The sequence below is a fragment of the Chenopodium quinoa genome, unplaced genomic scaffold (assembly GCF_001683475.1).
Source record: "Chenopodium quinoa cultivar QQ74 unplaced genomic scaffold, ASM168347v1, whole genome shotgun sequence".
Taxonomy (NCBI): Eukaryota; Viridiplantae; Streptophyta; class Magnoliopsida; order Caryophyllales; family Amaranthaceae; genus Chenopodium; species Chenopodium quinoa.
The window spans coordinates 531,368-648,856 of NW_018742907.1; the positions used below are offsets into that span (position 1 = coordinate 531,368).

At 36.6% G+C, this 117,489-nt stretch overlaps 13 protein-coding genes and 1 long non-coding RNA gene across 17 annotated transcripts; 9 read left to right on the forward strand and 5 right to left on the reverse strand.

Moving 5' to 3' along the window:
- The first annotated feature begins 1,920 nt into the window (after nt 1–1,920).
- On the forward strand, nt 1,921–6,729 carry LOC110727520 (FRIGIDA-like protein 3). Of its 3 annotated transcripts, none has more exons than XM_021907080.1 (5): nt 1,921–2,191; nt 2,661–2,709; nt 3,789–4,874; nt 5,413–5,594; nt 6,051–6,488. In XM_021907080.1, exons 3-5 carry the CDS (start codon nt 3,800–3,802, stop codon nt 6,486–6,488), a joined length of 1,695 nt encoding a protein of 564 aa, XP_021762772.1. In that variant the 5' UTR covers nt 1,921–2,191; nt 2,661–2,709; nt 3,789–3,799. The 3 variants fall into 3 exon arrangements, with proteins under 3 accessions (XP_021762772.1, XP_021762773.1, XP_021762771.1); XM_021907079.1 differs by having other exon boundaries at nt 1,922–2,191; nt 2,650–2,709; nt 6,051–6,729; XM_021907081.1 differs by lacking the exon at nt 2,661–2,709.
- A 399-nt stretch (nt 6,730–7,128) lies between these two features.
- On the forward strand, nt 7,129–11,947 carry LOC110727521 (TPR repeat-containing protein ZIP4-like). The gene is made up of 5 exons (XM_021907082.1): nt 7,129–8,718; nt 9,797–9,986; nt 10,076–10,108; nt 10,222–10,842; nt 10,928–11,947. Exons 1-5 carry the CDS (start codon nt 7,205–7,207, stop codon nt 11,585–11,587), a joined length of 3,018 nt encoding a protein of 1,005 aa, XP_021762774.1. The 5' UTR covers nt 7,129–7,204; the 3' UTR covers nt 11,588–11,947.
- Nucleotides 11,948–14,682: 2,735 nt separating this feature from the next.
- LOC110727522 (50S ribosomal protein L19-2, chloroplastic-like) lies at nt 14,683–18,882 on the reverse strand. The gene is made up of 6 exons (XM_021907084.1): nt 18,734–18,882; nt 18,513–18,614; nt 16,188–16,439; nt 16,011–16,097; nt 15,669–15,802; nt 14,683–15,172 (listed from the first exon to the last, which is right to left on the reverse strand). The coding sequence occupies exons 2-6, from the start codon at nt 18,612–18,614 to the stop codon at nt 15,070–15,072; spliced, it is 678 nt and encodes a 225-aa protein (XP_021762776.1). The 5' UTR covers nt 18,734–18,882; the 3' UTR covers nt 14,683–15,069.
- Nucleotides 18,883–19,997: 1,115 nt separating this feature from the next.
- Nucleotides 19,998–23,286, forward strand: LOC110727524 (rhodanese-like domain-containing protein 4A, chloroplastic). 2 transcript variants are annotated; one of them, XM_021907087.1, is made up of 4 exons: nt 19,998–20,687; nt 21,931–22,033; nt 22,123–22,291; nt 22,811–23,286. In XM_021907087.1, exons 1-3 carry the CDS (start codon nt 20,077–20,079, stop codon nt 22,261–22,263), a joined length of 855 nt encoding a protein of 284 aa, XP_021762779.1. In that variant the 5' UTR covers nt 19,998–20,076; the 3' UTR covers nt 22,264–22,291; nt 22,811–23,286. The 2 variants fall into 2 exon arrangements, with proteins under 2 accessions (XP_021762779.1, XP_021762778.1); XM_021907086.1 differs by having other exon boundaries at nt 22,123–22,280; nt 22,811–23,283.
- A 303-nt stretch (nt 23,287–23,589) lies between these two features.
- LOC110727525 (ubiquitin-like-conjugating enzyme ATG10) lies at nt 23,590–27,064 on the forward strand. Its single transcript, XM_021907088.1, has 7 exons — nt 23,590–23,660; nt 23,907–24,086; nt 24,682–24,732; nt 24,802–24,885; nt 25,015–25,114; nt 25,350–25,447; nt 26,449–27,064. Exons 2-7 carry the CDS (start codon nt 23,913–23,915, stop codon nt 26,647–26,649), a joined length of 708 nt encoding a protein of 235 aa, XP_021762780.1. The 5' UTR covers nt 23,590–23,660; nt 23,907–23,912; the 3' UTR covers nt 26,650–27,064.
- Nucleotides 27,065–27,176: 112 nt separating this feature from the next.
- Nucleotides 27,177–32,418, reverse strand: LOC110727523 (putative rRNA methyltransferase YqxC). The gene is made up of 9 exons (XM_021907085.1): nt 32,174–32,418; nt 31,566–31,644; nt 30,550–30,629; nt 29,734–29,836; nt 29,482–29,638; nt 29,057–29,185; nt 28,834–28,920; nt 28,328–28,372; nt 27,177–27,769 (listed from the first exon to the last, which is right to left on the reverse strand). Exons 1-9 carry the CDS (start codon nt 32,280–32,282, stop codon nt 27,632–27,634), a joined length of 927 nt encoding a protein of 308 aa, XP_021762777.1. The 5' UTR covers nt 32,283–32,418; the 3' UTR covers nt 27,177–27,631.
- Nucleotides 32,419–35,766: 3,348 nt separating this feature from the next.
- On the forward strand, nt 35,767–47,243 carry LOC110727526 (DNA-dependent metalloprotease WSS1-like). The gene is given in 11 exon segments (XM_021907089.1): nt 35,767–36,158; nt 36,237–36,339; nt 37,164–37,206; nt 39,503–39,858; nt 39,945–40,065; nt 40,302–40,393; nt 41,643–43,286; nt 44,560–44,707; nt 45,578–45,773; nt 46,247–46,293; nt 46,295–47,243. Coding segments are annotated over 5 exon segments (804 nt in total). The 5' UTR covers nt 35,767–36,158; nt 36,237–36,339; nt 37,164–37,206; nt 39,503–39,858; nt 39,945–40,065; nt 40,302–40,393; nt 41,643–43,201; the 3' UTR covers nt 46,623–47,243.
- A 4,110-nt stretch (nt 47,244–51,353) lies between these two features.
- LOC110727527 (adrenodoxin homolog, mitochondrial-like) lies at nt 51,354–52,157 on the forward strand. Its single transcript, XM_021907090.1, has one exon. It carries the CDS (start codon nt 51,426–51,428, stop codon nt 51,924–51,926), a length of 501 nt encoding a protein of 166 aa, XP_021762782.1. The 5' UTR covers nt 51,354–51,425; the 3' UTR covers nt 51,927–52,157.
- A 5,329-nt stretch (nt 52,158–57,486) lies between these two features.
- Nucleotides 57,487–58,820, reverse strand: LOC110727529 (thaumatin-like protein). Its single transcript, XM_021907091.1, has 2 exons — nt 58,455–58,820; nt 57,487–58,362 (listed from the first exon to the last, which is right to left on the reverse strand). Exons 1-2 carry the CDS (start codon nt 58,513–58,515, stop codon nt 57,686–57,688), a joined length of 738 nt encoding a protein of 245 aa, XP_021762783.1. The 5' UTR covers nt 58,516–58,820; the 3' UTR covers nt 57,487–57,685.
- A 3,563-nt stretch (nt 58,821–62,383) lies between these two features.
- On the forward strand, nt 62,384–64,975 carry LOC110727531 (calmodulin-like protein 3). Its single transcript, XM_021907093.1, has one exon. It carries the CDS (start codon nt 63,176–63,178, stop codon nt 63,629–63,631), a length of 456 nt encoding a protein of 151 aa, XP_021762785.1. The 5' UTR covers nt 62,384–63,175; the 3' UTR covers nt 63,632–64,975.
- A 430-nt stretch (nt 64,976–65,405) lies between these two features.
- LOC110727530 (DEAD-box ATP-dependent RNA helicase 42-like) lies at nt 65,406–70,332 on the reverse strand. Its single transcript, XM_021907092.1, has 3 exons — nt 70,174–70,332; nt 65,669–69,841; nt 65,406–65,566 (listed from the first exon to the last, which is right to left on the reverse strand). The coding sequence occupies exon 2, from the start codon at nt 69,732–69,734 to the stop codon at nt 66,249–66,251; it is 3,486 nt and encodes a 1,161-aa protein (XP_021762784.1). The 5' UTR covers nt 69,735–69,841; nt 70,174–70,332; the 3' UTR covers nt 65,406–65,566; nt 65,669–66,248.
- Nucleotides 70,333–77,493: 7,161 nt separating this feature from the next.
- LOC110727532 lies at nt 77,494–78,454 on the reverse strand. Its single transcript, XM_021907095.1, has 2 exons — nt 78,271–78,454; nt 77,494–78,150 (listed from the first exon to the last, which is right to left on the reverse strand). The coding sequence occupies exons 1-2, from the start codon at nt 78,276–78,278 to the stop codon at nt 77,583–77,585; spliced, it is 576 nt and encodes a 191-aa protein (XP_021762787.1). The 5' UTR covers nt 78,279–78,454; the 3' UTR covers nt 77,494–77,582.
- Nucleotides 78,455–81,867: 3,413 nt separating this feature from the next.
- Nucleotides 81,868–87,283, forward strand: LOC110727533 (glutamate--tRNA ligase, cytoplasmic-like). Its single transcript, XM_021907096.1, has 7 exons — nt 81,868–82,216; nt 82,965–83,061; nt 83,160–83,313; nt 84,725–85,827; nt 85,943–86,410; nt 86,536–86,743; nt 86,884–87,283. The coding sequence occupies exons 1-6, from the start codon at nt 82,080–82,082 to the stop codon at nt 86,740–86,742; spliced, it is 2,166 nt and encodes a 721-aa protein (XP_021762788.1). The 5' UTR covers nt 81,868–82,079; the 3' UTR covers nt 86,743; nt 86,884–87,283.
- A 14,620-nt stretch (nt 87,284–101,903) lies between these two features.
- Nucleotides 101,904–115,404, forward strand: LOC110727534. Its single transcript, XR_002512554.1, has 4 exons — nt 101,904–102,436; nt 104,893–105,171; nt 114,301–114,364; nt 115,061–115,404. It is a non-coding gene; the product is annotated as an uncharacterized LOC110727534 (long non-coding RNA).
- Nucleotides 115,405–117,489: the final 2,085 nt, after the last annotated feature.

Here is a 117,489-nt window from a genome sequence, read left to right on the forward strand (position 1 = left end):
TTATATAAACTGCATATAAATACGAATGTTATAACATTTCATATACAATATATTTTGTAATATATTAGCATACAAATAAGGTTTAAGTTTAGTATAGTAATAAAATTATAGCAAAGTAGATGGACACATAACCTTAAACGAAAATTAAGAGGATTTGAATAACCAAATACGGATCTACTTATGCTATTCATTTATTCATAACTAATGATGGCATACATACATGAATCAAGTAAAGTTTGGTTTAATGGAAAATAATACACTTTTTAACCTTGAGGTTAGGGATAAAGTTTAACACTCATTAGAGACACCTGTGAGTTGAAATCCCTTACCTTTTTTCTCTCACTCTTAAAATATTTAACCCACAAATAATAGACTAAAAAAATCATTAGAATCAAGGTTCGATCAAAATCCTTCTTGTTACTTACAAAAATAATAAAAAAAAATATACTACGTATACTAATGATTGCATACATGAAGCTAGCTGCTGTTCGGACAAGTTTGGCATAGCCTCATAAATTAACCCATTTGTGATTTTCTGACACAAGACACAAGGTGATATTACAGCTTGGACTCAAAATACAGTGTTACTTCTGTGTAGTACAGTACATTACAGTACAGTACGGTACAGTAATCCGTAGCATACACTTGTAGTATAGAGCTTTGGACTGATGTGAGTTTAATTAGTGTATGACTTTAGATGCTAAATTTGCCTCAAATTCATATTTTCAAATTTCAACTTTGTCATAATCTTTACTTAGCTTAATTTGCTTACCTATCATTACTAATGAATTTATGAGCTGAGGAAAAATATAAGTGAATTGAGATTTTGTTAAAATTGTCTTACTTTATATTTTTAAATACTTCGTATCAATTTTTTCACATTTTTACTCTTTGATATTTTAAAGTATTAATGTTTATAATTATGTATTGGTAAAATTAAAAGTTCAACTGTTGTATGTAAAATATAACGATGGAACTATAGATTTATTTTTCTTTAAACTTATCTTATACTTGATCTCCTGCTTCATTTTACTCGCATCTTTGAGAGTTTTACAATTGTCAATGCACAATTTAAACTATTAATATCTTTATTTGTATTTCAGTATCAATTATAAAAATTAGATTATAACAAAGTACAAATTAAAACAAATTCAACAAGATTCCATATATATATATATATATTTATCCCGTATTAATCACAATATAATGTTATAATGTAATACGAGAGAGTATGCTTAGTGTCAAAATCTTAATATTGCAATTAAAATGCAGCAGAGGAAATTTATACGAAGTACTTATTGTCTAGATCTTTATTATCTGAAGTACTTATTGTCTACTCCCTCCGTGATTAAATAAATGAAACGTCTTTCTTTTATGACTGTGTTTAAATAAATAAAGCTTTTCCATTTTTAGTAACTTCTCTCTATTTTTTAGTAATATCCTCTCTACCTTTTAATAATATTTTACTCCAATACAACTAATATTCCTCATAAAACCCCTTACTTTTTTTTTTTCTCTCCCTAAACTTATAGTATGACTGTATGAGCTTATCAATCTTTATACGAACTTATGTAAACTTTATTCCTCATAGTCAATGTACAAGTGAAAATAAGGTAGGACCTTAGATTAAGAATACGACAACAAAAATAAGCTTAAAGATGTAACGAGAATTAATGGCAACAGTGATAGAAGCATTAAGGTGGGAATTTGAAATTACGCGGCGCCAAAATTCACAAAATCTTTGTTTGTTCCATCTCTCTCTAGTCTCTAATTAAGACAACTCTCTGAATGTTCCAGATAGAAAGAATAGAATAGAAGAATTTGCACCGTAATACGAGGATTTCTTACAACGGGATTTCATTTCTCAAAACCCCGTCATATTCTTCACTAATTATTAAATTAATTTAATAATTCCCGCTAGACTGGCAAAAAAAGCAGAAATTCCTGTGTCGGAGGGTAGGCAACTGGAGGAGAGAGAAAGTTGTTGAGTGAGAAAGATAAAGCTTTCTTTGGTTTTTCTCTCTCTCACTTTCCTCTTTCTCTCTCTTCTTTCTCTCTCTAGGGATTGGATTGCGCACTCTACTATCCAGATACATATACTATGGACTGAATTATTTATCAAACCTATTTTCCGCCGCACTACTACTATCTATCTCCTCATGTTTTTCTCTCTCCTACTTTCTTCGATTTGGTATGTTTCTCGCCTTTTTGTTTAATTTTGCTTTTAATTGATCTTGATTTTATGTTTAGATCATGATTATTTCTGATTTTTTTGACCTAATTTTGCTGGAATTTGATCAAGAATTGAACGAATTTGTTGTTAGTGTTGTAATTATTGTCAATTTTTGAGGATTTTTTGTTTGAGCTATTGTTGTTGAAGTTTTGAAGTTAATTAGCTGGAAATTGATGAAAATTTGACTTAATATGATGCTAAATGATGTGATTTCTGTTGATTTTTGAGGAATTAATTGTCTGAGCTTGGTGTAGCTTAATGCATTTTGCTATGGTGTTGTAGATCTAAGTAATCGTGCGTTTCTTTTTCGCTTTAGTTTCTGCAATTTCTGGTAATTTTTCTCCGGTTGAGCTGTTGTAATTGAGATATGTTCGATTTTTCGGTGTTTTAGTTTGTTCTTCATTTAATTTTTCTAGGTTTATGGTAGATCTAGTTGGTGCCTGAAGAAGTTGAAGCCGCTGCTATTGTAGTCACTAGTAAGCTTCTTTTACTCGTTTCATTTACCACTTTATAGTGTGCCTTTTTTGGATTTTGATATGTTGTTGTGATTGTATGTTCGATATTCCTAGTTTGCCTGTAATTGTTTTTTCAATTAGCGTGTATGTGTGTCTGTGGTGGTGAGGTTATTATACTTCCAGGCTACGACTTAGATTATAATTTTCCACAAATATTACGACAACGATGAAATTACGCATCCCAAAACACATTTTATATGTTAAATATCTATAATTATATAAGAGTAAAAATTATAAAAAGTTGATATTGTGCAAGTATTTTACGATACAAATCTAACAAAACCCCACATGGCTATATGTTACTAATCATAATATGTGGTCAAACAAGCGTGATGAATAGTGCAAAAGTCCAGTTGTTGCAATATTACTAGAACGGAGGAAGTATGCTTTAAGGTAACTAGATCCTCCAATTTGTTAGTTTAGAATTTAGATGTGTGTTGTATTTGCTCATTTTAAATACTTCATCTGTTACATATTAGTTGCAACATTGGGTAATATTTGTGAGAGATAAAATATTCCAAAGTTGCAACTAATATGTAACGGAGGTAGTAACTGTGATGATGTTTGTATGCACTCATTTTCTTCCTTGTGTATGTGAAGTCTGTTTCTGTTCTTACTGCTTTTGACTGTTATCTATGATCATATTACTTCCCTAATCTGTCATGTTGGTTTTGTGATTTTGTGTGGGCAAGAAACTCAGCATTTTAAATGCTTATGTGTTAGTAATTGGTTTTTGATAAATGACCTGGTGCCTATTGGCTGTTCCCTGTGCCTCATATGGCTTATGTTTATTCTGATGGACATTACAACATGTGGTCTAAAGTAAGAAGTGATTGACTTAATGCATTGGCTAGCGTGAAATGAAAACTGTTGCAAGGAAAAAAAAAAAGGAACTGAGGAAGTATATATACTACATATATATTTTCCTGATTTTATCTGCTGCATATGACACTGCTTGCCAAAACTGTGTGCCAATGTATCTAATCTTCCTTGCCTTCCCTTATTAATATTAATCTGTTGATTGCTGCTCCTTTTTCCAGCGGTATTTTCAATGGAGGATACTCAATCTGTTGGCGTGCTCATAGATTCTGCAACCTCCAAGATACAGCAACTTCAGAAAGCATTTGCTGAGCTTGAAAGTCACAGGGCTATTTCCCTCAATTTGAAATGGAAAGAGCTGGAGGCCCATTTCCATGGTTTGGAAAAATCACTTAAGAGGCGTTTTCATGAGTTGGAAGATCAGGAAAAGGAATATGAAAACAAGACAGTGGAAGCACAAGAGATTCTAGAGAAGCGTAAAGCAGCAGTTGTGGCCAAAGAGCAGGCTTCTTTAGAGAGGCTTCAAGAGAAGAGGGATGCTGCTGTTTTTGCTATTGTTAATGCTAAAGAGAAGCAATGGAGGGTATCATGTGAAGAATATTCTGAAGCCACCAGTGAGAGCCAGGGTGGAACCATGGAGGACACACCAACTAACTCTTTGATATCTGAAATTACTTCTGAATATACTAGTGGAACAGCTGAAGATGGAAGTCCAGAAGTGCAGTCAGCTGATAATGGAAACGGGGAGGTGACATCTTACCCTGAGCTTGTCAAACTATGTGAAGAGATGGATGCTGAGGGTCTTCATAATTTTATATCTGACAACCGCAAGAACCTTGCATCAATGCGGGAGGAAATACCACAAGCTTTGAATGCTGCTGCTGACCCTGCCTGTTTGGTTCTTGATTCGCTGAATAACTTCTACCGTGGTGATGTGACAAACTTGGATGCAAAAAAGGATTCCAGTCTTTTGGGTCTTCGCCGTACCTGCATCATGTTGATGGAATGTCTTAGCATTTTGTTTGCGAGTCTGGATGCAACCACTGTTTCTGAAATAGTCTCTGCAGATGTTAAGGCACGAGCAAAAGCTATTGCTGAGGCATGGAAGCCAAAGCTTAATGAACTTGACATGGAAGCTGGAAGTGGAAACTCCTTGGAGGCTCATGCATTTTTACAACTTCTGGCTACTTTCTATATTGCATCTGATTTTGACACAGAAGAACTAACCAAACTAGTGCCTTTGGTGTCGCGTCGTCGCCAAGCTGCTGATCTCTGCCGCTCACTTGGGTTATCTGATAAAATGCCAGGTCAGATTTGTGTATTATGTACAAGCCAAAGTCTTGGAGTGGTATGAAAAATGCAGGGAGGCTTTTATGAACTGCTGTACTGGACCCCTTAACATTGACACACTTCTTTTTTAATCAAGCTTTTCCCCAAACAGTGATAGGCTTAGCCGCATAGGTGGGGTGTCTGGCTGTGGTACTTATTAGTGGACCTTTGAAGTTGAGAACTAAAACTAACCTAATTATTTCAAATGTTCCCTTTCCCGTTCATTGACATAATTTTACCTAATAAAATCTGGCATTTCTCACTCTTAGGCTAGATGTTTTTCACTGATTCTTATTGGAAGAAGGAGAGAATTTTGTGTGTGTGTGTGTGTGTGTTTGTGTTCATTTTAATTTGTTTGTTGGGAAAGCATATTAGCTCCCTGGTTTATGTAATAGGAAACTTGTTGATAACTTGCACATTCTGCATCATCTCTTGATTAATACTGCATATCAACAAGTAAAGCCATGGCTTTGCATTTATGTGTTATGGTTGTTGACTTCAAGCTGGAATCTGCAGGTGTAATTGAAGTGCTGATTAATAGCGGCAGACAAATTGATGCCATTAATTTGGCCTCTCAATTTGAGCTGACTGAACAATTTCCCCCCGTTCCTCTGCTGCAAAACTATTTAAAGGAAGCGAAAAAAGTTCTTTCTCCAGTTAAGCCTGGAAATGCATCACCGTCTTCTCCCAGTGGACAGGTTTCCTTCTCATTCTGCTGTTTATTTCTTTGCTTAGTTTATGGTTATGTTCTTCCTTTTCACTTTGTATTACTCCTATGTGGCCTAAAGATTGCCCTAATACCCTGTGACTCTGTGAGGCCATGATGTATTTACTATGTGGATAGAATAAATTTCTGTAACATATATAACTACAATAAATTGGTTTACTACGTGTGTGAAAGGACTGAAAGCATGTGTAATCTGCAATAACTTCAGTTTTTGATGCATATTAGTTGAAATTGGATATTCCATAGATGCTCTTGCTAGTCTTGTACATATTCCGCTTATAAGTGTGCATGCCCAGTTGCCCTTGCACTTGCTCATACTCCTTCAGACACTTGGGTGTATGATGATAAAATTTGGTAGTAATACATCTTATGCTGCAAACATTTAACTAAATTTTCTCTTACCTTATTAGTTGTATTATTCTTTCAGAACAACGATGTGAATGAACGAGAGCTCAGTGCTCTGAAGGCTGTCCTGAAATGTGTGGAAGAGCACAAGCTTGAAGAACAGTTTCCTATGGAGACTCTGGCAAAACGCTTATTCCATCTTGAGAAGGCAAAAGCAGATAAGAAACGAGCAACAGAAGTTACTAAACCTCAATCCAAGAGGCCCCGTGCTACCAATGTGGGGTTTGCTCCCCGCGTCACTAACCTTGCTGCCAACACTTCTCCGTATGCTGCTAGGCTGACTGACAGGTACCCTCCCCATTACGTGTTTGACAACAGACCCTATGTTTACCCTGCTGGACCTACTGATAATCACTGCCCTCCTCCTGTCTTGGGTGCCCCAGCTTATGGCTTTCCTCCGGGCCATGGAAATTACTACGCCAATGGGTACCAGTATCAGGCCCCTCCTTATCAGTACTGATGCTAATTTGGTGACTCTCATGAACTTCTGATTTTAACTACTAAGTTTTTAACCCTTTTTCTAAGATGTCAGGTACTGTACGGTTAATCTTAGTATTAGGTGGGAAAAAACTGAGATAATGTAAGGCGAAGTAAAAAAAAAAAAAAAAAGGATCAAGCTTAGTGTTTTAGCCTCTTTCAGTTTCATGTATAACGAGACCTTTTAATCCTCTAATATATGTACCGTGTTTTGTGTTTGTACATTTCTCTTCTCTTATCTCATGTTTCTTACTACAAGTAGCTTATATGGTTTCAGTTATGAATATAGCTGAAATTGATCGTGAATTTGCTACTTGTATGAAAGAGTGCTGGCCACCATGCAATAGGTCTAGCCGTCTAGGACCTGTAGCCAGAGTATCAGACCCGCTTGGACCATATCGCTACCAAAATAAGAATTGGTTGCTTGTCAAAGTTTCATACTCCGTATCAAATTAGCTCTGATGGGAAGTCACCTTATCAATTTTCATGTATTGGAATATATAAGCTTAAATACTAATTACTAAATCATCCTAAGACCAAATATTTCTATATACGAAGTATATATTATGTAGTTATGAAAAGAACATGTCTAAACCGTGAGCTGAAAGAAAAAAACATGAAGGAGTATTAAAGAATTTGTGAGCTGAAAATAGATTCATTTCAAACTAAGAGCACGATGCTCATAGACTCATAGTATACATGTCTAAACCGTGTTCCAATTTGTTTGTAAGAATTGTAGCCGTTACTTTAGAATTCAATCTCTTTGTAATTCAATCTCAAGAAATTTCAAACTATAATTACAATTTTCAAATTTTCCCTCCTAGAACCTCTCTATCTTCCTTTGTATTTTTTAAACAACCGCCTCTTTCTCTTCTTCATCATTCAAATAAACGCCCAATTTTCCCGGCAAAAATGAGAATAGCAGAGATAAACTCGCCGGACCTCCGGCAACACGATGCCGTTTCACTCATCCTCCAACAAATCGAATCACTCGTCAAACAAATCGAGCTTCTCTCTCCTAAAACTTCTCCCTTACCTTCCTCTCTCTCCCCTCAGCTTCGACAATGTCTGACTCAACTGAGTCAACTCGGTCCTTCCTTCTCCAAATCGGTCAAGCTTCAGCTATGGAAGCTCAGCTACCGTCTCTGGAACTCCTGCGTCGATCTCACAAACGCCGGCGTAATAGGACACGTAGAGCTCCGGCAATCCGCCGCCGACATTCTCGCAATCGCCGGTGATGTTGCTGGAGTTCCGTCACCGGCGATGAAGGCGGCTTCGTTCTACTACAAGACTGGTTTGATTTGGCATGAGATGAGGAAGTTTGATTTGGCGAATGATTGTTATGAGAAAGCAACGGATCTTGTTGCGAAGGTTGAAATTGATTCGATTTCTGACCTAGGAGAGAGAAAACTGTTGCTCGATCTTAATATTGCGAGGTCGAGAACTGCGTGGGAGGTTTCGGATCGAAACGTTTCGATTGCGTTGTTGAATCGGTCGAAGAAGTTTCTGTTTGAAACGGCGGAGAATTACAGGATTCTTGCAGAGCAATACTTGGCGTTTGGGAAGGCGCTGTTGATGAAGAGCGGAGTTTCGGAGGGTAATGAAGTGTTGAAGTTGATGAATGAGGGTTTGGAGTTGTGTGAGAAAGGGCTTAGAGTTGTGAAGAAGACGGATGAAACGCTGAGTTTGAAGGCTTTGAGGGATACGACTCTGCGTTTTATTGCTGCTTCGCATTTGCAGAGGGAAGAGTTTGAGAGTGTGGTTAAATGTGTGAGGGTTTTGAGGGATTATAGTGGTGTTAAAAGCGGCGATCAGCACCCGAGTTTGAGTGTTTTAGCATTGAAGGCGTGGCTGGGATTAAGGAGGTTTAGTGAGGCAGAGAAAGAGCTGAGGGATATGGTTGTAAATAAGGGGGTTCCGGAGGCTGTTTGGGTTTCAGCTGTGGAGGCGTATTTTAAGGCAGTTGGTATGGCTGGAGTTGAGACAGTGAAGAGTATTTTTCTAGGGCTGTTAGGGCGGTGCCAAGTTAGTGCTGGTGCAGCGGTTCGTGTGATTTATAAGGTGATAGGGGAAGGCGGTGGTGGTGGGGAAGGGTTACGGATTAGAAAGATAATGGCGGAGGAGTTGGTGAGTGATGAAAGGGTGGTGACACTTTTTGCTGGGGAGACAGCTGCAAAGGAAAGAGCAGCCTTACATGCTGTCTTGTGGAATTGGTGAGGCTTTACTACAGTATGAACTAGTCCAAGTTCTTGTGATTTAGTTGTTTGTTTAGTCTCTTTAGTGGATACTAAAGAGCATAACAAATTAATACTCCGTATGAAAATTTTGCAACAAATGCTTTGTTCTTGCTACTCTTCAGTACCCAGTGAACCAATTTTGCCTATGATAGTTATCTTCAAGGCATAATCTTGTCGTGGTTGTTTGTTTGCACTTTGTATTGTTTTGTCTCGTGTTTGTTGGATCCTTTTGTTGTCTTTTGATCTCGCTCTGGGTGTGATATGCTGCTCTCCTTTGGTTTCTTCATGCCTACTTTTTCATGGGACCTCTGTCTTTTGTATCGAACTTGTTTTAATGAATGATTTGCATGATTAGGTGTGGTCTTGTATACTGTTTCCTGTTGGTGGTTAATGTTTGGCCTGTGTAATTATAAATCATGTGGCTGTGGTATCATATGTTGTAGAGACCCTAAGAAAGAGTATATAAACCAATACTGGTCAAGCTAATGGTTGATTCCCAAGATTGGTTTATATACTCTATCACTTAGGCTGTTGTGGACTTGTGGGGACTTAAATCTTAGCTACAGCTCTGAAATGTAGATGCCCCTGAAATGTATCATAAGAAACGTAGGTTTTAATTTGAAAGAGAGATTTAGGAATTGGTGGAGGGAGTTATTGCTAGTAATTCATATAACACCGTCTTTTTATAATTGGTGGTATCATGACATCACTTCTGAGGATCTGTTTGCTGAAGAATTTGAGATTTGCTATGATATGTATGTAAGCAGAGTAATGGTGTGGCAGGAAGAGATTTTTGAGAAAATGCAATCAACATATGCCTCGGATTTGAATCTATGAAGCAATTGATATGAACAAAACAAAATGAGGAAAATCAGTAGTCTACTTGAGACAATTTAGACAAAGATGGGATGGTATGCATAAGTTGTAGCTGTTCATTTTCTGATTCTTATCTATGTTGATCTTTCTGCTTTTGTGCATATCTTTTTTATTTTTTTGTAGAGACTTCTCTTTTACAAACTCCCGTCCTTTTGACCAACTTAATTTCCCTGAGCAGTGCTGCAGCTCATTTTCGGTCAAAGGACTATGAGATTAGTGCGGGATTATTTGAAAAGGCTATGCTTTATGTGCCCAGTGGCACCGAGAGCAGAATTCTACGAGCAAAGGGATACAGAGTTTTGTGTCTATGCCACTTGGGCCTCTCCCAGCTTGATCAAGCTAAGGAATACATTGATGAGACAGAGAAGGTATTGTGTGTTGTTCTCATCTGGTATAAGGCTGAGCAACAAAGAAAGACTAAAGATGTTTATGATACTGATGCATTTTTTTCCTGCAGCTTGAGCCAACCATAGCCTGTGCATTTCTGAAGGTATTGTAAATTTTGCTTGCTTTTGCTTAAATTTTTTTTAAAAAAACCTTGTTTCATTCTATCTTAGCCTCACTGTAGTTTTTTTTTTTTTTTTTTCCTTATGATTTGGGCAGTTCAAGATATACTTGCAAAAGAATGATCATGCTGCTGCCATAACTCAGATAAAAGCTATGATGGGCTGCACTGACTTCACTACAGAATTTCTTTCACTTGCAGCGCATGAAGCTGTTGCATGTCGTGCACTTGGAGTTGCTGTTTCCTCTTTGTCTGATCTCCTCAACTTCTACACATCAGGAAAACCAATGCCAGTAGCTGAGATAGTTGTGGTTCGCACCACTCTAGCAATCCTTGTTCAAGAATCTGGTCATGAGTATGATCTCCTGAAGCACATGAAGAGAGCCCAAACTAGGATGACTGAGCTAGGGCCTGATAATTTCTTTGGGAAAGGTGAGGTTGGAAGGCGAGAGCAAAACTGGATCGCAGCAAATGCATGGAATGCAGGGACACGAGCAGGGGTGGAAGAAAGCTATGAATTATGTGCTGAATTTTTGAGTTTGGCAGCTGAATTCTATGATGTTAAGATTGACAGGGAAGCAGAAGGAAACAACATAATGGTTTGCAAATCAATTGTCCTGGCTGTTTCTGCAATGTTAGCCACTGAGAAGCAAAAGAAGGTTGCGATGTTGGATGCACAAGTGAGGAAAGCCATAGAACTGCTAGATAGAGTTGGAAAGGTACGAAATAGTTTCCTTTGTAATAAAGGTAGCTTAGCTATATTCTATGAAGTCCCACTAATATTTTCGTGCAACATGCTGTCAGTTGGTGGAATCATTATCAGCTGCAGAAAATCCATCAGACTGTCAAGACAGCAGCCTCGACCCAAAATTCCAACTTGTATACATGATGAATGCATATGAACTATATGGAAGGATGAAAGACTCAAGATCCCAGCACCTCCTTGTGAAAAGTTATTTGAATTCAAAGGTCTCTAACCCGAAGGATCTTCTTCAGATAGGCCTTGCTTTCTCACAAGGTTCTCAATTTAATGCTGAAGTAGCAACCACCACTTTAAATGCTTGCCTCTCTGGTTTACTTGCTTCACCTTTACCAGACTATAATGAGGTGGCTATAGTTATAAGACGGCTAATTACTATAGCTGTGGTTTACAAGGGAGATGCTGATGATGAGGCGGTGTACAATCTATATAAACAGGCACAACGAATTATGGTGGGGCTCAGAGAAGGTGAGTACCCTGTTGCCGAAGGGAAATGGCTTGCCACCACATCTTGGAACAGGGCAGCAGTCCCTGTGAGACTCAGGCAGGTTGATGGGGCAAAAAAATGGATGAGTTTGGCGTTGGAGCTTGCAAAGAAGGTACCAGGAATGGAAACTTATAAGGCATGTATGGAAGACTTTATCGCCAGCTTTGAGAAGAAACTACAAGAGGATGATGAAAAGAGGAGCAAGCTAACTAGATGAATGACAAATAGCATGAATATGTGCTGAAGTAGATATTTTGTACAGATTATAGAAGGCGAAAACTACAGGACACAGAAGAAACGTTTGAGAACTACATAACCTGAATCAGAGTACTATCCCTGTCTGCTTGCCATTTACAGAGAAAACAAACTTCTTGATTTGAAATTTTTTCATTGTAGAAAATTCATGATCTGTATACGCGGCTGTATGTTAAGACTACAGAACTATTGCAAAATTGGACACCAAAGATATATGTGATATGTTAACCTTTATATATATTGGCCAGATTGTCAAAAACAATCGAATTTGATTTGAAGAGTATTGTACAAAAAGTAATCAATATGGTTTACAGAATAATATTTTTCCTTCCCCTTTCTTGTAGACTTTTTCCAGAATCTCCTAAACAAAGAATAACACTTACTCTGATTTGCAGAGTATTGTACAAAAAGTAATCAATATGGTTTACATAATTTGAAGGCCCCTATATTGTAGGGGCTGCAATATTTCCAATACTTCAGTCTATTTGTATCCTATCATCAATAACTTCCTCCTTACCCAGCACCTTATTCTGTCAACTCTAATTTGATATCAAGTAGATGCCTGGAGTGGTGGTATAGTCTTATATCGGTCATCAGTCGATATAGAACCAGTACTCCAGAACTCCATATGTCCACTTTTGATCTAATATTGAAGCAGATACAACCACCTTCAATAATGTTGCTGCTATGGGAAGGAAGAGCAAACATGGTAGAAAAGATAACCGGGGTGACTGAGGGAAAAAATTAGCTGGTAGAAAAATCTCTCTTGAATGTCAAAGACATACAAAAAAGCATTCAATTCTACCATGGTAACCTTTTCCCATTTGAAGAGGTATGAGACTGCTCTTCAAACTAGAGAACCTTCTTATAATATATTGTGGAAATGTATTGTTGTGTCTTCTAGTCATCATCTCTGGATAGGCCAAGTTCCTTCATGGAAGTTGAGCCTCTTTCAGGTGACAGGCGCCACGCCGAAGAGAGGAAGGTTATAGCCTTAAGAGTTGATGATCACAACAAATGTCACTTCCACAGCTGCTCGGTCTAAGTCTCATAGCCATGAGAGTATAATCTGTATAAAACAAGAAACTCTAGTTAGTCCTTTATTCATAATAATAGTATAATAATTAGAGGAATTGTGTGACTAAGACATGTTTTGCATATTGATTTCTTGTTTTAAATCAAAATATTTTTTACAGATCTATTTTTTTAAAAGTTTTAAAACCGTGCAATTGCATGAGTTCTATACCAATTACGGAACTTCAACCCAAAATTCACCCCAAAAATCATGCAATTGCACGGCTTTAAAACTTTTAAAGATATAGATCTGTAAAATAATATTTTGATTTATAACAAGAAATCAACATGCAAAACATGTCTTAGTCACACAATTCCTCTAATTATTATACTATTATCATGAATAAAGGACTAATTAGAGTTTCTTGTCTTATTCAGATTATACTCTCATGGCTATGAGACTTAGACCGAGCAGCTGTGGAAGTGACATTTGTTGTGATCATCAACTCTTAAGGCTATAACCTTCCTCTCGGTGTGGCGCCTGTCACCTGAAAGTGGCACAAATGCCAGGAAGGAACTTGGCCCATTCAGAGACGGTGACTGAACGACACAACGCTACACTTCCGCATATTATCAATGGAGGTTTGCAAGTTTGAAGAACCTGTCCTACTTCTTGCTTCATAGCCATGCCAAATGGGAAAAGGTTGTCAAGGTAGAATTGAATGTTTTTCTATATGTCTTCGACATTTATAGAGAATTAGAGATACTTCTGCCAGATAATTTTTTTCCCTCAGTCACCCGGTTATCTTTTCTATCATGTTTATTTGCTCTTCCTTCATTTAGCAGCCATCTAACATTTAAGGTGGTTAGTTGTATCTGTATCACAAGTTCACAACCAAGTGGACATATGGAGCTGTGGAGTGGTTCTATATCGATTGATGACCGATATAAGACTATGCCACAACTCCAGCACAATAAGGTGCTAAAGAGAAAATGATCGATGATAGAGGTTAGAGGTTAGAGGAGACAGGTAGACTGAAGCAAAAGCATCGCTCCATTCAAATTATGTAAACTATATTGATTACTCGTACATTTGGTACAATACTCTTCAAATCAGAGTAACTGTTATTCTTTGTTCAGGAGATTCTGGAAAAAGTCTACAAGAAAGGTGAAGGCAAAAAAAAAGCTGCTCGTAGTAATTTATTCTGTAAACCATATTGATTACTTTTTGTACAATACTCTTCAAATCAGATTCCATTGTTTTCGACAAAAATCAAATATTAACATTTGAAAATAATTCTAAAATTATTAAATCTTGTTCATTTTTAAAAATTATGGTTGTAGAATCATACGGCTAGTAGGAACGTGATTGTTGAATGCTAGAAATCGAAAACATGTTATTCATGCACGATATATCAAAGTCAGGGTTCGACAATTTCTTTAAAAAAATAATGCAGACTATCTTCGGAGAGCCTTACACCGAATGCATATATTAAAGTTGGATAGTTTTGTTGCCAAAGTACTAGCAACAGGAATGATGTTTCTAACTACATTCTAAAGGAGGATTTTGTATATGAAAGGAACCTTAAATTTCGAGTGCTTCTTATTCTTTTGCACGAAAAATTATTGAGAAAAACTAGAAATTAGTAAGAAAAGTATCCATAGAAGCATGGTAGGCTTACTTAATAGTGAACAAGCCATTTTTAGCTAATTGACATCTTAGTCTATCTTGATGTTATGAAATATAGGGAGGGGCATAGATTAAATTTGAAGTTGAATATTAAAAGGGTAATATTTGAAGCATTTTTCAGACACCGCATCTAAGAATTTAGAGCAGAGGCATTAGTTAATGATCAAACCTGTATATGGGCTAGTATAAGGATTGAGAAAGTTGTCTGGCTAGAATATGCAGCTCTTCACGCTGTGCGTGCTTCGACTGTCAGAAACTCTAACAACCTGGATAAACGCATTGCTACTTTCCCTGGAAGCTTAATCTAACTTCCTCTGTATATCAGACTTACATCCCACATCACTTACGTAATAAACCAGCATCCAAGCAAGTAAATTCATTACAAAAAAGCAAGAGGAACCAACAAAAGGATTTATTACTCTGGCAGCTTAATGCCATTCGACTACCTGTTATCCACATTGCTAAACCTCAATATACCATAGCACTATTTTACGCATTAAGAATTACACAAAAAAAAAAAAAAAAAAAAAAAAAAAAAAAAAAAAATCTGGACATACATTAGAGTGGTTTTGGATCTGTTCACAAAAATGATCTGCATTGCCACCCTGAAATGGTCACAGCCCAGCTATCATTGGTTCCACAGACATTATAGTGCAGGGTGTTTGCAAATCTTAGTGAAGAACCCTTTTTTTTTCCTCTTAGTTATTTGATCTCCATACAATTGAAAGAAAGTCGGGGTCCTATTTCTTTAGGGGATTCATCTTTTCCCTAAGATAGTATAATTTGGCTCTTCTCACTTTCTTCTTATCCAGCACTTTAATCTCCTTTATGTTAGGCGAGTACCTGTTGCAGTCAAATCACAGGTCATCAAGAATTTAGACATAAATAATCATCTCAAATTTGTAAGCCCTATAATATACTCAATCTCATTTCCAAGACAGGAAGAACAAATTTATTAGCGACAGGAAGTCAGGGACAACAATAGAAAGGTCAACAGAAGTTCTGCAGAGGTTTCAGTATCAAAGGAAAATGCTTTGAGGAAATGTGTTTCTGGAGAAAGAAAATTGTAAAAAACAAGAAAAAGGGTGGTTGAAGTTGAACCATTTTTTGGAGATGTGATGCAGCCCAAATATATTATTCTAGCAAAGTTTGTGTCTGGCCTGTTCAATCCTAAATCTTACTGGCTTTGGTTGAACTTTTCACAGCTAGTAATAAGGCTAGACTGGTGTCTCAGGCTAATAAATGGGCAGGCTTTTTTGGGTTTAGCATTAGGCGATGTTCAATTCTATTATTGAAGGAAATATTCAATTTTGCAAAGAGGCTTTTTAAGTACACATACATTGGAAGAAGACTTTCAACCCCAACTCCAGCAACTAGTCTCCTTATTCTAAATGTTGAGTTTAATCCTGCATTCCGCCTTGCTATAACAATGCCTTTTATTGTAGTAATACGTCTTTTGTTTTCAGGAACTTCCTGTTTTTACACATGAAAATAAAGAAGAGTTAAAAACATGTCATTGAGGGTTCCCATCCCAACATGAAAGCAAGACCAATAGTTGCCTCCAGCCAACATGTATGCAAGATCAATAGTTGCATCTAGCCAACATGTATGCAAGATCAATAGTTGCATCTAGCCAACATGTATGCAAGATCAAAATTTGCCTCTACCAAGTTTTACATACCAATTTGAGCTGGATGATATAACCAGGCTTGATATCAGGAATTTCTCTCTGTCCCTTTACCTCCTCAACTGCTTCTTTATCCAGAATCTGTAGAAAAAAAATATTGGATGGACATAAGAATGAAAATTGAGCGCATTCAATTTCCTTGTAAAACAGATGCAGTGAAAGCAAGCATACCTGCATTATGTGCCTAGCTGTTTTGTCAAGCCTCTTAAATTTTATGCGAGCAGGCACATCAGCTTCAGGAGCTGTAGTATCCTGTGTGATTGATGCTGCAGGAGTACCAGCAGTAGAGAAGCACCTGTGAATAAGTCCCTCAGAGAAAGCACCCTCGTGAATGGCACCAAACTTTGCACTTCCGCTGAACAAAGCAAACGAAGGTGCAGCATATCCATGTTTTGAAGCACATTCATGGCCAAGTTCCCTTCCCTGTGAGTTTGAATATTTAAATAACCCATTTCAGCTTTAGAATAAGGCAAGTCATACTTCATAGTTCTCTTTTCCTTTTCTATGAAAAAATATAAAGAATTCGTGCTAGTGTGCTACAGTTAGTAACAAATATAACAATTATTTGCAGTCAGGGTATTCAAAAGATTCTACTTAATTGAGCTGAACAGGGAATGGAAAACTGATAAGCATTGAAATGGACATCCAATGAGCACAGGAAAGGAAAGGGGGTATTTCAGCATCACAAAGTGTTAAGAGTATTCAAAACGGATGTAGTAGATGCCACTTCAATAAATATTACTACGGGCAACGCCAACTTGAAAAAGGTAATGAAAGCAAAGGACAAGGAGATGATGTAGAAGATAGAACAGGAGAGAGGGGAGAAGAAAGTAATTAACCTAGGACTACTGCAGCCACAACATCTCACCATATCTTATCCAGCCATCCAGTCTCCATTAAAATAACAGATGTATTTATAGAAGAGTGATGGTTCATTGGAGCAGAAAAATTGAATTCAAGGCCATGCTTGGAATAAATTAATTGAATTGGAGGGCATACAAATAAATTGGAGCCTAGAGAAAGACAGTGGTGGATGCACAGATGTAACTGTGATGGTTTTAAAGACTAGGTAGAGGGATCTACCTTTATTGAAGAGTAAATTATTTTCTTCAGATAGGGGGGGGGGGGGGGGGGGCAAGGAACCTATTAGCTCAACTCGGAAATGATATTACCTTCCCTAACTAACTTACACAAAAGGTTACATGATTACATCCCAGAACACTTTTACTACTCCATATTACCCCCTAATTGATTTCCTCATAACAAGAAATGTCCACTTATAGATAAAATCTTCTTAATAGGCAGGTCATGTACTCAGTCATGAAATTTTCTTAGTAGGCAGGCTTACTCAGATCAGAAGATTCAGCGTCTACTCAAGTTTAACTGCCTAGGTCATGCACTGAGAAAACAAGTAGCCTTTACTTCATTATAAGCCCCTTCAACGACCAAACAACCCATATGCAAGATAAAGCTTCCATCAAAGTCTGATTTCTCTCACAATCCTCTTCATTACCCAAATAATCATAATTCTTACATGAAGGCTTCTCATTCCACAACTCTAATACTTGATTACTGAAATCTTACTCTCTTACAAATTGAAATAGGTTTCGCACATGCAACAAAAAATTAAGCAATACTTTCAAATATTGAACAGTGTTGTGGACAGTCTTACAGCCAAATCAAGTCTTAGCAAGTTGGCATACTTGCGCTGAAGTGTTTCATCACCGAGTATAGGAGACATTTTATAGAGAACGTGTGAAGCAAGAACAACAGCAATCTTTTGCTTGGCACTAGAAATTTGGTAGTGAAGGAGGAAGGGAGAAGCCTGGGGTTAAAATGAAGCATTCCTTTCTCAAATTCAAACTTTTTTTAGCAACTTTAGAGCAACCATTTTCAACCTAAAATAATCGCGCTCATATACAAACCAAACAATAGAAAACTGAGAATCTTATTTTCTTAGAATAGGACTCTTTCTACAACCAAGCACAACCCAAGTAGATGAACCAAAAATAATCCTCCAATCAAGATTACATCTCTCAGCATACAACTGAATTGAGAAAAAAAATTACGTATTTTTATCGATTTCCTTAACTTTCTTTCAAAACAAAAGTTACATCCACAATATCATCACACCATTTTAATGGTTACACTTAAAAGCAAAGATTACATAGCTTTGAAGGCTCTAAAAGTTTCAGTGAATGCTTCAAAGATTCAAAATTTCCAAGCGATTTCCTAGTTCAAATTAAAATTTAGTAACTACTAATAATTTCAGAATTTACAAATTAAATTTCACTGTTTCAATACCTCAATTTTCCCAGCTAATATATATATATATATATATATATATATATATATATATATATATATATATATATATATATATATATATATATATATATATATATATATATATATATATATATATATATATATATATATATATATATATAATCAATAAAAGGCAGAAACAAGGAAAAATAGAAGAAATGCAAGTACCGAAACAATGGTGGAGAGAGAACCGAAGCTGCGAATATTCGAAGGGACGAAATCCGAGGTTAATCTGCATTTCGATCGAACTGTCCTAATTAGGGATTGCATCTGAAAATTTTCGAAATAACAATGAAACAATTTGATTAATTAGTAGATCAATTGAACGATGAAAATGGGGGAAAATGCAATGAAATCAAGAACTAGTATTGAGAATTAATGGCGCGTACCTTATTGAGGTAGACGAAGATGAAATCCTGCAAAAACCCTACTTCCTTTTTCTTAATTTTTGGTTCAGAAGTTCTGAATCTGTTGGGACTTTGGAGGGTTTATCACAGTTGAAAGTACGGTATTACCCCCAATTTTACAGCGTTGCCTGGTTATGGGACGGGACAAGGCGGGTAAGTGGGTCACTCAACCGGATTGTGCCCTCGGGAGCAAGATTGTGGCATGATACTACTCATAATTATTTAACTGGTGAGTAGCCGAGAGTTGCCCCAAGTTGCTACTTTTGTAAACATGCAATCGATAATTTTTTAAAAAAAAAATTCAATACTGAATTTGTCATTGTCAAACTAAATTTGAGTTATATTTTGAGTTTTTTTAATTGAACTTTGTGGTTTGTATTTATATTAAATTTTTTTTACAATAGTTGATAATTGGCTTTGATGGTTAAATAACCATTTTTATTATAAAAAAAATAAAATAAATAGGACTACGTGGCACATCCATCGACGTTTTTAGAAATGTCTTTTAATATATTAGCATAGATGTCTCATTTTTATAAAAGGTATGAATAAATTGGATCAGATTAGACTTGGTTTGAGTCATTTAGGAGAATATTCATTCAAGTTTAATTTAAGGTTTGGTGTTGGTTTAACTTAGGTCATTAGGTCATATTTGGTTCTAATACCTATATACTTATTGTATAGCTTTGTACAATTACCAATATCTTCATACTTTCTTCGTTTCATTTTAGGTGACAAGTTTTATTTTCATTACTATTTACATAAGACTTTATTTTGTAATTTATTCTATTAAAAAAAATAGTCGAATGGGAACTTGTTTGATTCGTCGCTGCACATAATCAAATATATTAATGTTAGTGTAATGCATTGACAAAGTGCGAAATGTGTCAAATAATATAAAACGAAAAAGGTACACACGTACAAGTATAATGTTTGTATGTAAATGTAAACATAGGATAAGATTAGGCACAATAAAATATTGTTGGTCTCATAATGTGCTTTGGTTAAAATGGTTGTGGCTCTTGTGGGCTACGGTCATGCAAGCCACCATGTCAAACCCACAAGTTATAGGGCTAACTAGATTCCGTCCATAACCTGGCCTATGAATTATGTCACCATGCCATGCTTGTTTATTTAGCCAAATTTCACTAATTTTAGCGTGTTTTCTAAAGCCGTGTCTTATTATGTTTTTACCCCAAATATAGGTGAGCTAGTGTCCAGTGACGTAGTGGTGTACAAATTACTGCAAGAGGATAGCGCGGTATTATCTCAATTCAACTCCATATCCACTTCATTTGTGAATTGTGATCTCCCATTTTTCTTCAATGGAGTCTCTTTCCCTCTGTTTATCTTCCTCTTCCCCTATCTTCAAACCCCACAAAATCATCCCAAAAACCCCACCAAATTCCCTCCAAATCTCAATTCCTTCATCCTCTAATCATTTCCATGGAAATCCAATCTCAACTTTTATACATTCTCTCTCTTCTAAACCCCAAATTTCTCTCCCCATTTTAATGGATTTTCTCCCTTCATATCCCTCTTTTGCATCCGAAATTGCAGACCCATCTGGGCAAAGAATCAACCTTGAATCAATTCTGGTTTCAATTAATGATTTTTTCAACAAATACCCTTATTTTGTTTTTAGTGTTACCTTCATTTGGCTAATAGTTCTTCCTTTATCTGAAGAATACTTGAGAAAATACAAATTTATATCTGCCCTTAATGCATTTAAGAAATTGCGGGACGATTCCAGTCTTCAAATGTTGGATATTAGGGATGAGAAGATGTTAGGGTTTCTGGGTTCTCCAAATTTGAGGATGTTTAAGAAGGATGTGGTTCAGGTCACTTATGATGAGGGTGATTTAGATGGGTTTTTGAAGAAGGTATTGGAAAAGTTTGCTGATCCCAACAATACTAGTGTTTGCATTGTGGATAAGTGAGTGTTTGCTTTCATTATCTATTTTAAATTTCTGTGTTAAATCATCTTTTGTTGTTAAAGAATTGTATTAGATTAATTTAATTTTAGCTTAATTTCATCCAATATGCTTAGTATTTTGGATGACGTGTGAAGTTGGATTGTGATTAGAATTGAACTCGGTATGCTAGGTGTACTGATGATTGCTGAGCTGATATGTTTCAATTGCTTTCGTGTTGCGAAACTGAACTTTAATGGGTGAACACATGTTTGAGAATATAACACATGGTAGTTGTATTTGAGGGGAGGAGATAATAATAAATTGGAAATTTTTTTGGGAATGAAGAGTGCTTGGGAATAGTTTGGGAATGACTGCTGTACTCTGCTGGAGTGCTGGTTGAGGCTTTTCTCTAATCTCCCTACGGGCGGTTTCATCCTCATACCGGCATATAATGTATATATTCCTCAATATACCCCTTTAATTATAATCAACGATCTCATTGTGAACAAGAATATGAGCAAGGTGCTGTACATCAATTTGAGGTCCATGTAGGCATTATACAGTAACTTATCTTCTAATAGAAAGCACTCGAATTCATGGGTGCAATTGACAATTGCGACTTTTCGTAACAAATTTGAGGCAACAACAGTGCCAACATCTATAAACCCCACGCCCATGAAATTGTGTTTAGTGAGGGATTTATTTTTAGTAAATCTGTGTAATTTAACTTAAGTTGCCTTCCGATGGGTCTATAACCTGATTCTGTTCTATTTTCTATATGCTTGAGGACTGTGTGCTAGTTAGTAGTTACTCTGTATCCTGTTTAATCAGTCTATGTGAAGCATTCCATGGTCTTGTATCCACCCTATCTGTCTTGTGAATCATAAATATCAAACAAGGACTCTGCAGTGAAGTTCTACATGATGCCATGTCAAAATTTGAAACGAAATTATATCCAATCCCCATTTAGGTTGTATCAGTTATTATTACAGTATTGTTTTTTTTAAATTTTTTATGAGCATTTGACATGAAGATGTGAATGTGCTTTGTTTCAATGAAATCAACAAGCACATATTGAGATGATGTTCTGTAGCAAATCTCATATAAACCCTGGTGCATGTTGCACCACTGAAATTCATGTTAATGCTTAATAGATTTTCATTTTGGAATGTAATCATTTATTGACTTTTAATGTCCATTTAGTATAATCTTGAAAAATTATAATTTCATCACTTTAATGTGCTTTCTCTGGTTGTAAGGTAGTTTTGATGGTAATTCAATCAAAGTGGCTGAATTATTGGTGAAGAATGGCTTTAAAGAGGCATATGCAATCAAGGGTGGTATCAGTGGCAAGAATGGCTGGAGGGTACCTTCTTGGCTTCTACATTAGTCCTATCAATCTTGCATTTTAAAGTTGTTCTAATAATCATGACCTAGAATTTCCTTTACTTGCAGGAGATTCAACAGGAATTTCTTCCACCATCTGTGCATGTATACCCTAAAAAGAAGGTCAAAAGATCTCAACAATGTGAAAGTAATGGTGCTGCCATTCAGCCTGATACGGATCAAGTTCAAGCCGCCACTTCTGAGAAGTGATTTAAGAGGACATTTTGGTACATCGCAGGTCTTTAATGCATGATATTCTTTATTTGCCTTGTTACATCTCTCATTAAGTAGCTGAATCACTGGAGACATGCATAAAAGTATAGGCACATGATAGTTGATGGATAAAAAAAAAAAAAAAAAAAAAAAAAAACCTATATTCTGTTTTAAAATGTCTATGATGCTAGAATATATGAAATTAGTAGACCATATTCTGGACTCCAGATGTGGTATATCTAGTTTTTACAAAATTATTTTATTGTTTAGAAGGATTGCACCCGGTTGATATGGCTGTGCCAAAGGCAAATTTGAATGGCAGTGCAACATCTTTACATAGATGTCTGTCTTCTTTTCCCTTTCATCTTTCTTGTCACCTTGACATGGCTTCCATTTTTATAACCAGCAGATTGCTGTAGTCTGCATTTTCAGAATGTAAACAGATATTACATACTCATTATCCACTTTCTTCAATGTTTGTATTCCATGCAGCTGCACATTGTTGTATACTGTCTAATTTGATAGGCTTAAAATTTTTTTTCAGGTAATTTACATATACCTGCTTAAACTGGAGAAGGGCTTTGTAAGGGGTGGTATCGCAGATGCAATTGTTGAACACGAAATGCAGCTGGAGGCAATCCAGTTCAGTGTATGCGCCTATGCTGGAAAATCCTGATTGTAGTCATTGTTTCCTGGCTCTGTTCTGCATGACTTTGATCTCAGTTTTGATGGGAAGAACATAAGAACAAAAAGACTTGTATTATGATTATGTATAATTGTATATTATATGCTACAAGGAGCTTTGTACAGAAGTTGAGGAACATTTATCTGTGTGGTAATCTTGGATATTGCATTGAGCTTCTGTTACTAACCTTTTATTTTTGAAATTTTCACGAATAACTCTTGGTACAAGGACTCACGCTCACATTCATATTATTCCTAGTATTCACTAATCACTACCCCTAATTGACGTTAATTCATCAAGGTGTATTAATAAACGTATACTATATTAAGTGTGCTCGTTAATTTTCACGAATAACTTTGTTTGTAAATTCTATATTAATAAACTTATTAAGTGTCTAATTTGTTTAAAAATGGTAACTTTGTTTGTAAATTCTATATTAATAAAATATATTATCGAGTTGCTCACGAGCTTATCGAGTCGAGTTAGAACTTGCTCAACTCGTGCTCGTTAATATCTTGAGTTGAGTCGAATTCGAGTCGAGCTAACTCGAGTCAAGTTTTGACCAAGCGTTAGACCGAATCGAATTTGAGTTGCTCTCGAGCTGGTCAACAGTCCACTCAATTAGCAACCCTAGGCTTACAACCTCTGGTCAAAAACTCAAAATTGTTCATCTTTCTTTTTCTGGCGAAATCTCCAACATTTTACTCAGGTAATACTCATATTTCCCTCCTCTACCGAAATTCTTATCTACTGTACAGCATACAGTGCCAAATTTAATTCTTAAACTGGGTAATTATCTAATTTCTTCTAATCATCAAACAATCCATCACTGTCTTCACCCATTTATTTGTGGAACTTTTGGCAATAATGCTTCAATTTTTGGGGTTATTAATCTGATTAGTGGATTTAATAAATTTTCAACATTTTTTTCTTCTGGGTTTTTGTTCAATTTCAGGCTCTGATGATGAATTCAGAAGAATCAAAGTGGGATGGGACAATTTCACCAGATGAATTTCATAAAGGAGCTCTTGCTTTTGCTGAGAAATGGAAGAAAGTTTGCCTTGTTCATAATCATGTTCTTCCTAATTGGTCTTGGGTTTCTTGTCTAAACCCACCTTTCCTCAATTCCCACGAAGTAATGTCTTCTTTGTCCAGAATTAATGGTTGAGTTGATAGTGTATATTTTGAATTAGTAATGTGACAAATAAATTCGGAAAGAGGGGGGATAAGTTTACTTTGGTTATTGTTTATATCTATTGATTTTGTGAAATTTTCTATCGTTTGATCTGTCACTGCTAATTGCTGAAATATGATGTTTATAGTTCACATTGCTTACTGGGAATTGAGCTGAGTAAAAAATATGATGTTTTGATATTTCGAATTATTTTTTAATGTGGCATATTTATCTACATATATATTTTGTTAGTGACTTACTTATGATACACCTTATTAACATAATTCTGTGGATTTATCATGTTGTTTTTCCTGTGTTCACTGTTCTTTGAAGGTTATTTCTTGATTTATGTACAGATTTTATTTTTTTTTATTTTTTATTTTTATAATGGAACGTAGTTATTGTTGGTTAAAATGTGCTGTAACTGCTGTTCTCTTTTAGTAACCTGTTATTGGTTCACAAGTCACCGCATTTACATACTTTTCTAGTTTTCTTCTGTGCTGATTTTTCGCGATAGCTTTCAGTTCAGTCTTTTAATTAAGCTGTATCGTTCCAGGTAGATGGATATTTATCACTGGAGAAGATGTGCATTATGAGGTCTGATAAGGTCTGTTTCTTATGAATGATGGGAGTTGTTGGCTATGTGTTTAGTTTTGATTTCTTGTATTCTATGCAGATAGATGATGAAAAAGTTGGTTATGCTGTGGAAGAAATGCCTAACTGCTTAGAGAGCGAGGATTGTAATGATCCTGCAAGGCTGGTATAAAACTGTTTCATTAACATGCTCCTATAACTGTGCTTCAATGTAAAGACGTAATAAGGTTATTGAAAATCTTGCTAAAATGTGATATGGTGGTTGAGAAATCTTTTATATGATTCTGGTTTCCAGGTTCAGGAGGCTTCCCAGGAAGAGCATTATTATGACTTCCATATAGTATACAGCAGTTCCTACAGGATTCCGGTGTTATATTTCCGCGGTTATAATTCAGGTATGTGTCCATTATACAATCATGCTATGTGTCATTAAGTGGTATGATCACTTGGATTTCTTTTTTCCATGCTTGTAAATCATGTTAATATGTGGAACGTAGAGGTTTTTTGTTTTGTGGTGAGTGGTGATGCATATTTCTTCATCCAGTCGACTGTGACAAAGGACGAGTGTTGCATGCTGTATAGCTACATAAATGAATAATATCTCAAAGTTTATGTTTTGTTGAAATGCAGATGGACAAACACTAATGTTGGATCAAATTGAAAGAGATCTTCCTTCCAGATCTGTTGAGGTGCTTACTGAATCAAAGTGGACATTTATAACTCAACAGGTGATTTTTTTTTTTCTTATTATTGTGGCTTTCTTTTGCAGATCCTTTGTAGATTTTATGTCGTATTTATTAACGTTATATATCTAACATATATAAACACTTCTACACTGTGACTATGGCTGTCGTATTTGCTGAATGGATTCATACTATATCACCACTTCACTTGTCTTAGTTGTCTATGGTTTCATGTTGTGTCATAAAGCAGGAGAATAACTATCAGGTAATGTCAAGGAATTCTGCTGAATGTTGATGAAATAACCAAAGTGATGCTATAATGTTGAGCCGTGGTAACCCTTGAAAATACTTACCATAAGGCTTCACGGATAGGGCCCTCTTCATTGCCCAATTGCCCATCCACATTCCTACTTTTTAGGTTCAAATGCTTGGTTGTGTATTCATAGTCATGTTAGATGGTAAGCATAACTTGTGGAAAAGCGTTAGAAATTATGAAGGATGTTTCAGTCACAAGAATACTTTAATTTTGAATAGCTGTCACGAGAATATTTTTATTAGTAAGTTTCATGCTTGCCATTTGACCTAGATGAAGCTAGTAGGCATCTCCCCCATCCTTTTTTGATTCTACTCTCGAACGCATAATAGATCCTGATGTTTGTAAAAATTTATGTCACATTGGCCCCCAATCAAGAAAGGAATAGTAACTATTGTATTGTTTTTTCCCCAATGATTAATTTTTTGCAATCACTTGAACAACAGAGAAACTGAAAAAGTTAAATAAAATTTGTGATCTTAAATCAACCAGAGTAAATTTTAAGCTTTGTAATCCTGTCGGCCTTTTTTTTTTTTTTTTTTTCTTTCTTCTTATTTATGTTGGTGTAATTTTGAAACCAGCCTCTCTTGATATACTGACTTTTGATGACTGCAAATAAACTAGTTGTAGATTTTAGAATCAAAGACTAGCATATATTCAACTAATGCAAGAACAGGTTTCAGATCGTCTTGTTTGAGTTTAACTAATGTTTGTCAGTTTCACAAAATTACAGGAGCATCCCTATTTGAATAGACTGTGGTACACACTACATCCATGTGGAACTAATGAATTGATGAAGCTACTCCTGAGTAATACTTCACTGTCTGAAGATAAAGTTGGGACAGAATGTTACATCATATCATGGCTATCAGTTGTTAGCCAGGTTGTTGGCCTTAGGATGCCCCTTCAGATGGCAGCTGTACATCACGAATAATTCTTCTCACTCTCAGGAGAAATTGGGCAGTTGTTGAGGTGGTGAGAGTGTGATTTGATTTTTGGTGCAATGCTTCATGTATGTTTTTTCCAACATGCTCCGTACTGTCCATAATGGCTTCCGTAGAAACTTGCTAGTGTTGGATGGTCATTCGCGCAGGCTTAATTTTTTGTTGTTTGGCTGTAAATAATCATACAAGAACTAGCTGGAGAAGGCCTAGCTTCTGTTGCCTCTTCCCACCCGTTGTAGAGAGCTTTGGGTGTTTTTTTAAAGCACCTAAATGGAATATCAACATTGTTCAGTGCAAAACATCACATTGGTTTTGCTAAGTAATTTGGTTGCTCATATATTGCAGAACAATATTTGTAGACCAACTCATTGCTCAAAGGTATCTTGGCCTTCTTTGGTTTGTTCATATTTTAGGCTAAAGCTTCAGTTAAAAGTTAGTGATATGATAACGACAAAACCTGTGCAGTGTCCATGATATTTCAAACTAACATACATTTACCATGCTTATTGAATTGGGATGAAGGAAACTCAAAAGATTCTCCAACCAAAGTACTTGAGATAAATTATTAAAGAGAATAATTACAACATAAAGACCCCCAAACATCAGATATGGCTTTATATTTCCGAACAGAAGGGAAAATGCAACATGCTCTGGTTACCCATTTATAATCAGAATATTAACCAGGAATTACAGTTATTTTGCGTCTATTGACAGAGCTTAATCAGGAATTATCTTCAAACTCGTAATTTCTCTTCATTCCCTCCTAAATCCAAGCGTATGCATAAATCATCACAATTTCTGGTACATACTAAAATACCATTGCAGACGTTTAAAACCAAGAGACATTCATTTCTCAACTCATTCTTCATCAGCAAAAGTTTTCTCCTCCAAAGGTGCAGTTTCCTTTCATGAAGAGCCCAGGAGCATATCAGATAATACATGGTGAATTGCCTTTATAATGATAAAACATGTCTACGTGGTTGCCTCAGCTGTTCGATCAAAGCGAACCAAGAACTCTATATTACCCTCAGCCCCCTTCAAAGGAGACTCAATCCATCCTTTGCTTTCAAACCCAAAACTTTGCACCCCATTTATGATCCTCTCTAAAACCTGCAGCAAGCAGTCCAGTAAACCAAATACTCACTTTCAGTGATGCAGAGCAGCAACAAAAGCTACAATAGCTTATGATATTAGTATAGAGAAAGCAAACTTAACCAAGGTCATAGCAGTCCAAAAATTCTACACGAAATCCTATTTTAGAAAGCTAGGCTGTAACATAAGTTGTTGCCAACCATTCAATGACAGGAAAAGCCACTTCTTGAAATTCAAGCATTTTCTTATACAGAGTATTTTAATCCCTCAACTTTGGGAGGGAAAGGCAACAGATAAGGTGAATAAGAGTTTATATGATCTCATTTCCTCAGAAGAATCAAGATTCGGAGTAACCCTAAGAAGTACAGAGATGCAAAAGCTTAAAAGGCAAATGTATGTATGAGGCTAGAGAATCATCCAACCAACTTAATAACCCATAATTAAAACACGTAGATAAGTTGCCTCTTTATGGTGCAAAAGTTAGACGTGAAATAGTTTGTAGAAGGCAACATATAGAGGGACGGTGGCGAATATTATAACCAACTTAATAACCATTAAAACAAGTTGATGAGTTACCTCTTTATGGACCTCTGGATCTCTAACAATACCACCACTTCCCACCTGAAACAAGAAATGAAAAGGACAAGTTAGCTCAACTCTATGTCCTTTTTTCTGCCTAAGAAAAATGCTAAAGTACAAACCAATTAACACAGCCATCACCACCAAAACCTCATTCTTGCTCAAAATCTCTCACACACACACTAGGACATGATCCATGACTATACATGACTCCACTTGGATACCAAATTAGTTCAAGTGTTACATACTGCTCCAGAATATGGTTCCAGGCAATCTTATAAAGATAATGTGAACTTCCTAGTAATAAAACACATATATATATATATATATATATATATATATATATATATATATATATATATATATATATATATATATATATTGGAGTACATAACATAAAATTTTCTTTCTGAGAAATTCATCTTGTCAAACAGTAATATTTGTAGCTAAAGGGCCAACAAAATTAAGGATGATAATTAAGAGACAGCAGAAGATGCAGTTACCTGGGATCTCCTTGCTTCAAACTGAGGTTTCACAAGGGTGATCAATGTGGACTGCTCCTTCATCACCTTAATCACCGCAGGCATCACCTGTGTCAATATATTAATAAGACAGAAGAGATCAATATGCTAGAATTGAAGTTCATTAAATGATATAGCAGCTTACAAACAATTTCATGCATCAAAGACATTTAAACAAGAAGTTATAACTAATGCTTGATCATACCACAAGTATGGAAATAAATGAAAGGTCTAAAGTCACCAAATCAACTTGTTGCGGAAGTCCAGGAAGATATCTTAAATTTGTCCGCTCAATAACAGAGACTAGCTCATCTCGACGAATTTTATCTGCCACCTGGTGGATATGTCGATATGTTTATTCAGCAAGCCAATATAATAGTGAAAAGTCTGAATATCGGAGGCACAAGGATCCTTTCAGTAATATAATTTTTATAAAACATCAAATTTCTCTTTGCAAACCACAAAGCAGATGTCATAATCAACTTAAGTATATTCCTTTTATCCTAATAGCATCCAATCAAGTGCGTCAGATCATGCCAATCTTATCCCAGTCCCATTTACACTGCCCTTAATATCTTTTGGGTATTTAAACTTTCAAGATTTACTTAGGATCAAGAGTTGTAAGGATACCTGCCCATAGCCTACATCAACTCCATATACATACGCTGCACCATGCTGGAGCAGGCAATCAGTAAACCCTCCAGTTGACAATCCAGAGTCGAGAGCAACTTTCCCAGTAACATCGACTTCTAGTTGCTCAATAGCAGCCTCCAACTTGTATCCTGCTCTGAAGCAGATGTCAGCATACAAGTAGTTTCTCATTATAACGTGCATAAATTTTGCAATACCAAAAGCAATAGGGTTTCATTACAGAGTAATCACCTACATACATATTTAGGAATTTCTGCAATTATCTCCACAACAGCTTCATTTGAGACAGGTGTCCCAGCTTTATTCACCACTTTACCATTCACACACACTTTCCCTACAACCAAAGAAGAGACAAAAGAAATCAGCTTCCACGCATAAGTATTACAAATATTTGATACTTACAGAATAGTCATTTCAATAGATGATTTTCTTTTTTAAATGTTATGGAAATCAGTCACATTCACACTCACAACCATGACTCTGCAGAGAACAATAACCAAAGTGCTAGCAGGATTCAACATGGTGTAGTGACCGCAAACACATTTCAGAATTACGTTTTTTTGTAACTCTATTTTGAAAATTTTCAATGTTCAAAACTGATTAAGAAATTCAGCAATTTCCAAAACTAATTCTATCAGCAAGTATCCCAAGTGATGTTCTAATATATTTGGTTTGCCAAACATAATATTGACTAACAGAAAATCATAACCGAACTTCACAGATAATGCATGTTAAACACGTCACTAACAATTGCAGCTTCTGAGAGTGGACTGAGACTATACCATTAGTTACCATAAATTGGAGAGAGCAAATTGAGTAGTGGCTGAATAAATTTGTATTCCTTAGACTAAAATTAATTACAATAGGTCAACATGGATTTTATAAAAAATCTGAAGAGGGAAACCTACGTCCCAACCTGACTGATGTTTGTTCCCAGGACTTTTACATGGATATGAGATACTTGAATGTTGCAACTGCGTTGTCCCCAACAAGACTCCTATCACAAAGTACATAAACGTATAAGGCCCTTATTGAGGCAAATCTTACCTTGTATTATCCATGACTGTATGAAGGTTCGGCTATATTGCTGAAACCTCTCCAAGCATACCTCATCAAGTCTCTTTTTCCTAAGAATGTCAAATTTCATATATTATATCAGAATGAGAATTGTTAAGATCAGGGTAGGGATAAATGGATCATTTTCAAACCAAAGCACGAAGTGAACACGGTATCTTACTCTTAGCAGTTTTTAGACAAGCATCATGTCAAGTCATTACAAAAACATAAACATTCAAGTTGTTCAAAAACATTTTGAAGTTATTAATAGGCATACATCACCATTCTCAAACTTGAAAAGAAGATTAAGCAACCTAGAAGAGTCGAAGATACAAAATATAAGGAATTCATGGTTCATAGGAAAAAGATAATGCCGAACAGATCCATCATATAAGGCACATCACAATTAAAAGTTCATTCTCATACTGTTTGGCGGATATCCATTAGTTGCACCGCCCTAAAAAGCAAAACACCTAGGACATTTATTGCCATATTGTGGATGCATCTTGGCTGGCTGTGACCACCATTGACCTACATGTGCAGTTCACTATATCTTTACAGCTACTGAATGAAATACAATATTAACAATGTAATCTGACTGGCAATCCAGAAACATTCCTTTCTAACAGCACCACATCTATGAAACCCAACCATTCATGTTTTCTTATACATACAATGTGAGCAAATTAATGTTAACAAACAAAATAACACTACTATTGAGACATCCAAGTTATATGTTTGATTTCAGCACTTTTCAAATAGCTAGTATCAATGCTCCATAATGACCTCAGTACTGAATTATTTGTGCTTCAACAACTCTTTTCAGATTAGTATTAAGACGAATAGTCGATAATGGCCATAACAAATCCAATTCATTGAGATAATTTAACAATTGGAAGAAGGGAAAAACCCAATGACTATATTGACACAATAAGTGTGAAAATACGCAAATTACTCCACTGAATTTCTGTAACAAATCAATGCATACTTTAGCAACAAAAGCTTACTTCTTTGATGGATAGAACTTGGCAGACTTTGCAGAGAAACTTCTGATGGAACAATGCTGATTACCTCTGAAACATCTCACTGGTACCAATTCACATGACCCCCCCCCCCCAAAAAAAAAAAAAAAAAAAAAAAAAAAAAACAATAAATCAACTTTAACTCTATTAACAATACAGAACTTGTATTTTTTTGAGAAAAATTTGTTACAGTACTTATACTTGTACTATTAAAGATAATAATTACAATAACAATTAGCAAATTAAATGATATTTTCAGCTAGAATAAACATATAGGGGCAAATAGAGAAGATTTGACATTAACCATGCTATAACTTGTTACGAATATCCAAAACATTAGTATTCAATTAGGCAATTAGCAAAACCCAGATTCTTATAACTATAATAAAGGTTCAATTTTTATTCATCTCTGTAACTCTGTTATAAATTAGAAAAAACCCACAATTGATTTTCAGCACTAATGAGTTTTTCAAATAGAATTAGCACGAATATCATTAAAGATACAGTTTATTATTTGATATAATGAAGAAAGAAGTATAAAAAAAATTGAAGAGCATATAATAAAATTGAGAAGAAAGAAAAAAAGAAAAAACCTGAAGAAGATGAGGAGTGATGGTTAGGGAAGAAGAAAAGAGTAGAACGATAAGCCGTTCGAAATGAAGAGTGGTTTGCGAAAGGAAGCCTCAGACTCTGAATCACCATTTCCGCCTTTCTTTCTCCCTCTCTTTTAATTTGGGGGATTTTTAGTTGAGCAAAGTAGCAAACGACTGTGTTTGCTAATGTGCTTCATGTTATCGGGCAGGATCCAGCATCCAACCCGAAAGGAATTCAAAGTGTGCCAGTCTTTTTTAATTACGTCACGTCAGCCATTTATCAACCATGTAAGACAATCACCAACCACGTTACCAGTTACCAATATGGCAATATGTAAAAAAAAATATAAGTGAAAAGCATAAGGTTCAATTTTCTAAAATATATATAGCGTGTAACGCGGGGCATCAACCGGCCGGGCCAATAAACACTAGTTGAGTAATTAATTAGGGCGGTTACGCACTCGATGTGTGTGTCAGCTAATTAAATAAGGGAGTACTAAATGCATGTAGCATTTTGCCTAAATGCTGAATAAGATGATTTCAAATAAAGATTATATTTAAATTTTACCCTTATTTTAATATAATCATCTACTCCCCATTTGATATTTAATTTTGTACAAATTCATAAACAATGATGAATTGCAATACGGCGAACTTTTAAGGTATGTATATTTTGTGCTATTGTTTTTTTCCACAAAATCTTATTATCAGATGAACAGTCGAACAACTAAAATTTCAAACTTATACTAGACATTTACAGGGATTAACAAAAGGTACCGGTTTGAATTTCTGGGACCTCATAGGGGGTACTGGTTCGAATTTTCGGGGCCTCATAGGGGGTACCTGTTTGAATTTCCGAGGCCTCATATGGGGTACCGGTTCGAATTTCGAGGCCTCATAAGGGGTACCGGTTCGAATTTTCGGGGCCTAGAAGAGGGTACCGGTTCAAATTTCCGGGGACTAATAAGGGTACCAGTTCAAAATTTTGGGGCATAATAGAAAGTACCGGTTCAAATTTCTAGGGCCTAATGGAGGGTATCGGTTCAAAAAAAATTATACGAACTATATAAATAGGCTAAAATAATTTTGACAACTCAATAAAAACTTGGAAATTTTGAACTTTAATACCTCGAAAATGACCCCTATTGATTTTTGGTACCCATCTAAAATTTTATTTTATTTTATTTTGGTACTCATCAAAGTTACAAATTAGTACCACTTAACAGAATTCGTTAGGGTTCCATTAAGTGGGGCCCATTATCTAATTATTTAATAATTTAATTTATTTAAAAAAAAAACTAAAAAAAAAAAAAAAAAAAAAAACGACCAGCCACAGCCACCCCTCCCTACTTCCCGGCGGCCGGTGCCCAAACATTCCCCCGGCGCCGACAAGCCGACCTCCTCCCTTTTCCCCCTCCGATCTCAACCACAATAGAAGTAAAACCGTCGCACAACAGCTGGCCCTCCAAAACAACCACCGTTCATCGAAACAACCCCCTTCCCTGTTTGCCGGCTTTCTCCCTCCCTGAAACAACCACCCTTTTCATCGGCTCCTGAAACCCTAAAACCCACCTGAAATAACCCGTAAAACCAAACTCGTTTAGGGTTTTTAAACAACCTAGAAAACGGGTGGTTTTTTGGGTTGTTTCAGGTGGGTTTTAGGGTTTTGGGGGCCAGCTGTCGTTGTGCGGCGGTGGAGGAGATGGTCGGTGATGATGGTTGTTTTGGGAAGGATGGCTGGTGCGTGTTGCAGGAGGTAGTTTTGGTGAAGGTGGTGTAATGGAGCGACGCTGGTGCGAATTGGAAGTGCTGGTGGTGTGATGGAGCGGCGCCGCTGCGAATTATGTGTGACCGCTCAAATTGGTGGTTGCGGTGGTGCGAATTGGAGGTGTTGGTGGTTGATTCGGTGACTAACGGTGGTTGCAGTCATGGTGGCGAGGTGAGGTGGTTGCGTGCCTGGTTGCTACTGGCTTGAAGGTGGCTAAGGAGTGGCTGTAAGGTGGCAGAGCCCCACTAACGGAAAGTTTAACGGAAGTTGAACGCAGGTACCAAAACCTATATTTTGTGACTTTGATGAGTACTAAAATAAAATAGAATTTTAGATGGGTACCAAAAATCAATAGAGGTCATTTCCGAGGTACCAAAATTTAAAATTTCCTAAAAAACTACGTACTCATACAATTTTTTTTTCCTGTACCCGCAATACTGATCCACATCATACATATATATAGCAGCACAGATAATGAGTTCAGTAAAATAAGCTTGAAGAGGTTTGCATCAGTAACAAAATCATAACAGTACATATTATTTCTATTGTCATATATAAAGTTTTAAAATTAAGATGGTAGCAATATTCATCGTAATGGTATGATTTTATACCAGATTTGAGTGAGATCGATATCAATACAATTTGAACAACCAAAGAACAAATTTAATATAGGAGAATATGAAGATCCACATCACATATCATAAAACTATGTGAACCATGAATATAAAACATAAATTATCCCTTGAATGGGGAAGAAGCTCTCTATTGATTCATTACATTTTATGGTTTGAGAATACTCTTTAACAACATATATATAAAGAAATAGATTGGGAGTTATAATTTTTTATTTCAAGGACAATTTGGTCGTTTGAATTCTGTAAAATTATTTATCATTTCTGCATTTAAGTTATTTTATACTGCATTTAGTACTTGTGATTAAATATATAATTGGCAAGTCTGAAGGTAGCAACTTCTTTTGAAATGCAGTTCAATTAAAAACAAACAATTATAAAATGACGAGCCAACACTAATGGGTTGCTCATTCCAAGCAAGCATCTTAGGATCTCCTTAATAATGTGAACAAGGTCATCCCAAGCAAAAATAGTCATTGGCTCATTGGCTGTTCGTACAGGCATGGACGTTGAGACTAAGCAAAAAACGATAGGCACTCAATAAGGTCTTCAATAATGTATTTTTATTTATGCACTATGTACCTCCGATCTCTAATGGTAATGTCACGGATTGGATGTTCAACTCCTAGATAAGTTGAAACAAGCCTTTTTTCTACAAGGAAGAGAATCAAACCAAGCACATTTGAAATAACCACGGTATTTTAAAGTTAGTAGAATTGGGTATTGAGCGAGTCGAGTCAGAATTAGTGCGGGTCAAGTCAAAGTAGGTCACATTTTATAGGGTAAATAGCGGGTCGGGCCAATTCGTGTGATAGGTCGATAGTGACGGGCCACACCTCAAAATATCTAACCTACGAGTATATAAAAGTCCTAAACACCAAAATTACTATTCCAATTTTACTATTCCTTGTGAATAGTGAGTTATTAACTTTACCCTCTGCCCCCCTAGGCTGAAGGCTCGTCCAAAACCCGCACATTTTGATTGGGCCTAGCGGACTTTTTGGGTTGGGTAAAAAGAAACTATAAAACTGTAAGATGCATGTCTAAGACCTGTCCAAAAAATTACTTCAAACCGGGTTAGACTTGACCTAATTTACTATTGAATATGCCCATGGCCTATCCAAAATTGGGTCGGGCATATGTTGATCAGGTCTAATTTAAAAGCATCTTTAAAGTGTACAAGTCATAAGACAGAACTGAAACTGAAACTGAAACTGAAATTGGGTTTTTTGTTCTCTCTCTTCATCTTATCTTCTTCTCTCTTCCTGAATAGAACCTCAAACAAGTAACAAATCATACTTGGTGAGTTTAGATTGAATGTCGGTTGTTTTTGATTTAAAATTTGGATCCGAGGAATATTTGTTCTGTTTCTGAATTGAATCGTGAATTGAATTTGGGTGTTTGTGAAAGATCAGAGTTGTTGAAGATGAGTAAATCAGGAAATTCGAATTCTTTGACAGTGAAAAAGGAACCAGGAAATCAGAAGACTAAAATGGTTACGCTGTTTGCGGGAAGACTACATCAATGGCGGAAGAACGATCAGAAACCGCATTTCTCGATGTCGAAACAACAATACCCTAAAAAGGTAAACATTCGTACTTGGAAGATTTTGACTTGTGATTTGGTTTATTGTTCAAGTTTTCCTGATTTTTAACATTTACAGGTTTGATTGTCCTCGGATTAGAGAAGCTTTTGCGGAGATTGAAAGGCTTTGGTTACTGAGAAATTTGATTCTTTGGCTTTGCTTACTGAGAAATTTGGTCAAGGTAATTTAGTACTATCAAAGTTTTTATTTTTTGGAAAGGAAAATTGATGTGGACGAGATTTGATGTGAGGCCTGGGGTTCTCCCCTACAAGACTCGAGGCTTCCTCGGACTTGGTTAGTTGAGATTGATTAAAAGATGTAATCTTTGGTCTTTGCTTTGTATGTTAATGAGTCCTACTATAGTTTGAGTTTAGTAGAATCACATTTTTGGTGTTTGTCTATAACATGGATGAAAAAAGGTTCTTTTTTTATGAATGTAGTTTCTAGTTATGGTAGGAATAATATAACTTCTTTGGTTTGCCATTAACACAAATAAGTTAACTACAATGTGTTGGAATGGGGTTGAAACTATTCATTTGCTATATGATTGATGGCACGAAGTATTTTTTTTTTGTTGGACAGAAAATAGCAAAATGTTGTGTTTAAAACAAAAAAAAAAAAAAAAAAAAAAAAAAAAAAAAAAAAAAAAAAAAACACCGTATCATTATCCTGGTAATGAGTTTGAATTGTAGATAATAAGAGGTAAAAGCTGTATGTTGGCCTATATAGCAAAAACAATTTGAATTGTAGAAAATAAGAGGTAAAAGCCAGAGCTTCCAACAGAGTAATGAGTTAAATTATGTGGCAGTAAAGACAACATTTTTCCTTTGTCAATTAAGCTTGATTGCTAGCTAAAATTGCAATTGAAAGTTTGGCCTCGAGATTAATGTTTTTTGTAGTGAGATTATTAGCTCACTGTGGATAATATCATGCATTGTAAATGCCTAAATGTGGTAGAATTTGCAAGAGATTGACAATTGATGTCTTGATATTTTTACTTTTCAGATGGCCACTCTTGCCTATTACTATTGGGTCAGCAATCTCATTGGTAAAATGCCGATTTCCCACTTTCACCCCAACATTGTTTACACAGCAATTAATAGTGTTTTTTCTTATCCTATATTATTTTTGGGAAGGGGGGTGGGGGTGGGGAGGGTTGGCCATACAGTGTGATGGCTGGATCGTATATTGAAGGGGTGGGAATTGGTGTCTAGATTCACTAGCTATATAAATATCTGAACTATTGTATTTCTCTTTTATGTTCGTTCTTGTTTCGTTATCCATCTACATGTTCTTGCTGTTCATTAGGTATATATCTCGCTGGCCACCCTTATTATTTCTTCATCACACCTTTAGTCTCTTTTGATTTGGCTTATACTTAAAGCTAGGGGCTTATCAATCTTGGCTAGCTTTTTACATAGAAAGTAAGCCCAGCAATGACAGATTAGTTTTGGCTTTAAATACGAGTGGATTTTGTAACAATGACGGTGCATTTTTAACCTTTTTTTTTTCTTTTTTTTTTTGGGGGGGAGGGGGGGGGGTGGTTATTGAATCTGGTATCTCAAAATCTCTAAGAAGGCTTTCTCATGTAATTACTATGTAACACCACATTACAAATGGGAACTAGGAAGTATGTAGTGTTCCAGGAGTTTTGTGTTATTTCAATCTTTGATTGTACTTTTTAGGACTTGTGCTTAAGATTTTTATTCATTTAAGTTTTTCTAGATTCCCTGGATAGGTGAGTGGCTGCTAATTTTAGTGGTGTGTTATTGCTTATTTTTCATTAACAATGCACAAAGGATATCAATGTAGTCTTCCCTTTAGAGATAAGATCTTGAAGCTAGTCAAAGCTTTTGCAATGGCAGTTGTGTTGGAGATACTCAATACTAACAGGTTAGGATGGTTTGGATTAGTCTTTTTAAGAAGATGTCTTCTCAGGCTTTCAAAGCAGGACATCTATAGGTAAAGAACTTAATGTTTTTTTTGAAGGAACACTATAAGGCATTGTTGCTTTATGTGTGTGTCTTATTTTAGGCATTGTTGCTTTATGTGTGTGTCTTATTTTATTTTGTGTTATGACTATTATGTAATTCCCTTCGGAGTTTCTCTTGAAAGTCCTGTCTCAGTCCATGGAAGTATGTATTAGGGATTTGGGGGTTTATCTCTTTTGTGTCCCATATAGGATTCAGATGGGAACCAAGATTACGTTTTGGAATCTTCTCCTTTATTCTATTGACCTTATATACCATTTATACCTTGGACTGCACATATAGGGACCTTGATGCTTTTCTTTTTAGTGTCTCAGAATTAGCTGGAGTGATGGGAATGGGATGAGTAAGTTGTTTGTTTGGGTGGCTGAAGATTTTTATTGTGTTTTTTATTTTTAATTTTTTGGAAAAGAGTGTTGTTTGGGATCCGCTGTCATTTTATGGTGGCTAAAAGAAATGAATGAATTTCTAACTGTTTTCATTCAGGTTGCAAAATTCTAAACCTTGCCCTCAATAAATTTTTCAGATTGTTTGTGGTTTGCTTAGCTTTACCGGTTTATAAGTTAGAGCCTTAGACTTCAGCTGATTTTGTATTTGAAATGATGGTTGCAATACAAAACCTTAAAGGTGGTGACAAATTGAAAGAAAATGCTGTGAATCTTAATTTTTATTTTACTGTATATTGTTTTCAGGCTCAGTAATAGGGCATATGTTGCCTCATCTCCCTTTGTCTCACGGTACGCATGTCTATTGTGCAACTACAGAAATTAGAGCAACTTTGGCACAGTTTGACCCGTCTCATGACAAACAATCGGCTGAGATCGTCGCACAAAGCATCGACGAAGCATCTAACACTGATGTGCCGTCCTGAGCTATCACACCTGGAATAAACATAGATTTGCTTCAACTGAATGTGATCAATATTGCTGATTTATATTTTTGATCGAATGATCCACTAGATAGAGTAATGACCAATTAATAAGCATCCTTGGTTCAATTTAGGATTTGACAAACTGTTGATTATCTGTTGCAGTTAAAAGTTGGGGAAATTTTTTACACTATGCTGGTTTGTCCATTTTATTGTCTATTGTTATTTAGCGTACATAAATAGAGGATGTTGAGGAGAGGGTGCATTTCATTCAGATAAACTTGTTTGTGGGAGAGTACTTGTCCTTAGAGTACACAAATAAAGAATATTATATTACTATTTTATTCTTTGTATATATGTCTGTGTGTGCTTGAAATATCTTGTATGGCTTCCTGTTAAGAATTTAGGTTGGTGATCACATCTTTCTCTTATGTTTTGGCATAGTTTGGACGTTTGGTTAATTTTTTTTGCCTCCTATTTGACTTTAGGGATCCAGATGCCCACGATGCACCAACACAAGTTGCTGTCAGCTGTGATGAATATCATGCTACGCCTGGTAGACAGGTTAATTTTAAGGATCGAGATACCCAGGATGCACCAACACAAGTTGCTGTCAGCCGTGATGAATGTCATGCTACGCCTGGTAAACAGGTCAAATTTAAGGATCCAGTAAGTAGTTCAGAGGTGTGCGGAGCTGCTGCAGAGGGGCAATATCATGAAAATGATGATGCGTCGACTTGGAATTCAGGGACCTCTCCTTATTCCAACACAATTGAGGATCCTAGTTTTTCCTATTCTTGTCTTCAACCAGTTCCTGAAGAACCTTCATCTTCTTTCTCTGAGGGTAAACCTTTTGTGGTTTCTTTGTTTGTTTCATGTTTAACGAGTATGATGGCTTATGGATATTGTTTGTCATGTTGGAATCTGCAGCTGCTGCTGATGATCCATTGCCAGCAATAGAGGATCTTCATATATCAGGTAACCTTATCCTGGGCGAGAGATCCAAGCGTGTGGCTTTTCTACAAACAGAACAATCAGCTGCTACTTTGAGGTCGTTCTTGAGACCTTTATTTTTTGAGATGTAATTGTTAGAAATCTTCTTTGAATCTATTTGTAAAAAGTTACTTGTTTGGTGTTGAGCAGTGGGTGTGCCTGGAAGATGGATGTGTGAAATACATAGATGGTTTTTCTGCCTTGTCTCTGCATTATTTTATATGTATTCTATATTTCTTTTTGTACTCAGATTTTTTCTATAGAATTGATAACTCTAGAACTTTTAAATATCAGGGGCAAAACAACCGATCTACCTGGTCACAGCTGATGATGTGTAGACATATCAGGTTATTGAAGTTCAGCATTCCGATGACAGAAAAAGAAAGGTAACTTTTTTTTTTTCCTTTGCATTCTTCTGCTGATGCCTGTGTTGATGCTGTATGGTTAGAATTTTCATTTTCCTGCAGTACTGACATTTATTTTTCTTTTTTCCTTTTGTTTTGTTTTTTCTTAATGGAATTAAATAGATTAGTCTTGTGAATTTGTGATTGTCTCTTTGTTTTACTATTCTGACGCATGCATGCTGATACGACTCTTATCTCCAATATCTTTAGTTAAAAGGTAAAAAGAAAGAGAGAGGGGGGGGGGGGGGGGGTTGAGGTGAAAGGATAGAATGGGCAATGTCCTCGTAACTTGTAGGACCTATATTCTTAAAATTTCAAGTTTATTAGTATTGTTTATCAATATCTTAGATTTGGTATAAAAAAAGGTTATATTATCATGGTTATATATGCATTATGTTAAGAGCACTACAATTTGAACTAGTAGCTAACATCAACAAATTAAATTAAATTGTCGTTTTTAGGTATAAAAAAAAGGTTATATTATCATGGTTGTACTTGTATTTTAATTGAGTTTATTAGTGTTAATGCTTAAAATTTGCAAGTCCAATTGGTTAGCCTAAATTCTTGCAACGGTTCGATTGATACATTTGCCAATACACAAGTTTGACCTTAAATAAATGCAATTAGACGTATAAATGTAAATAATAAATAAATATGACATTTGATAATATACTCATAGAGTTAATCAACAAGATAGTACACAATAACATTTGGTTTTCATTTTTTTTTTAGGGATAACATTTGGTTTTCATATATTAGTAAATAATAATGTAGTAAAAATTAATACTTTTTACATAAAGAGTGTCAAAGCTAAACTATTGCAAATTTTAAGCAATAAATAGAGTAATGACTTATTAAGTTGACACCTCCATTTATTGGGGAACCATTCCGAAAATTTATGCCTAACATCAGAACTGAGGTAACTTGCCCTGCTTTTCCCTCCTTCCTTCCCTTCCTTGCTTCTATACGGGTTTCATTTCTGGTATTTTGGTTTCTTTGCAATATTCTAAATTTTATGCAAGATGTCTGGTGGTGCTTTTTTTTTTTTTTTAGTTTCTGGACTGATGTTTGGCTAAGTAATGCTGAGTCTTATTTACTAGGGTTTCCATTTCTGTTTTGTGTTTCTTTGCAATATTCTTAATTGCATGCAAGGTGTTTGCTGAAATGCTTCAGAGATTTTAGTGCAAATTTTTCTCTAGTTTCTGGACTGATATTACTAGGTGTTTTGCAGACTGCCCGATGTCAACAAAAAAATCAAAGAAATTCATTGATATCAATAATGATGAAGGTAAAATAGTTGGACGTTTTGATCCTAACAGTGTTTTATCAGCTTTGATACCTTCCCCTTCCCCTCCACCTCCACCTCCACCTCCATCAACAAATTTATCAGCTTTTATATCGACTGGAATTGCCAAGCTTAGAAATTTTTCACATACAACCACACTAGATATTTTTTTTAAAGAGGGAAAATATTTAAGTTGACCTTTAACCTTTTTCCAAGGTAATCCCTTGTGTTTAGCTAAATAATAGCAAAAATACAATTTTCTATACCCCTTAACCATTTCCTCAACTTTATCATCAACATAGAAAGTTTCTCTAGTGTGTTTAGAAACTAAATCATTTCCTAATCGAATGAAAAATTTCCTTAATCTCACTGACTCACAAAGCATAAGAATCAAAGTTTGAATTGAGGTTTTTTTTATTAGTCATTCTTTGTAAAAAGATATCTTCAATGGAGTTTAAAAACTGATATATTCCAATAGAGGATGGAAGTTTGGTATAGTTTAAATCGAAATCAACTCTAACCTTGACACCGTGAATCTTATGTCGTGTGGCTTCATCAAACTTATAACAAACATGCCACAAATCACCCACGAAATACCCAATCAAATACACGTTCGGTTTAAATATCAATACCTTCACTAATATACTCCATCGGCTACTAATGTGACAAATCCTTTACATGACCCTGACATCCCATTTCATGTCTTAAAATTTTTCTAGTCATGGCTTTGAGAACCGATTATGAGTGCCCAAGTTCGATTCCACGTACCTTTTCTCACCACACGGAAGTAACTTGATCAACACGTCCCATTAGTGGCCGATGGGGGTATATTAGTGAAGGTATTGATATTTAAACCGAACGTGTATTTGGTTGGGTATTTCGTGGGTGATTTGTGGCATGTTTGTTCTTAGTTTGATGAAGCTACACAACATAAGATTCACGGTGTCAAGGTAAGAGTTGATTTCGATTTAAACTATACCAAACTTCCATCCTTTATTGGAAAATATCAGTTTTTAAACTCTATTGAAGATATCTTCCTACAAAGAATAACTAAAATGAAAACCTCAGTTCAAACTTTGATTCTTATACTTTGTGAGCCAATGAGATTAAGGAAATTTTTCATTCGATTAGGAAATGATTTAGTTTCTAAACACACTTGAGAAACTTTTTATGTTGATGATAAAGTTGAGGAAATGGTTAAGGGTTATAGAAAATTGTGTTTTTGCTATTATTTAGCTAAACACAAGGGATTACCTTGGAAAAAGGTCAACTAAAATATTCTCCCTCTTTACAAAATATATCTAGTGTGGTTGTATATGAAAAATTTCTAAGCTTGGCAATTCCAGTCGATATAAAAGCTGATAAAGTTGGTGGAGGTGGAGGGGGAAGGGGAAGGTGGTGGTGGAGGGAGAGGTGGAGGAGAAGGGGAAGGGGGAGGTGGAGGTGAAAAGGCAAGACAGGAACCTGAAAATGTGGTTGTCATAAAGAACCAGAACTTGGATGAAATGCAATCCAAAGTCAATGAGAAAGCTATGTCCTTGAGTCAGATTGTTGAAGAGAAAGACGAGCTGCACCAAGTATTTTGTGAAGGTCATTTTTTCAAAACCTCAAAATTTGTTTTTATTCCATTATATGCTATGCTGCTTTCGTTGATACATATGTTTAGATTTTGGCTGTGTTATATAATGCTTGGTTCCTTTTTTTTTTTTTTTGTAATTTTTTTTAGAAATGCTTGATTCATTTTCTATTTGCCCTTGTGGACTAAAAGCAGAGTATGAAAAACATGTTTGTTTCTCATGGGCAATAAGAGAGGTTTGACTAATTAAAACCTCTAATGAGAGTATGTATAATATAACATAACATATATAAAGTCTCAAACACCAAAATTACTATTCCAAATGTACTGTTCCTTGTGAATAGTGGGTTGCCACTTCTGCCCTCTGCCCCTTGATTAAATTATTGAATTGCCCCTATACGTGCTTTTTCTTTGAATTGAATTGCCAATTTTACCTAGGTTAGTTTTGTCATTTAGGTTTTTAATGTGTGGCTTGTTCATGCTTTTCTTTAGTTGTCATTTTCCTCTTTGCACCATATTCTCTATCTTTCCTGCTTTTCTTCCGTGTCATGTCCCCCCTTCTTCCTCAAATCGCCAAAAATGGTAGCTCTGCAAAACCCTAGTTCCAAATGGCCACTTCCTTGTTCTCACCAAATCCATTTCTACTCTAACGCTTGTCGAGCTCTTCTCTCTCCTACCTCATCTGCTTCCGCCATTGTTTAACAAGCTTCCAGAAATGAGTCTGTTTATCTCTCCTCTTGGTGGCGATCTATGGCTAACTTTACACAATTGTATGACTTCTGTTACTTTTTTTTTATTCTAAATTTGTTGTTATTTGTTTGAAAATGAGGGTGTTTTTGTGTTGAGTTAGTAGGAAATGATAAAGTTTGGAGTTGCAGCAAATAGAGTTTTGGAGCAATGGGGTTGATTTGGGCATTTTTTGTGGGAAAAAGGAGTAATCTTTGAAGTTTTGATTTTGGTTTTTTTGGGGGAAAAATTGGAAAATTTGGAGTGTAAATGAAGTGGGATTGATTGGTAGGAGGAAAAAGAAACCCAGATTGAGAAGCAACTAGGGGATTTGATCCGAATTAAAGCAAAATGGGTTAACTTTTTAATCGTTTTTAATTATTGGGTTTATAATAATTTTTGAGTTTTTGTGATTTTGTTGATTTTTAGTTGCATTTGTTTTAATTATTGTTGATTAATTGATTTACTATTTATTGACTTAATTTGACTGATCTGTTCTTCATTTGAGCAATGTGTTTACTACATTTGAAGAATAATTTAAGCTTATTTTGATTATTTTAGGTGATCTTAACAAAGTATGGGAAATCAGAGCTTTGAAAAGAACATCGCGACAAGATGAAGCAAAGCAAATTCTGGAGCGCATTGCCAAACAGGTTCAACCCATTATGCGCAAACATAATTGGTTGGTTAAAGTTCTCTCTGAAATGTAGTATGTCTCCCGCCCTTTTTGATTTTTTCCCTTATTTTTTTGTTTTCATTCATTTTGTTTAGTGTAAGTGTGAATTTTGTTATTTTGGTTTTCACATTATTAAAATTCCAAATTTGTTGGTTGTTGAAGAATTGGAGTTAACATTTCATTTTTTTTTTCTTATTGTTGATTGTTGAAGCATGGTTGTGTTTGTAGGTGATTGTTATTTGAACTTTCGATTTTCTTTCGAGTTTGATAGAGTTTGGTAGGAAAGTGTAGATGTTAGATTGTTGTTGCTATGAGACTTTGTTAGGTTAATATTTCATTTTTTTTTCTTCATATTATTGAATATTGATTTGTTGAAGCTTGGTTGTGTTTGTAGGTGATTGTTATTTGAACTTTCGATTTTGATAGAGTTTGGTAGGAAAGTGTAGATGTTAGATTGTTGTTGCTATGAGACTTTGTTAGGTGATTGTGGCATGATTTTAAAATCTGTTAGTTTTTGATTTGTTGTGCTGCTGTTTTTGATGTATAAACAATGGACTCTTTATAGAATTGAATTGTAGCTTGCAGACCTGTGCATTTTATAGCACCCTTGAGCCTTGTCCGCACTGCTGAACCTTGTGCCATTTTACCTAGGTTTGAAAAAGAATGATCATATGCAGTTGAGTATACAGAATGAAACATTTCAGGTTTTAGTACCCTATTATTTTGTCTATAATGTTATACTAGGGAAAAGCATGGGTTCCTTGGGTTGAATAGAAATCTGTGTATTGCAGCACACACACACACATACAATGTTTATTTTCAGATCTTTTGGATTTGCCTGGATGTTTAATTTCTATATTGCATCTCATCGACTTAATAGAGATTCACTTGTTGGCCTTGCAGTCCCAAGGGGAATGAACTTCTTGGATTGAATGTTAATCGTGGGGTAGAAGTGAAGTTGAGGCTTCAGAGGCCTGGCAGGAAGTTAGAGTTCTACTCATTTCATGAAGTGTTGGATACAATGCTTCACGAGCTTTTCCATAATGCCCATGGTCCTCATAATGCAAGTTTCTATCAGCTATGGGATCAGCTTATAAAGGTCAGCATCAAGTTTAAATTCATAGTTTGAGTTATGTGACAGTCTATATGAGCTTGTAAAATGGAAGTGTTTGATTTTGAGTCTGTGAGCAGTATCATTTTACTCCATAGCAACTCAAGTTCATACAACATGAGTTCGTTAATTGGTACTTTTTATTTATATATTTAAATTCAAATATATGGCTCACCATCATAAATCGAGGTTCTTTTGGGCATCAAAATCTTGTCGTTCAAACAATATTTGCTCTCTATTTAGTTACCAGATATCATCAAAGGAATCGCCGATCCCCTTAGGGCAGTTAAACTCATGAGTTGTTACTTGGGAACCCTTCAAATCTTCAATACAATTTTCATCTGTGAATTTTGTGCAGAATAGTTTTACATAGTTTACCCAAAGCTGTAATATAAGCCATTACATAAGCAGGTTGTGTAGTTTCTTTTCCTTGTCATTTACGTTTTCTCCATCAAACCCAGGAATGTGAGGAATCGATGTCCAAGGGAATATCTGGCACAGGAGAAGGTTGATTTTTCTGGAAAATGTTTAAATGGGTTTTCTCGTCAGCAACCTCTAGCTTCCCTCCACAAAACAACCCTTGCTGCTGCTGAAAACAGAAAACGTTTCAATTCCTTTCTACCATCTGGACCTTTACGGCTTGGTGATGATAAAAATATAATGTCTGCATTAAGCCCTGTTCAAGCTGCTGCCATGGCAGCTGAAAGGAGACTACAGGATGAAATATGGTGTGCTTTCGTTTCTGGTGGCTTTGCTGAAGATTTGGGGGACTCTGATTTCTTGAAGCAATTGTACCGTGTGAGCCAGCTTCTGCAGTGCCAGTTCAAATGCCTCTGATAGTAATAACGTACATTCTGGAGCTGCAGGATCCTGAAAATATGGTTGTCACCCTGGCTAATGAGATTGACATGAAGAACCAGATGCTGGATGAAATGTAATCCAAAGTCAATGAGAAAGCTATGTTCTCGAGTCAGATTGTCAAAGAGAAAGGCAAGCTCCACCAAGCATTTTATGAAGGTCATTTTTTCAAAACCTCAAAACGTGTTTTTATTCAATTATATGCCATGCTGCTTTTGTTGATACATATGTTTAGATTTTTGCTATGTTATAGCATGCTTGGTTCTTTTTCTTTCTGCCCTTGTGGACTAAAAGTGTAGTATGAAAAACATGTTTGTTTCTCATGGGAAATGAGAGGTTGACTAATTTAAACCTCTAACGAGAGTATTTGGTTAAGAGAGTAGAGGTTTGAGTCCAATTAGCCAATTTTGAAAAATTTGGTTGCTGAAGATCTTTTGGAAAAGAGGTTTGTATATATATAGTTGTGATTTGTGGATCGACTATTCTATCTTTGGATTAAGTGTTTGGAGATTGGATACTTATTAGATCATGCGTTCATAATGTATATAGAGAAGTGAATTGCTCATATGCGATTGGTTGAAACTTCAAACTTCTACCTGATTTTGTTTCTGATATGAATTGGATATAACTAGAGAAGTGAATTGCTCATATGCGAATGGTTGAAATTCGCTTTAGTTATAACAGGATATACAACAAGCTTGGTTACTCTCCATCTCATTTTGCAACTTTTACATGATTATACACCTTTTAGTTGGAAGGAACAGGGAGGAAAAGAAAAGAAAGGAAAATGAAACTTGTAATAAAAGTTGTTTAATACTCTTCTAATCTCTGTGTAGGATTTGATATTTTGGATTTGTTTGATGTAACTACAAGCTAAACAGTTTATAACTTTAAATTCTAACTGTTATATGAACTAGTATGCTTTTTAAGATAATTTTTAATTTTAATGAATTTTATGTAGTGTTTAAGTAATATCATAGTTATATACAAATAAAATAGGGACATATATATATTATATATAATAAAATGAGTGACAAAAATTGAAAAATATATGGTTAGACCCAGTGGATTGGGTTGCATTTAAATCCACCTCCAAAAATTCGGGTCTGGATTTGGATCTCATTAGACCAAGTCTAGATACAGCCCATTGTCATCCTTATCCATGTTACTCAATTTGATAAAACAAACTTGTTTATCTAAGGACACTTTGGTTATTTTTGTCTAGGTTTTTGCCCTAAAACATTTTTTATCATTTGAACAATCATCTTCGTCGTCTTGTTCTTCCTTCTTTAACCCTCCTTTTTTCTTCTTCCTCTACTTCCTTTTTCAACAACAATGATGTACTCTTCACCAACACCTCATACAACACCCTAACATCACCATTTTCGGCGATGAATGGAAAATCTTAAGAATAATGGAGAATTAAGGGCATTGTACGATTAACTGCAAATAGGAGGAGAGATAATGGAAGAAGAAGAGTGATAGGCTAAAGTCGTATCACCTAATCAAAATTAATTCCTAAAATCACTAACTAATAATAGATAGGGAAGTAGGGTCGAATCCACAAGGAAACAACGCTCGTCTATTCCTAATTAATTATTATAATCTAAATTATCAAGAAAAAAATAAGGGTTTGTATGAATTAAACTAAGGAAGAAATCAATAAATTAAAAAGCCTAGGGTCAATACAGGTTCACCAATAATTAATACTCCGAGATAAAACATAACAATCAACAATTAATATTGCAAACATAACATGATTAACAGGCTCTCACAATTTATTAATCAACATAGATCTAACAGGCTCTCGCAATTTACTAGATTTAAGTTCCTATTGACAATAGCCTTTAATATCAAATTAACATCTGCTCGATTCATCAATTCAATATTGCTATACTTTTACAATCAAATCACATCGATTCAGAATCCAATTGTAAAGAATTAAAACAATTCAATAAGAAATTATCATGCAATATTAATAATCAATAATAACAAATTATCCCTTCATATTAATTATGGATCCCCCATAAACCCTAGAATTAAACTACTTACACATATTTAAATCTAAACTAATCAAAGCATATATAAAAGACATGATTGCAATCAAAGCACAAAAATAGCAAAGCAATTAAAATCAAAGTGATAAACAAAGCAATGAAAGAGACGAGAAATAATTCTGAATGAAGGAAATATGAAATTGCACTAAAAAGGGAAATCTTGAATTCAACAAATAATCTCTCACTAAAAGCTTAAGAATGAAAATTGTAATCTAAAAACGTAGCTAATAAATCTTACAAAAAGGTTTAAATACTAAACTCCAAATTAACCAAATCGACAAACCCTAAAGGCCTCCGGAATAACACGCGCCCGATTGGGCGAAGGGCCACCCGATCGGGGCCGCCTTTTTCTTCAAATCACTTTTCTGGGCATCTGCCCGATCGGGCCCGGTCTGTTCTTGGCCGAGTTTTCTTTCTTCTTTTTTATAGGCGCCAAACACTTGTGGCCCAAATTCACTTCTTCCTTAGACTAATTCCACGAACCAAGCTCTTAGTCACCAAGATAATCGGTCTTGGGCTACAAACGACGGTCATGAATGTGATAATAGCTTCGATACCTCATAGTGGACGGAAAACCATAGAAATCATCAACAAATCCGGGAAACTCCTAAAAAACAAATGTCAACTCTACAAAACACTGGAAACCACACATTAGTACTAAAAAGTAGCCCCGAAGAGCTCAAATATGCATAAAAATGACTGTGGGACGGGGGATAAAATAGCATATAAAACACATATATCAAAGAGTGAGAAAGGTATGATGGAGGAAAGAATTAATGGAAGATGACATGGAAAATTACAATTTTGCCCCCAAATTATTGTGTGAAAAGACGAATATGACCCTGGATAAACATACGATGTTTATCATATTGTGTAACTTGGATTTTCTCCACGTGTTGCCCTGGTTTCTCTTCATGAGAAACATCTTATGTTTCTTAACAGATAAAGCCCGAGTTATCTATTGGTAAACAGCCGCCAACTCATACGGGTGCTTTGTCAGCTGCTTAATCACCTAAAATGTAAGCCCACATCCTAACTCCTTATGTTAAAGCTTCCTCTATCGAAACTCCACCTACACCACCATCTTCATCATTTTCAAACTTCATTTATTAAATTGTCCACCGACACCACCATCTTCATCACGTCCAACCTTCATCCATTAAACTGGCCACATACACCATCGACATCACCATCTCCAACGGCTTTGCAACCAAATTAAACTAAAACCCTAGGAATTAAAGGTGAAATTAACAACCTTGGAAGCATTTTAAAGTAGCTCTTGGACATAATTGTCGCCGACGCAATGGTGGCCAATAGAGTTGGCGGGTGAGAGAGATTGATTTAGTTCTGGACCCGCCACCGCCCATTGCCGAAGTCACAACCAACTTTCGCCTAGCTTTGATTTTAGTGTTTTCAACTTATTGCTCCTACACCCTCCATCGTCGGAGCTACTTCACCTGCCATTATTGTGTGAGTGAGAGATAGGAGTGATTTAGGGCTTCCTAGCGAATGTTTGAAAGGTGGAGTCATGGTTGATTTTACCAAAATGCCTGAAATTAAATGAATACAAAACTGAAATTGGCCTAAGAAAAAATGGTGAAACAAAGGGCATGACTAACTCCAAAGGACAATGATATCATCCTTCTCCATTGATGACCCTTGCCTTATTCAATTTCTTCATTGTATTTTCTCTATCTTTCCATTAAAGATTCTTTATTTCTTTATTGACGTTCTTCAATTTGACATTGAAGGATCCTGTGTTAGCTCGAACTTAGAGGTGATCATTGGACGGGCGGGGCCGGAGCTAAAAAGTCATGGCCGTTTTTCGAGCCGGGCCGGACCAAGTTTCAGGCCGGATTTTTTGTGCCCAAACCCGCCCAAAATGGTCGGGCCGTGTGGGGTTTTCGGGCCATTTCGGACCGGGCCTAAAAATCAACTAAAAATGCATAAAATCGCATTTCCAAACCTGTCCCAAAAAAAAAATCGGGCCGAAAAATTCTGCCCATAATCAGGCCGGGCCATACTTGATTTCCCTTAATATTATTGAAATAGAAATTAATTGCCATTATGCTTCGTGTTAAAAATAAATTCCCAAAGTAGTGTCCACGTAGGATTGGTTTTCGGTTCAGCTTAAAACCGCTAATGGTATTAGCGGTTTTGCAATTTTGGTAAAATAAAGTCAAAGAGACCTGTTTTTATTGAAAGGCGGTCTCTTTGAAGTTATAAGTGTAATTGTCAGCGCTCTCTTTTCTTGTTGTGGGCTAAGAATTAACAAGGACGCAAAGAGACCTGTCGTATTGAGAGGCGGTCTCTTTGAAATAATCTTCTTGCAAACTAAGCCTTGTGAATTAACCAAGGACGCAAAGAGACCTGTTATTGTTAGAGGCGGTCTCTTTTAAAACCGCTATTACCATTAGTGGTTTTAAGTTGAACCAAAAGCAAAAAAAAACGATCCTACGTGGACACTATGTAGGGAATTTATTTTAAAATCAATGTATTATGGGAATTGATTTTTATTTCAACAATATTATGGGAAATCGTTCTAATCAACTCTACTCAAAATTATAAAAAAAATTACAATATTATCCAGAATTATTGACTTAAAATGACGAATTTGCACCTTTGAAATATGTGGAATGCCTAAGAAATTTGTATGTTCACTTTTTCACTCAAAGGCAATTAATTTCTTCTCATTTAGAGTCTCACTTTGACAAACCCCAACACAATGGCGTTCGCAAGTCTCCAGCGTCTCTCCACCCACCTTCACCGCACCACCGCCACTTCCTCCACTTTCTCTCTCCTCTCCAAATCCCTCCTCACCCGCACCACCACCACCGCCGCCCCATCCACCGGCGGCACTAAGAAAGTCTCCGATCGAATCGTCAAGCTCTTCGCAATCGATTTAGACGGCCACAAGCGCGAAATCATCGGTCTCTCAGGCCAAACCCTACTCAAAGCCCTAACTAATCACGATCTAATCGACCCTGCTTCTCATCGTCTTGAAGATATCGAAGCTTGTTCTGCTGAATGCGAGGTTCATATTGCTCAAGAATGGCTCCAGAAGATTCCTGCTGCTTCGTATGATGAACAGTATGTGCTCAAAAGGAATCAGCGAAACCGTGTTCTTAACAAGCATGCTAGGTTGGGTTGTCAGGTTGTTCTCTCGCAGGAGCATCAAGGTATGGTTGTTGCTCTTCCTGAGCCTAAGCCTTGGGATACTCCCTAATTTTCCCCAATTTGATTAGGGTTTGTGGGGTTGGAAATGTAAGCATTTTAAGGGTTACTTTTGTTGTTACTTGATTTTGATAATAAGGATTTGATGCAATTGGGATGCTTTATTCTGGATTCTTGTTGTTGCTATGATGACGACGATGGGGAATTGTTGTTGACAATGAGGAATTTTTTTTGCCAGTTCTGATTAATATTTGCTGAATTATGGTTATGTTGAATTATTGAACTTTGAATTTTTATTATATTGGGATGTTGTTTCTTTATGTTTATGTCTGCTGGAATTGCTATTGCTTAGATTTTGAGCTTTAATCATGGGGAAGTTGTTAAGTAGATTGGTTGTAGGATTCAGGTTCATAGTCGGAGATTGTATAAGGGCTGTTTTGAGGGGAGATTTTATGCAACTGGCAGAAAATTTGTGAACTTGATTGTTCAAAGTGAAGAGAGACTGAATTTCATAATGCTGTCGTGTTTGGTATAATGTATAATGTTATCAAGTTTTGAGAATTGAGAATGGACTCGATTAACTTTTCCATTACCTATAGCTTGGTATGAGATGTGTTGTGATACACTCAATTTCTTAAGGATAACCATTACTACCTATTTTAATTTATTACCCTTTCCAACTCTATGGTAACAATAGATGTTACCCTCCTAAATCCTCAGTTTGATTTAAGGGATTCTTTTTAATAGTTATACCAAACAATTATAATGGAAACAGTTAACATAACCGTTTCTTATTTGTTTCCATTCCATTTTCTATCCTAAATTCATACCAAACATGCACTATGTGGAGTTTTGTGGGTGTGTTGGGGATAGAAGTTGTGTTGATTTAGGCTTCTTGAAGAATTTTTGGGTCTCTTAGAAATGTGATATGAACTGCTGGCTTTTAAGTTTTCTCTGCTGTATGTTATTTACTGTAACAGCTTTAGTAGAAATGAGAGCTACATCTTAATGAATTGAGAAAAGGATAATGTGAAATGTGGTTATGCACAATGAAATTTAGTTACCATGGTGCCCATAAATAAATAATGAAAATGCAAGATGATATAAGTGCCTACATCTTAGAGGAAGGAAATGCTGTAATACGGAGTAAGTAATACCCTTTATGTTCTTAAGAAGTTTGGCATTTTGTTTTTAAGTGTTAGCATAGATTAATCATTTCTTCTAGTATGTTTACACTTCAGTGGAGAATCCATTATGGGTCATCGTTAAGTGGAATTATCATGGAAAAATGTTGTTTGCTTCATAAGCTTGCAGAGGACCAGAGTGGACATTTGTGGTCAATATGAAGTATTATTTTGAAGCTGATCTTGAATAGGCTATACTTTTTGCTAGACCAGGGAACTTGATGTATTTCTTCAAATATTGGAAGAAATTAGTGCTCATATCTTGAAGAATCTAGAGGCTACTGTAAAATTTTGTTTGAGTAGTTTAATTATGCTATGTGAAGTTTTGCTCCTTGTGAGGAAATACGAATGCACAATGATCTAGTTTGGTTACGCTTTTATGGAAGTTATGACATTTTGATCAGTTGGCCCTTTTTGATATCAAAAACATGGTTGTTTTTCTAGCAATTGTTTGATGGAAATTTGTCTGGCTTTTGATGAGTAATCTGTGTTAGTCATCTTAATCTATGCAAGGGAAAATTGTATGGGTCTCTCAGTCTCTTAGTCCTTGACCTTCCTATTGGACAGGAGACTATCATGTGTGACTATTGTTGGGCAGAAATTTGAGCTGCCTGTGCTAGCCATGTCACTTTTCAAAGTGACTCACTGAGCAAAGCAGCTTGTACTTGAAGCCTAAGATGTGCTCCCCAATTCTCTGAAGCCCAAGATGCTGCTAAGAAATGCACGGCAAATCAGCAATGCATTTTTAGTGAGGCGCAGTAATTGCATTAAGTTCACCAGAGCCCTACTGTGTGCAAGGCTACAACCTCATCTTATGAACAAAATATTTGATTTTAAGAACTGGCCTTGCTTCAATTAGGTGCTTATTTCACCCCTGTGCTTTCTGCTTAGGCTTTGGGACCTTGTTGCCCAAAAAACACTGGTTGATAAGTTGAGTGATGCAGGACCAATGCAAGTTAAACTATTTTGGCTTACCATTAAGGGGAGTTGCTGGAAGTTACAAATTAGCTTGAGTTGCTAAGGTGGCACGGGCATTAAGGATATCCTTGAAACTTAGAAGTCTTATCTAATCTATTTCAAGTACTTTGGTCTTGTGCATAAGATGTAATGAGCAGTTATTTATGCCTTTACAAATTTGAATGTGTTCATTCCACCACGTTCTTTCTGCATTTGTCCTTGACCATTCTTTAAAGGGTAGGAAAAGTTTGTTTGGTCATAGAAGAGTAAAAGATACATGAACTTAAGATGCTCAGGAAGCCTTGCAGCAGGGGATAGACTGCCCTGATTGCTTTTACAGCTTGTTTGGTTGAAACCATGAAATTGAGAGAGGTTAGGAATGGATGGTTTAAGGCTCTTCTATTGCAGCTTCTGAAATATAAGTACTACGTATTGAAGTTTATCCTGCTACAGCCCTCAAAATCTTTTAGGCTTATATTTCCCCACAGAGCTATTGGAGTCTGAATTTCTGTGACATGTATGGGGAACTGAGACAGACATGCTATTGAAAATTTTCCTCATTAGCTGCAATTTCAGATGATTGAATTGATTATAGGATCTTCTATTGCAGCTTCTCTGAAATAAGAGTATTGAAGATTATCCTGCTACAGCCCTCATAACCTTTTAGGCTTTCATTTCCCTACAGTGTTATTGGAGTCTGAATTTCTGTGACATGAATTAACAACTAAGACACACATGCTATTGAAAATCTTCTCCATTAGCTGCAATTTCAGAATATTGAATTTGGGTGCCAGCGGCCAAAATACCCCTTCATTGACTTTCCCATATCCTTAGTTCTCATTCAAATTATGCCTCCCCAACAGGAGATACGAGGTTTTAGCTTTTCCATCTAGTAAATCTGTTATGAGGAGAATATTTAGCATGTGTGATTCATTGTTTAGGAAGTATTTCCATGCAATCTGATGTCAACCAAACAACCTGAGGAATAGTGAGGATTCTCTTTTGATTCTTAATTGCATAGTGATTCATTGTTGCATTAGTCACTGTTATTGCCATGTTGGATCACATGAGCTACAGTCAAGTTCCACCCTTTTGTTTGTCCTATAAATGTAAATGATCTTGGCTTTATGTTTCCCATCTCTACCCCTTTGATTGTTGAGCTATACGTTTAGACATTTGACAATTACAAACACAAAATTGAGCAATAAGTCACTTTGTCTTTACAATGTTCCTTTCTCTCTTTTCGAGACTGAGAGTATCATATAGTCTTGTTATAGATGTATCACAATAACCAGACAGTAATTGTTTAGGTTAATTAGAGTTTTCCCTAAGAGAAAGTTGTCCTAAAGGTGTATATTAGTTAAGACATTTTCGAAAAAGAATAAAATGGCAATATAGTTTGTTAGGTACAAAGACTTCAAATGGGGAGATGATGACGAGTATCCAACTTATGTAATTCTAAAGATTGTACGTTGGTTAGACTAGGCCTTGTTTGGCAATTAGCTTTTAGATGTTATCTAGTAAGTACTCTAGTAGTTGTTTGCATTAGCCGTTTTGACTAGTTGTTTGTGTAAAAGTATTTTGTAAATAGCAACAACTTTTATGTAAGATTTTGGTTCCAACTTGCTTGAGTTTTTTAACCTCTTACCTCCATTTTTTTTTCTCCTTTCAGTGAAGGTATTTAATGAATCTGTAAATCATTTGATGAGATTTGATCCCATATATTAGGTGTCATTTCACAAGACTTGACCAACTACAACAATTTTTGAAATCGCATTGAGTTAACATTTACCATAGAACCAAACCTATTCTCGAGATTGTATAATATAGACCTAGTGCTATGTCTATTATGGTTGCAAACCAACTTTTATAAACCTCGAAAACACCCTTGAAATAGCCATATAATTGATCCAAATGATCTAATTTTGTGTGTTAGATTTAAAATACCTATGGAAACATAGCGGCTTTGTGCTCCTTGTAATTATGTCTTAAAATAATTTAGTTAAGTCTTGCCTTGTCTCTTAAAAAATGCCCCTAAGACAATCCAAGGCGCAATCTTTATTATCTTAAGATGGTGTTTTGTAAAAATAAAAAAAGAGAAATGAAAAATTTTAAGTTGTTCTTGTGTTCATTCTTCGTTACCATATAAGCTCGTTTTTTTCAGCTCATGTTGGATAAGATTTGCCAAAAAAAAAATGTGTTTTAGACAACTTTGCCTTAGGTCCACTAATTATATCCCTCATTGTATCACAAAAAACTAATATAATCCCTCACAAATTCAATCTTGTAAGGAACAATTGACTTCGTTATATAGTGACAAAGCTTGTCCCATCTTCTGATTAACTTTATAAAAAAACCAACTAATCAATTTTATTAAATTGAACCTTATTTAATCGTTTAGCCAATTCAAATATGTCACTACCAAAAAGGCAAAAACACTTCAAATTTAAAAAATGAGGATGAACATTTTTTGGGCTATTATTTGGGCCTGGCTTCTGAACTCATACCTAAAATTAGGGTTGGACATCTCTTAACTTCGCAAAAAATCTCTGATTATAAAATCTGAGCTTGCTCACTAACCTAATCATTCGTGCTCAGCAACAAACTTCAGCAGTTATCTTCTTCCCCATTTTCTCTCTCCTCCCCCAAGATTTTCAATTGTTTTGATTACCAACTCAATTTTAGTTACAGAATCAAAAGCAAGGTAGCTTCTTGTTTGGATTTCGAATGTATTTTACAATCCAACCAATTTTTCCTGAATCGGAGCCTTGCAAAACCCTAATTCATCAGTATCACTCGCCTGAATTTGATTCACTCTGATCTTTCGGGCCCTTATATACTGAAACATTTGATTAATTTAATCTGTAAATTTTAGGGTTCTTCAATTTTTTTTTTCATCAGCAAACGCACTCTGTCCCATAACCATTTTCCATGTTTTGAGGCAATTTCTTCGTTTGCGAAATTAATGGAGTTTTTCAATTTCAACTTCCAATTTACTCGCCCATTTGTTCTTCTTTCCGATGATCAAATCGGGCACGTGGTTGGAATACATTTCCTCTCTTTTTCTACATTCGACGCTTTTTTTCTGGCATTTTGCCATTTTTTTTCCTGGGATTTTGCTTTGATGCCTGGAAATTTGTGTTCATGGTATGATTAATTAATTTAATATTGCACCTTAGTATAAATATTGGTACCCACTAATTAAATTCAATAATGGGTTGCTTTGATTTAAGGTGCATAAAAAAATAGCTGAATTTTATTGTTTTTGATGAAGATCAAATCAATAAATTGCAGCAGCGGCCAGACAACCGTAGAGATGGATCCACAGATGAGGTTGCTTATTATTGCTCCTTGTCTACTAATTCCCTCTCACATTTTTTTCCACAAAATCAAAATTAAATTAATTTTCAAAGTTTGCAAAAGTATACAACAACAACGCCTTATTCCCAAAATGATTTGGGGTCGGCAAAGTTTGCAAAAGTCTAATTTTACTAAAATGATTGTGTTCGAATCTCATTGCCCCGACTTTAGACAGAGACTTAATCTAACGAGTTGATGGACATTCTTACAGCTAAAGCTTCTTAAGATTACAGACTTACAAAGTAAAAAGATAATCTAAGTGACTACTTACTCTTGCTTAAGAGTAGTTTGATTCTTTGTGATTAATGAACTACTTTGGAGGACAAAATGTAACTACATATCTTGGTGCTCTGCATCTGTTAAGACTCGATGAATCGTCGTATGCGTAAGTGTATGCCTTTGGACAAATGGCCTTGAACAGATTAGCAAAGACGGTAGGCTTACAGGTTTTAGGATCTGAAAACTCGCCTGTACAGCAGTACTTGGCAGATTGCATAGCTAAGCAAGCACTCTTACAACCAACCACTTTATTACCCTTCTTAACTTCCAGTGCTGATGGACAACAGACATTCAGATCAGCATCGCATTTAGCAACACCACATCCGACCCCTCCCCCTACCGGTTTCATTGACACAGGCAAGTTGAATCCATCAACGAGGCTGACATCGTAGTAATGTAGAGGAGAGACTGATGAACCGAATGTCATTTCAACCACCGTAGTTGGGGGGACTCCACTTGTGCCGCGGCAGTGAATTTGGCTAGCACAGTCACCAGTCTCACACTGCCCTTTTCCTTCTGCATCAAAACTGCAACCTTGCCTACCCCATAACCTTCCTGCCCATTTGTCAGGCAGGTCTAGAACAACTTCCTCGCCGCTGTTGAGTTTGAAGCCACCATCTTTGGGATTTTGCTGACCCGGGTTTCCTAAGATTCCCGGCCACAGCTCTTCATTACAGTTGTTCACTATTATCAACTGAACAGCAGCGTCTGTAATCGAAAAAACAGTCAGTTTTTTTTGTACTGTCAAAAACAAACATGTTAATGAAAGAACAAGAGGCAATATTTACAACAAGATTTACCTGTAATAGAGATTAAAACTAACAGATTCAGGAAACAAGAAGAAAGAAAAAGGTTTCCCATAGATTAGCTTTAGAATGTGGTATGTTCAACACTAAGTTGAGGCAGTGATTGACTGATTATTAGGGAAACTTCACTTAAGAGTTCTGCTTCACTCCACCCACAAATCTTCATATTTATTGGGTAAAATAACTTGAGACAATCTTCCAGAATTGAATATCTTTGTATCACTTCGATGTATTTTTAAATCCACTTTTCTTCCTTTCTCTCTCCATCTTTTTTTTTTTCTAGTATAATATTGGTACCTTATTCTTTGATGATCATTATTTGAAATTGCAAAAAAAATCCATTTTGAGAAAATGGGAATTTATCCATTGCTTCCAAGACAAGGTGCTCGTTATTTTATGTCCTAGTCATCTAAGATCAAAGAAGAAAAAGGAAGTATACTCACAACTTTAATAGGATTAGTAAAATAATCACGACTTCCAATTAACTCTAAATAATTATCCCATTATTAGTGTTTTTTTCGGGTCAATTAATATTTCCTTAGGTTTTTTTGTAATTAGATGACTTTTATTTTTAATTTTACTTTCGCTAATGCAAAAGTTCATCTTCAATTCTTTGAGTCTCGATGAACACTTAAACATGTTTATCTTTAGAAAATTTACATTGGTATAAATCTAATAAACCCTCGTTTCTATTTAATTCACTAGCATTCTTAAAATAACACTATTCACATACTTTTCTTGACCCTGTTTTATAATTTATACGTAATGAAAATGTAGTCATGTGATATTTAACCTTTTTATAAACAAATTAGGGTTGTGATTGCATGATGTACGTGGTAAACTCAATTAATCTCGAAAAATACTTTTTTTCTCGAAAATTATTTGTATTTACTATACTTCTGTTTACTTAGGTATATGCTTAGATTGTTTTCAAAAAAAAAAAAAAAAGAAAAAAAAAAAAGGTATATGCTTAGATAAAGTGAAATACTGAAATAGGATACCTCCAATTCTCCATATGACCATATCCATTTTGTCTGCCCAAATGCGCAAAGGAATTTAATGGTTGCTTCTTCCATGGGTTATACTTGATAACTAATAAATCCCTATAAACTAATCACCTAGTACTTCAAAGTCTATAGATTCGAAAGAACTATGCTATTATGTAGTGGAAGCCGAAAGTTAAACTATTATCTTATTTTTAACCTGGTTAAAGTACAAGGTTGGAGCAAAGTATCTGTCCAGGTTACTCAATTTGAGTAACAAATTGTGTTACTCAAATGGCATTTTATGTAAATATGGCTTCTTCTTCCCCTTCTTCCTCCTCCCTCATTTCTCATTTATAAACACAACCCCAACCACCATCATTTCCGGCAGATCCGCCGCCACCACCATCACCAGCATCTCAGTCTTCTTCTTCCCATCTTGGCGGGCCCAGAAATTTCCGATTGGTGAGTCACAATCGATAACCAAATATGTAAAAAAAATTTTGACAACATGACAAGCTTAGCTCTCTAATAATTGACAAAGCATTAGGGTGTATTGACAATTTGACAGACATAATTGTCTATATCATTAGGGTGGGTCGACTATATCATAAGCAATTGTCCGAATCGCCAATCAAATCAGCACATATGCAAAACCTCATATAAACTACCAAAGCTAATGGTGTATTGACAATTTGACAGACATAATTGACATCAATAAACACCCTAAATAAATATTGACTACAATTCACAGGGTTAAAAAGGTTCAAATTTCATCAAAAACCCAACAACATTAACAAAAGGTTTAAAGTTTACCAAACAAACAGCAATAAAATCAACCAAAGAAAATAATTTTTTTTTTTTAAAAAAAACACTTAGAAATTTTTTTGGGCCCTGGTGAGTCATTTGACATTTGACTCACCATCCACAAGGCTAGGTCCGCCAATGCGGCGGGCATCTTCCTTCCTCAACAACGACCCTTACGTCGCTCACAAGCCCCGACCCCATCATTTCCGGCGTCCGTTCCGGCCGATCTAACCATAACGACCCTAACGCCGCTTCACGGCAAGAACAAAAAGACACCATAATTGTAAAAGTGTAAAGTATGGCCATATCAACCCCCTAGGGAAAGCTTATACTTCACGGCAGCACTTTCAACCACCATAGGTGGTGGTGGTGGTGTGCAATTATGTTCAGCGGCGACGAAGTGATGATGGTGGTGGCTATGGTGGATGTAATGATGGTGGTGGTTGGATGGTTGAGGTAGAAGAGGAGTGAGGAGAGAGAAAGTTGATAGTTGAATGGGTATTATAGAAAAGTCAAAAGTACCCTTATTAATGCTAGTTCAAATTACCAACATGCCCTTTGAGTAACAAATCATGTCACTCAAATTGAGTAACTTGAATTTCCTCTGTCCTTACGGAGTGCTATACTCACTGAGAACTGTTTTTGGTGTATCCACGTATTATAAACTTGGTTAAACCTTATTCAATAAAGGCGATTGCTCAATAATTTTAATGGCCACAAAATTATAGCCTCGGTATAAAAAATAAAGATCTAGCAGACTAATTATCACATCGTGTAAAGTATATTAAAAGATAACTAAATAATTATAATGAACAACTTAATATTTTAAAAAGTTTAGTTTAGATTTTATAAAAAAAAACAAATGTAATCATTTACATATAATCCTTTTTTCTAATAAGATATTTTATTTAAAACAAGTATTATTGTTAGAATTTTTTTTTAAAGTGACGCCATCAATTGTCTCTTTTAGCTTAATTTTGTCTTTATTATTATGTCATGTAATGTAATTAGTTAATTCCCGAGCCATACTCGGATTTTTAAATTAATATATATGTTAAGTACGAGTCTGGGTCGCACCTACAAATTAAGAGAGAGTCCACTTCACAAGTTCAAGGAGGTTCCATTCCAAAATCATATGGCAATAAGAGGAGTAGCTCATTAGCAGTGTTTTAGCTCTCTCTTCTTTTTATCAATGTGGGACTCTTACATGCGTTATTTGGTGGGATATACTTCAACACTCCCCCTCACATGTAAGGTCCCCTTTAACTCAAGGATCACATGATCCAATTCAATTTGGCCCAGAATACTTAATGCCATTAAAGGTCCTAAACCATAGGTCTGGCAATATACTCAAGCCATTAGAGGTAGAGGTTACAAATCGTGAACCTGGCTCTGATACCATGTTAAATACGGGTCTAGGCTGCATCCGCAAATCAAGAGAGATAATCCACTTTACAAGTCTAAGGAGATTTCATCCCAAAATCATATGGCAATAGGAAGAGTAGCCCCCTAGCTTTATAAAGTGTTTAACTCTCTTCTTTTTATCAATGTGGGACTTTTACCTGCGTTATTTGATGGGATATACTTCAACAATATATCATAAAAATCAAAATTTACTCAATCTATTTTGTAATCAATTGCAAGTTTTATAAAATTCGGCTTAAAAAATATTATGTGCTTCATACATTATAATATCTATTCTAAGGAAAATATAATTAGGATTTAGTATGTAGTATAGATTTTAGAGTTGCATATTCTTTTTGTATTAATTGTAAATTATGTATGTATATAATAAAAAAAGTAGTTGCATATTTGTGGGAGTAAAAATTGGTAATTTTTATTTTCCGTCAAAAAAAATAATTGATAATTATAACTCATATTTCAATTCGTTTAATCTATGTAAAAGGTTGATAATTTAAACTCACATTCAATTTGTTAATCAATTTATAAAAATTGACATGATTTTAATTGGGTAAAATTGTTAACTTGAAAAAACTCGTTTAACCAATCAACTAACACGAAGAAACATAACATGTTTGTTAGATCTAGCTTAAGATGTGAAAGTTATTCAATTCAGTCCGTATTTGACCAACTTTCAATCATCAGGAGTTTTTTCAATTTGACTTGGGTAAATATATAAACCTTTAACCTAGTCTTCTTACATGGTCAATGACGTTTTCTTACACTTGAGTTAATTCATTAGAAATTCATTTTGTCAACTCTTTAAGTTTCTAGACAATAAAAAAAAGATAGTCATGTACTCATGTACCTCATATTTTAAACATACCAAGTCCAAGAGTATTTTACTTGTAAATTCTCAATAATTATACGACGTTATTATTAATTATATAATTAAACAACCAAAAGCATGTGATTAAGTCCAAGTATTCCAAAAGTTATGGACTCCATGAATTTAGAATGAGCTAGCCACGACGAAAAACACGCCAATTCCAACTCCCTCAAAAAAATAAAATAAAAGATAAAATTGCATAATCTAAACCCCTTAAAACAGGAAGAGACAAGTATATATCCAACTAACTACTTATAAATCAACGACTCTTCGAAATTCTTGCCTCTTCTACTAATTATCCTACCCAAATCTATCAATTTTCTTCTTTTGCATCCAATTTTTTGGGGTACAACTTTTTTACCCCTATTTTCACAAAAACAAAATCTCTCCCAAATTAATTTTGCCATTTTTTTTTTCGTTTTCGAAACTTACTTTCCCTTTCTATTATCATCTTTGTTTGTTGCATTTGTTCTATAAGTCTGTTTTTTCCTCTTATCTCGATGTTCATTCCAAATTCATCACATTAATTTTAACCATCTCCTAATTTGGAGATTGTAACGAGATAATAATACAAAGAAAGGTACGTAAGTCAAACGTTCTTGTTTATTTATTTGGAGGGATCTAAATTTAAGGTAATGGATCAAGCAGAACTTAAAAGAGTTTTTCAAATGTTTGACCGGAATGGAGATGGGAAGATCACGAAAAAGGAGTTAAACGACTCTCTACAAAATTTGGGAATATACATTCCCGATAGAGAGCTTAGTCAAATGATAGAAAAGATTGACGTAAACAAGGATGGTTACGTCGATATGGAAGAGTTTGGTGCATTGTACCAAACAATAATGGACGAGAGGGACGAGGAGGAGGACATGAGGGAGGCGTTCAACGTGTTTGATCAAAATGGTGACGGTTTTATAACCGTCGAGGAGTTGAGATCGGTTTTACAATCATTGGGTTTGAAGCAAGGAAGAACAATTGATGATTGTAAGAAGATGATTAGCAAGGTGGATGTTGATGGTGATGGAATGGTTAATTATAAAGAGTTTAAGCAAATGATGAAAGGTGGTGGATTTGCTGCTTTAGGTTCATAGATGATTTACAGTTTTGTTTTTTCTTGATTGCTAAGATATCGAAACCTCGAAAGAAAGAAAGAAAAACAAAAGGAAGATTAATATTAACAAGATTGAAGAAGAAAAGTATATTGATTAATCCTCAATAGAGGAGGATGCATGGGGAGAGATCATAGTAAGATCTCTATTTTGTATGAATTCATGGAAAATTGTAATTTTGATTCTTGTAAAACCTAGATTATCAATGATGGGGTTTTGTTCACATTGAGATTTGTGGTAAATTTCTTCAATTTTCTTTCTTTTCTGTTCCTTTCTTTTTTAATTTTTTGTACATTAGTAACTAAAATGCTATTAATCATAGATTTATAATTTTTTGTACATTTTTCTTTTCAGCTAATATGCAATAATATCAGGCTCACACACCTCGAGTATGGGAATTGAATAACTAAATTAATACTAGTTCAACCTTAATTGGCTTAATTTAACTCAATCTTTGTCTCTTATCCGTGTTCATGTAATTATACTAACTGTTTGCCCATCCTTAAACCAAGTAATGATCAGTACAAGCATATAGCCTAAAGGATACTGGATAAGTGGATTGAAAATTCGAAAAGCCAATAGGACCAAACAGCTGACGACCCTCTTAAATCAGACGATACACCTGAGGGATTGCAAAGATAGATAGGATTAGACAGCCAGAACCACGCAAAGAGAGTGTATTATCTACAACATCCATGATCTTCTAAAAACTCCATCCACAATCTTACTGTAATCAAAACTCCAGAAAAGCCTTCAGAGTTTAAACAGCCAATCCTCTAGATCCGGTCTATAACTGGTCACGTAATTGTGGTCATGTGAGGGATAAGAGGGAAAGTAAAAAACGCTCATGTGGTTTCATAGTAGGACATAGAATGATAGACTTCACGAAAATGGAGTGACTTTCTTTTTGTGCAGTAAAACTTTCACTCAACTAGCAGAAACTGCTAACTATGTTAACTTGACACCCTGTTGCACGTTGAGTGTCGAATGTCGGATCTTTCAACACAACACCTAAATACAGAGTATATAGCTTTATATGGATTTTTTTTTTTAAATCTGGAGTGTCAGAGGATCCAACATATCAGGCACAACACCCAAATCCAGTCTAAGCAACATAGACTGCTAGGTAACTTTCTCTGTGGTGCGAGACATAAACGCCGAGGAGGTACAGGCATGCAGCTACTCATGAGGTCACTACCTGGTTTTTTTTTTTTTTTTTTTTTTTTTTCAGTCTACCAATCTCCTTTCTAGTATCTACTCCCAAAAGCTGGAATTCTCGAGTATTTCTACCTAAAATTAACCACTAACTACAATCAATCTTAAATAGTAATCCAAGTAATGCCAGTTGGTTCACATCCTTCATTTTCTTTACACTCCCCAGTGCTACAAAACTCGGGATCCTTTGTCAAAAAAAAAAAAAAAAAAAAAAAAAAAAAAAACTCGGGATCCACAACACAAGTCTCCAAAGTTCTTAAGATCTCAGCAGTACATAACACCAGTCCATCACCGTCCAATAACAAGTTAAACTAGTAACCATAATCTAAGGCAAGTCATCCTGTTAATATATACATCATCACCTTCATCAAACTCCCAACCCCGATCTAACCAAACCAGTAAACATAATCTAAGGCAGGTCATCCTGTCAATTTATACATCAACACCTTCATCAAACTCCCGACCCCAATCTAACCAAACTAGAAACTGACAAAATTTGGAACTAGCAAGTTAGCCAATAGATTTATTTGAGAGCAAAAGATAAATCGTAATCTAAATTTAACCTTGAACAGAGCCTAATCAATCACAATATCTTCAACATACAATATCACAAAGCTATAAAGATACTTCTGGGGGGAAGCAATTGCAATAACCCCATTTAAGCTTATACAAGGAAGTGCTTCTGGTTTTCCAACCGTTGACCTACAATCAGCAAAAGAAAACATATGAGCTTTCACCCCGACCAAAATTTCAAGAAATCAGTCAATGAGATCCATCATAATTGAAGGCTTGAAGTGCAGGTACCCAAATTGCTTTCTGTAAGCCTCCAGAAGCCATGCAAGACGGTAAGTCACTTCTGGCAAAAGGCAATGGTCTCCTCTGATCCTCTCTTGAGCTCAGGGTAAAGATGAACGAGAGCGAAAAAAAAAGGAAAAAAAAAAAAAATCGATCAAAAGAGGCACAGAACTACCAGAGAACAAGCATAAATATTCTGATGCTGAACTGTTCAGTCAAATTAGTGAACCACAACATATGTTTGGGAGAAAACATAGAAATGGATAACATCTAGGCAAGTTTATCCATGAATATCCTCATACCCCTAATCTGACATATACCTATGAATTTCTACTCCTCACAAGCAAAATCAGATATAAAGATGAATGATGTACCAAGTTTAGAGCATCATAGCTTAGCAAGTCCCATCCATCACAACAAAATCATTTAAGAAATGACAACCAGATTTAATGTTACAAAAGTAAGCAAAGCATTAGTAAAGTATAGCAAAGCAAATGGATGGTGGTACACCAGCAGCATCTAATACTGAATCCAATCTCAGGATGACCAATGTACTACCATGAAGGCAGTACAAATAAGACTCTGGTTATCAGAGAATAGAATACCTGCCAGGTTGGGCCCCACCTGGAAGAGAGATAGCTTGCGATGTGATATCCTCCAAAACCCTCTTCAGTTCTGCTTTAGCTGTTTTGACTGAATGCTCTGAACGTCCCTCAATGAAGAGGTATAGTTTACGTTCATTAGGACCTGCAATCTTGCCAGGAGGGTAGTACTGTCCCCTAGTTGTGATGGCAGCTCCAGTCCAGTCAGATATAGGACCCAAGGTCTCCTTATGGGTCACCTTCCAGCGAGCGTTCTGTGGGAAATCATTGATTTCAAGTTCTGCCTCATAGTGCTCAGGCATTGCATCTTGTTGTAGCTTAGCTAAATTCTGTTGTATCTTCATTGCTGCGGCGAGGGCAACTGCCCTAGCTGGATTATCTGCTGAATTGATTGACAGTATAGAGCCAGGCACTGAGCCAGCTGTGCCCGACACCGAGGCAGGATGCCCTGTGGTATCTGATAACCCTTGCCCACCAAGAGCAGGGTTGGGTACAGTAACATCTGTTCTTTTGCGGACTTCATCGTCTTCATCCTCTGAATCTGACTTGTCAAACTCAAAACCATACTCTTTGGCCTGCGCTTTCTTTGCTGCTTTCCGTGCTTCATCCTCCTGCTCATCAAACTTAAACCCACTTCCACCATAACCTGTTCCATGGGCTTGCTCAAGACCCTGTCTCACCTTTGCCAAGAACCCATCGGCAAGCGCTTTCAAATCCTGTGGAAGGGGCTGCTCTGAGAGTTCCAAAGCTTTCACAAGATCAGGAGCATATCTTTCTTCATCTTCAGAGATAAAAGTAATAGCATGCCCCTTACGACCAGCACGACCTGTCCGGCCAACACGATGAACATAGTCTTCATAATGGTTGGGGACATCGAAATTAACTACTAGCTCAAGATCCTTTACATCAAGACCCCTAGCAGCAATGCTAGTTGCAATCAATAAGTTGCACACATTACTCTTAAAATCTGCAAGGGTGGATTCACGGTCCCCCTGATCTTTTCCACCATGAAGAGAAAGACAAGGATAACCACTCTTGAGTAAATCCTTAAACAATGCATCACATTTATCTTGGGAATGGACAAAGACCAGAATCTTTCCCTTTTCATACCACTCCCCAAGCAGTTCCAGGAGTCTAAGAAACCTTTCACTTTCAGGCCTAACTTCAACCATCTGGGTTATGTCTCTGTTGACAACACTTCTCCCACCAACCTGGATTTCCACCGGTTTATTCAGGACTTTCTTTGCCAAAACCTCAACCTGACGAGGAAAGGTAGCAGAAAATAATACAGTTTGACGGTCTGGTCTTATATTCTGGACAATTCTCGTTATCTGAGGTTCAAAACCCATATCAAACATCCTGTCAGCTTCATCCATGACCAAGAAGGTAACTCTTCTAAGATTTGTTATTTTTCCACCACTTGTACAAAGTATATCTATCATTCTACCAGGGGTGCATACAACAATCTCTGCTCCTTTCTTCAGATCACCTATTTGCTGCGCAACACCTGAGCCACCAAATACAGGTACAGAGGTCAAATTCATTACTTTGGCAAATTTCTTTATGTCATTGTGAATTTGCTGGACTAGCTCTCTTGTAGGGGCCATAATAAGTCCAATTGGACCATCTCCAGACATCAAAGGTGGCTGGTCCTTAATGTGCCTCAACATTGGCAACACAAAAGCCAAGGTCTTTCCCGAACCAGTTTTTGCAATACCAATGCAATCTCGACCACTCATAATTACGGGCAAAGCCTGAGTTTGGATTGGCATCGGCTTCTCAAAGTTCATCTTTCTGATTACCTCCAGAATTTTAGTTGTTAGTCCAGTTTGGTGCCAGGTTTTGATAGGCTTTGGCACATCTTTTCCATGAACTTTCAGCTCCAGCTCCTTCCTGTAAGCATCAACTTCCTCAAGAGTCATCTTTGCAATATCCTTTACTTCAATGTAAAAATTCTTCCTGACATCTATGTAATCAATCTTTGAATGATCAACTATGGCTAATTTTTCAGCTTTAGTCTTCTTCACCCTTTTAACAAACTCATCATCATCTTCATCCTCTAAGTTCATTCCCCCATCCTCTTGATCCTCGTACTCAGGGTCTGAATCCTCGTCAGGCATTATTCTTCCAAGAAATTTCTTTGGAGCTTTCTTAGACACCTCACCATTGCTTTGTTCAATATTTTTAGCCTTGCCATTCAATTCAGTACTTTCTGTATCAAGCACAGCACTACTCAGTTTCTCAACTTCAGGCAACACCATTGAGTTCATAAAGGCATCCAGAGGATCAATATCTTCCTCTTCAGCTGCAGCTGCAGCAGCACCCCCATTAGGTAATGCATTTCCATTCTCAACATCAACGGCCATAGGGTCACCAGCTTCAACTGGCGGTTTAAATACTCTATCCACATCCATATCTGTATCTGACTGCCCTTCTGTAGCAGCTTCTTCATCATCAGATTCACCTTCTAGTGTCCATTTCTTACCTGCTTTAGGTTCTTCAGCATTTGCCTCCCCAAGCTGCTGTCGTTCCTCTTCTTCCTTTTTCCTTCTCAGCTCTTGCCATTCCTGAACTCTCCTCCTCCGTTTCTCCATCTCATCATCCAATCTCTTCTGTTCCTCCTCCATGTCCTGTTCCTTTGTCTCCATTGATTCCTGAATTCTGTCAGGCTCATCATCACTCTTCTTCTTCTGGCTGTCCACACTATCATCCCGGTGCCTATGTGATCTGCTTTTATCTTGATCTTTTGATTTACTTCTTTCTCGGTCTCTTGATTTACTCCTTTCTCGGTCTCTCTCCTTGTTCTCATCATCTCTCCTTCGCCGTTTCCTATCTCTGTCCTTCCTCTCATCACCACTGTCATCACTTACTGCTTCACGTTGCCGCCTCTCTCTCTCCTTAACTCTTTCTTCCCTCACCCTTTCCCTCTCCCTTTCACGTTCTCTCCTCTCACGTTCTCTTTCTCTTTCCCTCCTCTCCCTCTCCCTCTCTTTATCTCTTTCCCTTTCCCTCTCCCTCTCCCTCTCCCTCTCCCGCTCCCTTTCTTTCTCCCGTTCCCTCTCTCTATCCCTTTCTTTCTCCCGCTCCTTCTCTTTCTCCTCTCGTTCTCTGTCCTTTTCCTTCTCCTTTTCTCTCTCTTTCTCTCTACTTTCTCTATCTCCATCCTTATCTTTGTGATCCTTTTTCCGCTCCTTCTCCCTATCCCTGTGTTTATCCCTGTGCTTCTCTCTATCCCGGTCCCTTTCCCTCTCCCTATGCTTATCATCTACACTTTTATCTCTCTCCGACCGCCTACTCTCCCTATCCCTCTCCTTCTCCCTGTCTCTCTTCTTCTCCTTTTCCCCATTCCTTTCCTTATCCCTGTCCCTTTCTCTTTCTTTTTCATGTCCACGGCCACGACTCCTTCTAGATTCCTCCTTCGTCTCATTCTCTTCCTTCCTCGACTTTGATCTCACATCCTCAGATTCCCCCATAGATTCTCCCAATCAATTCAACAACAAAATAGTCGTATTGTTTCAAAAAGACTATTGCCTTGTAAACTAATGAATTCCTCAATTAACGCTTGCTTTACCGCCTACAACTGCAGCCAGAAAAACACTAATTTAGTAGTGTGAGAAATTGAAAGACAATAAACACACACATATCAAATTCAGGGGCAATTTCATAGTTCAATCCTAAAATTAACAAATCAGGCTTCGAAATTTCACATAATTTAGAGAGACAAGACAGATTTGATTCAATTAATTAGGCTCGTAATTTCCTTCTATTGCCACATAATCACTCGTTAGCGATACTGCAAAAATCCGAACCCTAAATTAACTAAATACTGACAATTAAATTAAATTGGATCAACGATAAACCCAAGACTGTGAAATTGATATTGGAAGATTACAAAAAGAAACGATAACTTACCTCAGAAGCTGCTTCAATGGAGGATAGAAATCTCAGAAGGGCGCCTCAATGGAGAACGTGGAGTGCGCTTCAATGGAAAATTGAGATAGAATAGCGCAGCGTGTAAGTGAAAACTGAAAACCTCCAAAGGAAAAAAAAAAAAAAAAAAAAAGCGCCGGGAGATTACGCGCATATGTCAAGTTGTCAACCGCTAGATGACTTAAGATCTAGAGACTCTAGATAATATCTACGGTCAAAATTCATACTTGTAATAGGACTAGAGGTGTCAGTTACAGTGTATGACTCGGGTTGGATTTATTTTAAACTAGCTTAGGCCTCGTGTTATACACGATAAATTTAATTTTTTTAAAAAAAAAAATTATTATATATATAATAAATAAAAGTGACACTTTAAAATAATTTTTTTGATATTAATAATATGAATCAATTTTATAATGTTGTGTCAAAAAAAAATTATAATGGAGTTTTACTTTTTTGGTAAAATCTAATATTACTTTGTTTATAAGATAATTAAAAAGAAAAATTGTCATGATTAATCCCAACTTTGCTCCATCCGCCAATATTAATCCCAACTTTCAAAATTTTTATTTAATCCCAATCTTATACCCCTTTAATTTTTATCACTCCTAGGTGACTTGAAACCGGTTAGTAAACTTAGTTGACTTGTGATTTTTTGTACACGTGCTGCAACATGATAGGTTAAAAATAAAAAAAATTAAACAAATTTTTTTTTTAAAAAAAAAATCCCTAGTCCTTCCTCAGCCTCTTCCACCTCCCCTTCCCTCAGCCCCAATCACCTCCTCCATTAGCCTCACTCTCGGAACCACCAGGGGGTGGTCGGAATTCGTTGGAGAAGGCAGCGAGGTGGTCGGAATTTGACAGAGAAGGGATGGGAGGGTTGAAACGTAGGGGGAACGGGGCGGAGATGGAGGTGATAAGTGGCGGAAACGGAGTAGGGTGGGGGTGGAAATGAAGGCCTGTCGGGACAATAGGAGATGCCGCCTACTAGAAACAGCAGAGGATTTCTCCTGTCGAAACGGCAGGCGCTGCCGCCTGCCACAAACAGCAGGCGCTACCGCCTATCGGCACCTGCCACCTGTTGGTAAGGGTTAGGATTTTTTTTTTTTTTTTTTGAATTTTTATTTTTTTTTATTTTTTTTGAATTTTTATTTTTTTTTTTGAATTTTATTTTTTTGGACCTATCATGTGCTGATGCGACATCAAGTTGGATCTGGTTGGGTGTAATGGGAGCGGATTGGGTATAAAGTTGGGATTAATATTGGCGGATGAAGCAAAGTTAGGGATTAATCATGGCACTTTTTCCTAATTAAAAAGGAGTAGGAATAATATTTTAGGTAAATATGTACTGAAGAATTATGATAAATATAAATGAATATTTTTTTCATAAAGATTATATAAAATATTTGGAATGATATCAGTATCATTGTATCAAATATTTACAAAAAAAAAAAAAAAAAAAGGGTTATTAAGGAAAGGCCAGGGGAGCTTTGGAAGGAAAACACAGCATCAGGAAGCTAAGTGACACGTGTCACTCCTGGTGTCTATTTTAGAACTAAGTTATTGATGATTATTAATTTAGATCATGCTAAATTTTATTTCTAAATAGGAAATTTTGAATTTTAACACCACAAAAAAACAAGTATTTGACTTTTAACACTAAAAAAAAAAAAAAAAAAAAAAAAACACTTTTATTTTAACACCACAAAAAGTTTTCAAAATTGACTTTTACCACCACTTAACTGATTTCTGGATAAAATCCGTTAATGGGACTTAGAATGCCTCGTGTCAGCATATTAATAGTCCAAAAAAATAAAAAAAAGTTAAAAAAACAAAAACCCTAAAACTACCACAGCCGCCCCACCCCCACCGTCAGCCCCATCGTCGGCACCATCCTCTCACCTTGACAGCCTCGTTCCCAGCCCCAGCAACCGGAAAATCCCCTCCCTCCCTTTCCGTGTCCCCAAAACCGACAGCCCTCCCTACAACCACCAAAAAAGCCGTTGTTTTTCATAACCCTTAAAAATGGCAACCGAAAACGCCCACTAGTGATCGAAATCGGCCAATTCAGGGCCGAAATGGTCGATTTCGACCATAACCCGGTCGATTTTGATCGTAAGTAGCGATTGTGGCCGTTCGTTTTTGGGTTGTTTGAAAAAACGAACAGCCGTTTTTTGTGGTCATTGGGAACTAACGTCGGTTTTGGGGAAGGGAAAGGGAGGGAGGTGCTTTTCCGGTGGCTGGGGTAGGAAACGGGAGGGTTTGTTAGGATTTACAGCGATTTCAATCAAGAAAACACTTAAACAATGTGTGGGAACAAATCCTAAAATATATTATTACAATTCCAAATTGTAAATATCAAATACAAAACAAAGTATTACAATCAAGTATTTAAATTGTCAATGAAATTACTGAAAATTTACATAGACTACACTAGTGTGAAGAATCAAACTTGCCTTTCCTCCAAGCCGACTACACCAACCATGAACATGAGAATATCGATGACCACGTAAGTCTCAAACCTTGATACACTGTCAAAGGCGTGTATACACTTTCCTAAAGAGGTTTATTTCCCCCACACGGTGCTTGGGTTAAATCGGTAATCCTCTTTGAGATACAATTGACAGCCAATTTCGTTCTTAGCACTAGAAACGAAATACAATGAGCAATTCACAAAGATGGCTAAGTTTCAAGGATTTTCCTCACAAAAGTTTGCAAGAAATTTGAGAGAAAATGTGGAGGATACTATTTGGAGAGATGAAGAATTTTTCTTCTATATCTTTTCTTCACGAAACTTTGTCTTTTAATAAAACACTCAACCGTCAAGAAAAACCGCAAAACAGGGAGGCGCGGGCGCGCCACATTTCAGCGTGGGCGCGCCTCCCAAAATCTGCGAGATTCCACAAGAAGGCAGTGAGGGGCGCGGTTTATGCGCGACTAGCAGTGCGGGCGCTCCACCAGGACGCGCGGGCGCGCCAACCACACCCTTCCAATTTGCTGATTTCCAGAGAGGTGCGCGGTTTAGGCGCGCTCTCTGCGCGGCCGCGCCTACGTTGTGCGGGCATTCTTCATGGGCGCGAGCGTGCAACCATCAACACTCTCAACAAGGGTGAGGATGTAGTGGTGGTGCGCCGCTAGCGGTGGGTCTGGGGTGGCTGGGTTAGTTTTAGGTTTTTTTTTTTATGTTTCTTTTTTTTCTAAACTAATAATATAGCAACACGTGGCACAATGGACCCCACTTAATGGAAATTTGGACGACAACTGTTAATTGGTGGTAAAATCAAATTTTTTAAACTTTCGATGGTGTTAAAATAAAAGTTTTTTTATTTTGTTTTTTTGTCGTATTAAAAACCATTTTCGTGTTTTTTTGTGGTGTACAAATTCAAAATTTCCTTCTAAATAATTGACACCTTTGATTTTTTTTTTAATTATTTATATGCAAAGTTTGACCATTGTTTTCTGGGAAATTCTTTTTGGTAACACTCAAGTTTTTCATTTTCTCTTTGGTAAATTGCAAAAATTTCATTTCTCTTTGGTAATCTTATGTTATTGTTTACCATTGATAAGTGTTATTTAATAAAAATCCTTAACTATAATTAGTTTTTTTTTTAATAATTAAATATTGTAAAAATAATAATGTATTTATTAAAAAAAAAAAAAAAAAAAACCCATCCCCCACCCCACCTAGGCGCCAGCAGCCCCTCCCCTGCCGGCAGCTAGGCCCCTCACCGCCAACCGCACTAACACCCTGAAAACCGGTCCCCTTCCCCAACGACCCCCCTCACACCGGCAAACCCCCAAACACTTAGGCAAAGGGTTTTAGCTCCGCTTTCTCTTTTTCTCTCCCTCAAAAAATCCATGCAATCAAAAACCTTCGAACCCTAGCAATGGAGTGAATCTCCTACCAGCGTTCCCCCCAAGTCAATATCCGAGAAATGCGAGACGATCATGAAATTCGAGCTCAAGAAAACCGATTCAAGCGTTGCAAATTCTCTTCGCCGCGTAATGATTGCCGAAGTGCCAACCGTCGCCGTCAATCTCATCGAAATCGATGTCAATTCCTCCGTTCTCAACAACGAGTTCATAGCTCACCGTCTCGGCCTCATCGTTCTCATCAGCGAGTGTGTGATGGCAATGCGCTTCTCCCACGATTGCGACGCATGCGATGGAGACGACCAGTGCGAGTATTGCTCGATGGAGTTTCATCTTCGGTGGAGTATGGCAATGTGTTTGGGGTTTTACAGTGTAAGGGGATTCGTAGGGGAAGGGGGCTGGTTTTCGTGGTGGTTAGTGTGGTCGACGGTGAGGCGCTTAGCCGCCGGCAGGGGTGAGGGGCTGCTGGTGGCTAGGTGGGGTGGGGGAGGGGTTTGGTTTTTTTTTAAAAAAAATAATTAAATCAACCAAACAACTCTAATTATAGTTAAAACTTTAATAAAAAATAATCATTAATATATTAGCAATAAAACTAATTATACAAGATTACTAAAAAGAATTGAAATATTTGCGATTTATTAAAGAGAAAAAATGAAAGTTGGGTGTTACCAAAGAGAATTTCCTTTGTTTTTTTTTTAGTAATATCAACTTCTTAATATATGTTTATTACCATTTAATCATATACTTTGTATATATCTAAGGTCAGACTAGTGCATTGTCTTGTACTTCCTCCGTTAACAATTATTTGCAATAAAGGGGGGTAGCACAGACTCATAGGCAAAACTTTTAAAGCCGCATTTGATTAAGTATTAATCCTACCTGGAAATAAAAACAATTAAACAAAAACCCATAACCATCGAAACCCAGAACCACCACCAAAACCACCAATTTCACCAAACCCACCGACATCTAGAACCAAAAACCACCACCAAAACCACCGAAATCCAACCACAAACCTAGGAAAACCACCGACTAATCACCAAAACCCTTCGACGAACCACCAAAACCACCCCCACTGAAACCCGATTAGATGCACCACCAAAACCACCCCCATGAATTAAACCACCAAAACCACCGACGAACCACTAAAACCCTTCGACTACCACCAAAACCACCCCATGAACCACCAAAATCACCGACGAACCACCAAATCCCACACACCACCAATACCCCTGAACCACCCTGATAACCAAACCCACCTAGGAACCACCCCCACAAACTTGCAAATCCACCCACAAGCCACCAAATCCAACCATGACTGCAACTCTATTAGATTCTTTATATATGTGGTGAATCTGACATTTGTTGAAATGTCTAAGAGCTTGTTGGATATTGTTGATAATGTGCGATAATTTCCACTTATATATTGTATACAAACATAACATAATATCATTAAATTTTATATGAGCATGTAATTTAAGCTTAGCGTTGTTTTCCAAATGGAGTTCTAGTTGTCAATCAAAGTTCTAGGTCATTTCCTTCAAAAAAAAAAAAAAAAAGTTTTAGGTCATTAATTTTATTTTAATAAAATGTACAATCGGATTCGTGATTTTTACCTAACTTCTTTTGGCAAGTTGAGGTCAAATTGATTTTCCTAGTTGTTTGTGTGTTTTTAAATTATACCATCTAGGTTATAATTGATAAGTTTTAAACTATTAATGTACGAGTATGAAGTCCAATTGTACAATTGGCTTATCATGAGCATTCAAAAAATTTAGATAACTATACTACTTCGCATATTACCAGACAAGTTTAGATTGGTTTTTGAAGCGAATCAATTTGTATGGGATTTATTAAGTACAATCTATAATATTTACATAAGTTGTTGGGTACAATCATACAAGATTTAAGAGGAAAGGATATAGATATACTTGTATATCATAGTTTTTTTAAGACATCCTTAAACGTTTTGTATTCTGTATATTCTTTGTTCTCATGCTAGAAATTAATTTCCCCACCCCTTTAAAGAAGAGAACTAAATTAAGGCGTGGATGAGAAACCCTTTCTCGTCATAAAGTCTGCCAATTGATTCACTTCCCACGCTTGGATACCTGGTTCATTGCGTTCACCACCATAATACCTTCTAAAAGTGCCATAGTTAGCTTGGAGAATACAGAGTAGAAGAGTTAGGGTTTTGTTGTGCAAGTTGCAAAGATAAAACTATTCAGAAGTTGCAAGAATCATATGTTACTTTCATCACATCCCCCCTTAAGTTGTGCTAATACTATACAGCTATACTAACTGAGTACTCAGTATTTGGGTTGTTGCGTGATTTATTTCAAAAAAAATCACCTGATGGCGCCTTAATAACTAGTTTCATGTTCTCCCAAGTTCACAATTTTCAAAATAACAAGCAATGTTTTTTTGCAAGTAGGCTTCTATCAAAAGGTAAATGATAGACTTGTAAACTTACAAAATACTCCAGCCAATGAAGGATAACCTTTCATAACGCGTTCACTTAGTGAACCAGTATGGATTCATGCCGGGCAAAACAAGAATTTGGACGGAAGATCCAGCTACATAACCACCTTGCTGTCAATGTTTGAACTTTGAAGAGGCCTCTAATGGTTATGTGGACCAAAATGAGGCATTGAAGCAAATTTTATTGCTATTAGCCATTAGGTGCTCAATCGTCAACTGATTACAGAAAGCATCTTCTCCCACGATCAATAACACAGTATTTGTAGGACCAAAATTTGCTTTGTGTAGTTCAAAGAACTAAGAGCTCGCTGATCAAAGTGATGTTGAGACTAAATCCATAAGCAATGGTCTGAGTCCTCAAAGCACAACCAATATGAGCAAAAGACACTATTCCAGTGATATAGTGTGATTGAGCTAATTAGCTAGGTCATTCCAGTACTGAACTGCTCTGGTATCTTGGTGTACTTGAGTGAGTGAAGTCTGTCTCATTACTCATTAGCTTGGCAAATCATGGCTTCGGCTCCTTGGATTATTTATATCACAGTTTGACGTTTCATCCAATTAGTTCCATTTTACGAGTTTACTGCTTCAATCAACGTCATAGGAGAAAATAACTCAAACTACAAGAACACCAAGTCCAACCGAATTAGTCAGTTAGGACGCACGATCTATCAAAGCGGCTCCCTAGAATACTAATGCTCCATTGGTATCCACTCAATTAACCAAATTGAGCTCAAAGCACATGAAAAGCTATCCGAAAACTCGAAAGTTCATCCAATATTTGACATGAACATATATAAACATCCACAGTAGGACACTCAACTCAATGAGGAAAACAACCATAAAGGCTCAAACAATAAGGCCAAAATTCAACATGTAACATACAAAAAAGACAAATTTCTCTAATTTCACCCCAACAGACCAATCAAAGGCATTAACAAAACAAAATTCAACCAAAAAAATACCACAAAATAGAGCATATTTCTTGGAAAATTGACGGAATTTTTATACAAGGAATAGAATTCGAATACATGAAATCAATGCAAGAAAGCATAAAGAGCAGTAGAAATATAAACCAAAAGAGCAGAAGTAACAAGAATAACCAAAGCAGCAACAACATGAGTAGCAGATTTACTCCCACAACTCAACAAACCCAACCTAATTTCAATGACATTAATCATTGACAACATCAAAAACAAACACCCCATAACACTTCCAATAGCAGAACCCAACATTCCAACCCTCAATACTTTGGTATTAATGTGGGCTCTAAAAACTTCATCAACATCCTTGCTGTTTAAAATGTTGATTGCAAGCTTTAATCCTTGCGCAACCAATGACGAGAAAAGGAAGAAGCTAAACGAGACGACCTCGAATACGAGGAGTTTTTTAGCGACGTCAATGCCGGCGTCGCAAGAGGTGCGATTCTCGAGGCTGCGTTGGCCGGGAGTAGTGAGGGAAAGGCCGACGAAAACGGCGATTGTGAAGAGGGAGTTGACGTTGACGAGGCCGTCGAGGGCGGTGACGTGGACGCTTGTGGTGGAGTATGCGGCGGTTGAGTAAGTCGGGGTTTGTTGGGTTGTGCGATCTGGGTAGAAGTCGGGTCTGCAATTGAACAACAAACAAAAAAACTGGGTTAGACTTGGATTTTGTAATAATGGCGAAATTTAATTGAATGATTAAAATGAATTGATGGAATAAAGGGAAAGAGATAAAGTAGCTTACCCTTCCATGGTTGAAGATGAAGATGAATTATTAAAATGTGTTGCTTTTTGAAATGAAAATGAGTAGGATTGTAGGAAGGGTAGAGTGTGGAAAGGACGATGGTGCTTGGAAGGGAGAGTGATGGTGAAAGACGGAAAGATGGGTAAAGAAGGAATTTGTGGCTTAATTACCGTGATGTGTTGATTTAAATGTTGGTAGTTGTAGTCTTGTAGGAATATTACGTACGGTCGGTACGGAGTAGAGCTAGACATCGTGTTGTGCCGGGCTATTGTGGGCCGTGTCTCACTGTGTTAGGAGGTGGCTCGTACCGTGCCGTGTCGAACCTGGGTGATGGCGGGCTGAGCCGTCCACTAGGCGTCCAGGCCACCAAATTGCCAGATCAATCTTGTGATTATGCTCTAAGTGCACGGTTTTTAACACCCTACTTTAGCATAAACACGGGCCCCACATTCACTCTTTTTCGAAGTCCTCTTCCTACGACTTAACTCATCTTCACATACCACCCCATCAACTAAACCACCCGAACCTCCAACACCTATTGCCTTTGCCCTCTTCTTCGCTTCCATCCTAGCCCTCATGTCGGGTTTTCCCCAACACTCACACTTCCACGTGTTGACAATTCTTTGTTTGTTCGTCTTAGAATTTACACCTTGACCCTTGACACTCCAAACCCTATCTGCTCAGCATACTCCTTATAGTAGGCTTCAACCTCTTGGCAAGAACGGAAAACCATCCATTCCTTAGATTCCTCAACAATTACAGACATTTCGTTCCTACCAACCACAGTGTGAGTTGTATGAATTGTTTTCAAGGGGGATAAATACCTAACATTCATGCCAACTGCACCTACACCAACACCCTGAACACAACTATATGCAACAACTACGTCTTCTATACCCTCCATATCATTACCCTCCTCCATATCAACGTTACTCCTAAACTTAACTCCACTGCCCCTATCACCTACACCAACCTCACTGCCTCTTATAACGCCTTCATTTTCCATTTCCATAATATCAGTCTCCATAAAAAACAATTCACCCTTCAAATACAGAACACCAACATAACTATGATGCAAATTAAAACAGTCATAGCTCTATTAACAAGGCATACTACAACCACTTGAACAAAGTAGCACAAATCAACCAACCAACACGTTTTCACAGCACAAATTCAACCAACAAAGTAATACAACCAACCAACACAAATCAACCAACCAATTGAACAACCAACAGAGTAATACAACCAATTTTCAAAAATTAACACAAATCAACCAACACGTTTTCACAGCATAAGACTACAACACATTTTCAAAAAGTATATATTGCATTTTAAACAAAATCAATCGCCCATTTTCAGCAACCTCAAACCCATTTTAACAGAGGGATTGAACCTTATAATCCCATTACTTTCAAAATTATTCTGATTTCAGTCGCAATTATGATTTCAATTTCATGAAATGTTGTCGCATCAAGAGAAGAACAAATCAAAACCCTAGAACAGAACATAACTTACAACTGGAAGAAGCGACGAAGAAAGAGAATAGAAAACTTCACTTACCTGCTACTTCAATGGAATTAGACAACTTGAATACCCGATTTTTTCATCTGGAATCTCCACGAGCTTCAGACCACAGCGCCATTGATAGAGAGGAGAGAGAGAACATAACGGCTGACACATAGGCTGTCCCCACGAATCCGACTCAGCAGATGAGGAAGTGAAAAATATCACATTATTTTCCAAAATGTCATTATGAGAAACGCAAGTGTTTCTCATAACGAGGAACTAGGACTCCCTTTTATGTAGTACTATCTTTTATCTTTGTATCAAAACTATCTTCAACTATTAAGCATTGTAATTTTGTCCTATTCCATTCAATTGCTCCAATAATATTATTTTAAATCTTGAGTATTTTCTTTTTTAAATGTTGAGTAGTATACATATGAATGAAGTCGTCGAATGTCTCAAATAGAATAAAATAAAAATTAAAACAAATCTTATCATCAATATTTCATCAAGTTCGTACATTTTCATTAAGTGATTCTATCAAATAATTCTAAAATCTTACCATTGAATAAAAATTAAATCAAATTCGTACATTTTTCTTTACTAATACCATTCTAAATCCATCGCCATTGACTCATTGACTATAAAACTTAAAAGTAATAATAATTTAAGATTATTTTTTTAATAATTGTCAATTATTCTTGCATTTTTTACACTTACACAAAGACAATGGATTTATATACATAATATTAATACAAGACTAAAGAACACCATTTTGGGCTAGCATTTGGGTTTGCAAAAAGATGTGTATATATTGTTTAGCAAATGGGCCGGGACTACAAGTTTATTAGAAAATTTAAAAGGCCTATCTTTTTACTGTATTTGGACTTCAATCGGGCTTATGCATTTGGGCTTACATGCAAATTGAAAAGCATTTATAAACACCTATTGTTAGCACAAGAATAACGTAACTAAAGTGATCAAGTTTTTACACTCTTCTTTTTTAAAAAAATATAGTTTCTTAATAGAATACACTTCATTTTTTTCCCTTTTCAAAAACATCATTATCAATTTTTTTAAATAATACCCATGATCAAGCACCCGAACATGAATTTCTTTTCAAACTCACTACCTCCTTGAAAAAAAAACCCCACATTGCCACACTTCAAGACAGCAATTACACCCTAAAATTCCAATTAGCACCGCGTGCGTAGCGCTCGACAAAGTCCCTAATATATCAAAAAACCTAGATATAGTAAAACCCTATAATTTTCTTTGTTCTCTCTCTTCAAACTTAGCCACCATAGTAAAACTTAGGGGCAGCCATAGATTTTTATCGATGGTAAGGCCTCAAATTCTTCTTTAATTTAATGTTTTTAGCTAATAAAGATCACCAATAGTATGGTGATTATAGTCAGTCTCTCCATGTAATGTTTAGTCACTCCCTCTATATAGGTTTAGTATTGTTTGTTTGTTTGTTTGTTTTTAGTGTGTATAGTGATACAAATTTGGAAGATTCGTCTTGCAATTTGTAGAATTGCGGGTATGTTGGTATAGGGGTGCAAATTTGGAAGATTCATCTTGCAAATTTGCAAATCTTGATGACCAATCAAGCTTTATCACTTTTACGACTATACATCAATAGAGCTCCGTCAAAGATAATGCAAAGACATAAAATTATCCAGGAGCAGTTTTGAAGCGATGGCATTAGTTTAGGGCTGTTTAATTCTTGTTTTAGGAATTTAGATCTCTTAAGGGATGATTGTAAATGTCAAATGACTATTATTATTTAATGAAATCATCCTTTCCTATTCCACTAAAAAAAACTTATTAATATATCGAATTATATTATCATGTTTAACTAGTTTTGGATTCAGATTTATCAAAAAAAAAAAAAAAAAAGAAGTTTTTGGTTTCAGACAATACAAGTACAACTTGTTTTGAATGGTAAGAAGGAAAAAAAGGGTTGTACAACTTGGACGGACTAAAATGGGCTGAAAACATGAAACCATTGGATAATAGGATCCAAAAGTCCAAAACCATCTAACGGTTGTAAAATGACCCTAAAAAACAATCGGCCACCATTTCATAATAATATAACCAGCTCTCATTTTTCCTTTTCACTCTTCAACAAATTTCACAGATTCATTGTAAATTTGTTCTTGGTAATTCACTAATTCGTAAAAAATTCTTCAATAATTTTGTATCCCCTAAAACCCTAAAAAGGGTTTACATCGAAATCGAAAACTAAATTATAGATTTCTATATTACCTGCATATTTTTCAAGATTGAGAGAAACAAAAATGGAGGTTACGCTGTCGTTTGCAGCTGATAATCCTCCATTATCAGTCATTGCTGCTGCTAAAATTGCTGGGATTTCTCTCTCTCCTGACCCATCTCTGCCATCTGGCTCTGTTCCCAAGTTTATCTTCTCAAATGGGTATAATTATTTCTTCTCTAATCCTTGCATTTTCGTCTTGTTTATATGATTTTCTGTAATTGCCTTTTGTTGAAAGATATCGAACAATTAGGTCTTTTTTTTCCTGCAAATTAAATACTCCAGTAGTAATTTTAGGTTAATTTAGTAATGTTGAGTTTCGATGATGAGAACTGATTGCTGGAATGAAATTAGCAGTAAATATCATGATTGCATAGAGTATACTGTAAGGTTATAAATTATGGTATTGATAATGAATTTGTGTGTAGTTTTACGGGTGTTCTGGGAAGAATTATGCTCAAATGAATTACCCTTTCGTAATTTTATGATGAATTTGTGTTGAATGAGCTGTCAATTTAAGAAAAGACCATGGTTTGTTTGAGTGCTACAACTAGTTAACTAAGTAGGCCTTAGATTTTTATGTTTATTTATGTGTTTTGCTTAAACAATGTTTGTGGGGTTTGATTGAACTTATTGCTGTTTGGAAGTATTAATATAGTTTCATGTTTTTTTCTATGTATCCAAGGCCACTAGGGGGAGGGAGTCTTGGCATCTTTTAGCTTAAATTTGCATATACACGCCTGTTGCTTAAATGTTATGTGACTTTTTTATGGGTTATCAGGAGTTAATATCATACATGGGTTCTTCTGCCAAGACATGCCTCACAGCCATGTTGCAAATGTAACATTTACGAAAATTATATTTATCAGGCTACTAAAGCCTCATTCATATCTGTTTTTTGGTATCATAGGTCAAGCCTCCGTGGAACCTTGGTCCTTCTGCGATATATTGGCAGAGTTGCGGAAAACCTGACTCTATATGGGAAAGATTTATATCAGACTGGAGAGGTTTTTTTCCCCCTTATATTCACTACACATCTTGGTCTTAACAGCTCAGACACTTCAACCTAAACTGTGGTTCTGATGCTGTATGCTTCTCTGTACAGATTGATCAATTGTTTGAGTATCTACCTATTCTTGAGAAAGGATCTGAGTTTGAAGCAGGTTGCAGCTATCTGGATACCTACTTATCGACTAATACCTTATTGGTTGGCCATGAGGTGTCGATTGCTGACATCTTCTTGTGGGCTGCCCTTGCTGGTAATGAGTCAGTAATCTCATTGGATGTTGATAGTACAAATTACTTAAAATTTGGATTTTCTGATGTGGCCTCTTTGTTTACCGAAGAATATATATGCAATTTTAATATTCGTCTTCATGTAAAGTAAGATTTATGTATCCGTCTAAAAAAAACAAAAAGGTAAGGTTTATGTGTGATATATGCTGACGAAGCTCTCATCTAGATTCATAATCTTTAATGCTTCTGAAGAATTCTGATAAATACTTGTGCTTGTGTGTTTTTTGGGTAGATGTTATATGATTCATAATAATAATAAAAAAAAGTGTTTCTGTTTTCAAATTGATAAAATCACTCTGCCTGCTCTGTTCGCTCTGCCGCATATCACACTATATACTGTAGGGGAATTCTGCATACACTGTATAGTAGAAAGAGAGGCATGTGATGGTGGACACTTTAGCAGCAGATTTAACTAAGAATTATATTGTTCACTGAAGCTTTAAAATACAATGCTATTTTAAATACCCAGTGCCCTTAAAAAGCTTTTGAATATGTGAGCTCAAAGGGACTGTATTTGTGCCACCTTTGCCCTTGTTTGTAAAGGCAATGCTTGCCACCTTCTTCACATTAGATATGATGTCAAAGACGAGATATGCAGGAGTTTTGCTTAATCTATTATGACTTACAGTTCGTTAGTAGGAAGATAAAAAGGAAGGTAGAGGGATGGGGGAGAAGAGGAAGGGAAGGGGTAAAAAAGGAAGGGGGAGGTGGATCTCCATTTCTCCCCCAAATCTTTCCCAATTTGGAGGGATTGTGTATATTAAAGAGGGAGGGAAAAAGATCCCTTCCTTTCCTTCTCCCTACCTCAACTATCCAAACAAGGGAACTTGTTCATCTTCCTTATCCTTCCCTCCCTTGCACTCCTTTCTCTTATTCAAACAAAGCGTCAAAGCTGATTATGTCCAACTTTAGTGTGCACCTTTTTATATGTGGAATATTTGGATTTATTTTGTATCAAATAAGAGGTATCTTTAGGTTGAAGAGGTATCAAATAAGTTGAAGAGGACAAGTCCGAAAGGGAGGTGTAGGTTGGGTGCCTTAAATAATTATATATTTAAATATAATGCATTTTAGGTAGATGGTTATTAGGGACTAATATATGGTTATTAGGGACTAATATATGAGACAGCCCTTGTATGTGGGATTATTCCTTAGTTAAATTAAAGGTGGGTCTGTTTTTAAGAAGATTGGGCAAAGGTGGGATTATTAGAACAAGATTTTCACAAAATGGTTTTTAACTTGTTAAGTGTACTGAGATTTGCAATGTGAGTTTGTAATTTTGTATCTAGCATTATTTGTTATTATATTTCATTATTAACTTGTTGAAACTATGTATCCATTCTCAATTTTTTCTAAAGGAATTTCTTCTTGTAGGTACTGGCCAAAGGTGGGAAAGCTTGAGAAAATCCAACAAGAAATACCAAAACTTGGTGCGTTGGTATAACTCTCTAAGCTCTGAATTCAGTGCTTTGAGTGAGGTGTTGCAGTCGTATGCTGGGAAAAGGGGCTCAGGGAAGCCAGTTGGCGGGAAATCAAAAGACCAAGAGTCTCGAAATGAATCGAAGAGCACTGGTGGTGACATCAAAACAACCAGCCGATCTGAAATAGATCTTCCTCATGCTGAAGTTGGGAAAGTTTGTGTAAGGTTTGCTCCAGAGCCTAGTGGGTATCTTCACATTGGACACTCAAAAGCAGCATTGTTGAATAAGTATTTTGCTGAAAGGTATAAAGGACGTCTGATTGTGCGCTTTGATGACACAAACCCAGCCAAAGAGAGTAACGAATTTGTTGATAACCTTCTCAAGGATATTGAGACTCTGGGTATTGTTTATGATGATGTTACATATACTTCTGATTATTTCCCTAAGTTGATGGAAATGGCTGAAAATTTGATCCGCCAGGGTAAAGCATATGTTGATGATACACCACGTGAGCAAATGCAGAAAGAAAGAATGGACGGGATTGAATCGAAATGCAGGGATAATAGTGTGGAGAAAAACTTGGAGTTGTGGAAGGAAATGATTGCAGGATCTGAAAGGGGTTTAATGTGTTGCATTAGAGGCAAGCTGGATATGCAGGATCCAAATAAATCCTTGCGAGACCCTGTTTACTACAGATGTAATCCAATGCCTCATCATCGGATAGGGTCCAAGTATAAGGTGTACCCAACCTATGACTTTGCCTGTCCATTTGTAGATTCTGTGGAAGGAATAACACATGCTCTAAGGTCTAGTGAATATCATGATCGCAATGCTCAATATGACAGGATTCAACAGGATATGGGACTAAGAAAAGTTCATATATATGAATTTAGTCGACTAAATATGGTCTATACTCTTCTTAGCAAGCGAAAGCTTCTCTGGTTTGTTCAAAATGGAAAGGTGGATGGCTGGGATGACCCTCGGTTCCCCACCGTGCAAGGCATTGTCCGTAGAGGGCTGAAGATTGATGCTTTAATCCAGTTCATACTTGAGCAGGTGATGACAGCAATCAATTACACTATGCAATTAGTAGCTAATAAAATTTAGTCTCCCCTTTAACATTTTATTTCTCCTTACATAATTCTATAAAATCTGTGTATATTTTCTGCAGGGGGCATCCAAAAATCTCAATCTCATGGAATGGGATAAGCTCTGGACCATAAACAAAAAGATCATTGATCCTGTGTGTGCTAGACACACTGCAGTGATTGAAGAGTGTCGCGTTTTGGTGACTCTGACTGATGGCCCTGAGCAACCATTTACTCGTATTATACCCCGTCATAAAAAGTATGAAGGTGCCGGAGAGAAGTGCACAACATTCACTAAGAACATATGGATCGACCATGCTGATTCAGAGGCCATCTCTGTCAATGAAGAAGTAACTTTCATGGACTGGGGTAATGCCATTATCAAAGAGATCAAGAAAGACGAGGCTGGGAATGTTGCACAGTTAATAGGGGTTCTGAATCTAGGTGGATCAGTCAAAACCACTAAGTTGAAGCTAACCTGGCTGCCTGAGATTGACGAGTTAGTTAAACTTCAACTTGTGGAGTTTGATTACTTGATTTCAAAGAAGAAGGTACATTATTCATGTTTTCTGACTTCCTCAGGTCCAGAAGGCTGCTATCATTGAACAAGTGAATATTTAATCAGAAGTTTTATAAGCTGATTCTCTGACCAATTTTCCTGTTCAACTTGATTCAGGTGGAAGAGGATGAGGATTTCCTCGATGTGCTGAACCCTGTCACTAAGAAAGAGACTTTAGCTATTGGAGATGCAAACATGCGAAATCTGAAACATGGAGAAGTTATTCAGTTGGAGAGGAAGGGATACTTCAGATGCGATGTTCCCTATGTGAGACATTCAAAGCCAATTGTTCTCTTTGCTATCCCAGATGGGAGGCAACATTAAGGTAGTAATTACATGATATTTAGCTGTCTCTCCACATCTGAAACCTTTTTAGTTTATATAAATCTGCATAAATAGTATAAAACCCGTTGTGGTATCTAGAGATTTGCAAATCCCTTTCATAAATTTAATTTTGTATTGTAGGTAACTTGTTGGGCACCTAGAAGTACAAATAAGCGTGACTCATTTACTTCTGTGACTTGAAGATATGAAGGCTACTGGATGCAGAGGAATAGAGGATTGTTTACTTGGTTCTGGGAGATTTTGTTGTAAGATGCAGTTGAGGATTGAATTCGAAGTGAATTAGCCCCTTAGTTTGAGAATTGATCCAAAGCTATAGATCCTAACCTCACCCCCTTGTCCTGTACGTCGGCTCAAAATCATGTTTTTCCATTGCAAGACATATGGTGTTGAAATCCTTTGTTTTCATTCCAGAATTTTCGACAATTTACTGCTGTGAAGCTTGATTTTCATTTCAAAAAGAATCAAATCAAATTATTTTCACACACTTTTTTTTAGTGGATATTCAATCTTCAACTTCCTGATTTCTAACTGAATATTACAATCAACGGTTTGAACCTCCTTCCTATCTGCATGTGTTCCATCTGTTCCTTTGTTGTTGCAGTAATGTAATGTAATCACTTAAAGCTAGCCCAATAATACACTGTGTTCTGTATAATTGAGTTCCTTCATCTTACACCCAGGTGCATCTAGCACAGTACCCTTTGTAGTTCTGTCCGGAAATAATTTAGTTCCTTTAACTTGCACCCGGGTGCAATTAGAGCATGGTGCATCAAAGGATGACCTTTTGCTCATTTGATGATTTATTATGCTAATTAAAAACAAATGATTTAACCATTTTGAATCTATTCTCATTTTCGTCTCTTCACAACCTTAGATAGGAAAGCAAGAATCCAATTTCAACTAGTTAACCAATCTCAAGCTTAAGCTCTCAAATATGTAATTTCTCAATTGTTTACATTTTTTTTATATATATAAATCTAAAATCCTTTCAAAATGTATAATTTCTTATTTATTATTTGGATATTTATATGAATTCATACTCCTCATTTTTCAAAATGCAAATTTTCCTCTAAAGATTTACATATTCCTTCAAAGATCCTTTCAAACCCTTCATCCCTCAAAACACACATTCAATCTAGTAAGAATTACTATCGTACTATTTTTATTTTATTTCTTTTTTCTATTTTCTTTTTTTTTTTTCTCTCGTATTTGACATATTAAAGCAGCAATCTTCATTATTATTTAAAAGGTACAAAAAAAGGTTAGGAATCTAAACTGAGATTAGTACGGTAGTACACGGTGACATTCACTTTTATCTTTGTGGTGATGTTTAACAAAAACTACCAAAATTAGTTATTGCTATAGTTTAAGGCAAAATGTATCATATATAGCTTTTATAGTACTCGTTATAGTAGTATAAATAGCTGATAGTTGTTCTAAACATTAAAATTATAAGACAACTAACCTCTAACAACTAGCTAGTGGGATAATTGGCACGCAACTACAAGCGTTTGAGGAGGAAGTGGCACGAGCCGTTGCGGTGTTCATGGACCTCATGAAGGCCCAAGGAGGCAACTTTCCGCCACCCCGTGACCACTCGCCTCTTCCGCCGAGAAACCTGAGAAAGAGGACCGGCCAAGAGGAAAATGGGCGAGCTCCATCATTCAAAGAGCTCGGGGATAAGTGGGAGGAGGACACTTGGAGGTCCGAACGGGAGAGGTAAAAGAACCCCCAATTCTTTGAAAATTCCGAAACCCGGGACTCCTAGAGCTACAAAAGCAGCAATACCACCTCCGCGTGGCAAGAGCCTGCTTGCTTAAACGTTCACGAACTTCTTGGCTCAAGGGTGGTGAGCGTGCATAGTCGTCTCACCTACCCCGAGGGAACCGAGCTTTATTCTGAGTCGTCCCAGCAGAGGACGAAAACCACTTCAACCTCTTTGAGAGGGAGGAGCGAGGTCCCGTCGGCTAGGCGTAAGGGAAAGGTCGTGATGGTGCCCACTAGCTCACCCTTCCAAAGCTGGATTTTGGAAGAGCATGTGGCAGCGGTGACAATCTCGGCTCACATAACTTATGATGGTACTTCGGACTCGAAGGACCACATCACCTTTTATGAGGGGCACATGTACTTGAACCCAAGGTCCGAAGCGACCTGGTGCAAATACTTCCCGACCACTCTTAAAGGTGTTGCACAAGTGCGGATCACCAAGGGAGTAAAGGAAGGATCAATAACTGGTTGGAAAGACCTTTCCAACAAATTAAAGAGCAAATTTTTTACGACGAACCGCCAAGATTAAACGACTACATAACTTATGGGTCTACAGCAAGGGGAGGAAGAGAGCCTCCGAGACAATCTGACTCGCTTTAGCAACGAGTCGTCTAGAATTACAAGTCTGGACCAAGGGCTAGCCGTTTTTGCACTGCAGAACGGCCTGCAAGCTGGAAAGTTCCATGACTTCATGGTCATGCATCCACCGCAGACCTTGGAGGAGCCTCAAATAAATACATCCGAGCCGAAGAATGGAACAAAACCAAATTCCAATCCCAATCCGGGACTGGGAAGGCAAAAGGACAGCAGTCCGAAGGCCAAGGCCAAAGGAAAGGGAAGGCGAAAGCCTCAGAAACGTCCTCGGCTCCTGAGCCGAAGAAAGAAAAAACCCCATTCATGGGGAGATATGAATCGTACACTCCTCTCGCCCTTCCACGTGCTAAGATCTACAGCATAACGAAGGACGAGTAAAAGTTAAAAAGGCCGAGGCCACTACCATCGTGGCATCAGCAGAAAAACAAGGACCGATGGTGTGAATTCCACGAATCTCCTGGGCATCACACCGAGGACTGTATCCAGCTGAGGGATCAGATTGAGGATATGGTCCGAAAAGGTTACTTGAAAAAATATCTCGCGAACTGCCGCGAAGAGAAAAGAGCCGAGAAAAATTCTCGGCAAGAACTGGATTTCCCCCGGAAAAAGGACATGCCGCAAGGCAAAGACAATCCTGACATCCTTGTCATTTCCGGAGGAACATACTCTCGGAAAGCATTAAAACACCACTTGAGGGGCTTGACCCATCAAGTAAATCATGTTGACATCTAAGCACCCTAGTCTCCGGTGCCGAACTTCACGTTCACAGCCGAAGACTGTCGGGGGGTGGCATAGCCCCATGATGACCCGCTGATAATCATTACGGGCATCGCGAACTAACCACAACGTCTGGCGAACTCTCGTCGACGGTGGAAGTGGTGAGAATATCCTCTTTCGGGAGGCATTCGACCATCTGAAGTTGGAGACCAAGCACCTGACTCCAATACCCTATCCGGTATCTAGATCCAATGGTTCTTCAACATATCCTGACGGGAAAATTTCTCTTCCTGTCACCATATGCAAAGACCGAGCAGTCCGGAATATCATGGCCGAGTTTTTGGTCGTGGACGTTTCGTTTGTGTACAACGTGATTATGGGGAGACCCATAATTCACGAGAACCAAGGAGTCGTCTCGACGTAACATCAGATGATGAAATATGTCTCGGACGAGGGACGCTCCGAAAGAATTCAGGGCAGCCAAAAGAAGGTCCAAAGATGTAACTACCTATAGCCATCCAAAAGTCGCCGCGACAACAGGGATGATAAGGAAGAAAGAGAAAAGGACCGATGCACAAAGAAGTCTAAAGGCTTAAGTGCTTTGGCCCAAGGCACCCCAACACGAGATAAATCTTTGAGGTAAGAAAAATCTGGTTTCTCATCTGAGCCGAAAGACTCAGAACACCAGCTGAAGTCTGGGAAGCCTGCTGATATTGACAACAGGCCAGATTGCGAAGAGTCCAATGCCAAAGCAACGGAGCTGGACCATCAGACTGAATCAATAGAGTTGACCGAAGTGGATACTGAAAAGTGTGTCAACATCGGGCTCGAACTCGATTCGAGCGTCCGCGTTAAACTTATCCAACTCCTTCGGGACAACAAAGATATGTTCGCTTTCTCGGCAACAGACATGCCAGGGATTGACCTGAACCTCATCTCTCACAAGCTTAATGTCGACCATACCTGTCGACCAATTAAGCAAAGGAAGCGGAATTACTCTGCAAAAAAGAACCAAGACATCGCAGCCGAGGTCAAAAAACTCATGGATGCAGGTTTCATCGAACCCTGTCAATACCCAGAATGATTGGCCACTGTGGTAGTGGTTCAAAAGGCAAATAGCACCTGGAGAATATGCGTTGACTTCACGGACCTAAATAGGGCATGTCCGAAGGACTTTTATCCCTTTCCGAGGATCGATCAGTTAATCAACTTGACAAGTGGGCATGCCCTGCTTAGTTTCATGGACGCATTCTTGGGGTATCATCAAATCTTCATGCATCCCGACGACCGAGCAAAAACGGCCATCGTTACAAGCGCTGGGGTGTATAATTATAAAACGATGCCCTTCGGATTGAAAAATGCGGGGGTAACATATTAAAGGCTAGTTGATCAGGTCTTCGCCGAGCAAAAAGGCCGTAACATGGAAGTCTATGTTGACGATTCAATCGTTAAAAGTAGAGAAGACACAGACCATGTCGCGGACCTGGCCGAAACCTTCACCACCCTAAGAAAGCACAAAATGAAGCTGAATCCGAAGAAGTGTGTCTTCGGCGTGAAGTTAGGAAAGTTCCTCGGCTTCATGGTCAGCAAAAGGGGGATTGATGCCAATCCCGCCAAAGTGCAGGCCACACTTGATCTTCCCCAGTCGTGAACCAAGAGGGACGTTCAGGGCCTTACCGGGAAAATGGATGCCCTGTCCAAGTTCATCTCTAGAGCTTCAGACAAAGGGTTACCCTTCTTCAAGGCGTTGAAACTTCCGAAAACCAAAGAGCTCATTTGGGAAGACGAGCAAAAAGAAGCCTTTAAGCAAATCCGTGAACATCTGGCTCAACTCCTGACGCTGGCACGCCCAGCCGAAGGAGAAACTTTGTGCTTATATGAAGTAGTTAACCCGACCACTATAAGCGCGGTTTTGCTGAGGGGAAAAGAAAGAGCTCAGCAGCCGATCTATTTTGTCAGTCACACTCTGACAGATGTCGAGACTCGCTACCCCCTACTCGAAAAAGTTGTCTATGCAGTAGTGGTAGCCGCTCGGAAGTTGAGGCCCTATTTTGATTGCCATCAAATAGTGGTCTTGACTGATCAGCCGCTAGAAAAAGTCCTCGGCAAAGTTGAGAAATCTGGTAGGTTCAAAAAGTGGGCCTTCGAGCTCACTGAGTTCAGCATCAGCTACCAGCCGAGAGCAGCCATCAAGGCTCAGGCCTTGGGCGGACTTCCTGGCCGAGTGTTCTTATCAAGAGACACTAGACGAGGAAAAGAAAGTATGGCCTGTTTTCACGGATGGATCCTCCACCGTAAATGGTTTGGGGGCAGGGGTAGTCATAACCTCGCCCTAAGGCAAGTCCTTTGAATATGCACTGAAATTTTCATTCAAAGCTTCAAATAATGAAGCCGAATATGAAGCAGCAATCCCTGGCTTAGAGCTGTGCATAGCATTGGAAGCCGAGCATGTCTGTTTAAAGACAGACTCTCAGCTCGTCGCAAATCAGATCCGAGGTGAATATGAGGCCAAAGAGCCCTCAATGATAGCTTACATTACAAAGATCAAAACAATTATTGCGAAGCTGAGAACTCTTGAAGTCGAGCTGATCCTAAGGGATCAGAACACACAAGTCGATGCACTCTCCAAACTTGCAAGTTCAACTTTAATTGAGCTGAACCGGTCTATATATGTGGAGGTGCGCCGAGAAAGAAGTGTGGACGAAGCGCCTGAGGTTTGCTGCGTCACACACGAACCGAGATGGATGGACCCCATCCTAGCTTACAAGCTTCGGGGAGAAATTCCCGAAGACCGAAACTTAGCCTCCAAACTGAAACGAATCAGCTCAAGGTTCGTCATCCTTAGAGGAGAGCTATTGATAAAGTCCTTCTCAGCCCCATTACTAAAATGCGAGGGACCAACAGATGCTGACTACATCCTTTGGAAGATCCACCTCGGCATCTGTGGAAACCACTTCGGGGGGAGAGCTTTAGCCCACAAGGCATTGAGGGCTGGGTATTATTGGCCCACCATGATCCTAGACTCTAAGGAGCTGATTAGAAAATGCGAAAAATGTCAAAAATTCGCACCAATCATCCATCAGCCAGCCCGAGATCTTCAGTCGATCCTGAACTCGCTTCCATTTGCTCAATGGGGGCTAGATATCTAGGGGCCATTTCTCGATGCTCCGTATCAGAAAATAAGGCTGATAATCGGCATTGACTATTTCAGCAAATGGATCGAGGTCGAAGTAGCCTCGAACATCATAGAGAAAACTGTCAGGAAGTTCATCTGGCAGAATATTATCACTCGCTTCGAAATTCCGTAGGTCCTTGTCTTCGATCATGGGAGGCAGTTTGATAATTTGCTGCTAAGGCGATACACTGATCAGTTCGGCATCAAGTTGGCATATTCTACAGTATGTCATCCGCAGAGTAATGGTTAAGTCGAAGCTATAAACAAGCAGATCCTCAACGTTCTCAAGAAGAGTGTTGAAGATCAAAAGTCTAAGTGGATAGAGGAACTTCCAGGAACCCTCTGGTCACTTCGGACGACTGAAAAAGAGGCAACGGGACATTCACCTTTTGAATTGATGTATGGATCCGAAGCTGTTCTTCCAGTGGAAATTGGCACAGAAAGTCTGCGGGCATATCTCTTCTCAACCGAAGAAAATGAGCAAATCATGAAAGAATTCCTCGATTTTCTGGACGAGGTCAGAGATTCGGCTCGAGACAGAATGGTTGCGTATAAGCAAAGAATCAGCAAGTTCTATAACCGAAGAGTCAACGCAAGACTTCCAAAATTGGGGATCTTGTCCTTAGAAATGTTGCAACTGTGTAAAAAGGCCGCATTCATGGGAAACTCTCAGCCACTTGGAAGGGACCCTATGGAACTTATGATGAACTACAGCCTGAAACATACCGACTTCGGCAGTTGGATAGAACTGAGATGAAGAATCATTGGAATGCTGATGTACTGAAAAAAATACCATGTATAGACCCTTCGGGGGAGAACAATCTATGTAAGTGCATTTATTTGAATTAATGAGAGGCCTTTAAGCCACCATTTCTATAAGCTTAGCAAGTTTCCATTTTTCTGTCTTCTCTATTTTTTAAAAAAAGAGGTTTCCCTTCGGCACTGTCCGAAGTATAGCCCAGCAGAGGCATTCTACTTCGGATTGCTGTTAAACCTGCCAAACAAGGAACAATGATTTCACCACCGAAGTATAGCCATTTCAGGGCGTTGTACTTCGGATAAATCAGTTCCTTGGGGCAAAGAGGCCGTGGACGAATCTGAAGCATAGCCTAATGAGCGCGGGGAAATTATGTCGTTGACTAACCTCCTCACGGCCAAACAAAATTTATTATAATCCTAAACTAACCCCTAAACAAGTCTAGTGGTAAGTTCGGAATCGAACCACAAGGAAAGGTAATGTTGGATTGTTCTCGATCTAATGCTTAAGCTACGCCGAAGTCGGTTTATGGATAGTGGACACTACAACTACACTAACACACATATAAAGATCAAGATATTACAAAGTCTACTAGGGGCAAAGATCCACTTTGAACAATTAACAAGTTAATGGGAATCGATTTGATAATCAATCATGCAAAGAAAGAATTAAAATGGGAATTAATTACCATCAAGAGCAATCTCTCAAATTCCTAGCCTAGATCCCTCATTGACTAGGTGCATAGAAGAAATTTACCCAAAATGCAATCAAATATATAAATTCTAATTCACAATCCCTTGTCAAACTAGAACTAACATGCAATTAAGTTTTCTATCTTGGGAGATCAATCCAATCTAAAACAAACTACATACCATCATCAATTCAATCAATTTAATCACACAATTATCATCAAATTTATCTCAAATAACTCAATTAACCATAACAAAGCTTCACTCAACACCTAGTAGAAGGAAATCTACTCAAACATGATTAACAAAGCAATTAATAAAGCATAAAGAGAGAAGAGAGTAAGAAATGCTCATTGATATAAAATGGAGATCTTCAAATCATCAAATTCCTCCTTTGATTATCCAAAATCCATGAAAACCATTGTTTCTCTCACTTTCTCTCTCCAAAATTTGAGAGTTTCTCTCTCTAAAAACCTAAAACTAACCTAAAACTACTGAAAATATGAATTTTCCCCCTAAAATGAGCAAAAAATCTATTTATACCCCTTACTAAATTGCCTAGGAAGCTCCGCAAAAAGTCGAGCAGCGTGTAGAGGAGCGGGCGCTCCAATTTCGTGCACGGGCGCTCCTAGCTGCAGCAAAATATGGCAGAATCGTTCCAGAAAGTTTAGAGCGGGCGCTCCTCATAGGATGCGCGCCCGCTCCTATCGGACTGGGCAAACCGCTCAGCTTCAAATGAGCATATCTCCCACGTTTTACAACGGAATTGGGCATATGACCTGTCTTTGGAAAGCTCTTAAGATAAGCTTTCATCTCCAATTGGAATTGCCCCAAAATGTTTTGTAGATCAAAAGATATAGGCGTTTGAAGTTCGATCATTGAAAATCAAGTGCACATTTCTTCATTACTTGTTCTTTTATGTTTTATATTTCTTCAATCTTGAGCAATGAACTTATCCAAGTGTTCCTAAACATAAGAATAAACCAATAAAGTTTAATCTAATGCCATAAGCAACTAAAATATGCAAGAAAAGCCAAAATTGAGCAATAACGACATTTCACACGCAATCATGACAAATGTAATAAAATGTTATTAAAACCAAGTAAAAAGATATAAAAACTATGAAAAAATAACTAGAAAACTCTTAAAAATAGCGACATAAATGACACTTATCACCTAACCATTCCCTCGGATGAATTTTAAGAATCGAGAGAATATTGCTCTCAGAGTCTAAGACTTCTAAGCAACGAACTCATAGATTCTTCAAAAAAAAAAAATAAAGTAAAAGAGAAAAGAAAAAGAGCAGAAACTTCAAAATCTGAATTATTACAAAAATTTTGCCAAGGCAAAGCCTCGGCTGTATTGAAAAAGTTGAAGCAAGTACCTCAGAAACCTGAAGATTACAACTTCAGATTTCTGGGGGGGCAAGAAGTCCTCAGCTAAATAATAATTCCAAGCCAGAGCTCAACACTTAGAAATCTTTTGCAAAATTCAAGAAAAACTAAGCAAAGAGAGCAAGCCAATGGAAAAGAGAAGCAAAGCAAAGCATTAATAATTCAAATGTGCCAGGATCTCCGAGACACGTTCAAGTTAAAAGTTTCAGACCAAATACAGAGAAACAATCTAAATCGGCAACCGTCCACAAGCGAAAAAATACAGCTGCCAAATTAAGTACAACTACTCAAAGCAAAAAATTAATTAGAGTTTGTACAAATCAAGGCAAGCTGAAGCAAAAGAAAGGCAAAAGCAAATGCGGCAAGAGTAACAGTTAAGCACAAGTTGATCTGCAAGATTCTGTAGACAACTGCCCGAGTTCCTATGCTTCAGCATTGGCAGGATCAGGCCGAGCAGCTGCACTTGGACTCTTGGAGGCCTCAGCACCAGCAGAAGATGAGGCAGGCTGAGAAGGAGTTTTCTCAAAATCTCTCTATTTACTTGTAGCCTCCTCTTCTTCTTGAGCCTCAGCTTCTGCATGACGAGCCAGGAAGGCAGCCTCAGATAGACTGGCCTCGTTCATATGAACGTCCTGAGGGTCTGTGGACCAAGCCTCAGCCAAATCCCAGTTAATCTCAGTATCAATATGGAAAGCCAATCGCCGAGCAACCTTGAAGCCATTCTTGAAGCCCTCTTCGTACTGCTCTTGGGTGTTAACCCGGACTTCCAGCAGTTTCTGAGCAGCCTCAAGGTCAACTTGAGTCTGGGCAACCCCTTCACTCTGAGCCTTCAGCTGGTTTCAGGCATCATTCACCTCGGCATCTTTGCCTTTCAGCTTAACCCTCAGCCGCTGAATCTCGGCCTCAAGCTCAGATTGATTCTTTTCAGCTTCGGCTTCGGCCTGGGCAGCCTACCCCTTGAAGTCCTCGACCATCAGGCGTCGAGGCTCAAGCCCCCGCAATACTCTTTTTCAATTCGGGCCTTGAGGTTGGGAATGTCTGCAGCCCCGTACTCTTGGATCAGCGCATGACCCTCGTCTAGCCAAGGGAAGACGGTTTGCTCTAAATCTTGGCCGAAAGTACGGAAACTAGTAGTCATGGACTCCAGCTCAGCTCTGAGGGCAAAGGCAGCTTCTTTGGCATCTTGCCTCCTCAACTCGAAAATCTTGGCCTGACACTCAGCTTCCTCGGCCTTCTCTGCCTTGGCTTTCAGCTCGTCATTCATCTCCACAGCCAAGAAGCGGTTATGAACGACCTGCAGAGATGAGGAACAATGATCAGCCGAAGTAAAAAAAAAAAAAAAAAAAAAGAAGAAGAATTGCGAGAATATTGCTCTCGGAGTCTGAGACTTCTGAGCAATGAACTCATAGATTCTTCAAAAAAAAAAGAAGGGAAGAAGAAAGAAAAAACTTAAGTAAAAAAGTTTAAGTATAAACAAGTTTACCTGCATCAGCAGCCTTTGATTCTCAGTAAAGGGGTCCGGCACCCTAGCAAGTGCCTCGGATGCCCCAACAGCAGACCCAACAGTCCAGGCCCTGGCCCTCTCCAGCTCAGACATGCTGGAGAGGTTACCAAAGTATTCCGCGGCTGATTTATGCCGGGATTCGAATATGTTCCGAACATGATTAAGGACAGGAACCACGGGGGCAGAATTGAACCCCATTTTTGCAGACTGAAAAGTCTTGAAGGATTCAGCAGCCGAAGTAGAAGGCAGATCAATGTTCTTGGCCTCCTCAGCTTTTTCTTCTACTTCGGTCTCCTTCAGACCATCAGCACCAAGACCCTTAGGGTCTTCTCTCAAAATTGGCACTTCGTCCTTAGGGTGGACGAGTAGTGTATCAGCTTCCCTCCGAACCTCATTAGTAAAAGGTTTGGCCACGTGCCGAGGGGCGGAGGGAGGAGTCTTCGTCAGGATGTCTCCCTCTGCACAAACCTCGGGAGGAGGTGGAGTCTTCTCTTTGCTCGGCTCCTCTGTCCGAGGCTTCTTTGCAGGAATTGGGGCAGCTTGAAACTGTCCGGGAAGAATGACAACCCTTTTCTTCCTCGAACCAAGCATGTCTTCGTCTGAAGATGATTTGTTCGATGTTGACTCTACTTGAGCAGCCTCGGCTAGCTCTCCTTTGTTCTCTTCTTCTTCGTCGGACTACAAAAGAAAGAACAAGGAGGCAAAGAGTCACGAAAGTTAAAAAAAAAAAAGACAAAACAAACAAAGAAAGAAGAAAGAAGCAAATTTAGACAAGTCGAAAGGCTCACAGAAGTCTTTAGCAGACGAGCGTCTTCATAAACTTCTTCTTCCTCGGCTTCTTCTACTCTTGGCTCGGCAGCTGAAGTAGAAGGCCCGGCTCCGCTTCTAAAGACCTCAGCGGCGATAGTTGCAATTGTTTGCTCTTTAGTGGAAGGAAGAAAGAAAGGGTCGACCTTCTCAAACCAAGGCCTCTGCGCTTGATACTCAACAACGCTGACCACCTGAAGCCTCTTTCGGTGCAGGGAAAGGGCCTGATCCTTGGAATCAGTGATTTTGGGGGTGTTAGTGATCGGGTTCCTCTCCTGACTGATCCCGAGCACTTCGTAATCAACGCCCGAGTTCTCTTTGTACAGCTCTGGAAAAACAAAGAACAACAGTTAGCTTGGCTGAGAGAAATAAGCATCAGAAAGCAGAAAATAACAAAAAATAATAAAGTTTTTGGTGCTAGCCAAGTCCCTTACCGCCTTGGTATTTTCGGCTGAGGCCGACAACAACAAGTATCTTCTCCTGGAAGATATAATGGCAGCAAGGCAACCAGATGGTAGGCACATTTGCCATTCGGCCTGTGGCCCTAGGCATGTGGCTCTTGCCAAAGAGCTCCATCTGTTTCAGACCGGCATCAGAGAACTCATCAGGCCCGATGCTGAACATCTTAGGATCGGGCTTCCTCAAGTATCGGGGGCCGCCGAAGAAATTTGGATGATCCTTGTCTGACGGCCTTTCTAGTCCTTATCCGAAGTATCATTCAGATAAGTAGAAAGGAATCCCCTTTCATCTTTAATTTGCCACCAGCCAGGGCCATGCCATTTATTGGACTGCGTATTCGACATCAGCTTGTGCATGCAACAGAAGCAGTGCACACTCGGCTCAAGCCGTAAAACAGGCAGACCCAAAGATAGGTCGTTATTCTTCGGATACTGACGGGGGTCAGCTGAGGCAGTGAGATGTTGTACCCATTCAACACCTAAATTATAAAGGAATGGGCGGGAAATCGAAGCCCGTACTGCATGCAGTTGCCGAGTGTAAACCCGAATATATCCAGGTAGGGGGCGATGAATTCTGTCCTTGGCAGTAGGCATTCGGCACTAGTACCCATCCTCCTCCATTATGCCGTAGAATACTTCAAGTTGCTCGGCGAAGCGATAGGTGGCGTTATTTTCGACCCACCATGAATAAGGTGCAGTCGCCATGATGCCCTCATTCTCGTTCACATCAGTCCACTCCCTTTCCTCGGGAATCAACGGCCTAGATGCCGAGGTCGTTCCTCGGCCGGAAGTGCTAGCTCCCTCCGAGACCCTGGGGGGCATATTGGAGATCGGCACCACCCTGATTGCGACCCCACTCTGTGTAGCAGCAGCTCCAGCCCTGGCATTAGGGTTCTAGCCGCTGAAAAGTGGCATCATTGCCAAAGGACGATTTTGCCGAGGAATCAATAGCGGCGTCTCCTCCTCCTCTTCCTTAATAATTCGTTCAACCTCCATATTCCTTTTTCCTCGGTCACCGGCCATTTTTGAACAATGGAAGTGCGAGAAAACAGAAAAAAAGAGGGTACTTGAAAAAGCAAAGAAAACCGAAGAAATTTCAAAGAAAATTACCTTTGTCGAATGCGGAATTTGCCGAGCTTTGAGTTCGGGGAAACAAATTCTATCTTAAAGTTTCGGATTGCTGGTTATAAGCGGGGAAAAGGAAATCGGGTTAATAACAAAGATTAGCGAGAAGCAAGTGTGAATGCGCGAAAGGAAATGAAGAGAAATGTGGGACGAGTGGCTTAAATACCTTCCAGAATCGGGAATTTCGAGAGTCCGTGCCACTAAAATCCCCAATAATTCCACTTCAATGTTCAGCTGGTCACGTTCTCCTATCGTTAACTGTCCACGACTAATCCATCCAACTTCTTCATTACTTTAAAAAATAACCGTTATACCTCAACAACTTCCAAATTTAAATGCTAAATTAAACCATTTACTTCCCTCCCTTTAGCAAGTCAAAGGCCGACTCGTCATGCTTTCAAATCGGGTCTGGGGGGCAAGTTGTTTGGGTCTAAATAACTTCAATTGGGCCGGTCCAAATGTTTTAATTACAAAGCCCAAAGAAGGTTCAATCCTCTCAAAGCATGCCAAGTCAGTCAATGTGGCAAGCCCATTTAACCCTCGACTCAGACATAACTTGGACCGAGATCAGTCTTCAACCCCATAAAAGGGCCTAGCCGAAGGTCCTATTATTTTCATCCGAAACACTTGGAAATTTTTTTGGTACAAAATTGTTGTTGCCTTGCTAAGGGCCTAAGGCTAAGGGTTTATGAAGATGGCTTCAGTTGAGCATTTTTTGTCACTATGAGTCTATGAGACTAAGCTAGGCTAGGATTGAGGGTGCTGCCATGCCTTTTTCTTTCAATGCATCTTCCAAAAGCTACTGCATCATTCTCCAAATATTTTACTTTGTACTTCGTTCAAATGTTCAATGTTACACACTATTTACATTTACTCACTTCCAATTTACACAATCTCTAATTTATAACCAATTAATATTATTAATTTTACATTACAACTATTATGAAAGATTGCAACATTGAAAATTCATTTCAAAACAAACTTAAAAATGATATTCTTATATACTACTTTTGACTATTATGAAAAAGTACTACATACAAATTACTTTTACCATTTGTTTAATCGTTCTACTTTCCGTTTAAACATGTTCATATTTTTTATTTAAATTTCATTTAATTTTTTTTTTATTTTTTTTTTTGACAATAGCATAATAATTACTTTTTACGATATATAATTGTCCCTCACTAAATATCTTTGTTTCAAGTTTCATTAAAATGCATTGAGTTAACGGTTCCTAACTCTTTCACAAAAGTTACAACTATATTAAACACTATTCTAAACTACTAATGATATTATAAATTGCACAATTAACCGTACAAACATGAATAATCGATCAGGTCACAGGTACAACAAAATACATATTAATGAATATATAGTCAATTTTGAGCGTTGGGTTATCAATGCAAGGAGACTGTGCTTTTGCGCTCTTTCTACACGGCTCGTTATGCTTTTTTTTTGGTCGTTGTACAGTAGCTTGCTAGCTCGATTTCTTGATGTATTGTTATCTTACAGACTTAGAACACCTATATGTTATCTTACAAATATATTGTACCTCATATCCATATTGTATTCTACTAGCTTCTCAATCATATCTTTTAGGCTTCCATAAATATAAAATAAAAGGACATTCTATATATCAAGTATCTAAGACACATAACCCATATATATCCATGTCTTATGTGTAAATATAAGGTACAACGGTACACACCATCTATTTAAAGTAGCATACAAGCTAGCTAATTGACATCTTTTTTCACAAAACAAAACCCTATTACAAAACCATCTCACATTTCCACATACATCCCCAACAACAAATGTCAAATACTAATTATTGGATGCTTAAACAAACTCATTCCCCCACCACTATCTTAGAAAGCCATAGTACACTACTACTTGACAAGTTGACAACTCACTCAGAAAAAAACTAACATATACAAAAACAAAGGTTGTACCTTCATATTAACAACCATAAAATCACCCCTCATTTATTTCCATTTTTTTTTTATACAAAAAAGTTGTACCTTATTACTCCGTAGTGTTAATTCCCACTAAATAAAATCAACCCACATTGGATCGTGCATTACATTGTACCACCTTTATAATACATTTGTCTTAATCACATTATTTAAAATAATTTATTAATTACTGGAGTATAAAATAAAAATTAAATTTTTAGTGGAACTAATAATTCGGTCGTTGTACTACGAGTACTAATTAAGTCCAAATCTTAAGAGTTAAGACCTTATCATCTTTCCTTTTTACAGTCCTTTCGTCAAATCTTGTCATTTCTTTTTCTACCAAAAATTTAAACATAAATAAAAAAAATAAATACATAGTCATATCTTTGATATGCTTATCCAATTCTGTGTATCAGAGTGTACCTTTGTTCCCGTACACCCTCTTACGTGGCACCACCTGATAAGGTGTCCCTACACGTGAACCGCTTCTATTTCAACATGTTTCCCTTCTTTATGGGTCCCATCTTAGCTGTTCCTCAATTTTGTACCACACTCTAGAATTTTCTTTTATTTTTTCTTTTTTCTTTTTTTTTTTTTTTGACTTTTGTCCTTTGGTTTTCTAAACCCTACAAAATTCCGAAAAAATATCAGCCAAAATATTGTACTCTTATTTTCTCTCTCTTCTTCCTCTCTACTCTACCATTTTCATGAGCAGCAAAAACAAGAAGGTTCATTTTACTCTTTTATTTTTCTTTATAATTATAATTTTCTTTCATTTTTTTTTTGTTAATAAATAATTTTTGATTTATATTTTACAAGAATTGTAGGATTTTCTATTTGCATTTGTTATTTTTTTAAATATAATGTCAGTAAATATGTTTTTGTGTTGTGAATTTTTGTGGGTGTTTTTTTTGTTAATTGTTAGTTTGGTGAGTGATTGTTTATAATTATGCATGCATTAGATTTGAATTTTTTGTATTAATTTATGTTTTTTTTTTTATATGGGGTTGAGGGTGTTTTTTTTATTAGGGTTGTTTTCATATTTATTTCCTTTTATAGATATATAATTTGATATGGTGTGTTTTCTATTATTGGATAGTCGCTGTATTTCATGAAGAAATAGTTGATTTCAAATGTTCAATCGTGAATTCAGGGTTTTTGGTATGTTTTTATTAGTTTATGTTATTTTATACTAGCTTGTTTTAGATGTTGACTTTTCAATATGTTGGATTTTATTTTTATATTTTTTTTACTGCTGTATTAAGTTTCATGCTGTTCTTATATATTTTGATTAGTTGGTGTTCGAATTTTGATTTAAAACTCATAAGTTATTGTTTGTGTAATTGACCGAGGCGGCGTTATTGATTAATTACTTGTCTTGTGATTATAAACAGATGGTTAATTACTTGTATCTTGTTAATACATGCTGGGCATTTGGGTGTGGCTAGTTTAATTTGTGGGATTTTAAAGTTTTGGTATTAATCAATCATGCATGTGATATTGATGTTTTTGATGATCTTTTTCTATGTGCTGCTTCCTACTTGATTAGTTGAAAAAAAGTTCAAATATGACATTATGTGGTCAAGATTAAACATATGCCTTTGTTTGTAGTTATAATAAATACTCGGTTTAAACCCCGGATAATTAAGGATAGATTCGTCATGATTCAACTTAAATTCCCTTTATAGTAGTTGGCTTGTTTCCATCTTCACTCTGCCGCTCTATTGATGTGGGGATATGTTTGGAAATCTAAGCACATTTCCTACTTTAGGAAATGTGACAACTTTTTTTCGGTGATCTTAAAATAGTATACATGATTATTGATTCTGAATAGAGGGAGTTATTAGCATCAAATTATGCTAGTCATTTGAATGGAGAAGTTGTATAAACATAGTTTAGCAGTGCCCAATTGGAAGATTTAGGGGGTGTTTGGCAGAGAATTCTAATTTTGTCCTTGTTACTCGCTTCCTCTCTCCTCTCTCCTAGGATGACAATATCCATATTTCGCTCCATACAAAAACAATAATTACAATGGTTTTCAAACTCAAAGCATTAAATTTTGAAATGCACAAATGTGCATATATCAAAGCTAATACTAACTTAGAAGTTAGACCTTTAGCCGAAAACGTATAACTAATTATTTTCTTTTTAACAACTTGATCTTACATTTGTCATGCATTTTTTTAGCTAAAATTATATGCATGACATTATGGCGTAGCATCTATTACATTTTCCATCGATGTAAATCAAGATGTAAAGATTTCACTGGCTGCTTGAAAATCACATCCTTCCTAGATTTTTTTTTTCCTTGTTACATAGCGCTTGAAGATTTGAAGGTGACTTCAATTTTTAGTTTGAGCTGAAAATTGATACAATTATGCATAAGATATGTTCCTAGTCACGTATACTATTTTGGGATGTCCGGAAAAAGGTGTCACTTTCCTATCATAGATAATGGTTTAATTATTATTAGATTTCCAAATATTCCACCACTTTGATAAAGTGATGGATAGAAGATTGAAATGATTCAACTATTATGAAGGGCCTTATTGTAAATCATGTCATAATTAAGAGGAGATTGGAACAATGTAGCAATTGTAATCAGAAATAATATGTCAATGTAGTTAATCTATTGTCATTCTGCCATTGACAATATATTATTGTCACTGTAACAGAGATTTTATTGTTATTGTGTGCTCCATCTTTGATCAATTTGGCTCCAATTTTTCTTAATATTATTATTATTATTATTATTATTATTTTTTTTTTTTTAAAAAAAAAAAAAAAAAAGATCAAAGACACCTAGGTTCATTGCATTTTAAAATGGAACATCTCATTTGCCACTGCTTCGATCTTTCTGTTTCTAGATGGCTTCTTGATGTCTTGTAAGGCATGTGGTATGTTTCTCTATCAACTGAGATTAGCAGTGAGCCTTTAACAATTTCATTATATCGAATTTTTTTGGGTTCATATATATTGCTCCAATGTTACTTCCTGCTATGTTGCATACCTCTTTGATTGTATTTTAATTTTTGGAGAATCTTGAAGATCCCGGAGTCTATGTTCTATAGTTGCTTAGCTTGATTGCAAGATATATGTTGTTGTCTGAGAACTTGCATCTTTGCTTTCACTCTCATTCTATGCCCATCTTTTCTAATGATTGATTACAATCGATTTATTACAGGCTCAGATTCCCATAATTATTCATCTAAAGATTGTTTGACGATGAGAGAGAGCACGCTTAAGCAAGCTTGTCGGGATCTATGCAAGTAACTACCAAACTGTGTACATGCGTGCTCTCTCTCATTGTCATATAATCTAAAGATGGAGGCAGCTTGTTTTCTTCTATCCTCGTGCTTCAACAACATCCACTTTGATGTATGTGAACATGTTCAGAAATTTCTTGGTGCTTCACTCTTATTGGAGATGAATGGTGATTATATGCACAGCTTGTCATCTTCATGTAAGTGGATAGACATTGATCAGATTCTCTTGCATAGATTTATTTCTTATTCAAATCACATTACTCATTTGTTTTAGATGCAAATTTACCCTTGATTTTGAATTGATTAATTATGTTGGTAAAATGGTAGTTAGTAGAGAATTTGACACCCATAAAAATCAGCCCTTAAGTCTACTAGTGAAGTGTATGCTTGTTCCGTTTTCTGTTGTGATTCCTTTTGAAATTTATTATTAGTATTTTTGCTTAGTTTTACTCATGTAGTTGAGTTAATAAATATGAAGAAAAATCTTTCGATTTTATAGATCACTGTTTGTATTGTATAGGCAGCTTTGTTAGTAATTATGTCATTGTCTGAGGAGAAAATGTTCAGATTTATTAGTCCCAAATTCATTTCTTGATGCATGAGCTAATGTCTATTGAAATTATATAATAGATTTGCTCTTCTTTGCAAGGATAAATTGTTGTTAATAATGTTAAAATTTTGATTTTCAAGTGGAACTAGGTACGTTTCTGAATGACGAGTTGTATTGTACCAAATTTGTTTTTCCGTTTGTTGTTTTATGTAAAGATATATTATGTACCGGACAGACATGTTCATGGCAATCATAATGATAGTGGAGCCTTATTAAGACTATAGGAGTAAATGAGTAATAGCAGATGGAGATAGCTAGGTCTTGTTACTCAGCTCGCCAATTAGGTTTCCCAGTGCTGGGCATCTTATAAGTAAAAACCTAGTCATCATGACAGTCATGATGATAGTGGAGCCTTTCAAATTTATGCTTATAGGACTATAGGAGTGACTGAGTAATAGTTGCATTGGTGGAATAGTCCTTGCTCCTTTGCTAAAAATCTCAATTACAACAATCTACAATGCCTTTACTGAAGCCTTCATTAATCTATCCCTCACTTTATCACATGTTACCTCATCAATTGGGTTTCCCAGCCTTCATTAATCTATCCCTCAGATGTATTATAGTGGCATTGTGCTTAATGGGAATTTTTGGTACACTACCATACAGATTAGCAGTGAGCATTATCTCATCATCCAATTTATACTATAACTTTATAAGTATTAATTGGACATTTTGCACTTGCTTGCGCGCACATTGGATTGGAAATCATAATTAACACAACTTCTCTGCACACCCCTTGTATGAAATCTCCTTACGCTTAAGAAATCTTTATTAGATAGTATTACTTCAATTTATTTTTTTAACAATTACTCCATTTACTTATTTGAATAATTGTAATTATAGTTTCCCTTTTTTTAAAAAAAATCTTTATAAGATAGTATTACTTCAATTTATTTCTTAACAATTACTCCATTTATTTATTTGAATAATTGTAATAGTAGTTTTAATGTATAAAATAATATTACTTCAATGTATTTCTTAACAATTACGCTACGCCATATACGTGCGTATATGAATCATTGTAATTGTAGTTTTGCATGAATAATATTACCCCAAATTACGATTGTAGTAGGTAATTATGACAAGTACTACATTTAAATAGTTATATTATTTATTGTTCGAAATTTTCAAAAATTATGGACCCCTAATCAAATATGTTTATGGAAGAACATTTGGTATATGATGTTGATTTTTTGATAAGTACTTCGTATTTTATATTTTTGAGTTGTAAAATTTTAAGTATTTCTAATTTTTTTTTTTGCTTCAATATTTTTGTCAAACTAAGCAATGTTCATTTGTCCCCCCGGTTTAAAATTCTTGGCTCCGCCACTGGCTAATATTATACATACCATTCATCAAATGGCAACAAGTTTTTCTTTGGCAATTAAAATGAAGCTTTATTTTGGAACTTACATAGCATACATGCATCAATTGTTTATACTTCTGAAACAATGATTTTTTATTTATTTATTTATTTTTTATTTTTTTTATAAGTTGAGAGATTTGATTCTTATCAACTCAATGCTGTATATGTTTCTATACAGGCACACTCATTTGCTACTAAACTGTACAATTATTTAATTATCTTCACTGTTCAACTTTATTACTTGTTTTCAATTGTTGACTGCCAGGTTCCCACCTTAATTTTCTGATTAATGCAATTGTGAAGGTGTTTGTGGCATATGCATATGCGTAAATTCATCCATTCTTTTATTGTATATGGTTTGATACACTTCATAGCTGATCATCAGCATGTAAGCTCTTTAATTTTCGTTCTTATGTGGTTGTGCTACGGTGGTTGGATATGTTAGCGTCTTATAATAAATTTTGAATCTTTTTAAAGCAATTAAGTGCTTGCATATGTTAGCGTCTTGTAAAAAATTTTGAATCTTTAAACTAGAGTAACTCTTGAAAGTTTGTTGAAACTTCTTAGTAAGGAATTGTTAAAGTAAAGTGGCTCTGGAGAGGCTCAAACCTTTATCAACCCTACTCAAGCCATAGACACCACATACATAATTGCCATATAAGCATTGTATATGCCAAATTGTGTCTCCTAGTAGGTCCCTACAAATCCCTCAAAAATTCATTGGCGATAAGTTTAAGGAAGGGAAATGCTTATCCTTAAGACACTAGGAACAAAGCACATACTCCTCGAGTTAATGCATCACTTTAAGATGAAGAAAGACATGTTATGTGCCTTTCTTAATTAAGAAAAACGACACTAGGAAAAAAGGAATGTGAGGTGGAAAAACAAAAAGACTTGTCATAAAGGGACCTTGGCAGTGTCAATCACCCATCCCAGGCCATATCCTCAAAATTGGCAACATAGATGCTAGCTTCAGTTTTATATATATATATATATATATTTTATTTATTTATTTATTTTAGGTTGGTGAGACCTCTACCCATGAAGATACACATTGAATTGAGATGTGGACACATGACATCATGTTGCTTCACTCCAAAAGGCAAACTATGAAATTTAGGCATTTTGTTTCCTCTTAAAAACTACATGTAGTGCTCGACCTATATATATGTATTGATATTATATCAAGTGTGTTATATATTAAGAAAACCGACACCCTAATTCTATGTTTACCCTAAGATACTCCGTTTAGCTTAGTGCTCCCAACCCTAACTTTCGCCAACACGAAAATGACATAGGAGTATAGGACAGTAAGGACATTTATCACTTATGTATAGCTTTAAGCCTTTAACCCAATTTGGTATTGTACCCTAATTCTATTTTTACTCTTAGATATTCTGTTAGCTGTTCCCAATCCTAACTTTCACCAACACAGAAATGGCATATCCCATAATTGCTCCCACTAACACATACACCACCACTAAGAGTGGCTTATGAAGCATGTATCCAATATTGTGGATAGATATAAGGACAAGTAACCTTTTTGAAGATATTATCACTCTTTTAGGGCTTTAGCCACCTAACATGGTTGTTGGGGAACGTGTTTATGAAGCAATATATTATTTTGTGTCTATAAAATTCACTAAACCATTTTCTCTCAAAAATAATCACATTTATCCAACTCACCCTATTTAACTTATTTAAAAAGTAAATAAAAAAGACAAAAACCATCCCGGTCCTTCAAATGAATTTCATCCATATCCTTTCTCTACAAGAGCATACAACATTATTCACTCTATCTTCTTCAAAAACACACAAGGACAACATAATAGTTTATGTAAGCACCTTGCATGCTAACTTGGTTAGCTAGCACCACCTTGAGAATTTATTAAGCATAAGTAATATAAATTGATTAGATGGTACTTACTAACCTACATAAGTGGCCCCTATGAAATGCTCCCTCTTGCTAAAATTATTTGCTCCATGAGAAAATGGCACACTATTTTAGAAGGGAGAAAAGGTACATATAAAATTTTACTATAAAAGGAGCAAAGCAATTGATATGAGATAGCCAAAAAAGGAAAGTGGGATAAGTAAATTGAAACCAAGTGAGTTAATTCAAGTTTATGGTTCTTTATTCTTGCCTTTTTTACAATGTTCTCAAAGACATGAAAGAAAGATGGTGTACACTTGGCTAGGCATAAGTTATTCCCATCCTTACTACTTATCTCCTCACTCATAAATATATACTTCCTACTCTTGTATCACATGTTTTTTATTATGTTATTAGCTTTTACTTCTATGAGAACCTTCCCTGTGTCACTCTAGAACAACTAATCTCTTGTAGCACCTCCTTTGTCCTTTATGATTGCCTCTTTGGAGTATGGTTACTTCGTTAAGTATAATTTTGGGTGTGTGAAGTTGCTAAGTGAGGAAATTGGTGGAATAGAAAGTAGTAATGTAAGACTAGGTGGTGGTTCCTTGTGGTTGTACATGTTATAAAGGAAACTCAAATAGACAAACCAAAAATAAAATTAGTGCAATCTGAGAAGGATGGAGGGAGTAGTTGCTTATCAACCAAATCAATTGACCTCATAATAAGTTTGTCCTTTTGATTTCTTATGTTTAGGAAACCTCTTTATTACACACCACACCTTTAATTCTCGTTCCATAGCATCTATAAATTCATATGTCAAATCAAATGCTTTCCAACCATGGATATCTCTCTCAACCTACTATTCTTCCACACCCCTTTTCTTTCCATATATTGGGATTTGTTGTTCACATATGAAGCTTACAACTGGAGAAGCTTAGAAGGGCAATAAAAGTGATGTAAACAAGGCACTGCAAAAAAAAAGCCAGTTTACTGATTGAAATAAACAGTATTTTACATTATTGAATGGAGATCACACAACTCTTAATTTCAATTAAATGTGCATGTTCACATGTGAGCTAGCCTTCACCCCACCTGTATTTCCTTAAGCTCTCCCCAACCTCTCAAAAGCCGTTGAAGTCACCACATACAATCCAATTTGTCGAACACATTGAGGACAATACGTGTCATGTGTTGATTCATTGATATCAATGTCAAATAGATGGTGATTAGGAAAAACATTTCAAGAAGACTACCTAAAGAAATCCTAGTTTCTCATTTAGCAAATGTACACCTTTACTATTTCCTTTTCTCTTTTCGGTGAGGAAAAGGTCATCAAAGATGCACATGTATAGGGATTCATTTTTTATGGCCTTTGTAATCTAAATCGGCTTAACCTTTCTCCCGAACCTTTTACATTCCATCCTTATTGACAAATGGCAATAATTTAAACCGCTATCTTCAACCAGCTTCCCTTATCAGGCTTAAACATTCCACTGAGATATTTGAGCCCTTTATGTTTTTTCTTTTGGTGTACCCTACCAAAAGATTAGGGATAATTCCTTGAAACATATAAAGTGGCCAATATTTCCGTTAATATTCTACTCCTTATGCATTCTTTTTAAAGCAGTGTATATTTTATTGATTTTCTTTGAACTGTTATCAATAATTATGTTTGTAAGTTACAGAAATATTTCTTTGGGTGGTTTTCCCTCTGCCCCTAGCAATGTTCCTATTAATATCTATAACTACAAATTAGAATATAAAATTGACATTATAACAGTATAGATTGTAATGAATCTAATGAGATTTGGTAGTCAAATTTTGGCTCTATGACTGCAGTATTCCAAGCTATTAGTTAGAAAAGCATGAGGGGATGAATTTTTCTTAGCTAATTATCAATTGTCCATCTTTGCACTCTAGTCTTTACTCATGATAGTCTGAAAGGACTTCCATATATCCTTTTATTATATAAGGGAAGGGGTTTTGGCAGACTGAAATTTACGATGTTCTTATTCTCTGTCTACTTCCCAGGGAACTGATGAATCTTTTACTTCCTTGTCACATGAATTTCCATCATTACATTTATCGAGTCTGCAAAGTTGTATATCCAATATAGCCTGGCATATAGGGCTTGAATGTTCGAAAATTTTGGCTGTGATGGATATGAGACCTCAAGGCTGAGGGAGGAATTTTTTTTTTTTTTTTTTTTTTTTTTTTTTTTTTTTTTTTTTTTTTTTTTTTTAAAGATTATCATTATGATCTTTGTAGACCTAAGTCGAACTGTAAGGATTTCAGTTCTGAAGCTGATTGGTGTTTGTTGTTTATAGATTTGAACTAGAAAGATTTTAGTTGTAGGCTGTCTAAGCCTTTTGTTTTAGTTTGTAGACACTTCTGAAAAGTAAACATGGTGCGAAGTCTAGGCTTTGGCAGGTATCATTTTTGAGACGGGTAATTCCATGTTTCTCTTCTTGATAAACATGGAATGTATCTCATAGGGTTAAACTTGCCTTTTTAACTAATAAAACAGGGGTAAAATGTAATTTTCTATTTTTCTTTTCCTTTTGCACAAATTACTGCAATTTCTGAGTTTCTGATTGTACCATTGAAGTAGCTTCTCTCCTCCATTCAAGCACCTTTCTCTCCACCATTGAAGCAGCTTTTGAGGTTAAAAAAACGAATAACACCTACCATCTAGGGTTAACAATGCCCTACATTTTCCATTCTTAGGGCTTTCATAGAATTTGCCACCGGAAACCGTTGGAAATGGCTGTCGAGATGGCGGGTTGGGGTTGGTCTATGTCGTGGTGTTGGGGGGTTGTCTAAAATCTTGGTAAAGATTCCACCATTGTCACGTTGTTGAGAAGCCATGAGAAACTAGAAGAAGGAAGTAGAAGAAAGAAGGGTAGGAGGGAGAGGGGTAAGTCTAGCACCCAAAAATAAATAAAATATTGATGAAGTTGCTTTTATTTACAATTCTTGCCAAATGTTTCTCAAGAAGAGAAACTGGGGCTCACCCGTATAGCTTCCGGTCACTAGGAGCGATGCTTTAATTTATATAGTTGTTGGTTATGCTTTGATACCATCAGAGTGATTCATGTTTTCAATTTATGTGTGATACTGTAGTTTTCTTAATAAAATTGTGTGATAGTATCATTAGTATGTGCCTCAGATGCTATTTGAATTTAGGAAAAATTGCAAAAAACCACCTTTTAGAACACTTTTTTTTTTTGTGAAAAAACACCTTATAAAAATTTTCTTTTGAAAGCACACCTAAAACCACTTTTTTTTTTTTTTTTTTTTTTTTTTTTTTTTTTGCGAAATAACTCTTTAACCTGGTTTTCAGTGTTTGACTTGGTTTTCCAGTGTTGACTTTGCACGTGTGGGTTACGTGATCTCATAAAACCATCTTTATTTTTTTTCTTTCTCCTCACCAACACCACCTCACCGCCACCACCACCTCACTGTCACCCCCACCAACACCACCTTACCGCCGCCACCAATTCACTACCACCCTCGCCAACACCATCCCACCCAATAAATCTACTCCAATAAAAATTCCACCCCCGTTAATTCACCCCTATCCACCCAAAAACCCCACCCCACCTCCTCACCCCCTTCTTCCATTGAAGCCCAATAAAGCCCAATGAATCAAAGACCACATTGGTGTGCATCCTAAACACATTGGCCCCTCGAAATTACTCCTAATTCCATCATTGCTGGGCAAAAATGGTAACCCTAATTTTCAATTACAAACCCAATTTTATGGAACCCAACATAATTTACAAGAAATTTTAGTAATTACAACAACTTACCTTACGCTTAAAATGGAGCTTCCTTCGTCAATGGTGAGTAGTTGGGACTTTGTTGGAGAAGAAGGGAGGAGAGAGAAAGTTGAATTGGAGAAATGGAGGGTATATTCGAGGAGCGAGGGAGCCCCAATTCCTCGTCATGAGAAACACTTTTGTTTCTGATAATGGAATTTTGGAAAATAATGTGATGTTTTTCACTGTTGGGGACCGCGTATGTGTCATGAGTGGGAGACCTAGATCTTGACACATACCCCATGAGAAACAAAACTTGTTTCTCACAATGAGAAATAGAGAATTACCCATATTCGAGGGGAAAAAAAATATGAAAAGGGGGAACTCACCGGAACACATGCTTCTCATGTGCAAGTCAATGCCTTCAAACTAAGTCAAAGGACGGGAAACCAGGGTAAGGTGTTGATTCGCAAAATAAAAGTGGTATTAGGTGTGCTTGTACAAAAAAAATATAAGGTGTTTTTTTACAAAAAAGTTGTTATAAAAGGTGGTTTTTTGCAATTTTTCCTTGAATTTATTACATTTATTGGAATTTTTAGATGCAGCTAGGTCAGGCTGGTTTGCAGTGAAATCTCTTCTTATGTTCTTGTTGAGTTGTTGGTTTATTATGACCAAATTAAATTGGGTTATATCTTATCCTATTTTCCTTTATGTCATTGAACATTGTTTTATGAGGAATTGCTCTAATTCCAGGGAAATATAGTTCAGTGAGTAATATTATTGGATCAAGTCTGTTTCAAAGACGTGAAAATATGATTAGTATCCTTCATGTGTCTATAGTGGTAATGGGCATTTCTGATCCCTTGATTTCAAATTGGTTTCCTGCATGAGTTTCTTAAGTTATGCTAATTTTGATGTACATCTATATAATAATAAGATGTATGGTGTTGCCTGTGGGACTGAGAATTTTCTAGTGTTCAAGGTTATTTGTGATTAATTTAGTGTGGAATTGTACTCGAGCTACATCATTAATTGTTTAAGCCTTTATATATTTTCACTTTCACATACTCAGTTTGAAGAATTTATCATTTTGTGTGCATTTTTTTGGATGTAATGGTGTTTTCTGTGATCCAGGTGGTAAATGTGTTGATGGATCATAGTTAATTACAATTATTATTAATATTTTTTTTTAATTAAAAGAGAGATTTTATTGAAGCACTTGAGAAAAAGTTTATGGCCTTTGTGGGCAAAAGCCCCTTTGTTAGGGGGATAACATCCTACCAAAAGGTGGGTGGCCTCCCAAAGGAAACACTTGATTTGGGATCCTAAATAATTGAGCATCGTATTGCCATTCCACTTTTTGGAAATGTTGCTCATAAGCAGTGTGCCATTATGTTGTAGTTTCTAGTCACCCTTTTTGTTCCTGTGAAATTGTTGATAGCTTAAATATTCATTTTGGATGTATGTGTTCTTATTCATCTTCAACACAAGCGCGGTTTTGCTTACCTTTTAATTTTATACTATAGAGGATATGATTTGAATTAATCATGATGAAACAAGGGTATCATGCCCTAATGTTTATTGCTGCCTGTATGTGTTTTCACATCTTTTTTCTGTTGCTGATCTGTATTAAACTCTTATACAGCATAATGTTTTTCTATTATCTGATAGGCCATTTTACATTGAGGAGTTTCATCTTTTTTGGTGTAATAGTTGCAGGAGCCAGATGGTGGTGTTATATTCAGGGATAAAGGCGGTACATACATTTTTAAAGCAGGTAAGATATTGCTCCTTCGTATTGTTCCTTCTGAGCAAGCCCTAGCCAGGGTTTTGCCTTAACATCAGATTAGATACCTTTTCCTGCACATAAGTATGTGTGTACTGCATTTTGTGTATCTGTGACCTGCAACTCTTGTTTAGCAAATTGCAATTCGAGCATTGGGGATGGTCCTTGAGAAGATGTTCATTTTGATTTCCGACTTAGATATGTCGTATGGGTTTAAGACACGGGCATGTGATATCAGTTATTTAGTGAGCAATCGTGCTGAAGTGAACACCAGTAACACCACCTTCAATTTTTTTCTTGGATGAGATACGCACGTCTAATTCAGAGTAGATCATTCTACACATATAACGGGTCATATCACTCATATGATGCCCCATACTTTGTCATGCTTAAAAATTAATTGTCACTATGAAGCATTCCATTATAGCTTGATGACCTAATGGAATTAATTTTGTACTTGGTGTTACTTAATGTTACTTGGTAGTTGTAGACTTGTAGCATCTTTATTTTAAAAGTACGAGTATAAATATTTCAGATTATATTTAGAGACTAATTAAGCTAACTACTTTTATATATTGACCCGTACCATATACGAGTAACATATTGTTTACACGAGTAGATTATTAATTTGTCATATTCTTGACGTTCATTTTTGTTTTTTCTCCAAAATCATTGTACCATTGGCAGGTAACAACTCGTAAAGTCGTACTCCGTGATTGAAGCAGCCACTAAAGTCTTGAGATAGATCATTACATTATTAAATTTGCTATTTTGTCGGTGAAGTGTGAATAAATTGATATGATAATAGAGTAGGGGTGAAAATCAAAATTCAATTTCGATCTGATTGGATTGAAATTTTTTGAAAAATCGGATTTTCGGATTGGATCGAATTGACTTGTTTGGATCTAAAATACCGAATTAACCGAAATATGAAATCATACTTTTATAAATATTGATTGTATTAATTATGTAAAATTATGTTGATAATTTCATTAATATAAATTATGTAAAACTATGTTTTCAATACTTGTATTAATAATGTACAAATTTATGATTGCTTTTTTATTTTTATAATTACTTTAGACCTTAAAAATTTGCAATGTATTTTAATTCGGATTTTTGGATCGGATCTAAATAACCGAATTGTAATTCGGATTGGATTGAATTGGATTGGATTGATGAGAAATTCGAATTGGATTGGATTTGAAATTAAGGAATTTTATTTCGGATCAGATTGAATTTGATCAAAGTACAAACCGAAAACTGAATAGACACCCCTAATTGGTAAATGAAAATTTGGTTTTACCAATTTTAGGTTTAACCGTTTAACGGTTTAAGCAGTAGCGTGATGCCACGGTTCCCTATGCCTCTACAGTTTGCCCTTGTTACCCTCAAAACTTTACAAGCAATGTTGCTCTCTCAGTTCTTTAATATACTCCATAGTTGTAGAGTCAATTTTTAATTTATTTATTTAATTTTTTTTATGGGTGCTTTATTACTCTCTCTATTGATACTAATATAAGTGTGTTTCATTTTATGTTAGACAAAATATTGTTTACAAAAAATGAGTACTTTTCAAACAAAATCGCACGTAAATTAGACAAAATAAATTGTGAGCTGCTAAATGTCGCTCCCATTTTGACATGAAAAGATCATATTGCCCTTTTCATAACTTGAACTATATAAGGTTCCACCACTTGGTTAAAAAGATTTTCGAGCATTTTAATATTATTTCCGAGCACATTCGATCCACCACTTAGTTAAAAAAAAATCCCGAGCCCACCACATCCAACTCCTCAACATCCAACCCAAAATTCCCGAGCCCACCACCAAAAATTCGATTTTTTTTAAAAAAAATTTATTAAGCTTTAGTGACGGGTTTAGGACGATGGATAACGACAATGATCTTACACCGGAGGCATCGTCGGAGGATTCCGTAAGTCCTCGAATTTTATGTTATTTTTTGAAAAGCGAACATCCACCTAAAAAATCTGGATCCTCCATGGTGGATCCGCCTTAAATTTCTGGATCCACCATGGAAGATCCAGATTTTTTAGGTGGATGTCCAATATTTTTCTTTTTGTTTTTTTTATTGATTAATTAATCAAAAGGATTTTTTTTTGAAATTAATTAATCAAATTTATTAATGTAATTTTTGTATGATAATTATAATTTTTTATTGATATTATTATTATTATTATTATTATTTTTGTGATAATTTGAGTAATTAGTATTAGTATTATTAGTCAATAATAGTTATTTTTGTGAATTTTCTTTTTTTCTTTTTTTTTTTTTTTAAATTTCAGATTTTTAAGTTTATCGAGCGTGAAATGTGTTGTAAGTGTCGTGAGTATTTATATACGAGGGGTAATTACGGAATTTCAAGGAAAAAATGTCAGGGACGCCTAGTAATTTGGGAGCGACATTTAACAACACCCAATAAATTTGAGTAATTTCAGATAAAATAGTTTTAAAAGGAATAAGTTGAACCTCTATAGAGCATATGATTCTTCACTTCTAATTATTGGATCTTGGATGGATTTTTCACTAAAAATATATAAACAGTAATCTAGATTACATTGCAAATAATTAAGATTAAAAAAAGAAACTCCATGCTGATTATCTTGTAAATCAATTCATTAAATTCTCCAATCCCATACTTTTTTTGTAAGCTATACGCAAAACATCATATTTAGTACAAATTATAAATGGGGATGGAGGAGGTACGTAAGAACTTGGTTAAGCTTACACGCATCTAATGATCTAAATTGTTGGCTCATTAATCAAATCTAAGTAAAGAACATGTTAGTTCACCGACAAAAATATACAAAGTGTAACATGACTACATGAGTCAATCAGGTTTTACCATGATTTCAAGTTAAAACCATGTTAATGCATTCAATTATACGTGTAATATGCCTACTCCACTTGCCACCTACAAAAACATATGTCATTACTGCTCCTAAAACCCATACTTTACTTTGTATTATTAATTTTATAATTAGCTTTTTGACCACCATACTCAATTGTCTGTCACTGTTGTAGTGAAATATAGAAAAGATGTTAACAATGAGTACAAAGCCCGAAGCATTGCATCTCCATACTTTTAGAGGCGT

What these genes read in the sequence shown, in the direction of transcription:
- LOC110727524 (XM_021907087.1), top strand. Translation starts at nt 20,077, where the DNA reads ATGGAGTCTCTTTCCCTCTGTTTATCTTCCTCTTCCCCTATCTTCAAA. An exon ending in AGTGTTTGCATTGTGGATAA is followed by an intron (nt 20,688 to 21,930) that starts GTGAGTGTTTGC and finishes GTTGTAAGGTAG; the next exon opens with TTTTGATGGTAATTCAATCA. An exon ending in GTGGCAAGAATGGCTGGAGG is followed by an intron (nt 22,034 to 22,122) that starts GTACCTTCTTGG and finishes CTTTACTTGCAG; the next exon opens with GAGATTCAACAGGAATTTCT.
- LOC110727522 (XM_021907084.1), bottom strand. Translation starts at nt 18,614, where the DNA reads ATGCAATCCCTAATTAGGACAGTTCGATCGAAATGCAGATTAACCTCG. An exon ending in CTCTCTCCACCATTGTTTCG is followed by an intron (nt 16,440 to 18,512) that starts GTACTTGCATTT and finishes TCAAACTCACAG; the next exon opens with GGAAGGGAACTTGGCCATGA. An exon ending in CAGCTAGGCACATAATGCAG is followed by an intron (nt 16,098 to 16,187) that starts GTATGCTTGCTT and finishes TTTTTTCTACAG; the next exon opens with ATTCTGGATAAAGAAGCAGT.
- LOC110727527 (XM_021907090.1), top strand. Translation starts at nt 51,426, where the DNA reads ATGGCGTTCGCAAGTCTCCAGCGTCTCTCCACCCACCTTCACCGCACC.
- LOC110727529 (XM_021907091.1), bottom strand. Translation starts at nt 58,515, where the DNA reads ATGGGAAACCTTTTTCTTTCTTCTTGTTTCCTGAATCTGTTAGTTTTA. An exon ending in AGTTTTAATCTCTATTACAG is followed by an intron (nt 58,363 to 58,454) that starts GTAAATCTTGTT and finishes TTTCGATTACAG; the next exon opens with ACGCTGCTGTTCAGTTGATA.
- LOC110727521 (XM_021907082.1), top strand. Translation starts at nt 7,205, where the DNA reads ATGTCTAAACCGTGTTCCAATTTGTTTGTAAGAATTGTAGCCGTTACT. An exon ending in TAGCCTGTGCATTTCTGAAG is followed by an intron (nt 10,109 to 10,221) that starts GTATTGTAAATT and finishes TGATTTGGGCAG; the next exon opens with TTCAAGATATACTTGCAAAA. An exon ending in TGCTAGATAGAGTTGGAAAG is followed by an intron (nt 10,843 to 10,927) that starts GTACGAAATAGT and finishes ACATGCTGTCAG; the next exon opens with TTGGTGGAATCATTATCAGC.
- LOC110727530 (XM_021907092.1), bottom strand. Translation starts at nt 69,734, where the DNA reads ATGGGGGAATCTGAGGATGTGAGATCAAAGTCGAGGAAGGAAGAGAAT.
- LOC110727525 (XM_021907088.1), top strand. Translation starts at nt 23,913, where the DNA reads ATGATGAATTCAGAAGAATCAAAGTGGGATGGGACAATTTCACCAGAT. An exon ending in GCATTATGAGGTCTGATAAG is followed by an intron (nt 24,733 to 24,801) that starts GTCTGTTTCTTA and finishes TATTCTATGCAG; the next exon opens with ATAGATGATGAAAAAGTTGG. An exon ending in GGACATTTATAACTCAACAG is followed by an intron (nt 25,448 to 26,448) that starts GTGATTTTTTTT and finishes ACAAAATTACAG; the next exon opens with GAGCATCCCTATTTGAATAG.
- LOC110727523 (XM_021907085.1), bottom strand. Translation starts at nt 32,282, where the DNA reads ATGGTGATTCAGAGTCTGAGGCTTCCTTTCGCAAACCACTCTTCATTT. An exon ending in ATTCCTAAATATGTATGTAG is followed by an intron (nt 29,639 to 29,733) that starts GTGATTACTCTG and finishes CATCTGCTTCAG; the next exon opens with AGCAGGATACAAGTTGGAGG. An exon ending in TTGAAGCAAGGAGATCCCAG is followed by an intron (nt 28,373 to 28,833) that starts GTAACTGCATCT and finishes TTCTTGTTTCAG; the next exon opens with GTGGGAAGTGGTGGTATTGT.
- LOC110727520 (XM_021907080.1), top strand. Translation starts at nt 3,800, where the DNA reads ATGGAGGATACTCAATCTGTTGGCGTGCTCATAGATTCTGCAACCTCC. An exon ending in GTTATCTGATAAAATGCCAG is followed by an intron (nt 4,875 to 5,412) that starts GTCAGATTTGTG and finishes TGGAATCTGCAG; the next exon opens with GTGTAATTGAAGTGCTGATT. An exon ending in CGTCTTCTCCCAGTGGACAG is followed by an intron (nt 5,595 to 6,050) that starts GTTTCCTTCTCA and finishes TTATTCTTTCAG; the next exon opens with AACAACGATGTGAATGAACG.
- LOC110727533 (XM_021907096.1), top strand. Translation starts at nt 82,080, where the DNA reads ATGGAGGTTACGCTGTCGTTTGCAGCTGATAATCCTCCATTATCAGTC. An exon ending in AAGTTTATCTTCTCAAATGG is followed by an intron (nt 82,217 to 82,964) that starts GTATAATTATTT and finishes TTGGTATCATAG; the next exon opens with GTCAAGCCTCCGTGGAACCT. An exon ending in TCCAGTTCATACTTGAGCAG is followed by an intron (nt 85,828 to 85,942) that starts GTGATGACAGCA and finishes TATTTTCTGCAG; the next exon opens with GGGGCATCCAAAAATCTCAA.
- LOC110727531 (XM_021907093.1), top strand. Translation starts at nt 63,176, where the DNA reads ATGGATCAAGCAGAACTTAAAAGAGTTTTTCAAATGTTTGACCGGAAT.